Raw genomic sequence first — 144,179 nt, 5'->3', positions numbered from 1 at the left:
ATAAGTATGGCTACTCCGGCTTTCTTTTGTTGACCATTGGCATGATAGATGGTTCTCCATACCCTTTTTTTCAACCTGAAGGTGTCTTTAGGTCTAAAGTGGGTCTCTTGTAAACAGCATGTAGATGGACCTTGTTTTCTTATCCATTCTGTTACCCTATGTCTTTTGATTGGAGCATTTAGTCCATTGATGTTTAGAGTGAGTACTGAAAGATATGAATTTATTGCTATGAAGATGCTCGTAGAGCTGGAGCTTCTGGTGGTATTTTCTGGTCATTTCTAGTTTTTGTTGCTTTTGGTTTTTATTTATTTGGTTTTCATTTTCATCTTCTCTCCCCTCCGAGAGTGCCCCTTAAAATTTCTTGCAGGGCTGGTTCAGTGGTCACAAACTCTTTTAATTTTTGTTTGTCTGGGAAACTTTTTATCTCTCCTTCTATTTTGAATGACAGCCTTGCTGGATAAAGAATTCTTGGCTGCATATTTTTCTGATTCAGCACATTGAATATATCCCGCCACTCCTTTCTGGCCTGCCAAGTTTCTGTGGATAGGTCTGCTGCAAACCTGATCTGTCTTTCCTTGTAGGTTAAGGACATTTTTTTCTTTGCTGCTTTCATGAAATCTCCTTGCCTGAGTATTTTGTGAATTTGACTATGATATGCCTTGTTGAAGGTTGGTTTTTGCTGAATCTGATGGGAGTTCTCTGTGCTTCCTGGACTTTAATGTCTGTGTCTTTCCCCAGGTTAGGAAAGTTTTCCACTATGATCTGCTCACATAACCCTTCTACCCCTATTTCTCTCTCTTCCTCTTCTGGGACCCCTATGGTTCTGATGTTGTTCCTTTTTAACGAGTCACTGATTTTTCTGATTCTTAAATCATGCTTTTTACCTTAATCTCCCTCTTTTCTTCTGCTTCATTATTCTCTATAAATTTGTCCTGTATATCGCTGAGTCTCTGTTTGCCTCGTCCATCCATGCCACCATGGTATTTAATCGAGAATGCAGCTCAGTTATAGCATTTTTTATTTCATCCTGACTAGGTTCAACTTCTAATTCCACAGAAAGGGATTCTAATCTATTTTCGACTCCAGCTAGTATTCTTATTGTCATGTTTCTAAATTTTGGTTGAGACCTCTTGCTTATATCTGTGTTGGTTAAGTCCCTGGCTATCGTTTCTTTGTGCTCTTTCTTTTGGGGTGAATTCCTTCGTTTCATCATTTTGAAGGGATAAAAGGAATTAATGAGGTAAAAAAATTAAAATAAAAAAATTAAAATGAAGGAAATATTAAAATTAAAATAATTAAAAACAAACACAGACAAAAAAGAAATTGAATAAATGTTGCATGATGCTAGATCCTAGTTTTGTTTTTGTCTGGGTGTTGAAAGAGGTTTGATAGATTTTTGAAAAAAGGGGAAAGAAAAAAAAAGGAAATTGTTTGAAAATTTGAAAAATTGAATACACTGAAGTAGACTAAATTGAAATGATGGAAGTAAAATAGAATTTGAAAAAATTTACACAAAAGTAAAAAATATAGTAGAAAAAATTTAAAGAAAAATATTTATAATAAAAATTGAAAATAAAAATATTTTTTTCTCTTTGTTTATTCAAGTAAAGAAACAAAAAGAGAAAAAGAAAAAAGAATAAAATGAAAATTGAATAGATGGACCAGCGAACAGGCTGAAATAGGACTGAAATTACTTTGTTTTCCCCTAGAAGTCAAACTATGAAGTGATTTATAGTCCATAAATTAAGCAGGCAGAGAGACTTGTGTTCCTGAAGAGTAAGGTTGGCCTAGTTGGGTGGAAATTAGTGTAACTGTTCAGTTCTCCACTAGATGGCGCTGCTTGGCTTACTGGGGTGGATGGTTGTGGTGTTTGTAGGTGTGTATACCCATGGGGGTGGGGGGGTACCAGTGAAAATGGCGTCACCCAGCTACCCAGTCTCTAGTATTGGAACTCTGTTGTCCCCGATCAGCAATCATGTACCCATCCTTTGTCTTTGGCTTCTGTCCACTTCCCGCTTTTACACAGTCTGTGACCAAGCCCTAGGCAACACCTCCCTCCTGAGTTTTGTCTCAGATGCGGCTGTTTTTCCTGACCTCTTACTTCTGAGGGACTGTAGCTTTGACCCGTTCTGCCCCTCTGCAAGATGGTCTTACTGAGCAATGGCTGGGTGCCAGCCACACCCAGGAACGTTTGCGGGACCGTGCTCTTGCCGATGCCCAGAGACTGTGGCCAGGTGCCAGCCCACCCCAGAAAATGTTCGCGAGATACTGTAGCAACAGTGTTTCAGGGATTATAGAAAATCACAACACACATCTGGCACCAGGCTTCACCCTTAACGACCTTGTTCCAGCACCAGCGAATGTGGTTGTTCTCCTGGGTCCACTGGGGCCTTGCCTTTGGGGACCCACACAGCTTCTACCAGTGTCCTCCCAGCAGGGTAACTGCCTCTCCCCATGTGGTCTGAAAAACCCTGGACTCCACTCTGCTCCTGGGGATTTGCCCTTCCCACCAGAGCACTGCCAGCTATCGAGCTGCGGAGTTTCAGACTCGGCACTCCCCCTGATTATAGTCTTAATGAAATTTAAACCCTCTCCTTTCTTCTTTCTCCCTTTTTAGTTCAGTCCCTGCGGCTGCTTCCACTTTTCACTTTGTCTCCAGCTGCTTTTGTGGGGGGTGCTTTTCCCGTATTCCCCCCCCTCCCTCTACCCTGCCCCCCCCCCGTCTCCCTCCTCTCTCCGTATGCAAAAGTGGCTCCCTGACCTCTGTGGCTTCTCTCTTCCCCAGTTCACCTCTCCTCACTGCATACCTGCTGAATTCTGTGGTTCAGGTGGTGCAGATTGTTGTGTTAATCCTCAGATCAGTTTTCTAGGTGTGAAGGATGTTTTAGTGTTGGTCTGGCTATATTTCATGGAAGTGAGACACACAAAAGACTTCCATGCTGTTCTACCATCTTGGCTCCTCCCCAGTATCTCTGCCTTTTAACTGGGGTATATATTAGTTACCAAATGATATGTAACAGGTTACTCTAAAACTTAGCTTGTTGGAAGAGCAAACGTTTATCATTTCATGGTTTCTGTGGGTCAAGAATGCAGGTGTAGCTTAGCTGGATGCCGCTGTCCAAGGGCTTCTAACCTGGAAAGAAATTTATGATTCTTGTATTTCTTAATCAACCATTTTGCTCTATATTCTATATATTCCATACAGGTCTAGTTTTGACTGTCAGATTAAGTTTCTTAATTTCAAACGCTACCATCAATTACATTGTTGTAATTTTTCTCATAATCCTCACTTTTGACCCATTTCTGACTCCACCCAACTAAGTTTCCTGAAAATTGAAGATGTGAACTGCCCTGCAGCAAAACCCCCACCTCTTTGCCAAACATACAGAATTCTGCACCATAGAACTCACCTTTCCACTAGAACAGTTCAAGTGGCAGATACTCTCCTCCTGGACAGCTGCAGTGTGAACATGTGACCTCGACTCCGTCAATTAATTATATGCACCCACTGGAGCTTTGACTCTGGTCTGTGAAGACTTCCTTTGGTGAAGAGGGCAGCCACCACCTCCATTATTCAGAAAAGAGCGGTGGCCATGATGGCAGCAGTGGCATCCCGGGGCCAGGACGTCCTTTTCACTCAGTGAAAAGTGGCAGCAGCTGTGGTGCCCTCTCCTAGACTGAGCCTGTGGCAGGATTTTGGTCACAGTTCTAGCTGGCTATCCTTCCACTGTTCCCTGCTAATACACTGAGCTATTGTCTTCTCTCTCTCTCTCTCTTTTTAAATTTTTTTTGTAGCCTTTCTTATCTTTGTCTTCAATATCACATCTGGTTTCCTGTGCTTTCATAATAAAGATTCTTTGGTTCCAAGCACCAGAAGCCCATTCTGACTTATTAAGCAGAAAAGAATATATATCATAAAGGTATTAGTGATTCACAGAATTGATGGGAAGACTGAAAAATCAGACTGGAAAGGGAACAGCAATCTAGGTAGTTCTGGAAGATAAGGTAGCAGGATTTAATCCATAACTCCTAATTATAGCTTAATTCATCAGGGTCCCAGCATGGGAATAGGTCAGTGACAACCATTTTGTTTTCTATCATTTAACTCAAAAATGGTCTAACCTAGCTCAAGGAGCTTTCCTTTGGCTAAGGGAGGGTAGCATGCCTTGAGTGAAGGTCCTACCGAGGATGCATAAAGAGAAGAAAGGTAACTCACCAAAAGGACATTAGGGTAGTGTTGTCTAAAAAAGGGGAATTAGATTCCAGGTAGCAAAAATATAAAATATATAAATATGTTATATTTATATATGTTATACTTACATATTACATTTTATAAAAATATAAATGCAAATAAATAAAATACAATAAATGCTTAAATGACACCAAGTATTATATGTAATCCTGTGTATCTTTTCTTTTATTGCAATGATAAAACTTGGAAACAAGTTGATTTTCATTCTGGTTGAGAAAAAATGTTGAATGAAGTTCTTAAGATAAATGGGCTTGTAAAGGATGAACCATGACTCTCTCTACATATGAGCTATGAGGGACAAAAGTCAATGTCACAAATGCCAGGAGTCACTGCAAGACGCTGGGCATCCCTGAGTGTTTTGCAGGAAATGACACACTCTGGCATGTGGGTCAGAGAGAAAAACAAAAACACAGCAGACAGGTAAGTACCATGCATTTATTTCATTGTTTGCAATCTTGGGTAGGTTAGCAGAAATTAAGTTTTGCAGTAACTTACCTGAGGCTATAACGGGCCATTAGTTTTTCAAGGATTCAGTAAATTTTCTTAAAGCACTTTGGTGCCATTCAGAAGGAAAAAAATAGCACGAGAATATTTTGATCATAGTCCTGGAGCATGAAACGTGATTTAATATCCAAAGGTCACTGCACTGTTTTATTGTAAGGAACATTTCCCTTCGTGTTAAGAAGTCACGGGGTAAAATGAACTGCACTTGAGGCAGCTCTCTCTTACGGTCTGCTCTTTAGCTTGTCTGTCCTCCATTATATTGTTTGTACTGTACTAAAGAGTTCTGGAATGAAACCGCATGACAGCTGGTTCCCCTGAGACTTCTCTGGAAATAAGATATACATCTCATGTGGCTCTCCCAGCAAAAATCATGTAAAATAAATAAACATCCCATCTGTTGCTATCCATCTGAATTTTTCTAAGCTCCTCTGCTTCCTCTGCGTTCGTCTCGCATGGGGTACTCTCGAGTCAGGCGGTCGAAGGTGTGTTTGGAGCGCCTCGGTGGATCTTCCCTGACACAGTAGACTTCTTAAATTTCTTTTGTGAATGTTACGCACTGCATCTCTTTCGTGTACTGCTTTGAGCAAAGTTGTTGTGAAAGCTGTTGTTTAAGGGAAATTACTAGTCCCGGATTTGGAGAGAAAGCTTCTGGGAGGAAGTAGCATTTAAGGCAGATCATAAGGGACAAGTGGGCTTTGCTGGGAAAAGTAAAGGCAATGGGGATAGAAAAGGGGAGAAACCTCTTGCAAAGAGGGGTTTGGTGTATGCTCGAGACGGGAGGTAAGAGGGAGCATGGCCTCTTCTGCAGTCTACAAAGGCTCAGTGTGTGTGAATGTGTGTATACGTATGAATGTGTATGTATGTGAGTAGGTATGTGTGTACGAGACTGTGTGCATTTATGAGAATATATTTGAGGGTGTGTCTAGGGGCCTGGAGGCTAGCAAAGGCCAAGGAAAGAGAGATAAGAACCTTACCTCATTTCTATATGGTGATGTCTGTGGTTTTAGTTCTTTGTCCGTAGCATGATAGTCTTTCCCACTGAACACCACCACTGCCTAGCGGACAGATGAGGCATCAGAACTGGCTTCAAATATCAAAAGCCTTTTCAGGCATCGCTTTCTGGCCTCTCTTGTCAGCCCTTGTCTTAAAATCAGACTTGCCCTGCCCACTCACTCATTTTGAATCCCAAACCTTAAGCCTCCTGGCTCCTCAGAGCGGTGGCTGTGTCCCTTCTCTCCGCGAAATGTGTTCCAGCCTCCTGTAGACGTCACCCTCCTGAATTCTTCCCTCTTTTAACTGACTACACTATGGAACTGAAATAGATTGTTTCATACATGGACTAATTTATTGAATATTTTTGTGTGTGAGGTGTCTGCTTTTAAATTAAAAAGAAATATAATGAACAAGTATATCTATCAGCCCCAACCAATAATAAATAAATAAATAAATAAATAAATAAATAAATAAATAAATAAACAAACAAATAAGTAGTCTTTGACTTATACAAAGACCTTTGTGGCAGGTCCGTGGTTCTTAGAAATGAGAAGATTTTGCATGCTTGTACAGATGCTATCACTGGTTGGTTGGCTTGTAGGGAGAATTAAGTCCCTTACCTTCCAAGTGCCTTATCTGGGTGTAAAAGCAATCTGCAACATTTTCCTAAAGCAAGAGGGCAAGACTTTAATGGATACTTGAATGTGGTAGCTATAGACTGGCTCCATTTTATGTCCTTCTCTTTGATTTTCCCTTTTGTTCTCCACATATTTCTAATATATGCCATCTTGCTATTTTTTATGTATCCTTGTAAAGCCCCTTAAATCCATTCTGAGACAAGGTAGAGTATAAATTTTAAAAAATAAGTAGTATGAAAAAACAAATAAAATAAATCATGTACTATATATTTAAGAACAACATAACTGTTTTTTCAGCACTGTGAGGTGTTTTAACTCATTTTATAGTTAAGGGGCTCAAGGCAGAGAAAGGAGGCACACCGCCAGGTCTCAGGAACATCAGTCCTGGATTTCTTTTGCTATACCACAAATTCTAAAAGATGATTTTCTTTTAGAATGTTGAGAAATATCTGCAAACATCTTAAACTAGGTACATAGAAAGAAAAGTTTTCCCTACACTCCGTTTTAATTCCTCAGGGACCTGTCAATGCTGCAGTCAACTCAACCCCAGACAAGAAAGGGTCTGACATGACACCAGTGGCCTCCAAAGAGAGTAAGACCCCAGATCACCAATACAGAGGGAGCTGCCAGACAGCCATCCCTCCTGCCCCTCCTGTCAGGCAGGTTCAAAAAGAGACAGAGACACAGAGAGAAGAATTTGGCTCCAAGTGTGGGAGATTAAGTAACTCCTTCCATGGCTGCAGGGTGGCCAGGGGACCAGCCATTAGGAGACGGGTGTCCATTTGGATTATGAGGTGGGGCAATGATTAGGGGGATGAGGCTGTAGCACATATAAAAGAACACTGTCGTGAGACAGGCAGGTTGGAGAAACTACGGGACATTTAGGGAAAGAATTCTACTTCTTCCTGTGGATTTACACCAGTGTTTCTAAACTAAATCCCCTTTTGAAAAACATTGATTTAGATTGTACTTTCTCTGAGAATTGATGTTTGTCCTTGGGAGAGAAGGGTGTGTGTTTGTGTGTGTGTGTGCACATGGTGTGTGGGTGTGTGACACGTGTACAAGTATGGTGTGGTTTATGTATGTGTGTGTAAGTATATGCTGTATGTGTGTGAATATGCATATGTGTGTGTGGTATATGTATGTGTGTGGTGTGAGTGTGTGAAGATGTATATGTATGGTGTGGTGTATGTGTGTGTGTGGGAGTGTGTGTGTGGTGTGAGTGGTGTGTGTGTGTTTGTGCACATTCCACCACAATTGATTTCTTCCTATGCAGTAATTTCCCCAGAGAAGGAGCTGATGCAATTATGTATCACACACTGCACCAAGGATGCCACAGAGTCCCCACCAGCATGTGGAGACCACTGCTGCCCACATCAGTGGGGTGAGGCAGGGGCAATAGGAGGAACATGCTGAGCAAGCAGATGACCCCAAAACAGACAGCAAATAAGATTTGTCTCTTTCCTAAATATCCTAGAAAGAATTGACTGTGAAGTAGAAAAGAGTACTGACTGGTACAAAACAAGAGAGGCAAAGATAGGGTGACTGGGTGGTTGGGGGAAACAGGTCTGCACCTGTTTCAGGCCAACAGACAGAGTAAGACCCTTCATCCTGCTGATGGCAAAAGGGGTAATGATGCCATGCCGGGTGTTCACATTTACCCTTTCTGCCGAGTTTCTGTGTTGCCTATTTTGCAAAATGTGCCCGAGACAGTCAAGAGAAATGAACGTTTTTGAAGTCTAACATTAATAGGCAATATAAAATCAGAGGGGTGCGTGGGTGGCTCAGTCGGTTAAGCATCTGACTCTTGATTTGACTCAGGTCATGATCTCACAGTTTCCTGAGTTCAAGCCCCATATTGGGCTTTCTGCACTGACCCTGTAGAGAGTGGTTGGGATTCTCTTTCTCTTTCTCTCTCTGTCTATCTCTCTCTCTCCTCTTTCTCTCTCTCTCTCAGTCTCTCTCAAAATAAAGAAATAAACTTTAAAAAATTATTTAAAAAATGAAAATAAAATAAAATTAGGCATATCAACGTACCATTCTGTATTATAAGCTGAAGACAAAGACCTGTTGGAAAACAATGCTTCTAAGTAAGATTTAGAACACTGTGCATTAATATATACAGGAGTCACTTTGATAGCCTGCAGGTATTGATTGGGGAGGTTTGGTAGGGGGTTGGGCCCTTAGATACTACATTTCTAATGAGCTCCCAGGTAAGGCATATGCTGCTGGTACATGAACCATCCATTTTGAATAGCAAGATTTTAATACACTTTCCAGTCTGTTTTTTTAAGACCCTTTTTAATATTTTTTATTTATTTCGTTTTTTTTTTTCAACGTTTTTTTTGTTTTTGTTTTTTTGGGGGGACAGAGAGAGACAGAGCATGAACGGGGAAGGGGCAGAGAGAGAGGGAGACAGAATCGGAAACAGGCTCCAGGCTCCGAGCCATCAGCCCAGAGCCCGAAGCGGGTCTCGAACTCACGGACCGCGAGATCGTGACCTGGCTGAAGTCGGACGCTTAACCGACTGCGCCACCCAGGCGCCCCTATTTATTTCATTTTTAAAGAGAAAGAGAGAGAAAGCACACGTGTGTGTGAGTGGGGGAGAGGAGCAGAGGGAGAGAGAGAATCCCAAGCAGGCTGCACACTCAGCATGGAGCCCAATGCGGGACTCGATCCCACGACCCTGGGATTTTGACCTTAGCTGAGGTCAAGAGTCTGACACTCACTGACTGAACCACTTAGGCACCCCTCTAGTCTCAGTTTTTAAAAACTGTACCTTAATAGATTATCTAGCAGATTCAGAACTCCTACCTTTTTCAGGATTATTTTTTCTGTTGGTATACGTTTGTTTTATATTTATGATTATTAATAACAATATAATATCCAACATATATTAACTGCTCAGCACACCAGGGACTGTTCTGAGTGCATTATTTGTATTCACTCATTTAATCCTCACAGCCACTTCTGGAGTAGCTACTATCATTGTCCCCATTTTACAGGTAAGAAAACTTAGGAGAACTGAGATGGAAAGTTTATTCCTGTTAGTTGTTTTTGTCTTTACAAGTGAGCCTTATTTCAGACTAGATTTACAATTCAAACATGCTACATAGGTCTATTGATAAACATTTTGAAAATAAAATCCAAGACTTTTTGGCCTTCTGAAGCAGCCCATTTAGCTCTAATTATCTCCCTTTTGGAGGTTAAATACCAACAACTTTGCCTGATTCATCCAGATAATTGAGGGAAATTAACTAGCCTCCTTGCAGCCCACACTTGTATTGAATAAGCCATGAAGTTTCCAAGTGATCATTTGTTAGCACTCTTTCTTGCTAAGGAAAAAAATTACAGAATCCAGAAGTATTTGTCTGCATTAAGCTCCTGTATCTAGCGTCTTCTATATTGAGTGGAACTAGCTCTTCCATCCTGCTCACAACAGTACAATCACAGATTGGTGCCTGGGCTTTTCCTAGAGAGGGCAGCTGCCTCTGAAACAGCTTGACCTGAAGGTTGGTCCAGAGGGAGTTTCCATACAAGATAGGGGCGGAGCATCTTTTCTTTAGGGGGACCAAGATGCTAATTACATACAAGGTAGATCACATGGCTAGACTGCATTCCAAGTGGAAGTTCTCCTTTTGGGTGGTGTCTTTTTCCATTTTGGAAGGTCTGGAGCAAGAAGTATCTGGCTGGCTAAAAACACAGTTCTTTCCTTGTATCCTTATCATGAATCCTCATTACTGAGAGTAATTGGTGTCTGCATTTTTCTCCCAGTCTTACAGAGTCAAACTAATAGAACATACTAATAGAATTTGTTAGGTTATAGCCAGTGTCTTGGCTACCGCTATCCTTTGGATTGAAGTATCTATTCAATTAATACAGTTCTGTTTGGAGTTACTTCATGAACTTAATTTCCTTCTGCATTTGTTCAAGATAGATAAGAATTTTTTGTCTATTAATTGCTAAATTTGGTGGAAAATGTAAGGCATTCTATAAGGTCACTTAGCCTCTCAGTGACGTAGCCAGCAAAATGTAAAAGACATGAAAAGAACATTCACCCCCTGCATTTAATAAACATTATTTGCATCTAAAAGTTATTGTAAGTTTATTTTATACATAAATGAATGTTTTTAATGCTCAGAAATCCATTTGAGCCCTATAACTGAATTCAGAGAAGTCCTCCAATGAGTATGGAACTATAATAAACATTGCAATACATCTGCTTAATAAAGAAGATAAAAGGAAAAAGGATTCATAGTTCTCAAGTCTTTTCGAATTCAGCATCTACAAGCTTCTCTAGGAGCGTCTCTATAGGACAGGTTATTAATATATTTTTGTTTGTTTGTTTTTGATTCCCTGAGAGAAAATGGCATCATCTCTGTGACAGCATCAAAGATGTAATATTAAATGACAGCATCAAATTTGCAATAAAATGAGTTAATTTTGCTAAATAATTTCAATATAATATTATTAATCTATGTTTTATTTTCTTTAAGTATTCAGTCATGGCCACCTTGTTTTATAAGCCATGCCTTCCTTTTCCTTGCATTCATTCTGTATGGGGTAAAGGTAAATCCAACTAGAAATAATTTGTCATTGCCTGGGTAGTCAGCAAGGTCACCGAGATTCAGGCTTCATAAGTTGCCTAAAAGACCAACTTTCAAGTTGCTTGACTTTGGACAGAGGACCAATGTTAACATTCACTATTTCATGCCAATTAGGTCTGATAGGTGGTTATATATAGTTGATGAATTTTTAAAGAGGCAGAAAGAAGGAATAAATGTTTACTTAAGTGCAACTTAGTAGACAAAAACACCTCGAACATGGAATTCGAGAAGGGAAATAATTTTTAAGGTCTTTGTATGTAGAAAAAGAGAGTAAACACCACTAGCTGAAGAATTATTCACATAAAGCTAATAAAGTTCTTTTTTAGAATTACATTTTTTTAAAAAAGAAGAAACTAAGGAGAAAAAAAGGTGAAAATAAGAAAAGCTTAGAAAAGAAATAAAAATGGAAACGAGTAAAAGATGGAGAGGAAAATAATAATGAAGGAAACTTATAATAAGAAATGGAAAGGATCCAGCTTGTCACCCTTCCTTCCAAATTGCCTTTGGAAGAACTCATGGAATAGACATGGGTTCTAGTTTACCATCTTTGTCTGGAGCCTCTTTGGAAGACTTGTTTGGAAGACCTGTGTGAGCCAGCACAGAATCCAATGCTGCTCAATTCTTTCTTATTTGATCCCAAAGCCATAATGAAAAAGGGTCCCAGGAACATGAAGAGATTAATGGGGAGCAGCAGATATGATTATGATCTAGGGAACATCCATAGAGAACAAAGGAATCTTAGTGTCCCCTCTTTTGAGTTAATGAAATGGCAGAGCAGGGTGACAATGCAAGAATCCTTTGGTCAGTCTGGAAGAACCATGAAGATAGATTCGCATGTGTATTATTTGCCTTTATCATGTAGCTTCAGCTTCACCAAATCTGTATACGGTATTCCCACAGAGATGGACCTGTCTGCTTATAATAATGAAATAGCATTCTAGCACTTTGATGGCCTGAGAGACATTGAGGTTAGCCTATCCTGTTCACACTTGATCGTAAATAAAGAAAATAAGTGATCATCTTTGGCATGTTACAGTCAATGTCTCAAATTTAGCCAAACTGTCATTGATTCTTTCATTCGTTCATCAAATATTTATTAAATGCCTGCAATGTGCCAGCTGCAATTCTAGGGAGCAGGAATTTGGCCATCAACAAGACATAGTTCCTGGCTCTGAAGTATTTGACATTCAGAAAGCCAGTGAGAAGACTGTCTTTTTAGTCTGATACAGAACTAATAGATTTACTCTCATATTTATTCCCTGAGCTGTTTTACTTTTCACAGACTTTTAAAAATTCTTAAGTAGGGAAGAATAGTGGGTGAAGAGAAATGATCTTGGGCAGGGATCGAAAGAAAGAGAAAAAGAAAAAGAAAAAAAAAAAAAAAGAAAAAACCAAAAACCCAAAACCCAACAACAAAAACATGATCCTAGTGGCCAACTGTAGCTAGGAGCATAATTCCTTCTGTACAAGACTGTATGGCTTTCAACATGGGTAGTTCCCTAGCTAATCAAAATTTCAAAGGGTACAGAAGACCATTTAATAGGATTATACCTAAACCTGTTATAGATTAAATTCTCTGGTTGTTTGACACCCTGGTAACTAGCCCAGATTTGTATGTACAAAAAGGAGATGAGAAAAATTCCTTCTTGATAGGAAAAGAGAACAGAATATCCTACCTCTCCCCCTGCCTCCACACAGAAAACTCACCTCCAGTGTACTGTTGGCAAAGTTCAAATGTACCAGGAAAGTACTCAGAACAATGTCCCTCCATGCCCTCTGATGCAAAAACCCACACTGGCTGTTGTTTCAAAGGGCCCATGGCCAAGATCTAACATTTCTCCCCTGAACAGCAGGAACAATAAATATCCACCTCTACGTGACACAAATGGTTTAGCATTGACAGAATTTGAAATAGAAAGTACTAAAAACCCTGCCTCAGAGTTGCAACCACTAATCTTACTCTACCTTCAGAGCTTGAGGATGGTTGCTACTGACACTTAGCAACCCACCAGCAGGAAAATTATGTGAAGAGAAAAAATTACAAACTTGTATTTTTAACCTTAAAATGGGTGGTATTGGAGGAGATGCAGACTGGATGAAATGAGAAGTAAGGGATATTTTCTTTAAAAACCATGATGGATAATACTTTTATATAGACTTGTGTTCACCCCCCAGCTAATTAACATTCAGACAAAGCTGTCATTCTAATATCAGTTCAAGAAATGAAGATGTTCATAAATAGAAAACTATATAAGTAAGAGCTGAAGCACACAGCTTTTCCTGACACCTATGAAAAGCCTTAAAAATTATTTCTGTATTGACTTTTACCATCTGGGAAGATATCCTGTAGCTAATAAAGCAGTTTTCCAAATGATTTTCTAATAAGGTCAAGTCAGGGTTTAAAACAGACTGTCTGCTAGAAGGTTTGAGAGAAGTGTTAAGAGTTAATTCACTGTTAGCTAAGACTGCTGATTCATTCCAGATGCTTTATATTTATATGGGTTCAATAGCTGATTCTGATTCGCTGCATTTTGTAACTTGACTTTATATTTCTTATTAGGAGGTTCTTCCAAGTTGGCTTATTTACTACCAAATTGATTCCGTGAACTCATACTGTAAGTGTAGGTTTTAAAATACAGTAGAACTGCCATTGAAATGTAAGACGGCAGCTGGTGTCTACAAGCTCTGTGATAGAAAGAGAGGGGTAGGCTATGCTCTGCCACCTTCACAGGGACAAGACTTGACTAATCTGTCACATCAGAGGATGCCTTGTCACAGTTGTGCTAGTTGGTATACATACAGCTCTACAAACACACCTTCCACTGTACAACAAATATTTACATCTGACATGTCATGTTTACAAGAGACATTCATATTTATTATTTATAAACATGAGTCCACACTCATACTTATTTAATTTGCTTTTATCATAATCTTAACAGGATAGGCACTACAACATACTATTGTGTTTCCCCAAATCCAAGGCTCTGCAAAAATTATGTGTCCTAAGAAATCTCTGTTGCTTCTTCCTGCATACAGTAATTAGCAGCATAGTCTCTGATTCATGCAAACATTCTAGTTCTGCTGGTAATTAATCTCTCTAAATCTCAATTTCATTAGCCATAAAATGAGGATAATCATAGTATGCCTTAAGAGTTGTTACAACAGTTAAATGAGATAGTGCACATAAAGTCCCTTGGATAAATGCCTTGGAAACATAGGCCTAAATGTATGTTGGGCATTATTATTAACACATTTCATCAAATCTAATACGTCAGTGACTGCAAATATACCACTGTAGTATATACCACTACAGAAGAAAAAAACAAAACAAAAAAACACTGCCAGTTCAACTACACAACTATGATACAATGTTTTTGCTTTTTCATTACTTAGAATTTTTATTTTACATTTATTAAGACAGTCTTTTTAGATGGAGACAGGTTTTATCATATAGCACTCGTGCATATATAAAAGATATGAGTGAAAAAATTGGTTAATTCTTTTCTAAATTTTCTACATTTTTCTAAAATTTAGTATTTCTAAACTTTACATTCTGACTCCCTGAATTGCTTTTTGACTTATCATTGCTGACGGCTGTGTTTTTTCCACACCGTATCTTCCAGGCATCAAGCGTGTTAGAGATGCTGGATCGCCTTGTAACCACTCACACTCTTCCTACAAGTTTTCATGCTGGTGCTTCCTGGATCTTATAAAATGATAAGGTTTTCATTCAATGCCAGGATGGATAGTTCTTTCTTAAATCACAATTGAATCATTTGTTGATTGAAACATGCAGGAATTGCCTTTATGTTGTCACATCATCAGGAATAAAAATCTACTTGGTGTATGCACAGCAATGACACCCAAACTGGGAAATTAGAATTGATCAAGTGTAGAATCTTCCCTGTTACTTTTCCCCCTTTCTCATATGAGTAAAATAAGATGTGTCAGTATCTATAGTCAAAATGAAACTGAAAAGCACTTTCGTATCCAATGTTGGTATTGGTTCTAACAATGTCCACGAAGACCCAACATTTATTTTCTATTTATTCGTTTGCCAAAATTATATTTATTCATTTACATTTGTGAAGAGTCTGTTCTATGGATACATATTAGGCAAGGTATCAGGAATTCAAAGAGATTAAGGCTTTGTCGCTAAGACAAAGTGACAGATGTGGCCCTTGGTCAGAGAGGGAGAGGAAACACCCAATGCGGTGGCTGAAGGGCAGTAAGAGCTGCAGGCACAAGGTATACCGGAGGCACAAAGGAGGCCTCTTCCATGGATTCTGCTTGGACCTGAAGTGGAAAAATCAAAATGAGTCTCCAGGCCAGCAGCAGAGGGAAGTGCATTGTGAGCAAAGGGGTTTTCCTCAAAGGAAACGCTATGATTTCCGATTTTTCTTCAACTTTCTTTTCTGTGTCCTTTCTGTGTTCCTTGCACTGATAGGTTGAAATCAGTCACTGCTCTTCTTTCTTCTGGGAATTGCCTTTTCATAACTGTTGTCTATTCTCCTCTTGGGTTATATTCACTTATGGACTTCTAGGAACTTTTTATGTACCTTAGACATCAACTCATTACACATTATGCATTTTGCAAACATAGTCTCCATTTTGTCATTTGTCTTTTAATTTTGCTGGTAGCAACTTTTGTATTCCAACAGTTTAAATATTTCCCCAGTCAAATCTGTCAATATTTTCCTTTCCGGTTACAAGGTTTTAGAATTGCTTGTAAAGACCTTCCCTACCCTAAGATATATTCTAACATTTCATATATTCTGTCCTTAGGGTTTTTTTTTTTACATTAAAGTCTAAAACTAAAATTTATTTTTGAATATTGTATGTGACTAGTATAACTACCCCCCGCCAATGCATGTTGAATTTAAACCTACCCTTAACTTAGAAAATTACAAGCAGGCAACTTTCAATAACCAATGCCAACAAAGAAAAATTGTGTCACAAAAAACCCTACTCTTTTAGTTTCAAGTGTCAGAAATTTCTGTCAAAATAACTTTGGTAAGACAGGACATTTTTGGGGGGGTTCTCATAAAGCAAGAAAGAGCAGAGATGGATCGGTGCTCAGAAATGGGTGGATCTGGGGATTTGAAAGTCGTAAAAACCAAGCCTGCCACTTGTTTCTGCTTCTCAATTCGTGTTGGTTCTTTTCTCCAACTGCAAACAGATTTTTTCCATATGGGATGAGAAATGGGTGCAGAGCATTCCAGACACATTCTCCCAGTTCAACAACCAGAGAGGGAAATGTGTTCCCCATCAGATCTAATAAAAAACAAATCTCAGAGTAGGAGTCTAATTATACCTCCCTTTAGTCACTGGTCATTTCTTTCTCAGGCAATGACCCATTCCAGACCCATCCCTGTGGCTCAGAGGATGGAGTTCTGTACTATGACCTAGCAGGCCTGGGTTGTGCTCCCAGACCAGCTGCCAAAGTGGTAGATCTGACAGCAGAAGAGAAAGGGTGATAGCAGACATAACTACCAAGAGAATCACTAACAGACAGTCTCTCCGATGTGTAATTTGCTGCAATCAATAATTATAAAAGCGATATAAGCGTTTATGGTTTCTTACTGACTACATTGGGGTTTTATACATGCAAGTTGTCTTTCTTGTTTTTTACTATCTCAGGCTCATATTAAAATTAACTTCTGTAACCTCAACACACAATGATTTATTTGAAACCTGGGTTTTCATCATTGTGTCTAAGACAAGTTCTTTAATCTCACCTAGTTCAAGATTTTTTATCTGTAAAATGAAATCTTTGATTTTATGATGTAGAGAAAGAGAAAGAAGATGATCCCAAAAGACAACATTGTCTGGTATTCAATTTTTGCCACAAATGCTTTCAAAATCTAAAAGTGCATATTATTAGGTCCACTTATGAGGTGAATTAGCACTTTCATTAGGTGAATTCTGCTCATGGCATCATGCACCTGTGTCCTGCCTGTCCTTCTCCATCTTGCATGTGTTACCTAAGGAAATGATAAAGTCCAGAACCAGAATTCTGTCTCTCTGAGTCAGGAGCTCTTGCAGGAACAAGTAATAGAAACCCAACTCAAATTAGGCTAATGGGGTAAAAAAGTATTTACCAGTTCCTATATGTGGAATGGGAAGCACACAGCGATGAAGCAAAAGCTACAGGAACCAGGGTCTTAGAAACTGTAGCTGGGGACTCAAAGTTACCAGTGTTCTGTGTCCATTTTGTTCACTGCTTAATTTTCTTCTCTTTGCCTTTTTAAACTCATTATTTTGTAATAGTGGGGCATGGCTGCCAGTAACCCCAGGTTAGCAATCTTAGCCAAAGGGCATAATCCCACCACAAGAAATGACTCTGTCCCTGGTTGGTTTATGTGCACATGACTTGGGCCAACCTCTTTTGGAATGGCAATTGGCACGGATTTACTTCTGTGGCCAGGGAGATGGCATCTATTAACCAAAAAATGGGATGGATGGGGAGTATGGTTTCCAGGCTTAACAAATAAAAGTTCATCCTACATTTAATCTGGCATCCCTAGGTGGGAGGCCTTTCTAAACAGGCTAAATTAATAACCACCACAGCTTACTCTGCTGTTTCCTCAAGAACCTGTCTTGTGTCCTTTGCCATCTTGCTCATGCCAGGGGCAGATGCACCAGCAAACAGGCAGTGACTGTCATCACAGGAACTTGACTTAGCATTAAGGATGGAGGGTGTGTGCTCTATTTTTTAGTCCCCCTTGAGAAATCCTCTCTTAGTTTTTCTCAAAGCTAGCATGCCTTTTCCATAAGCATCTTGGCTGTGAGCTGTGTATTCTATCCATGCCATAGAATCACAGGGCTAGAGAGAGGCCTGGAGGTCTTGGTCAGCCCTTGAGTGTGATTTGTAATTTTGGGGGTACAGAAACTCATCTGTCCAAGAATTCCATGCATGGCCCTCTTTCTTTCTTTCTTTCTTTCTTTCTTTCTTTCTTTCTTTCTTTCTTTCTTCTTTTGCTTAGCTTTTATTTTCTATTTTATTAATTCTTTTTTTATTTTATTTAAAAAAAATTTTTTTAACGTTTATTTATTTTTGAGACAGAGAGAGACAGAGCATGAATGGGGGAAGGTCAGAGAGAGAGGGAGACACAGAATCCGAAGCAGGCTCCAGGCTCTGAGCCGTCAGCACAGAGCCCGACGCGGGGCTCGAACCCACGAACTGTGAGATCATGACCTGAGCTGAAGTCAGACGCCCAACCGACTGAGCCACCCAGGCACCCCAATTAATTCTTTTTTTAATGTAATTTATTGTCAAGTTTGCTAGCATACAATGTGTAAAGTGTGCTCTTGGTTTTTGGGGTAGATTCCCGTGGTTCATCGCTTACATACAACACCCAGTGCTCATCCCAACAAAGTGCCCTCCTCAATGCCCATCACCCATTTTCCCCTGTCCCCCACCACCCCCCATCCATCCTCAGTTGTCTGTATTTAACAGTCTCTTATGGTTTGCCTCCCTCCCTCTCTCTTTGTAACTATTATTTTTCCCCTTGTCTTTGCCCATGATCTTCTGTTAAGTTTCTCAAGATCCACATATGAGTGAAAACATATATCTGTCCTTCTCTGACTGACTTATTTCACTCAGCATAATACCTTCTAGTTCCATCCACGTTGCTGCAAATGGCATGATTTCATTCTTTCTCATTGTCAGGTAGTGTTCCATTGTATATATAAACCACATCTTCTTTATCCATTCATCAGTTGATGGACATTTAGGCTTTTTCCATAATTTGGCTATTGTTGAAAGTGCTGCTATAAACATAGGGGTACAAGTGCCCCTATGCATCAGCACTCCTGTATCCCTTGGATAAATCCCTAGCAGTGCTATTGCTGGGTCATAGGGTAGGTCTATTTTTAATTTTTTGAGGAAACTCCACATTGTTTTCCAGAGTGCATGCATGGCCATTTTTTGATGAGTCTTTACCAATTATAAGTGCTCCTGGAGCTTAAGGAAACAGCAGAGGAAGGAGACGAGGCTGGGAAGCAATACAAAGGAGCTTTGACCAATGAGCCTGCAAAGACCTTCCACAGGAGAGCAGACACATTCCGTCTAGGTTTAGGCAAACACACAGTTTAGGGACCATGAGGGACAGAGCCAGAGGGAAGTAACTTGATAGGGAGCAGGTGCATTGGTCCCACTGAAGGATGGTGGGGGGGGGGGTTCAGTTTGAGCAGTAAAGGTAAGAGGGCGAAGGAGACGCCTTTACATAGTTCAGAGGAATTGGTGGCTGATATTTTTCATATTTAACCTCACTCCCACTGTTAGCTTTAACCAGTGATGTATCATCAGTTTCTTACCCTGTCAAGAACCCATAAGCAGAACACATTGATTTTTTTAAAAGGCCATCTTTAAGTGTTTGCTAAAATACTGCACAATTAATGAGTGCATCACATTCTCACCATTTTAATAATGTTTTTAAGTGAAAGTACCTCTCGTGCATCTGACCTCTCAGCATTTATTTTTACCATGGGAGTTTTTGAATATAACATATGCATATAACTTATAAGGATGATTCTACCACATTATTGATTTAAGTGTTTTTTTAGAAAATATGTATGATCTAAATTCATTCTTTTCGTTTACATGATTCCCATTTTGATCTTACTTCCAAAGTGAGGCAGTGGGGAAAATGTCAGATCAGGTGCCAGCTGACCTGTTCCAGACATACATCTTACTTGCACAGATCAGCTGAATGACTGTGGACGTGGGGCAGAACCTTGGATTCTCCACCTGCAAAATGAGGGAGCTTGGGCCAAGTGATCTCTCAGGAGCCTTCCAAATCTAATATATCAGATTTGGTGGCTGGGGAAATGATCACCAAGGCCATGAAAAGATGGTGTCCTTTTGCTGAACCCTGCCTCTTGTTAAGTACCCAGAAATCCTGGACATGGGTTTAAAACACAGGCCTTGGAATCCAGCAGACTTGGGCTTGAATCCTCATCCTAATACTTCACGTCTTCCGCCCTCAGCCTCAGTCTGTGCATTTCCGAGATGGAAATGGAAATACCTGCTCCATAGTGCCATCATAAAGAATGCCTGAGAAGAGGTGTGGGGAACACTCAACACAAGGCTAGGCACCTAATAAATCCCCAGTGTGGGGGGCACCTGGGTGGCTCAATCAGTTGCGTGTCTGACTTCGGCTCAGGTCATGATCTCACAGTTTGTGGGTTCGAGTCCTACATTGGGCTTGCTGCTGTCAGCACAGAGTCTGCTTTGGATCCTCTCTACCCTTTCTCTGCCCCTCCCCCGCTTACATGTGTGCTCTTGTGCTCTTTCTCTCTCAAAAATAAATAAACATTAATAATAATAATAATAATAATAATAATAAATAAATCCCCAGTATGTGTAGGCTGGCATTACTGGTCATTACATGCTGCATCGTAAGCTAGAGAACTAGAGAAGTTACTTCAATCTTTCGTTTGTACATTTATTTTATTGTTTATTAAAAAATACTACATACTACAACTGCTCAGTAAATATTTGCTTGGGTGTGCAAATAGGCATGGGCTCTGCCTATAGACTTTCACCAACAGCTTCTATATTCATGCGTTCTGAATTCCTCAGCTTGCAACAACTGCAAGACTAAGGAACATTTGGAATCATTATCATTATGTTATCTTTAAAAGTAACAGGCTCCTGGTTTTAATTAATCTTGGCCCCTGAGTATTTCATGAAAAGAAAAGTCAGTGAACTCATACCACAGCATCTATTTCCAGAGCTGATGTGTTTAGTCATTTGCATGTGAAACTGCCAAAGGCAGGCTGGGTTACTGTCCTGTGGAACATCTGCACAGTGTTTGTCATTTTGGCATTTGAGAACTTTGTAAATACGTGCAGACCCGTGACAACCTCAGGATTTTGTTTCCAAATGTGCCATTGATGAATAATAGCTCAAATGAACAAAATCATCTAGGCGACAATTTGGGTGGAGGGTGAGGATGGGAATTACAGTGTGTTTCCAAGGGCTCTGAGGGTAAAAATCCGTTCCTATCATTGCAAAACAATGAAGTCTTTGGAAGCACAATAATGTGTAGGACGGCTTTAGAATCAGACAACTTGCTTTTGTTTTGGAAGCACAGATTCAAGTCTGGCCTCAGATAATCACTGGCAGAAGCAGCTTTCTTGATTAAGTCAGTCCCATGAAAGAACATGTGTCTTTATTACAGAGAGTGCCTTCTCCTAATTCCCACCTTAGAAGCAAAGGCCAAGTTCCCCTCAGCTGAGCTCATGACTCTCTCAAGCCAGAGCTCAGTGCCTCAATCCCGATCACTGGTAATTTGAGATAAATTCAGCTTGCGCTGTCTCTGCTAGCGCCCCAGTGGTTCTCTCTCCTTTCAAATGACTCAATCTTTTGTCTTCAAATGGTATCTTGGAGATGTGCAAAGGCGCTAAGGAGATTATTTTTGAACATCTCCTAGAACTCGAGAAACTCCTTCACAGAAGGTTGAAACCATGCCTGGTCATTTAGTCTGACTCGACTTAAAAAGGCATCAAATACAAATAGATTCTGGGAAATAAATCAACTTCAGGCTTTTTACTGCTGAAGGCTTAAAATAATTCCCAAAAAGGCTAATTATGTCTTTCTTTGCTCAGTAGTTGAGCTTAATAATAAACACCAAACATATGGCAGAGATGGGGCTGCATAACCCATCATAGCCTTCTGTTCAGCAGCAGGGGTATTGGTCCTGGAGAAATTATGTACAAAAAGCTTGCACAGATTAATAGCTGTAGTTGTAATATCTATTACCACCGAAAGCTATAACTGCTAACTGGCTTCTAAAAATTCCTTTCAACTTAGTAATCAAAGAAGCAACATGTAAAATAACACTAACAATCTATTTTTCACCTATGAGATGAGTAGAGTTTTTAAATGATGGCGATACTGAAGAGGAGTTGATGAAATAAGCACTGTCATACCTTATGGTGAGAATGTAAATTGGAACGATCTTTCTGGACAGCAATTTGGCAAGAGATATAAGGGCTGTAAAAATATTCATGTATTTTGATCCCATCATTTCATTCCCAGAAATCTATCTTAAGGAAATAGTATAAACCGTGGATAAAGATTTAAATATAAGAATGTTCACTGCAATGCCATTTATAATAGTCAAATGTACAACAAGAGAAGAATGCTCAAGCAAATTATGTATGTCTATCACATTCAATAGAACATTATACAGTCATTCAAAATCATGTTGACAAATATTTTCAAAGTCAGAGGGGGATTGAAAATAGGATATAGAACAATAGATACCCCATGATCTTGACTATTTAAAATAATATAACACATTTTGGACATCAAAAGATGTTATTTTTAAAACTTCAGCAGTTTCTCTCTCTCTCTCTCTCTCTCTGTCTCTCTCTCCATCTCAAAAATAAATAAACATTAAAAAAATTTAATAAAGGGGTGCCTGGATTGTTCAGTTGGTTAAGTGTGTGATTTCGGCTCAGGTCATGATCTCTTGGTTCATGAGTTTGAGCCCCACATTGGGTTGTCTGCTGTCAGCACAGAGTCTGCTTCGGATTCTCTGTCTCCTTCTCTCTCTCTCTCTCTCTCTCTCAAAAAAAAAAACATTTTAAAAATTTAAAAAAGGGACGCCTGGGTGGCTCAGTCGGTTAAGCGTCCAACTTCGGCTCAGGTCATGATCTTGTGGTTTGTGAGTTCGAGCACCACGTCGGCCTCTGCCCCTCCCCTGTTCACGCTCTGTCTCTTAATAATAAATAAACGTTAAAAAATTTTTTTAAATTAAAAAAAAACTGTAGCAGTTTGTGAATTCCAGGATAGGAGCTGAAATGTGTGTTAGGGATTAGGGGGCAAAGGGGTGTGCCTAGGGCATTGTCCTTGGGGAAGCTCTGAGCCAGCAGAAAAAGCCAAATCCAATTGCAAAAAGTATTCTGTTTAATATTACCAAAGTCTGCCTTCATTATGGGCAATATGAGTCTCTAAAGAGCTCCTCCATGTGTTTAAATAGGAAGTGTTTATGGAGCCCTCATTATGTGCCACAGTACTTGGCAGATGAAGGGGAGACAGTATTAAGCAACAAAAACATAGCTCCTGATTTCACGGAGTTTACAGTCTGATCAGTCACCATCATTATTCAGTCTACTGATACTTTTTTCTTGGTAGTAGCAGCAAGTCAGGGTATGGCAAAGAGACATCCGGTGGGATATGTATGGCTAATGGACACAGCAATATAGAATACTCTGTTGTAAGTTTCCTTTCCTGCACTGCAATTCCCTTGTGTGATCCTCAAGACATATAAAGTCTGTTAAACATGACTGCCTTGTGCTAGCTGGGCTATGGGGAATAACGGGAGGGGCTGGTCCCCACACAGCAGCCAAACAGGCATAAGCAAGCAGAAGCCTAGTGAAGCACTCACAGGAGATACTGAGAGAGAGGCGTGGAACAGCTGCCAGTCCACAGCAAGAGGTGAGGAGAGCAACCAGGATGGGCTGGTGGAACACACAGTCCTTCCCATGTGGAAATATTTAAGAAGGGGTTGCCCTTCTTTATTTGCCTTGAATGGAGTTCAAGTGATATTCTTTTAGTATTAGAGGAAAGGGGAAAACATATGAAGCCTCTCTAGAACAGGCAAGAGAGAAATATACAAAATTCTGGGAGGAAATATATCCAATATGCGTAGGGTAAGTGGGGTTATGGGCATATGCATTTTTTCCTTCAGTTCGTATGTATTATGATCACATGCACAAAATGTCACTTTCAAAACCTTTGCTCTTACCACACTCATGTCATATTCATGTACATTCCTTCTACCCTTATCTTCCTTCTTCATCTTTCTTTTTCTTCCTTCTATCCTTTGCCTGCCCACTGATTACAAATCTTGTCAGTCAGCCACATGTATAAGCAGTATTCTTTTTTTTTTTTTTCTTTTTTGGCATGACCTATATGTGGTGTTAAAATAGCAAAGCTCATCATGCACTGTTTTAAGCATTTCACAGGTATTGATTCTTTTAATCCACACAACAAACCTCTTGGGGAGTAATACCACCACTCCTGTTAAGCAGACGAGGACACTGAAGTTCAGAGATACAAACCAACCTGCCCAGTCACACTAGTGTATACTAGGACTGAGATCTGAACCTGGGCACTCGGGCTCCAGAGCACATATACCCACTTCACTGGATAGCTTGGGAGAAAACATAAAGGACAAAACAGTTATACTTGTCCCAAGATTGCTTAGCATCTTGGCTTTTATATAAAATTGAGGGCACAATTCCTGGGGTCCAGAGCCCAAGTATCTCCTAAGTGTTGCAACACAAATCCCACTGAGTGCTTTAGAATACTCACTATACCCAGCATGCCACACCCTCACCAACAGAAAGGCAGGCCCTAGGACCCCACTACTTATCCATGTGATTTTAGGTAAGTGATGTAAACTTTCTGGCTTTTGATTTTCAATCTATGAAATGGAGTAGTAATACTCCCCTCATCAGACAATATTTATATATCCTTAACACAATGTCTAGCACATAATTAGTTCTCAGTAACAGTAACTATGTTTTCCCATCAATCATTAGCAAACGTTATGTGTTGGAGGACTCACTTGTCCTTATGTAGCTTGCATTCTAGGAATCAGCAAACTACAGTGTATAGGTTAAATCTGGCCCACTGCCCATTTGTGTTAATAAAGTTTTATTGGAACACAGACATGCTCATTCATTTATATGTTGTGTATGGCTGCATTCATATTACAACAGCAGGACTGAATAGTTGCAACAGAAACTATACAGCCTGAAAAACTTAAAATATTTATTCTTTGGCCTTTTTCTTTAAAAAAAAAAAAGTTTGCTAATCCCTGCTATAGACACACTTACTGTGGTGATAAAACAAATCTACACAATCAGTATACTTTTGTCAGATTTTAGATAGACGTCTCTGCTTATGTTGTTTATTATACAGAAAGCTAAAGTAAGAAGGCTTATTTTCTAGGCTGATGATATAGAAAATGTATAAAATAGAAATTAAAAAGTTGTAATCTTAAAAAAATTACAAATATATGAAATCATTTGGCAAGATGTGAAATGGTTTATAAATTCCCACATCATTTGTCCCTTCATGTGTCATTTCAACTTTGATGCTGAAGCCTTCCTTTCTAGGCACTGATATTCTTATCAGAGAGGCAATGATATATGTTTCAGCCCCTTTGTTCATACATTTGGGTATCATCTGCCTTGCCCAGAGATGAATCAAAATGAAACATTACAGGAGTGACAATGGTGGAGGTTATGGCTTCCGGAGTAAAACAGCAGCCTAGTGATCTATAGAATGTCTCCAAAGGATATTAAATTAATCAGCCAAGGATTATTGTGCATTTTCCTGAACATCTGTGGGCTTTCTCTTTAGGGTGACTGGGTGGAGTTTCTATGATGAGTGGGGGAAGCACTGTTATTGTCATACAGATGGTATGTGGGGAGAGACTCCCAGTAGGCAGCAGGGAGTCAGTATTCAGAAGTCCAGTGGCTTCTCTGGGAATATGAATACATGTTGGCCCGAGGAAGGAAGGCTGTTCTCTATGGTTTGTTTAGAAAAAGCTTAGGCTGGTAGGAATGGAGAAGTTGTTTTCCTATTGTGCTTTTGCAGAATCAAACAGCAGCCAAAAATCCAAAAAGAGAGAGAGCGAGAGCTCTCTTTAGAAGGATAATGGGGGAAAGGGGCAGACCAAAAATGTATGGCAATTGTACATTGTTACCAAGAAAGTGAGAGATTCCTTTCCAATTCAAGTTCACATCAAGTGACAAAGATCACAGATCCTAACTAACCAGGGACTTGGAGGAGCCTCGTTTGGAGGCAAAGAGACAGGGTGGAGACGTGGAAACAATGTAGTTTAATGTAAAAAGCTGTTTTGTCTCCAGCATCCACCAAATTAATTGTGACAAAAATTATTTACAAGGAAGATACTTACATAGAAAGGTATAATATCAGGGTTTTTTGTTAGACAACACTGGACAGAGAGAAGACCGAATACCATTGTTGGAGTCAGAGAAAACCAGACTTAGGACTGAGACAGACCTGTTTGTAGTGCAGATCAGCCACAAGCCATAGTTAAGCTGGAAGAAATTACTTCACCTCTCAGAGCTGCCCTTCTCCCCACCCACAGTCAGCCATGCTCATACATAGAGAAAATGGTGAACTTCAGTCATGACCTCAGGCTCTCTGCCTCACGCTCCAGCTTTAGGCTCATCTATATCTGTACCTTTTTTTTCACCCACTTTCTAACAAAATATGGAGTGCCATTCCTCTTGCTCCCTTTAAGGCCACCTGTGTGCTTGCCTTTCTTCCCTCCTACCCCCTCTGGAATCCCAGTCTCTGTATTTCCCATCTGGTCCTCATATCCCAACCCCAATTAACATGAGCAAATATTCCCCAGCTCTCTCCTGAAATTCCCTGACCCTCCATTTACCTCCTCATTCTGGAGACACTTGGGGGCCATTGACTCACTTTTCTCTTTTTTGGATACTGTTGCCTTTTCTGGATAGCCTTTTTTTTTCTTTTCAAAATTTTACTTCAATTCTGGTTAGCTAACAGTGCAATATTAGTTTCAAGAATAGAATTTAGTGATTCATCACTCACATACAACACCTAGTGCTCATCATATCAAGTGCCCTCTTTAATATCCATTACCCATCTTGCTCATCTCCCACCCACCTCCCTCCACCAACCCTCAGTTTGTTCTCTATTGTCAAGAGTCTTTTGTGGTTTGTTTCCATCTGTCTCTTTTTCCCCCCTCCCATATGTTTATCTGTTTTGTTTCTTAAATACCACATATCAGTGAAATCATATGGTATTTGTCTTTCTTTGACTGGCTTACTTCACTTAGAATAATACACTTTATGGTTTCATCCATGTTGCTGCAAATGGCAAGATTTCATTTTTTGATGGCTGAGTAATATTCCATTGTATATATAATACTATATCTTCTTTATCCATTCATTGGTTGGTGGGCATTTGGGCTCTCTCCATTGTTTGGCTATTGTTGATGGTGCTGCTATAAACATTGGGGTGCATGTACCCTCTTTGAATTGGTATTTCTGTATGTTTTGGGTAAATACCTAGTATTATGATTGCTGGATCATAGGGTAGTTCTATTTTTAACTTTTTGAGGAACCTCCATACTGTTCACCAGAGTGGCTGCTCCAGTTTGCATTCCCACCAGCAGTGCAAAAGTGTTCCCCTTTCTCCACATCCTCACCAACACCTGTTGTTTCTTGTATTGTTACTTTTAGCCATTCTAACGGGTGTGAGGTGGTATCTCATTGTGGTTTTGATTTGTATTTCTCTGATTATGAGCGATGTTGAATATCTTTTCATGTGTCTGTTAGCCATCTGGATGTCTTCTTTGGAAAAGTGTCTATTCATGCCTTTTGCCCATTTCTTCACTGAGTTATTTGGTTTTTGGGTATTGAATTTGATAAGTCTTTTATAGATTTTATATACTAACCCCTTATCAGATATGTCATTTGCAAATACCTTATCCCATACTGTAGGCTGGCTTTTTTTTAATATAATTTTTTTAACTTTTTTTTTTTAATTTATTTTGAGACAGAGAGAGACAGAGCATGAACAGGGGAGGGGCAGAGAGAGAGAGGGAGACACAGAATTGGAAGCAGGCTCCAGGCTCTGAGCCATCAGCCCAGAGCCCGACGCGGGGCTCAAACTCACGGACCGCGAGATTGTGACCTGAGCTGAAGTCGGATGCTTAACCGACTGAGCCACCCAGGCACTCCTCCGTAGGCTGGCTTTTAGTTTTGATTGTTTCCTTCATTGTGCAGAAGCTTTGTATCTTCATGAAATCCCAGTAGTTCGTTTTGCTATTGTTTTCCTTGCCTCTGGAGACACATCTAGTAAGAAGTTGCTCTGGCTGAGATCAAAGAGATTGCTACCTGTGTTCTCCTCTAGGATTTTGATAGTTTAGGTCTTTCATCCATTTTGAATGTATTTGTGTGTTTGGTGTAATAAAGTGGTCCAGTTTCATTCTTCTGCATATTGCTGCCCAGTTTTTCCAACACCATTGGTTGAAGAGACTGTCTTTTTTTCCATTGGATATTCTTTCCTGCTTTGTTGAAGATTAGTTGACTATATAGATGTGGGTCTATTTCTGGGTTTTCAATTCTGTTCCATTGATTTATGTGTCTGTTTTTGTGCCAGTACCATACTGCCTTGAGGACTACAGATTTATAATTTGGTTTGAAATCGGAATTGTGATGCCTCCAGTTTTGTTTTTCTTTTTCAGGATTGCTTTGGCTGTTCAGGGCTTTTTATGTATCCATACAAATATTAGGATTGTTTGTTCTATCTCTGTGAAAAATGCTGGTGGTATTTTGATGGGGATTGCATTAGATGTGTAGATTGCTTTGGGTAGTATCAACATTTTAACAGTGTTCTTCCAGTCCATGAGTATGGAATGCTTTTCCATTTCTTTGTGTCCTCCTCACTTTCTTTAGTAAGTGTTCTACAGTTTTCAGAGTACAGATCTTTTACCTTTTTGGTTAGGTTTATTCCTAGGTATCTAATTGTTTTTAATGCAATTGGAAGTGGGATAGATTCCTTGATTTCTTTTCCTGCTGCTTCATTATTGGAGTGTAGGGATGCAACAGATTTCTATACATTGGTTTTATCTCCTGTGAGTTGCTGAATTCATGTGTTAGTTCTAGCAACTTTTTGGTGGAGTCTTTCAGATATTCTTTTTAATATTTAGTATTTATTTTGATATTTTAAAAATATTTCCCTGAGTTGCTCATTTCATTTTCATATGTATATTATAGAGTTTTAAAAGTTAGTCAAAGGTATATTCAAAGAACAGTTCCACCACTTTCTGCTTGTGTGAACATGAACACCTTATCCTTCCATATTTATTGGTTTCCTTGTGTGTAAATTTGACATACTATACCCATTTTTATTTTAGACTAATGAAAAAACATAGATAAGTGAATAGATATAACTCATCCAATATGTTGCATCAAAAAAAAAATAAAATAAAGGAGAGAAAAAGAAAACTGCTTCTGGCCTATGTATTTGTACAGGAAGATACTTTTTGGTGATTATGTCTATAAAATACATATAAACTTTCTCCCTTTGTTGACGTGATTTGACTTTTTCCTTGTGGATCTTTTCTCTCCCTTCTCCTCTTGCAACTCCTTCTCTTGGATACTGGCACATTATAAATAAAGCTGGTCTTCCACCAGAGTAGGGAACGGGGAGTAGACTGAACACATTAGAATTCTCTGGGCTCCCATACTCATTCTCAATCCCAGTACCAGAAATTCTGATTCAGTATTCAGAGTGACACCTGAACAATTTGTGTTTTGAAAAGATTCTCCAGGTAATTCAAATAATTACCCCTTCCATCCCAACCTGCCTCCCAAATGGAAATTACTGCTTTGAACTTAGGTGGGTACCCCAAGCTAGGCCTGGAGTAATTCACAGCTACACACCTTTTCCATTATATTAACTATGTGCCTTCCTGGGAACTAGATGCATCTATGACAACCTGTTTCTATAAAGCAGCTTTTGTTCTTTCTTTATAAGGACTCAAAACAACTGTTTTTTGGCTGGGCTGAGTGTGTCATTGAAAGTCTTTGGGAGATCTTTTTTGGATTTCTGTGCCAATTAAGTATTTTCACGTCTAACTTCCCACTCTGATGCAATTATATATATGCAATCCATGTTTCCAGATTCCGACATCAAATCCCAATAAAATCTCTATCAAATATTTCTGGGAATTCTCAGAGATTACTCATGAGTGACTTCTGATATTTTTATTCTCTCTTCTTCCTCCCTCTCCTGGGTGTTGCCATATTCATTATCTCTTGAACATGTTGGGCTCACCAAGGCTTCCCCATGACTCTCTTGTTTCCATCCTGTCTTCTGGAAGTCACTGCCTCAGCTGGATATACCACCCATCCACCAAGCCTGCTGCCTCTGCAGGCTTCCAGTGTTGATTCAAGATGAACATGACCCCCCCGCCCCCCCATCCAGGCTGCTATTGGGAAGTAGTGGGAAATGTCTCTTTCTTCATTCAATGTGAAATTCTCTTAGGGGAACATCAGAGCAATGTGACTTGATTAATTAGCATAAAAGATACTAGAAAGAGGGACACCTAGGTGGCTCAGTCGGTTAAGCATCTGACTCTTGGTTTCACCTCCAGTCATGATCTCAAGGTTTGTGAGTTCTAGCCCAGTGTCAGGTTCTGCAGCTGGCAGCATGGAGCCTGCTTGAGATACTCTCTCTCCCTCTTTGTCTATGCCCCACCCCCACTCACACTGTCTCTGTTTCTCTCAAAATAAATAAATAAAAACTAAAAAAAAAGATACTAGAAATAAATTTTCAATGGTGAAATTAGCAATATTCAAGATGGTGCTTGGCTGGATATTGATAAGGATATTTGAAATGCTTTCTTAGCTACTTTTGGAGTTTGAATTAAAGATTAAGGAAATTTTTTTTGATGTTTATTTTTGAGAGAGAGAGAGCATGCGCAAGTGGGGCAGGGCAGAGAGAGAGGGAGACACAGAATCCGAAACAGGCTCCAGTCTCTGAGCTGTCAGCACAGAGCCAGATGCAGATTCAAGCTCATGAACCCTGAGATCATGACCTGAGCCGAAGTCAGACACTTAACTGAGCCACCCAGGCACCCCAAGATTAAGGAATTTCAAATGCTAACTAAAGAATATACTAACCCTTAGATGTAGAATAAAATTAATTTACACACATATATCACATTGTTCATACATAACTGTTTCAAAATAAAATACCACTCAGGCAATAGAGCAGACCCAGACATATTTCTGGTGGAGATCTGGATCAGGAGACAAATCCAAAAAAATGAACACTCTGCTATACTCAGAATCAACTTCCTATTAATATTTAAGAATTAGTAACATTCTAATTCAGAGTATTGAAACTGCTTCCTTTTTCTAGAATGAGTTTGTTTCCTTCCAGGAATTTCCTTGGACTCATTTAAATAGACTTTGGGTGGCCCATCTGACATTTTCCCAAATTTGCCTAACCGTGGCATTCCATGTGCATGTAGCTCTTGAAATTTGCTACCGGATTAGCATGTATACGTTCCCTGTATCCCCTGATCATATTTCTTTCCTTCTGAAAACAGAGCCGGCCCCTTCTTTCTCTTTTAAGAGTTGTTGATCATGTTTAGGTTCAATGACACCCCTGTTTCACTTTGCTGTTAGAAGTGGAGAGGGACCAGTTGTTCACTCCTCATTTATCAGTTGTAACCAATTTATAAATGGACTTAAGGAATCAGATGAGAAACATAGTAGAGAATTGGCAAGCTTGATTTTTACTATTTGAGCCTAACCACCAGTGAAACTGAGAAACTGGAGAGATGCAGACCTTCCCAGCAGGTGAAGGTCTAAAGCAGCTGTAGAAGATCAGGCTGTAGGAAGCAACTCCTTCTGAGGTCAGACAAATCCAAACAGGAAAAAAAGTGAGCCAAGGTTTAGCAAGAGCCATTGGCACATTAGATACATCCAGGAGAGACCCAATGGACTTGAGACTGTCACCAATGTCCTGCTCTAGGTTCTTGAGATACAACAAGGGGACAGGAGGAGAATGGCTCTCTCCCCATATAGTCTTGGTCAAATACTTCAACCTCTAGGGCACATTTAAAACTTTTCTTTACACTCACTTTTTAAGAGGATATAAGGGGTCTTCTCTGCTAAGGGAATAGAAATTTCAAAAGGAGGAGCAAGATGAATTTAGACTCCCTCTTTTTGGTTCTCTCCAGTTTTCATTCTTCCTCGGCAACTGGAGGCAAGTTTGGGGTTGGTGAGGGGCTCCTGCTTGGAAAGTGCTTCTCCTTTTTGAGGGCCTTGTGGGCAGTGGGTGGGGTCCAGGAGAAAGGGGGTTCCGGGCTTGCTGTCAGGCTTGTTCATCTCCATCTTAAGTTAATGGAGGTAAACAGAGTCCTATGTGTCTGCCTGCTCAGCCAGCACAGAAGTTAGAGAGGTTCAAACAGCAAGACTTGGATGGCTATTACAGAGTCAGCAACCACCAGGAATAGCCGGTTGGCATTCGTGCCTTCAGAACAAAGTGGAGCATCTCCACAAGCCATTGAGATAACAGGCAGCCTAGTCATCTCTTCACTGTTTTTGGAGACAGGCACTTCACCACACATATGCCTTTCCCAAAACACCTGCTTGAGTTTCCACATAAGTCTAGCATCAGCATTAACCCCCTTCATTATCATAGGATGATAATTTGTTCTTACGCCAAGACTGTGTGCCATCTCCTTCCCTGGGCATTCATGTAACATGTGCTTGATTGCTTCTGATACAAATACTAGTAACTGTTTTGGAAACCTGACAGTTGCTCATCAAATTCTTTTCCAATGGCCTAATGTTACAGCCTTAGAAAAACTTATTAAAGAATGATTACTTCATTTGAATCTTTAATAGTCTTCTACCTCTTTTTAGGGATATCGACATCCAACTCCCTCATAGAACTATTATCATATGATTGTGCTCATTAAGCGCAACAGCTGTCCTTCGCCATTGAGAAAACTGAGGCCCAGGACATTTAAGCACCAACTCTCAGAATATGTCAGTTAAACTACCTGGTTTAGTGTGTATTTCTCCAGAAGATTATGCTCCAAGTTGTGAAGTTTTGTCCTATTGCTGTAAGACACTGCACAAATTTTCCTTTTTTTTTTTTTTTTTTTTTTGATGCAACATATTGGATGAGTTAGATCTATTCACTTGTCTATGTTTTTTCATTAGTCTAAAATCAAAATGGGTATAGAATCTCAGATTTACACACAAGGAAACCAACAAATACAAAAGGATAAGTAAGGTACCATCCATGTTCTAGTTTGATAAACTTCCTGCTAAAAGTCTCAATTAAGAGCAAGTGGCTCTGGAATTTATTCTCAGGTAACAAGTTTACTTTCTAAATCAGATCTGAAATTAGTCGGGTTCTTTGGTTTTTATCTTTTTCTTTCACTTATTTGAACTTCCACCTTTTCTATAGAGGTTACGAATTACTTGTGTAACTTAATAAAACTGTTGTAAAGAAGTTAGTAAATTGTGAACACTTCAAATTAGCATGAAGATGTTAACCTCATGGGAGGACTGTCTGAGTGGAATTGTGGCTCAGCACTGACTGAATATAGCCTGAGGACTGTTTTTAATGGCTCTCTAGTTCATTAAAGCTAAGTCTGCTAGGCGAATATAGCAGTGTGAATTCATTTTTGAAAACTCACTCTGTTCCATACACATAGCAATGACGGATACAGTACAGAAATACAGAAAGTACCAAGAAATTCGACTAACCTAAAAAGGAGAGATTAATATCTTACTTGGTCAGTCATGGAATAGAGATTTTTATTTTTTTACTCTCTGTATTTTTAAAATTTTAATTTTTTTAATTTTAAGATCATCGTAGATTCACCAGCAGTTGTAAGAAATAATATAGAGAGTTCCTATGTAGCCTTTACGTAGTTCCCCCCAATAGCACCTTTCATAACCATAGTGTAATATCACAGACAATTGACATTAGTATAATCTGCCAATCTTCTACATACTTCATGAGTTTCACATGTACTTAATCATGTATTTAATTCTATGCAATTTTATATTGCATGTACAGATTCATGAAATCACCTCTACCATCTGGAGACAGAAGAGATCCATCACCAAAAGGATCCCTTGTACTGCTCTTTTACGACCACAGCCCCCATCTTTATCCCCTAGCAACCACTAATCTGTTCTCCATCTCTAAGATTTTGTCATTTCAAGGCTGTCATATAAATGGAAGAGTCATATAGTATGTGACATTCTTAGATTAGCTTTTTAAACTCAGCATAACTCACTTGAGCTCCATCCAAGTTGTTACATATAGCAGTTCCTTTCTATTTGCTGAGTAGGAGTACACGGTGTGGATGTACCACAATCTGCTTATCCATCCACCCATTGAAGGATTTCTGGGGTGGTTTTAATGTTTGACTTTTACAAATGAAGCTGCTATGAACATTTGTGCACATGTTTTTGTATGAATATAAGGTTTTCATTTCTCTGGTATAAATGCCCAGAATTTTTTTCTATCTCCAAAAATAAAAACATAATAGGATGAAATCATATACTTCCCACAACTGGTCAGCGAGTCTGGCTTCAATGATTGCATTCATGTTAAAGATGAAGAAATTGGAATTGTCAAAATGCTTCAGTAGAGTTGGTCTCATTTTAAGTTTTGAAGTTGGAATTCTTTCTCATTTAAGGCCATGTTCATTCTTTAAAGGCAGTTCTTTTAGAGAAGAAGTTTACTACATAGCTTGAAATATAAACTACTACCTCTGAGGTTTTTCATCTTAGTTTAGGTACTAATGTCTAAAATAGCCAAATTCTGCATACATTTAGATGTCTGTGATTTTGAAAATTGATCCTCATTCCTATTGTTAATGAGGAGAGCAGGCCAGTGACCGCAGACAATCAGGAATGCATTAGTGCCAACTGGGGAAGAGCAGGAAGTCTGCAAAGCCTGCAGCTGAATCTAGGTAACAGCTAGAAATTCTTCCTCTCCATAAGCTGGAAAACAGCTGTCCCTGGAAGCTGTTGCTCCAAAGGAGGAATTACTTACACTCTTTTCTTTAACTCAAGAGATCAAGGCCTGACCAAATGGAAGGCCAAGTCATTTGTATGTTTATTCACAAAGGGCAAATCTAGCATCCTCAACTTCCAGTTGGCTATAGCTTGAAAAAGTAAAACTGGAAACCAAGAACCACCAGATCCTAAGCTTCATTATATCTTCTTTGACTGTTCCATTTTATTCAAACCAACCACTCAGTGATTTTTGTCAATGTTTATCCATGTAAGAGGAGATAAAAAGACTTAATGACTCAGCAAAACATGCTTAGGAAAAAAAAAAAGTATTCTAAATTCATCAATCCCAAAATGTGCATTTCAGAAGATAGGGAGCCAGCCTAATTTAACAATATGCTAAACAGGTAAAATATTTTATCTACGAATTAAAGTCATCAGCAGTGAAACAGGCAGCTTCTATACTCTGCCTGGAAAAGAAAAGAAATGTTCTGGCTCTGTTGTGAGACCATGAATTCAACCGAGGGCAGGCAGGGATTCAAATGACCTGAATATGCCGCTTTCCACAACTAATTCAGATTAAATGAATCCTCCACCTTTCCTGGTTACTGGGTTGTCCTTACATATAAATAGAATTGATCATTGCCAATGAGATGGCACTCTACATAAGTAATAAAAACAATAATGACAATAACTAACATTTATTGAGTGCCAGCATGAGGCTAAATGCTTCATAAAGATTATTTCCTTGAATCCTCATGATAATCCTCTGAGGTAAGTATAATTGTCCTTATATTATAGATAATGAAACTGAGGCTTAGAGGAGAGAAGGGGAGAAGTAACTTGCCTAATATGGCTGTGAAGTAATGGGACCAGGATTCGAATATGGGCGGATCTAATTGCAGAGTCCAAGTTCTGAACCATATGCTAAGCTCTTTACTCTTATTAAATTTTGCCATTAGAAAGCCACCTATTTGGCATGACACAGTCCCTTATTAAATGGCAATCTCCTTTTTGAAGGGGATTACATGTTAAGGAGTTACAGTATTACTAATCACCAACTCCAGTGTCAAATCCTTTATAACTTGATAAAAAGCTGGGAGTAAGTGTTTCAAGGAAACAAAGGGAAATGATTGTGGGAAGTATAAGGAGGACCATAGTTTGTGGAGGGGCTTTGGGACTCTGTAAGAAGGCTATAACCAGAGTCCCTATGACTGTTGACAAGTCTGCCTAAAAGAGATTTAGAGCACGCCTACCTTTATTCTTCTATCTGTAAAAGGCACTCACATCCACATAGGAGTGGCCCTACTCACTGATCATTCTTTTATGCTATAATTAACTTTATTGATACTTCTAAGTAACAGTAGTACACATCCTTCATACACCCCCCCCCCATATACTTTTTTTCTACTTCTTGGGGTCTTACACTCCATATAGAGCTAGACTTCTTGCCTCTGTTTATACTCAATAACCTTTGATGAGTAAGAAACCCATTTACAAATTAAAGGGATGAATAGGAGTGGAAAGTAACAAGAGCTGAGGATCTGTTATATACCAGGCACTGTGCCAGGGACTGACACGTATAACCTCATTAAATGTTAACAGCAACCCCCCATGAAGGTGTAATATCTCCATTTTACATTAGAGGAAACCCACATCCAGAACATACCACAATTTCACAACTTAGTAAGAGACCAAGCCAGGATTCAAGCACAATCTTACAGACTCCAATTTCCAACTTTGAGCCACTACAAGATCAAGTAAATGAACTATAAAGTAAATATCCTAGAAGCAAATCCCTGATTAAAATTAAAATAATATTCAGGATGACTGGGTGGCTCACTCAGTGGAGCATCCAACTCTTGATTTCAGCTCAGGTCATGATCTCACTGGTTTGTGAGATTGAGCCCCATGTTGGGCTCCATGCTGAGCCTGCTTGAGATTCTCTGTCTCCCTCTGCTTCTCTCTCTCTGTCAAAATAAATAAATAAACATTTTTAAATTAAATTAAATTAATATTCAAAGGAATGGAAGGATGCTGATACCTCATATGCATCTTGGTAGTCAGGACATAAAAGAAGGGTAGATTGGCTTTGATGGGGGAAAGTAGTGAAAGTGATGGGAAAGAAAAACCAGTCAACCAAAGCCTTGACAGTCACTCATTTGGTGTGATTGTAAATGACACATGCCAGTCATGATCAACAGAAAGATGGCCTGGATTTTGAATCCTCCAATCCTTACCTGAGAGGAGGACATGCATAGGTAACATTCCAAATAAAGTTACATTCCTGATTACAGGGCTGGTTTTGGACTTCAAAGCCGAATGTAGATTCTTTGGAAGGTAGGATGGAGCCACTGTGAGATTTGGTTCCCACTTGGTCTTCTAAGAGCAGCCAGGCAGGCGATAGTCCTGGGCCTTCTCTTTGCCCTATTACAAATGAGGTTCTCTGTGAAGAGTGACAGCTTTTAGCTTTTACCTCTCCCATTGGAGTTTTGCTCTAATCCTTAGCATTATTTCCTAAATGAAGAAAAGGATGCACAGGGAGTACCCTTGGCCAAGTTTTTCTTTGTCTCACACCCAAGTGCAATTCCCTTGGCTTGAGGGATAAAGCCCTGAGCTCTTCTAGAGTCAAATATTTTCATCATCTCTTATTCACCTCATTGGTGAAGGAGGGATCCCCACCCTAGGGTTATGCGAATGACCAAACACATGAAGCCAACTCTACACAGATGAGGTCAACAGCAATTTATGAGTCATGTACACTAGCAGCCCAGGAGAGGAGGATCACATCACACATGGCCACATGAGGGTTGCACTAGGGAACAGAATGAACATCAAGGGGGGCTGTGGGAGGTAGGTGCTGTAGTATGAAGAGGGTGAGATGCCCCTGATTTCCATGGGAGGATGTAATTGGCTTATTTGAATAATTCCACAAGCTGACAGGGAACTGAAGCCTGCTATTCAAAGATAACCAGGCACCATGCCTGATCCCTGTAGTGAGAAGAATTGCTAGGCTGGAAGACTTTAGCCATAGGAGCAGAGACAGGAGGTGAATTTGTTATTAGGTCCTCTCAGTTTTCCTCACAAGTCAAGCAAGGAACACATAATATTGGGCCTTAGTTTTAGTCTTTGTACTCAGGTAGGACTTGTCATTAATGGAACAAACAAAAATAGAGAAGGCACAATACAAATTTTGATTTGTATACATCTTCCCTCTGTCAACCTACATGCTCTAGAAGTAAAGAAACATACCTGCCCCTCCCATTTTCTGTCATGAAGCCTTGAAAGCCCCTCCATTCTTTCTGATGGAATGCCACAATAACCAGAAACTTCCAGTCATTGATTGAGGAAGCCAATTTTTATTTGAGCAGAGTTGCCATCCAATTTTTTTAAATTTTTAAAAAATTTATTATTTTTGAGAGAGAGAGAGAGAAACCTTTTGAGCCAGGAAGGGGCAGAGAGAGAGAGAGAGAGAGAAGTTCTGAAGCGGGCTCTGTGCTGACAGCAGAGAGAGAGACAGGGGCTCAGACTTATGAACCTTGAGTTATGACCTGGGCTGAAGCTGGACGCTTAATTGACTAAGCCACCCAGGGGTCCCACCATCCAATGGTAAAAATCAACTTATCAAGTATTGATAGAAACTCTGAATACGTACCATCAGTATAAGAGCTATGTCAGAGTTCCTGGTTGCAGGCAACAGAAACTGGCCCTGGTTGACTCTGGCAAAAAAGGAATTTTGGGGACTGGATTTGTTTAGAAAAACAAACAAACAAACAGAAAGCTTAAAGAACTCAGACAGTTAAGCGTCTGACTTCCACTCAGGTTGTGATCTCGCGGTTTGTGGGTTTGAACCCCATGCTGGGTTCTGTGCTGACAGCCTGGAACCTGGAGCCTGCTTCAGATTCTGTCTCCCTCTCTCTCTGCCCCTCCCCTAATTGCGCTGTCTCTCTTTCTCTCTCAAAAATAAATAAACATTAAAAAAAAAAGTTTTTTTAATTAAAAAAAAAAAGAACTCAGAAAAGACAAAAATCAAGACAGCTCAGGGGATGGTAGTAACAGAAATGAATGGATACTCTATTAAGGGCAGCATAGTAGGCATGAATCAGCTGTCACAATTCAGTCATTGGCTTAACATTCACATTCCGGGGAAAGTCTTAATGGCACTACTTAAATCTTGACCAAGGAAAGGGGGACACATTGATTAAAAGCCCCACCAAATCTGCAATAGATGAAGGGTGATTTCTTAAAGGAAAATAAAATGGTTATTTACCCAAAGAAAGGGGAAGAGATTCTAAGCAGGCAAAAACAAAACAAAACACACAGGTATTCACTTCTACAGAGATTTCTTTATTTTATATGAATAAGAAAATCAGTGATTATTAGGCAAAACAGGTATGTCATATTTTAGCTCACTCATTGGTTATACTTTCTACTGCATGTTTTTCTATTTGTGTACCTATTTTTTCATTTAATTAAAATGAAGCATTTTCAATCCCTCAATACCTGGTTGTATGGTATATTTGTTATGGATTTAACAATTTATTTTATTTTTTAAATTTTTTAATTTTTTTTAAGAGGGCTCCATGCCTAACATGGGGCCTGAACTCAAGAGTCCCATGATCTCCCAACCAAGCCAGCTAGGCGCTCCCTGTTACAGATTTAATTTTCTTTTAATGTTTATTTATTTTTGAGAGAGAGAGAGAGAGAGAGAGAGAGAGAGAGGGCACAGGGAGGGGCAGAGGCAACCAGACGCCCCTGGATTTAATTCTTAAACAAACCAGTTGCCTTTAAGCCTTACCTCTTACCCCAACCACAAGAATAGGTATTTTTATCTTTTTTTTTCATAAAAAAATAAATAAGAGTGTGAATAGATTAGTGGAAACTCAATTTGTTCAGTGATTTAAATGCTATTTAATGAAAGCATGTTATGTGCACACTGCAGTGCTATCCTCATGGGCAGTAAAAAGACAGACCCAGCAAAAACTACAACTTCCTACACCTAAGGAGTTTGTAATGAATATATGCACATACAATTCACTGAAACCTCAAATAACAAATATATAACCCAGATGTCAGTGGGAACTACACATTGCTTTCCCTCCCAAAGTTTCCTGAAGAACCCAGAGGCTTCCATATTCAAGGTCACTTTTGAATCTTAGTATCTGTTACCCTGGAATTTTATTTTCACTTTTATACTGCCCCACAATTGCTGCCTTTTCTCTGCTCTATACCAAACCAGCAATATTCCCATTAAAAAAAAGAAAAGAAAAAGAAAAAAAGAAAAGAGAAGAAAAGAAAAAAGGCATATCTGAGAATAGTAGCCCTTACTTATCTCCAGGGATACATTCCAAGACCCACAGTGGTTGCCTGAAACCATAGATAGTACTGAACCCTACAGATACTATGTTTTTTCCTATACCTATATACCTATTATAGGTATATAAAGGTATATTATAAAGCTTAATTTATAAATTAGGCATAGTAAGAGATTAACAATAATAACTAAGAATAGAAAGATTACAACAATATACTGTAATAAAAAGTTATATGAATATGGTCTCTTTCTTTCACTCAAAATGCCTTACTGTACTCACTCTTGTGATGATGTAAGATGATGAAATGTCTACAGGATGAGATGAAGTGAGGAGAGTGACATAGGTATTATCATATAGTGTTGGGGTCCTATTGACCATCTGATGATATTTCAGAAGGAGGATCATCTGTTTGGACTACAGTTGACAGTGGATAACTGAAATCATGGAAAATGAAACCACAGATAAGGGGAGCATTACTGTATAGCAAAGTAGTCAAGTGTTGGAGAAATGAGGGGACTCACATCACAGAAGAGAGAACAGGTTAAAAAAAAGTATTTGATTTCTTTCTCTTTCTTTCTTTCTTTCTTTCTTTCTTTCTTTCTTTCTTTCTTTCTTTCTTTCTTTCTTTCTTTCTTTCTTTCTTTCTTGTGTTTATTTATTTTTGAGAGAGAGACAGAGTGTGAGCAAGGGAGAGATAGAGAAAGGGAGACACAGAATCTGAAGCAAGGCTCCAGGCTCTGAGCTGTCAGCACAGAGCCCCACACAGGCTCAAACCCATGAACCATGAGATCATGACCTGAGCCAAAGTTGGACATTTAACCGACTGAGCCACCCAGGCACCCCTGATTTCTACATTTTTAAAAAGTCTTTCAGCTATTCCCAACACTTCAGGCCCCAGCATTTTACAGTGCATTTTAGCCTGCTCTTTCTCTAACTCCTTGCCAATAATTTGTTGCACATTTTTATGGAGTGCAATTCAGTTCTCCTTAACTCAGCCCCAGGCCTCTCTTGGCACATCCAGACTCTCTAGCTGTTGGATGATAGTTCATGTACTTCCTCATTGGTCTCTACAAGAGAACTAGGCCAGTATTAATATGTTTTCCTAGGGATATTAACCTTTACCACCTAACCTTGAGAGTTAGGAATGGGGCAGAAATGGTATGTTTAGCTTAGATTTTATATAATATTTTTACCTCTGTTACAACTACTCTGTGCAGGCCCATGAGGGAGGGAAGATTGTGGGCCCATGTGGTAAGGAATGGCTTTTTGGGAAGAGCTATGACTTGAATTCATGACTGTGACTCTTAAAACTGTGCAGAAGAAATGTAAACTGAAAGCTTCAGATTAATTTTTCTATCTAAATACATATATTTATCTCTCTTTCTTCTCCAAATCCAATCAAAATGTCATAAGTAATGTCAAAGGAGTAACAAACCCATTGTACTACTGAAAAAACTGAGAGGGGTACCTCCAAGCAAGTAAAGAATTTCTGGAAGGTATAAAGCAAATGGAAAATTCCCCTAAAGCTGAAGAACCTGAAACTTCAAGTAGTTGAAAGAGAGGAGCACCGTCCCTTAGAAAAAAGAGAAAGAGAGGTGCCTGGGTGGCTCACTCAGTTGAGCAACCGACTTCGGCTCAGGTCATGATCTCACAGTTCATGGGTTTGAGCCCTGCATCATGCTCTGTGCTGACAACTCAGAGCCTGGAGCCTGCTTCAGATTCTGTGTCTCACTCTCTCTCTGCCCCTCCCCACACCCCTCAAAAAATAAAAAAAAAAAAAAAAAGAAAGAAAAGAAAAAAAGAGAAAAAAGAGAGAAAATAGGAAAAAAAATTAAAGGAAGGAAGGAAGGAAAGAAGTTTTCCCAAAAGAATCTTAGAATCTTAAGATCAAATATAGTAGGAATTTAAAGAAGAACTGGCTATGGGGAGGTAGGTTGGGTAAATAATTAAAAGGGACAGAACAACTGCACCAGTCCCTGCCCTCAGAGTTGCTTACTCTGTCATTTGGCCGAGGATATAGTCTTCCATTGCCCAAATAAATGAAAAATCTGATAACAGAGTATCCCCAGGGTGGTTGTTGGGACAAGAAAAACAGGGAGCTCCTTAGATAAAATGTAATCATTGTGATCCCTAGTGAAACAACAAGCACCTTGTACATCTTTCCCTCAACTTCTCTTATCAATTGCCAAAAGCAAGTTTGCTATATTCAGAAACTGCCAATACCAGAGAAGCAAGGATTTTCACTTGAGCTGAGGAATTGAACTTTGGCCACCAATCCAGTCAATATAGAATATTAACAAATATGAATACACAGCCAACAATCATCAATCATTTGAAGAAAATGAAGAGCATGAAAGAGAGGGAGCAAACTCAAATAGTGGTAGAACTACTTCCTGAAGAAACAAAGTTAATAGAAGAAACAAAAGAGAGTCAAGAGCATGTCACATCCATAGAAGAACACATAGTTGTAAAACAGAATTTATCAGAATCCTTGGAAATTAAAAATATAATCACCAAAATAAACACCAGATGGCCCAAATAACAGAATTTGTATAGCAGAAGATAAAATTAGTAAATTAAAATATCTGGCCAAAGAAATCTCTCAGGATGCATTAAAAAATAATGAGATGAAAATAGGTGCAAAATTAAGACACAGGAAAAATAGTTACAGGAGATCCAACAATTATCTAATTGGAATTCTAGAAGGGGAGAAAACCAAGAGGAAGTAACCAAATAAATAATTATGTAAGCACATGAAAAAATTATCAATATCTTTAATCATTAGAAAAATGCAAAATCAAAACCACAATACAATATCACTTCACCCCACTAGGATAGATATTATCAAAGAAAAAAATCAGAAAATGACAAATGTTGACAAAGATATGGAGAAATTGGAAACTTTGTGCATGGCTAATGGGAAGGTAAATGGTGTAGCTGCTGTGGAAAACGTATGATGTTTCCCTAAAAAAAAATTAAACAGACTTATCATATGATCCAGGAATTCCATTTTTTGTATATATCCAAAAGAATTAAAAGTAAGGACTCCAACAGATATTTGCATATCAATATTCACAATAGCATTATTTACAATAGACAAAAAGTGGAAACAACCCAAATGTCCATCTATGGATAAATGGATAAACAAAGTGTGGTATATCCATGCAAATATCTTCCTCAACCTTAGAAAGGAATGAAATCCTGATACATACTTCAGCATTATGCTGAAACCTTGAAAACATTATGCTTAAATGAAATAAGCCAGGCACAAAGCTAAAATATTGTATAATTCCACTTACTTGAGATCCTTAGGGTAGTAAAATTTGTACAGACAGAAAGTAAAGTAGTGATTACCAGGGGCTGAAAGAAGGGGAGAATGAGGAGTTACTGATGAGTGATTACAGATTTTGGTTTAGATTGATGAAAAGTTCTGGAGATAGAAGGTGGTGATGATTACACCATAATTTGTATGTTTTTAATGCCACTGGATTGTACACTTAAAAATAGACTGGTAAATTTTATGTTATGTATATTTTTGACACAATGAAAAATCTTGAGACAAAACAAAGTGTATTACATATAGCTTTTTCATTTAAGCAGACATTTTTTAAGAAGAAAAAATTATGTAAAATTCCATTGAACTTATAAGTCTTCAGAAAGAATTCATTGAATGCTGAGCAGGAATAATTTTAAAGGAAACAAACCTAGACACCTCATACTGAATTTTCTGAAGTCTAAGATTAAAGAGAGAATCCTAAAACCACAACAGAGAAAAAGTAGATTACTTACCAAAGCATAGGAATCATACTGACATCTTACCTACTGCAAGATGCTAAAAAACAATGGGGTGATGCCTTCAAAATTCTGAAGGGAATTCTTTTTAGTCTAGAACTCTTTTTTTTCAGCAAAACTGGCATTCACATGTGGAGGAACACAAGTTTGGACATGCAAGGTCTCTGTTCACCACTTTTGAACCCTCCTTAGAGCAATTATTGGAAGATGAAATAGGCAAACTGAAAAGTTGATTTTAAAGAAAGAAGTGCAATTCAAGGAAACAATAGATACTAAAAGATATTTTAATTAAAGTGAAATAATTGTTGGCGTGCCTGGGTGGTGCAGTTGGTTGAACATCTGGCTCTTGATCTCAACTCAGGTCATGATCTCATGGTTCATGAGTTTGAGCCCCATATCGGGCTTTGTGCTGATGGTGTGGAGCTTGCCTGGGATTCTGTCTCTCCTTCTCTCTTCTCCTCCCGACTTGTGCTCTCTCTCTCACCTCTCCCTCTCTCAAAAATAAATCAGTAAACTTACAAAATAAAAAAATTAAAGTTAAATAATTGTTGATAATGTGCCTATAAACCACACTATAATTTTTAAGAAAAGATATAAAATAATTTACAATAATTAGAATTTATTTATGTGTTTGTTTTTTATTTTACACAGAGAGAGTGTGAGTGGGGGAGAGGGGCAAAGGGAGAAAGAGAGAATCTCAAGCAGGCTCTATGCTCAGCATGGAGCCCAATTGGGGCTTGATGCCACAACCCTGGGATCATGATCTGAGCCAAAATCAAGTTGGGAGCTCAACTGAGCCACCAGATGCCCCCATAATAATTAGAATTTTAAATTCAGAGTAATTTCAACAAAACCTGGGGAAGGGAAAGGAGTAGAGAAATTAAATGAAAAGATTTGCCTTGTTTTGAGGAGAGTGAGATTTTAGATATAGATTAAATATAAATTTCAAGAAAAAGTATAAATTTATATACAGTTATTGGACAATAAAATAATACTGGACAATATTTAGAACTTTCCAATACCATGAGAAGAAAAAGAAAACTTTATTAGCAAAAGGGAAAAACACAGGCAAAAAAAAAAGCAAGATCGAAGTCAAGAAAGCCTTGCAAATAGAAAACACAACACAAGAAGGTAGGAATAGAACTAATTAGTAGATTTAGCAAACACCCAGCACCTGTATTGTCCTAGGGACTGTCCTAAGTGCTTTGCAAGTATTGACTGATTTCACTAAGCATACAATTACCTCAATAAATATGAGTGGGTTAAATTCCTCAGTTAAAAGAGATTGTGATGTGGGGCGCCTGGGTGGCTCAGTCGGTTAAGCGTCCGACTTTGGCTCAGGTCACGATCTCACAGTTCGTGAGTTCGAGCCCCACGTCGGGCTCTGTGCTGACAGCTCAGAGCCTGGAGCCTGTTTCAGATTCTGTGTCTCCCTCTCTCTGACCCTCCCCTGTTCATGCTCTGTCTCTCTCTGTCTCAAAAATAAATAAACGTTAAAAAAAATAAATAAAAGAGATTCTGGTGTCTTAAATTATGTTAATACAAGGGGAGAAAGGGAAAAACAGTGAAAATGAAAGCAGGAGAGGAAAGAACACCTTAAAGCAAATTAGTTAAATTTCTGAAAACAAAGAGCTGGGAAAATTACACCAAACCAAACCAGACCAAACAAATAAGCAAAGCAGGGGTGGCAATATGATTATTGAACAATAAAATTCAAGTTGAAAAGCATTGAAAGAAAGAAAAGGATTATTTAATACTGATGACAGCCATAGACTATGAAAAGCTTTAAGAGTACTGACTTATGAGCCTCAGAATAATATCAAAACATACGAATCCAAAACTGTTAGCAATACCAGGATTTGAATTAATTGAGGGGGTTGAAAAAAGAGGGAGTAATTTTTGGCAAAAAGATATTACCAATCAGTGCTCATACTGAAAAAGAGGAAGGCCATCTGGACTAAAACAGAGGGTCAGTGGAGAAGGGGACTGAGGAAGAAATAAGAGTAAAAAGATGCAGCGGGTTGAATGCCAGGTGAAGGAGCCTAGATTTTACCTTCCAGGAAAGGTTATGAGGAGCAGAAGAGAGAAGTGAGTGATAAAAGATGTTCTTTAGGAAAGTTAATCAGGCAGCAGTTGCAAGACTGGCTGGAGAAGAAATGGACTATTGGCAAAACAGGTCAAAATATATGCTTACTATTGGTAAATCAGTGGTACATTTTCATATTACCCTTATGTTCTTGGACTATCATAAAGAAGTGTTTAGAAATTGAATTCAATAAGGTATATGAAAGCACTCTGAAAACTGAGGTGTTATAAATATGTAATATTAATATTAATTATTCTTATTCATTCTATAGTATTACATTTAAATACTTAGAGTCTCTAAATTATGATCAGTGTAAATTGGTATCTGTAATCCTTATCCTGTAGGTAATTGGGAGCTTTGAAGAACTTGATCAAAGTGAATTCTTTCACCAAGAAATCCAAGAAAAGCCACAGTACGAGCAATTATAGAGGCTATCCAAGCGTATCTTCTTTCCACTTCTTTTTTTTATTTGCATGGTTATCCCACTTTATATTATGCAGAAAGTTAAGATACAGGAACTTATAAAGGTCCTACTAACTAGAAGGGCATTTTCTCTTGTGGGAGCAGCTTTCTTTGTTAGGATATTAAGTCAGTTTTGTAAATTTAAGAAAATCTTGATATCTGCATTTTTTAGGAAATGTAATTTTTGACTCTATAAGTGCTTAGGACATGCACAGAAACAGGCCTGGTTTTAGGAACTGTTATCAGAGATGCACTCCCCCCAATTTCCTGCATTAGTGGAGAGTAGCAAGATGGAGATAATCCCAGGGCGCCTGGGTAGCTCAGTCAGTTAAGCGTCTGACTTTGGCTCAGATCATGATCTCACAGTTTGTGGGTTTGAGCCCCGTGTTGGTCTTTGTGCTGATAGCTCAGAGCCTGGAGCCTGCTTTGGATTCTGTGTCTCCCTCTCTCTCTGCCCCTTCCCTACTTACTCTGTCTCTGTCTGTCTGTCTCTCTCTCTCAAAAATAAATAAACATTAAAAAAAAAAAAAGAGAGATGGAGATAATCCCAACAGTAGATCATTCAAAAACACATTGCTCTTTAGTTTGGGAGCATAATCAATTACTTCCTTTTCTTGCAGCTAGGTCTTTCTAATTGCATACTCCCTAGGTTAATGCTCAAATTCATTTGCTATCCCTGACCACACACTACTTTATAATGGGATGAATGGCACAGGTATGCTCATTGGCAGTTGTCCATTAGCCCGGGACTAGCCATTTGCCACAAATAATTACCAAATGGGCAATTCACACCCAATAACTGAGAATCTTTAAATATATATAATTTTGTTAGGACCAATTATTAAGTGTCTATAATATCTGTAATTCTGAAAGAGAGGGAGAGAGAAAAAAGTTAAGATTTTATGGGGTACCTGGGTGGCTCAGTCATGTGAGCACCCAACTCTTGATTTCAGCTCAAGTCATGACCCCAGGGTTGCAAGATCCATTCCCACATTGGGCAGCACACTGAGGGTGGAGCCTGCTTAAGAGTCTCTCTCTCTCTCTCTCTCTCTCTCTCTCTCTCTCTCTCTCTCTCTCCCCCTCTCTCTCCCTCTCTCTCCCTCTCCCTCTCTCTCCCTCTCTCTCCCTCTCTCTCCCTCTCTCTCCTTCTCCCTCTGCCCCTCTCCTCTGCTCCCACATACTCTCCCTCTCCCCTGCCTCTCTCTCTAAAATAAAAAAAAAAAAGAAGGATTTTATGATAATTTTATGGTAATGTTTTAGCTCTTAAAGGTAATTACCAAAGTCTTGCTTTTAGGGATTGAAGTCATTCTCTTTAGCCTCTCTCTAATTTGAATATGTGAGGATTTTTATTTTTAAAGGAAAAAGTTCAATGATAATCTTTAAGTAAATGATTTTAATGTCACATACCAGAAAGAGAACATATATATTAAATATGAGGTATCATTTCTCAACTGGTTTCATTAAGAATGATCATTTTCAGGGGCGCCTGGGTGGCGCAGTCGGTTAAGCGTCCGACTTCAGCCAGGTCACGATCTCACGGTCCGTGGGTTCGAGCCCCGCGTCGGGCTCTGGGCTGATGGCTCAGAGCCTGGAGCCTGTTTCCGATTCTGTGTCTCCCTCTCTCTCTGCCCCTCCCCTGTTCATGCTGTGTCTCGCTCTGTCCCAAAAATAAATAAAAAACGTTGAAAAAAAAAAAAGAATGATCATTTTCAGGGGCGCCTGGGTGGCTCAATCAATTAGACATTTGAGTTCGGCTCAGGTCATGATCTCACGGTCCATGGGTTCCAGCCCCACATCGGGCTCTGGGCTGACAGCGCAGGGTCTGGAGCCTGCTTCGAATTCTGTGTCTCCCTCTCTCTCTGCCCCTCTCCTACTGACTTTCTCTTTCTCTCTCAAAAATGAATAAACATTTTAAAAAAGGGAGGGGGGATCATTTTCAGGATTTTTATCAAAGCTTCACACTGGCAACAAAAATAAACATAGTTAATTATCATTCAGGCTTCACAAAGCACCATTGTGAGTCACTGAGAGTACATGTTAAGACAGATGTAAATGCTGGGGCACCTGGGTGGCTCAGTCAGTTAAGCCTCAGTCTTTGGCTCAGGTCACGATCTCGCAGTTTGTGGATTTAAGCCCCTGGTTGGGCTCTGTGCTGACAGCCTAGAGCCTGCTTGGAATTCTGTGTCTCCCTCTCTCTCTGCCACTCCCCCATTCACAATCTGTCTCTCTCTCAAAAATAAATAAATGTTCTAAAAAATTTTTTTAAGATAGATTTCATTATTATTGAAGGATATGAACCATTTATATACTTTTTCATAACATCTATAAAATATAATAATTTGGAAGGAATTATAATCAAAGTGTATATACAATAACATTTTCTTGACAGATGGGAATGGGTGAATAGTCCATCATTTGGTGAATCTATCCCAAATTACAAGTCTAAAGATAAGATAGTTATTGATAATTAGTAATAGCAATTGAGAAATTAAATGAACACCAGCTTGCAAGACCTTATATTGGAGATGACTACCATTCTACCCACCAGTCATTGTCTTGCTGCCCACTTTCTCCTCTTAGAGAAGATGTCTGACTGTGACCAGAAAGGATCCTAGAAAATGTGTCCTTGCCTAGCAGACAGCGTGAGCTGATTGGACCAAGGTTGAAATCTCCCCAAACCTGAGGCCATTACATTCTCTCTCTTGGTTTTGGATATGCAAACTAAAATGCCATTTGTAATTGGAGATGGAAGCTGCTATTTTTAGGGCCATATGTAATAGAATATTTTTCAACAGACAAAAGCATGAAGCAGGTGCAGCAGGATAGGACCTGGAGCCAAAGAAACAGGGAAAGAAAAAAAAGTGAGCAAAAGAGAGAATTTCACTGATAACTGTTTGGTTCTGTAAAATTTGGCTATACATCCTAAAGTTGGGCACCTTGAAATGCATCTATATCCTTAAAATAAACTTCTCCTTAATTAGCCCAACTTGAGTGAATTTGTTCTTGCAACCACGCATAAGAAACTTTTCAACCACTATAGTAATTTTCAAGACTTCTAAAGATGGTGATAACTTAACATTTTTCTGCCAGAATTTCAGAGAAAGGCAAGCAAAGCAGATATCAGAAATGCATTTGCCTCACTTTTGATTTGGATCTCAAATCAGGTTAGGGAAGCAGTGTGTGAACATTACCTTTACATGACCCACAGTCAACTTACTCTACTCAAAAGTGGGACTGCAACTCTATGGAGACAGAAATAGCCAAGAATTTTTAAATTATTTTATTTTAAGTGATGGTAATACCAAGTGTGGGGATTATGTGGAACAACTAGATCTTTCATAAATGACTTACAGAATTGTTAAATGTTACAATGACTTTGGAAAACAGTTTTCTATAAAGTTCACAATATATCTACCTTTTGATCCAGCAATTCCACTCCTAGATATTTACCCCAAAGAAATGAAAACATGTCCAGAAAAATATTGAAATAAGAATTTACTTATTATAGCATAAAGTATCACATATAGCATATGGTATCACTTATTATAGCATAAAATTAAAAACAAACTGTCCATCAACAAAAAGATGAAGAAACCAGCTATGGCATAATCACACAAGGGAATGCTACTTAGTGATAAAAAGGAAGAAACTACTGATACATACAACAGCATAAATGAATTTCCAAAAGACTACTGAGTGAATGGAGCTAGACCCCTAATCTACATGCTGTGTATTCAATACCAGGCAAATTTAATATATGGAGATATATAGAGGAGACAGGTTGTAGACTTCAAAGAGAATTTTCTAGGGTGATGGCAATGTTCTATAATTTGATTGGAATATTGGTTTATAAGTGCATACGTTCATCAAAATTCATCAAACTTTACACTTGCAATGTGTGCACTTTACTGTGAGAGGAAAGTAAAGATATTATTTGACCAAAAGATATATAAGAGGACAAAAACAGTTACTAAGACAGAGTTGGTAGGGGTGCCTGGGTGGCTCAGCTGTTTAAGCATCCAACTCTTGATTTCAGCTCAGGTCATGATCTTGCGGTTCATGGGCTCAAGCCCTACGTTGAGCTCTGTGCTGGCAGCTCAGAGTCTGCTTGGCATTCTGTCTCCCTCTCTCCCTGCCCCTCCCGTGCTCACTTTCTATCTCTCTCTCTCTCCAAATAAACATTAAAAAAAAAGAGAGTCGGTAAAACAGGAGAACAGAGGTGAGACACATTCAGAGGAAACATGCTCCAGCTTGTTGTTCAACTCCAAGGTTTTTAGCATATCTGCTTCCTCTGGGGACCCAGTAATAGACACTGACCTTGAAATTCTAGCACACATGAAATGTATGAGACCCTAGACAAGTTAGTTAACCTCTCAGCTGTAATATGGTGATGGTGATAATGATGGCACTCACTTAGTGGGACCACTATAAGGATTAAATGACTTAACACACATAAGGCTCTTAAAAAGTGCTTGGTATATAAGAAGTACTTGATAAATGTTAGAATCTCATTCTTTTTTAGAAAACCAAAAAAGAACTGTAAAGTGGATCCTCTTGCTTACACTATTGTGCAAGTCTTAATACACCAAGTTAAAAAAAAAAAAGATACATGGACTTTTGAAAATTTGAACCTGCCTATGTATTTCTCTGAAAATAATGGTTTCTATTCAGGGAAGAGGCAGTTATGAACTTGATAGGGCTTTTCGCAGGGAATCCAGAGGCTGTGAATTGTAGTAACGGTTTCACTATGTTGCGTACCACAGTTGGGAGGGAAAGGCACTACTGGGGTTAAAAGCATTCCTTCCCATCCAATGATTGTAAAGTGAAAATCCCATTAACTGAGGCAGTTATTGTGTCTGCTTGTTTTCTCCAAATTACATAAACTATAACTAGTCAGACTACTAGTGGAATACAGAATGGTGCATTTGCTCTTATTGGTTCATCCTTCATTTGATCAAAGGCCATGAACATCTTCATTTCACTTCAGATTTTACCAACAGTATCCATGAATTAGACCTCAAAATGACTACATTACTACAAACTAGATTAACTTAGCAGGCTTATGTTACTGGCAATAGTTTGTCTTTGTTCTGAGATAGATATACTGTCCTAAAAATCTGATATAGCCCTCTTTAAAAAAAATTTGATGAATTCCCCAGTAGTGTACAGGAATCCAGAGACATTACTTACTGAAATGGATGCAACTGTATAATGTATCTTATTGAATCAGGACTATTTCCCAGTTGATTATTGGATGCATAAATCCAATCAGAGTTATCACCTATCGAACTGAAAACATTAAACTTACAAAGAAAAATGGATCACCTGGCAAATCATAAATATTGCCATGCCATTCGACATCATGGTACCCTGTTGTTTTGAGTCAGAACTAGGGATAAACATTAACTCTTTCAGGGGACCAGGAGTTAAAGTGTATTCTCCTAGAGATGACCCCCTGTAATCAGGTTTAGGAAGCCAAACTATCCTTCACATCCGAAAAGGTACCTTTCTAAGCAACACATGACAGCCTCCTTCCATCTCCCTGTCCTTTCTCCCCCTGGAAGCCAATGACCTCCAGAGCTGTAGACAAATCAGCTTTTCTGCTGCATTTGAAACAAACAAACAGCACAGGAAGGTGACCCCATGTGATCAAGAGAATATTAGGCTGTTCTCACTGATCATTAGAATGTAAAGTTGAACTCTCATTAATATGCTGTTCCTGCCTTCTTCCAGAGAGAACGTTGAATTTGGGGTTAGCAGGAGAAAGCAGGGCCATCCCAGGGTAAAGTAAAGTGGGCTTTTAATTTTAATTTTAGAATGGCTTGTCAAATCCTCTATTATTCCCCTCCTCTGTATGCCCCATTTTGTTTTTCTTTGTCTTGTATGTACACTTACACATCAAGTAACCGTACATCTTACATATTTCTAGACACTTCTGCTTTCAAATATGTTATGCTATTTTAATTTGGAGACCAAGGTCACTAGTACACCCACGATGAAAAGACTGCCCTGTTTCCATACAGGCTGTCTGTCTTCATTCCTCTATCATTAAAGTGTGGCAGACATTTTGCTACATTGGTATTCTCTGCCATAGTCTGTATGTTAGTTAACATTCTTTTGGTTGCAAGTGAGAGAAACAGTCTCTGGCTAAGTTAAGTAAAACAGTAGTTTATTGAAAGGATGGTGAAGCAGTTCTCAAAATCTAATGATGAAGACAACAGCCAAGGCTGCTGGCTGAAATCTTGGCAGCAGGAATCCCTGGACCTTCTCTCTGTAGCACTGCCCCTGACATGAATCAGCTCCAAGTGGTCCCATCTCTGTGTGTCTCCATTCAAAATCCCAAATTGGAGAATCCTTCTGGAATCTGATTTTCTTAGCTAAGGTCAGATGTCCCTTGCTGTATCATTCAACTTTAGCCAGAAGGGAAAGCACCTTGACATAATATGGCTGCTGAGGACTGCCCCCTCTTCCCATTGGGCATTTCTCTGATAGGCACGGGAAAATAGCTGTGAACTGAGAGGTGACACCAAGAGGCATTTGAAGCTCAGCAACCCCTCTGTCTATTGCTTTGCCTGGCAAGCATTTCTTCAATACTTTGCCAGAGTACTTTCAACAATGGCTGGGAGTATTGCCTTTCCATCCAAAAAGAATGGCACATTCTTCAGCCCAAATGCTTTCATGGCTTTAAAAACATCGTTTGACTCACCTTGACATGGTATATAAAGAGTGCAAGTTAGCAATGGATTACAATATACCTACCAAGCGTGATAGACCAAGTTTTGAAATAGAAAACTTCTAAAGCCAAATAAGATACATCTACCTCCCAAAAGACATAATTTAGGATGGAAGAAAGAAGGGCTCTTTCAAAATGCCAGCTGGTTAGTTTATAGCCTCTATCAGAGCTGCAGAGATGGAAAAGGAAGGTGTCAAAAAAGTAAAATAGCTGATTTACTATCTACAAAAGATTAACAGCTTTGCTAGGCCAAGCAAGTCTGGAAGTAGAGCAGAGTGAAATGTTCCTGTTGGACCCACACTAATGAAAAGGGGTTGGGTGAGCAGATTGACCAACTTCTTTCTATTGTGGTGAAAAAAATTGCTATCCGTCATGATGGAATCTAGTCAAGGATTTGGAAAACCAGATTGTTTAAGGTTCATTTTCACAAACAGAGACAAACAATGATTCTGGAACTAAATAACAAAATTTCCACTTCTTATCTAAATTAGTCTCCTCTGAGGATTTAGTCAAGTCCAGGTTTTTAAAGTAGGGGATACCAAAAGCCCCAGAAGAAAGTTGCAACTTGGTGAAGGTTAACATCGGTGGAGTTGATACGACCAAAATGCGGGTCAAACCTGGAAAACAAATGTCGGGCAGGATTGGAGGCAAGCCAGTTTCAGAGCCAGAATTGGCTTGTCCAGGCATCACATTGGCTCATCTTCTCTCTGAACACTGTGAGAGGCAAGTGCCTTGCTGGGAACCACAGCTCCTTCTGGCCTTGAAGCAAGAGCAGCACCAATCTCCCAACCAAGCCTGAGTCTGGAGGAAGGGGATGAGGAACTGAGCACAGGACAGTTGCTTCCACACAATGGCCTGGAACCCAAGACCACTGACTGAAATAATCTAAGGAGGTCATAAAGGCATGGCTAAATTCTGGAACACATTGAAATAAAAATTAATAAGAAAATACCTTTCTAAACCTATAAAAAAAACATGTTGTTTAGCAGTGTGCTAAGAAAACCCATCAGAACCTTATCTAGTTTCTAAGTATTTCCAATGTTAAGACAGTTTTCTATTTACACATGACCCTGAGTATGACTCATGGAATGCACAGCCCCTATCATATTTAAAGTGTGCTACTTAAGCCTCAGAGATATTCGGGTATTAGGGTAGTACTTCAAAACCCTGTCAGACCCAATATCTCCTTATAGAGCAAGTATTTTATAGACTCTTCTTTCCTATTTTGAAGTGATAATCACAGATAATGTATCTTAACTTCACTCATAACTTGAAAAAATCAATATAATGCCATAGCTGAAATTTTAAGAAATAAAAGGAATGTAATTTATAATAAAATATTGTATATTTCAATATGTAAAAGCTCAGACATGCCTGCATTACAAGAATGAAAATGTCAGATGTTGGTACCCATATGTACAATTACTATGACCACAACACCTAAAAACGCCAGTGTTACAGGCACTATGTTGGCAGCTCCTGTGCCCCAAGCAGTATTGCTGTCAGTGATAACAATTTTCTGAAGTGGCTAACAAGTTTTGTTAAATTCACAACAAAGCAAAATATAATCTTCCATCAATTTGCATGGTAGTTGCACTCATAGATAATTCAGTATATATTTAAACTATACCCAATATGGTCTGTGTTTATGTGAAAGGAGAGTTAGGCTTTAGGCTTACATAATTATAAACTGGTTATTCACCTACATTGATGTCTTTTGGGATGTTTAAAAGTTGTGTAGATCATGCATCAATTATTCACTATGCGCAACCATCTTGTTTATTGCAGAATATATACAATCCCTGACACTTATCTCATGAATGGTCATTGTGCCCCCTAAACATTATGACAATCAAAAATTCTCCTCCGTGTTTCCAAATGGTCTTAGGGGAAGGTATCCCTGACTAAGGCATCTTAGTATGAGATACCATTTAAAAAATAAGAATCAATTAATTGGCCCTTAGGCAGTATCTTAAAGCATACAAGACTTGAATCTAGGGGCAGGTTGAGAGAGGGGACAACTTGAGGGTCCCTCAAATAATTGAAGCCAAGAACAAATAAGAATGTTATAAAAATTAGGCATTTGATCTAGAGAGCTAGTAACTATATTGTTGAAAACTAAAATCATGGACTAACTTACAAGGCTGAACCTGCCAGGTTTTAATCAATAGTCCAGAATGGAAAGTGTCCGTCCATTTTAGCTTGCCTCATCCAACTGAGAAATCACTAACATGGTGTTAGATTCTACTCTGTCCTGTGCTTCTGACCTTCTCGAACCCAGGACCACAAAAGCAGGTCCTGTGGCCTGCTTTTATGAATGGGACACTAGCAAACATACCAAAGGAAGCTTGAAATGTGCTTGCATGTTGGGGTTCAGAACTATTGCTTGGAAACCATGTAAGCAAGCTTGAACTTGCCTCCTAAAGAATAAGAGGGTATGGAAATAGGTTGCAGCCATCCAGTCCATCCACGGGCTGACCAAAGCCACGTGAGTAAGCCTGGAAGACCAGCAGAACTGCCTATGTGAGTCCAGCCCAAATGGCCAACTCCTAGAATCATGATCTAATTGGTAATTGTTGTTTTAATCCACTAAGTTTTGGGGATGGTTTGTTACATAACGCAGTTGAACTGATGTAGTAACTCCACATCTCTCGGCGATAGAAACCTCATCACCACCAACAGCCGCTGTGAAGTTCTCCCGATGGCGCTGCAGAAGGCTTCATTATCTGGCTCACTGGAGACATCAAAGTTCCCAGCTTATCCAAAGGAACACTGGCCACTCTGATTACTGACTTGTTTTATATATCCAACTTTCACACATAAGGATTGCAATCTTGCGAGGTTATCAGATCCTGAAGCTGCCTGAGAAAAAGAAACTTCATGGTCCAGTACACCTACCTGACATTTTTAGGCAGTTTCTCTGACTTTAATTTTACCTTTGGCTTATGAAACCTTATATAATGCATCAGTTTTGCTCCCTAAAAGCTTCAGGGTTTTATCAAATTACATGTTGTTAGTTGACCTCTATGTATTTCTTCTTCGTTATGCTGGCTTACTACAAAGTACATGTGATTAAATATCATTAACCAAAGGGAACTAAAGAAGTCTCATATACAGACGGGCCAACCATTGAGCAAATACAGTTCACAGGCTATTTCAGAAAAGAAATGCTGGAGTTTTCTTTTGGCACGTCTATTTCTGAGTTAAATTGGGGCCATATGAGGTGAAAGGAGTGCTAATGTAAGAGTAGAGAGGCCTGGTTTCCTACCTAGGCCATTCCCTCTATTTGCCATAAGATCTCAGAGTTATGTAACTTCACTAAGCCTCAGTTTTCCCATTCACTAATGGGGATGATGAAACCTGTTTTGCCACTCACAGGGTGCCACTCACCACGTTGGATCAATGGACACTTTCTGTGCCTGCAGGATTTCTACACTCCTTTTATCCATACCCCCTGACTTTCGAGGGGCCTGGGGCAGGAGGAAGAATGGGAATCCACATTCTCTGTGTGTAAATATTTTTAAGGTATCAAGTAAACTGGGGCTCCTCGGTGGCTTCAGCTCAGGCATGATCTCACCGTCCGTGAGTTCGAGCCCTGTGTAGGACTCTGTGCTGACAGCTCAGAGCCTGGAGCCTGCTTCGGGTTCTGTGTCTCCCTCTCTCTCTGCTCCTTCCCTGCTTGCACTCTGTCTCTCTCTCAAAAATAAATAAACACTAAAAAAAAATAATTTTTAAAGTACCAAGTGAAATAATATAGTGGTTAGGTAAATATATTGTATTCTCATATTTTGACGAACATTGACCTTGAAGGCCAGTTTCAAATTTAGAATTCCTCAGGCTTCTCAGACTTCCTTTCCAGGACACGGTGGCTCCTAGCTCACCCTTTATATTCCATCCTGCACGTGGAGGGGGTCTTAAGATCACACACATGTGGACATCTCTGTCCTCAAGCCCAACCATACTCTCCATAAATGTTAGTGTTTTTGGCCACTGGTCAGGCTGAAGAGTGTGCTGGGGGTGTACTGTCCACATTCAGCAAGGTTTCCACATTTCACCCAGGCAGTGGTTTGCACAGGAAGTGGGCCTGTTGGGCAGAGACTTCTAGGGCCCTAGATACCTGGAGTATGGTTCAGAAAGGGAGTCAGGGTCTCCTTGATGTCTGTGTTCCCTTTGTCCCATAGACTCCTGATACCTTCAGCTCTCAGTTTCACCACTTCCCTTTCTCCATCTTCAAAAGCAAGCCATGACTCAAGAAGAGGTTGGTGATGACATTAAAAGCTGTTGTAAAAAAATTTTTTTTAATGTTCATTTATTTTTGAGACAGAGAGAGAGAGAGAGAGAGAGAGACAGAACACGAGTGGGAGAGGGGCAGAGAGAGAGGGAGACACAGAATCCGAAGCAGGCTCTAGGCTCTGAGCTGTCAGCACAGAGACTGACGTGGGGCTCAAACTCATGACCTGTGAGAACATGACCTGAGCCGAAGTTGGACGCTTAACCGACTGAGCCACCCAGGTGCCCCTAAAAGCTATTTTAAAATGAACATAGCATGAGTACCATCCAATCATCCAACCATTCTACCGGTAAAAATAGACACAGATTATGAGCAGTTGCTATGGCCATACTTCTGCTTGGAGCTGGCATTGCTTTCTATCTGATATTTGTTCCTGGCTCATCCCACTCCCTGCTACACTGGCAAAGTCCATACAACTGAGGCTCTGTCCCAGTCCACTTGCTAGAGCTGGAATGCTTCCCTGACTCCTGTGTCCTTGACCGGAGCCCTGATACCCTTCCAGTTCTTCCCAGCTCCTCTTACAGGGACTGGATGCCCCAGTCAATAAAATGACCTAGATGCCTAGTGCCATTACCTGTCTGGCTGTGGTGAAACCTGCTGCCTGTATTCCCACGCCCCTCCCCACCTGCTGGCATGGGCCCCATTGAGCTTGTCTGGAGCTATTCTTCCCTTTCACGTCCTGGGCAGTGGGGAGCCATCAAACTAGTTAAATGGATAGACGAGATGTGAACACAGAGAACCAGAGGCAAGTCTTTGATTCAAGCAGAGTCCCATACATCTGGCCTCTGCTGTCCCTGTTTCCAGCCTTGATGGTCCCCGGTTTCTACCTTTGTGGCTAGGAGCTCCTTTTCATCCCATCCCTCCAGCCCAGAATTTCTCAATTCAGCATCTCCTTGCTCCACTTTCTTTCCACCCCTTGTTGGCTTCCCTCATTGGCTCTTTGTGCTCCCTGCTCCTAGCAGAAGCTGTGTCCTGTGCTCCAACATACCTTCTTGCTCACCCAGGTAGAGCATCTGACTTGTCACCTCCTGCCTGGGAGAGGTGGGATTCCTGGTGCCCTCCCTGGGGCAACAGGCCCTGTGTCCTGGGCAGGGTCATGTGGAGGACCTGGGCCCCAAGTAGAAGTACAAATAGAGGTCTATATATAGCATGTCTAAATATGTTGAAGTTCTACATACATCAGGCCAACCAACCGCTAAATAAAACATGTTCTATTATGTTATCTGGACAAATATACCTTCACACTGTCCTTGAAGTCTAGATTGAAAATTCGTTTATTGAACTCCTCAGAGTTTTATGCCAGAGTGTGGAGGTACATAAGAACTAGGCCCCAACCTGCCCGACAACCCCCTTTTCTTTCTGACCTGGCTTTGCTCCACATGGGGAGCAATCGTGCAAGGACATGTGTGGACGGACATCCCAGTCCTCATGCCCACATTCCATCCACTTTCCTTGAAAACATGTTTCCTTTTCCCACCCCATCCCTGGGGTGACTAACCCAGGGAAGAAGCCAGCACAGGCCCTGGAAGCAGGCCTGAGGCTATCTGGACAGGGAATTCTGGGGTACTGGATACCCACGCAGGTGTGGCCCAAAGAAGGGGATGTGGCTTTAAATGGAGAGTTCCTGTGACCCATGGACTTCTTGCCTTGTGGGGACTGGTGGGGAAGGGAGGGAATGAGGCCCTGTAATGCCTGAGGTCCAATGCAGGGCTCCTCTTCCTGGCCTGGAGGCTATTAGGAAAGAATGAAGAAGTTTGGCTTTAGATGTGTCCAATTTGAGGATGTGGCCAGAAACCCACGTGGAGATGTCCTGAAAGCCTTTAGAAACATGGATGTAGGGGCCCCTGGTGGCTCAGTTGGTTAAGACTCTTGATTTCAGTTCAGGTCATGATCTCACAGTTGTGAGATGGAGCCCAAAGTTGGGCTCCTCGCTGGGCATGGAGGCTGCTTAAGATTCTGCATCTGCCTCTTTCTCTGCCCCTCCCCCACTCCTGCGTGCCCTCTCACTCTCTCTCTCAAAAAGAAAAGGAAAAGGAAAAGGAAATAAAAGAAGAGAAATATGGATGTAAAGCTTGATCAAAGAACCACAAACAGCAGGGGCACCCTGGTGGCTCAGTTGGTTAAGCGTCTGACTTGGGCTTAGGTCATATCTCATAGTTCTTGAGTTCAAGCCCCAGGTCGGGCTGAGCCTGGAGCCTGCTTTGGCTTCTGTGTCTCCCTCTCTCTCAGCCCCAACCCCTGCTTGCGCTTGCTCTCTCTCTCTCTCTCTCTCTCTCTCTCTCCAAAATAAACATTAAAAAGGAAAAAAAAAAGAAACACAAATAACACAAACTTGAACATCACTGAGCTAAAGAAAAAAATTAAGTGGGATTTCCCATACTGACAGATGGTAGAAAGTTGTTAGACAGTGGAGCTTTGCTATGCCCCTAAAATCACTGCTCCTAACAGGCAAATGTTGTTGCCTCTGTTTGCTTGGTAAGGCTGTTTTAGTAGGATACATGGCTTACCAGGGGCCATCAGGGGCATTTGAAGGTATACTAAGACTAGGTGTGACTACAAATGCCAAAAAATATTAATGGCTTATATAGTAGCAGTCCAAGCTGCAGTGTTGGCGCTGCAATCACTAGGAGCCCAGACTCCTTCTATCTATCATTCTGAATAATAGTTTCTACTTCATGGCTCAAGGTAGTTGCTCAGGCTCCAGTCATCACATCCACATCCTAGCAAGCTGGAAAGAAGAAGAAGAAGAAAGTATATACCTATCCTTTTAAGGACATTTCTCAGAAGTCCCACAAGGCATTTCTGCTTTCATTTCATTGTCCAGAACTTAGATACATGGCCAAATCCAACTGCAAGAGGCTTGGAAATATGGCATTTATTCCAGTCAACTTGGATTATCTTCTCACTTCCCTAAAATGAGGGATTCTATTACTAAAGAATAGAATGGAGACTTAGGGACAATCAGACAATTAGGGACTCTGCCACAGGTTGGAAGAGAAGAGGTAACAAAGTTGCCTTAGCAACAGCCTCCCTTTGCTTCTGATACACTGAAAGGTCCTCGAGGGTATGCTCATGTTTACACCCTGGTCCTTCTGCTGCTGTTTAGGAGGGGGTGACAGAAACCTCCCCTACTCCCCAGCCCCATTCCTTTTCAAGAAAAGCCTGCAGCAGTAGGTATCTAGATACTGGGTGAGAGTCACGTCTTAATTTGTCCTTGCTCTGCTCATCAAAGGCTATTTCTCTCTTTGAATGAGCTGTAGCTGTAGCCGTTATTATGCCCGGAAAGGCTGTGAAGTTTCCACGGATCAGCAGTTTTGGTAGTTGACTCTGCCTGATCAGATGTAGAGCAAATCATAAACTATTCAACATGTAAACACTGAGGATGTGCTCTGCATGGGTAAATCATAGGAGGTTTGGTTTGGCTCAATGGGTCCTGGGAGGGCTTTAATCCAGTCCTTGTGGGGAGGGGCGATTCTAAATCCTATCAGCCCAGTGTGGCAAAGTTAGGGAAGGAGAGGCAGTTGAAATGAGGGAAAGGGAAAAAAATAAGGAGTGGAGTCTTCCCTATAAGAGTCTGTCCTTTTCCTTCCTGATCAGCCCCTCGAAACCAAAGACTTCCTGGGAGCTTATTGACGGAAGTCTTCCACACGCCATCACACAGCAGCTTAGGGAAGAAAAGATGGCAGTACAAGTCCCTTGGGGCACCAGCAAAGTGGCCACTCAGGCTCACTCCCAGCACCAACTTGCTTCACCTGCTAAATCCTTCACCAGAACAACGATCTCATTGATCTGATCCTTCCACCTCTTATCACTCACTGCAGGCGCAGGATGGCAGAGCACCATTATGGCAGATGCTTTGGGTTTGGAGCCAAGTAGACCAGGTTAAAATTCCAGATCTGCTATCTACTAGTTACATAGTCTGGTTTTTTTTTAAAAATTATTTATTTATTTTGAGAGAAAGAGAGCGCACGCGAGTGGGGGAGGGGCAGACACAGAGGGAGAGAGGGAATCCCCAGCAGGCTCTGTGCTGTCAGTGCAGAGCCCCAAGCGGTGCTTAAACTCACGACCTGTGAGATCACGACCTGAGCCGAAATCAAGAATCAGATGTTTAACCGACTGAGCCACCCAGGCTCCCCATGTAGTCTTAAACATAGTAGCTTTCTGAGCCTTAATTTTCCTACCTCTAAAAGGAATGGGAGGGGGAAATACCTCACAGGATTGCTATGAGGCTTGAGTCAAGATAGTACGAATAAAACCCCAAATCCATTCTGGCCCATTCAGGTGTATGAGCTGTACTCTCCTTTCATCTTCCCTTCTTCCCCACTGGAAACACGGAAGCGTATGTAGAACCTGGCCAGGAAGACCTGCTGTATCTAACAATTCTTGCCCACCCCCACTGCTCCCAGCAACAAACTCCCTCTCCGCTGCTGTTCCTGACTCTCTGATGGAGCCCCACCCTTATCCAATTCTGTTCTCAGCAGTCACAGCATGTCCTTCCTCAACAGCTGCCTGGCCTGCATCAAGTTCTCCCTGCCCCAGAGACTCATGGAGGAAGTCTTTAATTTCTCCTGCTACAGAAAACTGCTTGTTGGCTAAGCGATACCTCAGCCCAGATGACCTGCCTCTGGCCAGTCCAGGGTGACGGTAAATCCACAGCTGTGAAAACATGCAGTCCTCATAACTGAACGTCCCCTGATTCTGAAGGCCCTCTACAACACCCTCACAGGGACTAAAATCTTCTCTTGGATCAGAGCAGGATACAGGACTAACTGGAGAAACTGGAACCCTGGAAACTTCCTTCTGGGCTGTTGCCCGTATTTGCAGTTCAAATCCCCTCATTCGTTCCTCAACTGCCTCTGACCTGTGACATCAGCTGTGGCCAAAGGAGCCTGGCCACCGGGAATCCAGTTAACCCTAGAGGCTTAGAGTGGCAGACACAGAACTTGCTCCTGATCCTGACTTGCTTTCTCAATAAGACACACTGGGGAGAACTGCACCTGCCTTATTGTCTTCTTCCTGCAGCCACAGGGCCAGGACCCTGGTGGCCAGCCCTCTGCTTGGGCTCACACCCCAGTCCTTGAAATGGTGTCTGCCATTATCTCCTTTCTCCTCTTCATTATGAATGCTTCCTTCTGCACTGGATCATTCCAAACACCATACAAACACACTTTATCGTCTCCCACTTAATAAACAAAATAAAAGAGACTCTCTCCTCACCCTGCATCGCTCTCCAACCATTATTCTACTTCTCAGAACCTCTTGGAAGAATTGTCAGTACTATCTGCCTCCTCTTTCTCATCCCCATTCCCTCCACGACATAGTCATAGTTGTGGCTTCCCTTCCTTTCTCTCTGCTGCCACTGTTGTTATCAAGACCCCCAATGATCTCCATGTTGGAAAATCCAGGAGAATATTTTCTATCTTCATCTCGCTTGACTTCACATCAGCTTTCAGTGAAGTTGATCACTGTCCTTTCAACCTTTCCTCCTTGGCATTCATAATGCCAACTGTCTCCTGATTTCCATCCTTATTCACTAATCTCCCTCTCTCTCCAGCTCCTTTGCTAGTCTACCCTCTTCTGTCCAACCCCTAAATACTGGGATTTCTCACTGCTCAGTCCGAACCTCATTTCCTTCTTTACACCCTATCAAGGGCCAGATATGTCTCCTCAATTCTCTTGGGTTTAGATCTCTTTAAATACCATTTATATGCTGATTACTCCTCAATTCACAAATATTCCTCAAACTTCACCTCTGAAATTCAGACTCAGCTCACTAGTAGAATTCTCCATTGGGGATCTCATAGGTATTTATTTGCAAATGGCCAAAATGAAACTTTTGATTCCCTTAAACCTCTTTTTATTCCTCAGCATTCCTCAACCAAGAAAAAGGCATAGCAATTCTACCAAGTTAGTTGCTCTCGCTAGTGATCCTTGTTGAGTGTAAGACCCACAAGGGAAGGGATTTTTGTCTGTTTTCCTCGCAGGCATATCCCAGACAACTACAACAGTGACTGGCACATAGTAAGCACTCAATATGTATTTGTTGAATAAATGGTTCCCTTAATTTTTCTCATGCTCCACACCTAATCCACCAGCAAATCTGATTAATTATACTTCTATTTCTAACCATACTCTCACCTGCCCATGCCTCTTTATCTCATGGCTACCATTCTGATGATCTCTTACCCGGATGTCTGAAATAGCCTTTCTTTTTGTCTTGCTGCTTCCACTTTTGCTCCTTGCCAATCTGTTTTCTCTATAACATCAGATGATATCACTCCTTTGCTTAAAATCCTTCAGAGGCTTCCCACTGGGCTGCAAGAAAATATGAACTCCATTCTTTGGTTTACAAAGACTTGAATGGCTCTAACTTTTTGACCTCATTTCATAACCTTTCAAACTTTCTCATTAACTTTTAGTCATTGGTCTTCCATGAATTCCTGGAAATCTCCAATTTCCTTCTGCCTCAGGGTCTTTTCCCTCACTTCTCCTTTTGCCTAGGAGTGTTCGTTCTCGTTGCTCTTTGTATGGAGAATTAAGGTCTCAGCTTAAATATTCCTTTCCTAAGAGACCTCATTGACTATCCTACATAAATAGCCTGCCTTGGTATTTTTTATTACAGTCCTCCCATTATTAACATTGGATAGAATCTATCTTTTTTTTTTTAATTTTTTTTTAACGTTTACTCATTTTTGAGAGACAGAGTGTGAGCGGGGGAAGGGCAGAGAGAGAGGGAGACACAGAATCCGAAGCAGGCTCCAGGCTCTGAGCTGTCAGCACAGAGCCCGATGCGGGGCTTGAATCCACAAACCGTGAGATCATGACCTGAGCTGAAGTCAGGTGCTTAACCAACTGAGTCACCCAGGCACCCCAGAATCCATCATTATTTTGACCATTTGTGTAAATGTTTATTGTCTCTCCCCCTGAGTCTTCCCCTACTCCTCCCACACAAATGTTAACTTCATAAAAGCAGAGGCTGTGTCTGTCCTGTCCATCACCATATGCTACTGGGTCTGGTATATGTACCAGCATTTGCTCTATACTGTATTTATTGAATAATGAGTGAATGACTCAGATGTGCCTCATCTGTCAATTTACATGTGCATTCTTGAGATATCTGGTCCTCCTTCACAGGTATTTGAATGTTAAGTAACTCAGACATCAGCCTGAGGTACCCATTCTTTCAGATTTACATATAGTTGAGAGGAACTCTCTTTCCTGCAAAAGTTCAATGTCCTCTTCAGGATGTTTATGAATTCCTGGTGTCTTATGTTCTCAAGAGCACTTCTGGTTTTAATTTGCTGCTCCTATAAATTCTCCGTCTCATTCACATCTTTCCTCACGAAGCTGTTCTTAGATTTCTGCTCCAACATGACCCAGATGAGAAATGGCTTTCTCATTGGTTCCAAACACCACCTGACCAGGCATTTGAGGATGAAGCAGACTTTCTTGAAGTCTTGGAGCATTAGTCAGGATGGAGAAGAAGCCAGGGAAGCAACAGTGTTTACACTTCAGCACTAAGCAACAAATAGCTTTAAATTTCAATGTTGAGCAACAAATAGCTTTAAATTTCAATGTTAAGCATTCTTGTTCTTAAAAGTCCTAGAGCCACCACCATCACCACCACCACCTGCCATTGGTGACTTTCCACGGATGACATTTCATGGCTCCTCTTCTCCTTTCCTATTGTTCTTCCCCTGATTTCTTTTCAAAAGTAGCTTAATGCTCTTTTCCTGTTCTTTTAAACCAGAAGGTGGTGGGAGAAAGCAAAATGGGAGGGGAAAAGCAACACTTGCCTTTCAAATAAATACAGACATAGTCCGGTGCCTTAGAAACAGAGTGACTTCAGGTTGTGGTTCAAAGAAGCACTTCTTTTTTACTCTATTTTACCTACTTATTCTGTGTACCAATTAAGAGAAGTATGTTTATTGCTATAAGTGCCTACATTAATAGTGATATAGAGGGATGATAGAGGGATAGTGAGATAGAGATAAAGATAGAAACAGAGACAGAGATAGAGACAGAGATAGAAATGATTGGGCCACTGTTTTGTTTTTTTCCAAACAACACCTGTGGAAATGCCAGAGTCCCGTGGGCTCGACTCTCGATGAGTCATGACTTTGGAGTCTGAGCAAAGATTCCTTTTGACTGGGTCTGCAGCCCCCCAACCTCCACTCCTTCACAGTGTACCTGTTGTATACCTTGGCTCAGGTAGACCAAGTAAACAAGTCTGGTAGAGTGAGCTGTGAAAAGGATTTAAGACATTCACAAAAATCCCAGTTAATATTGGAGCCAGAGAAAAAATAGGAATCCTTATTTGGATATAAAAGTATGGAACACCAGTGCAATGGTTTGACTTGATTTCCAAAGAACAACTCTGAGCACATAAGAAACCCCACACATCTCAGAAACAATAAGGAAAATAATAAAAGGACAATGTTCCTCTGGTGAAAGAGAGTGAAATCATTTGCTTTAGATGAAAACATTTGGAAAGGTCATGTTTAGATTACCCAAGGAACATAAGAGCTGACTCCCCAGAGCTCAGAGCAAACTGCACTCTCAGACTTTACTCTGCAATTGAAGTAGATTCTCTTTTGCTCTGAGTACAAGTCGATATATTCTAGACCATTCAGGTCAAGAAAACCTGGTCTCTAAATACAGAAGAATTTCTACTTTAGAGAGAGGTCTGAGCCATTGCCAGCTTGCTTAAATTAATGGGGAATGGGATTATACATGGAATGGTAAGCATCAATATTTCTGTGGGTTACTGAGAGAGATACATGCTCTAGAAAGAACAGAGAGAGGACCGTTCCACCATCTATGGATCCATGGTGAGGTGGAGAAACGAGTGGCTGTTGTCGTTCCTGTGGCTGTCCTCTTCCCCACAGATGGTAAACAGGGCCAATGCTTGCTCCCAGCTCACTGCCTCTCCCAACATGCTTCCTTTGTAAGCCAAGCCTTTGAAGGAAGCTGGGGCCTGTCCACTGGGCCAGGCGCAGTCCCCCTGATGACCAGAGCTGTACTCTTGTTCTCCACATGGCTTCTACTACCAATGCTTCCATTACACCCTCCTTTGCCTCTTGCCTTCTTGACTGCTACCTCATTAGATTAGGTTCAGTGGAGGTCACTTGGTCAGAATTAATGACTAAATGAATTCCTACTCAGTCTCTTCTCCTCTGCCTTCAGTCATAACTCACTTGGGATACTTACAAGTGAGGATTTAGGGGGCTTCTGGATTGATGTTTGTGGTCAGTAGGAACCCAAAGTCCTTTTACTTCCTTCACTGAGTAGTTCTGTAGCGCTACAGGCACTGACATGACTCCTCCCCTTCCTCCACTCCCTCCAAATTCAGTATATAGGCCAGACATTCAGATAGATCTCTCAAAGCCACCTCCTTCTCTCCATCCCCACTGCCACCAGCCCAGCCCAAATCGAGACTGGTGTGATTACAATTCCAGACACTTCCTTTTCTTCTCTCTGTTCCCCATTTTCCACACATTGCAGCCAGAATGATCTTTTAAAATGCAAATCAGATGATATCTCTGTCCTGCTAAAGCCTCCACTGCACTTGCAGCTTCAGAATTTCTATACAGGTTGGAAGAAGGACTGTTGAGTTTCATTTACCTAACATTGTGGAAGCAGCAAGTAAAGAATGAGGGGAGGAAGGACTGATGGGGTTATTGGAGTGGGGGAAACCTCAAAACACTTTGAATAAAGTCTACTGTATCCTATGGCTTGAAAAGCCCTGCGAGGGGCAGCCCTCCTCTTTCTCTCTGACCTGGGATAGGCCTGCTGTCCCTTTGCTCACTGTGGGATGGCCACACTGGTGCCTCCCACAAGCCGAGCTGCTCTGGCCTAAGGTCCTTAGCACATGCTCTTCCCTCCATCTCTGCTTCTGCATGACTGGATCCTCCTTAGCCACAACGTCACCCGCCCCCCCCCCCCCCGGAGAGATCTTCCCTGTCCTCTGTCTCTGTGAACCCCTTTCCCTCCGCCCTTCTCCCTCCCTCCCATTATTCTGTATCACCAGTCTGGGTTTTATTCATAATGCTTTTCTCCATTTTGTCAGTCTTCCTGACTAGACTGTAAATTCCAAAAATACAAAAAAGCATTTTGATTTTGCTTCCCAGCACCTAGTACAGTGTTCATCCTAGCACAGTGCTCAGCACTCAAAATATATTTGTGAAATATTCGTGAATGAACAATGTACACCGGCTGGCTATTATTTCTTTTCTGGTTAAAAGAAAGACTCATGTGTAACTAAATTAAGAAAGTAGCAAGGATTAACAGTGAACTTGGGTTCTGCACACACAGTTTCAACCACTCACATGCATAATCCTAAAACCGGAGTTGGAAGTATAGATATATTATTAAAGGAGAGTCTGATGGCGTCTGTATCCAGAGACCAGGTATCTGGGATCTGGGAAGGCACATGCAGAAATATATCATTACCATGTTCAAGTACATCTAGAACCATATGGTCTAGTGCCGGGTTTCTCAGCCTCCATAATGCTTTATTGAGGGACTGAATAATTCTTTACTGTGAGGAGCTTCCATGTGTGTTGCAGGATGTTCAGCAGCATCTCTGGTCTCTGTGCGCTAGATGCCAGTATCATCAATTGTAAACAACCAAGAATGCCTCCAGAAATTGCCAAACATCCCTAGGGAGCAAAATCATCCCAGTGGAGAACCACCGGTCTAGGGAAACACTTACCGTCTTCAGGTGGATTACAATGATCTGAAAAGCCTTGGATACCACAAAAGAAAGCAAGGAGAAGATGAAATTGGTGATAGGTTGCTTTTTATTCCTGGCATGAGGACGAGCACGAAGTATTCAAAGGCCAGAATGTGTAATCAATCTAGCTTTAGCTTCAGAAATAGACAAAAGATCTACAGGATGAAGCCTGAAGCTCACCAGAGATTTCCAAAAGAAGAGAGAGGTGAATTAAATATGACGAGATAAAATAATTCATGCAACAGCAACAGGACTTAATTATGGGTGACTGCAGTCTATGAATGTGAATCAAAAAAGTGCCAAAGGCACATCGAGCAATGATGACTGAAATGATGCTCATCGTAAATGACTGGCTTATAAACCAGGGCTTGCTGGATGGAACGCATGGAATAGCTGCATCTGGTAGTGGCCTTAATCAATAGGCGAGTCCAGGTAAGCAGTTCAGAAGCGGCGAAACTGATGGTATCATTGGCCCATGGCACTGGGATGAGAGTGCTTTATAAATCATCTTGACATCAATCCAAGCAGTAGGAAAGCAAAACTGAGGTTTCAGGTCTCAGGTCTGGAAGGACGCGGCATGTGCAGAGATAAACTGAGCCGAGAGAAATGATAGGGAGGAGACAGAAGTGAAATGTGCTCTGCCCATAGGAAATAAATGCCAAAACTGTTATTGCGGAAATGCAAATTTAGACACAGAGAAGGCGTCAAAACAGTTAAGTAAATCAGCCCAGAAGGCACTTGGAATGGAAAAACGATTACAGCACAGAGCCCTCCCAAAGAAAACAGGAAACACGCTGCACAGGGAAGGGGGGGAGGGGAGGCGGGGCACAAAACCTTCCTCAAACAGACGATCTTCCATGCAAGTAGAAACTTGAAATGAGACATGGAGCCACAAACTCTCACACAAACACTCAGTAACCACATAACAGCTGCCTGATGCAGAGCAGAGTCTGTGAATATGTCTTTGAAATTATCAGTGGCAACAGCTGAATAAGACAGAAGCTGTGAAGGCTTCTTCTCTGTTAAGCGAGGCTTTTAGAAAATATCTAGGAGACCACGGGCTTCATGATTTCAGCAGCAGGGAAAGCGTTTTGAAGCTCCAAGCCACAGCTTGAATGTAGGGGTTGCTAAGAAAGTTATGTTTAATTACAAAGAAATCAGCACACATTTTCAGCAGGGAAACTGTCTTGCAAACCTGTGAGGTTAAGCTGCAAAGGAACATGTTAATGGCTGAAGCAGCCTATCCAAATAATTCAAACACCTTTCTGGAAAGCATTTGACACCATTCTTTGTAAAAACCCTAATCTGCCAAAATATATTCTGGCATTTACAAGGCAAGCTATTTTAACCACAATGAGAAAAAGAATCCTCCCCACCCCCCCTCACCAATTTTGAGATAGGCTATCGGGTTACAGTCAATATTCTGGCATGGCAGGAAGAACAAGGCTCATTTGAAATACGGTGTGCAGCTCTGATAAGGACATAAATATGGAGAAGGTGGAGCAGAGAGCAACCAAGTGATAAAGAGACTCAAAGGAGACATACTTTACATTAGCACGTATCTTGCAAAATCAGCAACTGCACAGCACTTGGTCAGCAAAGAAGGGGATTTATGAGAGAATTTCATTGAGATGTTGAGGGAAAATCTAAAGGGATTACAAATGATAATGCAACAGGGCTGCTTGATTTTGAATGTAAGACCAGGGTCTGCAAATTTAGGTGAATTTTAAAAATGTAAAAAAAAAAAAAAAAATCCTGTTTGTTCATTGGTGAGGGCTTGGGTTTTCTGAGGTGGGGAGGGGCCTTGAGCAGTGTTGGGAAAGAGGGCACAATGGAGCTGCTGTCAGAACAGTGGGAAGGATAAACAAAGAAGGAAATGAATCTTATAGCATCTTGGACATGGCAGGGTAGACTCATCCCATCCAAGACCAGAGAAATAGATATTTTCCTCTTTGGGTCTATCTCATGGTTTTATGTATGGATATTTTTCTTCTTGGATCAGCCTCATGGTGGGTTTTGTGTAATCCTACTCCATGAGGCAGAAAGCAGGTTGTTTCACCGCCATAGAGATTCTAGACCACATACATCAGGCTTCTCTGGCTTTTCTCTTCTCTTATTTCAAGCCCAACACATCTTTCAAGATTCAACCCAAATTCTATCCCCTCTTGTGAAGTCTTTGCTGGCTTCTTCGGTTGAAAGTGATTTCTTCCTATTCTGAACCCTTCTGGCATTCTCTTCTTCTCGTGACACCATTTATTGTGCGTTTACCTTGTACCTAGCATAAGTTATATCAAAGAAAAAAATGAAAGACTATGGCATTTTGAGTGGGGAAATAAAGTAGGAACAGATGAAAATTAGAGAACTGGGATCTAATTCTAGTTAAGATTTGAAATGGAAGAAATCAACTTTCTTAGAAAAGACAAAAAGGACTTTAAATGCTAATATAGGATTATGTTTAATGCTACATTATTTCATTATGTTTTCATTATGTAAGCATAGTCTATGATATATGAGTGTGTACACACGTGTACGTAAAAAAAAAATTTTTTTTAATTCTGGAGGGACAGATACCTGCTAATAAGTGTGACTTCCTCTAGGGAATGGAGTAACTGATAGGCACTCAAAAAAGACCTAATTTACTTGACCACATCCAATATGGAGTATGAGAAGGGAGAAAGGATGATTAAGGACTTGCATTTGCCTCTATTAGTGGATTATTTTTATTTTTGTAAATGCATGTTCCCCTGTGTATCTGCCAAGGTCTCAGAAGAAATAAACCACCCTAATTATTTTAACAGTGAGAATTTAACATAAAGAATTTTTAACCAGGTGTAGAAGAATTAAAAAAGCATAAAGAGAACACTGAATTATCACAGAGGTAATAACTGCACAAAGTACCCACCACCTCCATCTAGGGAATAAAGAGAGGCCAGGATTATTAGTAGTAGTATTTTTTGGATTATTACATTTTAGACGTTTGGAAGGGAGCTTGGCTGGTGCTGGTGCCTGAGGATCTTAGAGAATGAATTCAGGTCTCCGACAAGGGGTGTCAGCGAAGATTGGGAAAACTGCACAACTGAAATCATTGCCTCTGGGCGAGAGTCAGGGGGAAGGGCCATTGCTGGGTAACCCCCACGGGAACAGAAAGAACAGGAAGCAGCTAGTTCTTCCTCCTCCTTGCACCTTTGTCTCCTCTTTGGCGCCCCCTAATGGAGACAAATGGCAGAGCTTCCCTTTCAGTCCCAGGGAATTGTGTATAGCTTGTCGATGAACCTTATTCACAGTTTATCGAGTAAGTTGTATTGCGAACTCTACGATCCTTGTGGGTGAAATAAACAATTCAGCTCTATCATAATCCTAGGAGGCAGAAATAGCCTCAAAGAGGTTAGAAACATAACTAGTTTCCTTGGGGAGAAACATTGGTTCGGTAGAGAGTATGCATAGGTAGGAGCCAAGTTTTATTCTTTTTCTGGCTCTGCCACTAAGTAGGCAGTCTCATTCAAACCATGTAATCTCTTTTAAAATAGCAATATTACGAATTAATCCCTGTCTAGTGCTTATTATGTGTTGAGCACTAGGTGTTTTACATATAGTAACTAATTTAATCCTTACAACATTTCTATGAGGAATAAGGACTTGGGGTGCCTGGGTGGCTCTGTCGGTTAAGCATCTGACTTTGGCTCAGGTCATGATCTCACAGTCGGTGAGTTCGAGGTCCGTGACTTCAAGCACCACATTGGGCTCTGTGTTGACAGCTCAGAGCCTGGAGCCTGCTTCAGATTCTGTGCCTCCTTCTCTTTTTGCCCCTTCCCTGCTCATGCTCTGTCTCGCTCTCTCTCTCTCAAAAATAAATAAAGATTAAAAAAATTTTTTTCTTTACAGGAATAGGGACTTTAGTTAATTCACCCAAGGCCACAAAATAGTAAGGGGAAGACCAGCATATGAACCCAGCACTCTGATGTAGAGATTTTTCTCTCCACTAACAAGCTTTGCTGCCTCTCAAACATTTATATGAGGCTTATAACATGCCAGGCACCTTTCTAGGCCCTAAAAATATAGGGCCTCATCTACAGATTAGGAAAATGAAGCCTGAAGAGACTGTGACTCTCTGGCCTCCGTTTCCCTGTCTGTCAAATGAGGAGGTTGGACCAGCTGACACTGAAGGCTTTTTCTACAAGACACTAGGATCCTATTACAAAAAAGCTCAAGGGTCCTGACTAAAACATAACTACAAAGAAAGCCTGTCTCACATATTTAGGGACCCCTGATCTCACAGGACTGATAACAGCACAATCTTGTACTTCAGTACAAAAACTGCCAACTTGATATAGGTTACTATTCTCCATCATCTATTCTCCTGCTAGGAGCTAGGTAGGAAACAAAAGGAAGGGGATCAATAGCTTTTTAGGAAAAAATCATTTAGGATAATCTGTTTCTTGCTTTGGGCATGTGGCACTGTGGTCATTTCACATCTGACTATAGCCCTTAGTATTAAATTGGGGAGAGGATAGCACATATTTTTTTATTACTTTTTTTCTCCCATTTTTATATCCTGTTTGACTTTTAAATTTTCAGTCTACCACAGGCCTTTGAGATGGGTTAGTGTTTTCAAAACAGGAAGGCCCAGAGACCACGGATGCTTGAGAACTTGCCTGAGGACACCCACCTGGTAAGAACTGAGCTGGGATTTGAACTTGTTATGAGTTTTACCTATAGTGACAGTACTAGGACTGCCAAGGCTAAAACTGATCTTGTCTTAGAAATCCTAGTTTTTAAATAAAAACTCTCCTGTCAGCGTGTAACCTTGTAACTCTTGACAGGCCAGGGATAGGGACATTAATAAATTGCCAGCCCCTCAGTCAAATGACCCGACACTGCTGAGTTCCTGGAAGCATCACCAAAGCAAGTCACAGGCCAGCCATCCACCATGCTGATGGGGTACACAGGTATCCAACATCCCCAGGAACTTCACACCCCACTATAAGGCCTGATAGGTAAAATACGACAAAACCCCTAAGAGCCTCAGGAATGAAATGATTTTATAAGGACAGACACCCATTTTCTTTGAAATGTTCCTGTGAAAAAAAAAATTGTGCACCTGAGCTAAATCAAGCCTTTTTCACCAACATATGCCACTTTGGGCTTATGAAAAAGTCCCTAATAGCCTTTAGGACCCTACTCTGCTGGGAAATAGAGGGCTCACTGTAATAACAAGAGTCCTGCCTTAGAGGAAGATCTTGATTCTTCATCTGAATATCCATAGAGCCCAGGAAAGAGCCTGGATAAGGAAGCAAGTGAAGGGAGAGAACGAGCCTCCCCAAAGAATGGTCCTGGAGTGCACGTTCCACGGTGGCGCTCCATCAACAACTAAGCAGGAGGCTGGCACGCGGTTCCTGTTTCTCCTCTCCCCTCCCCAGATGGGCTAGAGGTCTTTTAGGAATTCCATACCCTCTTTGCAATGCAGCCACAGCTTGTGCCCAATGTCTCCCTGGAACCTGAAAATGAATTACTTTAATCCACTATCAAAGTTAACAACTAATTGAATCCAATATTGCTGAAGGGAAGTTGGAAGGCACTGGGGGTTTCTTAAATCAGGGCTCAGATTCCAGGTCCTCCACCGGCTGTGCAAATCTATGCAGGTATGTAGCCTCTTGAGCCTGGTGTCTTCATTTGACAAAGGTGAGTAATAATGCCCCTCTCATTGGCTGGCGTGTTAGTTTCCTATGGCTATTGTAACAAAGCACCACAAACTGGGTGGCTTAAAATAACAGGGACTTTTACTTTCGTAGTTCTGGAGGCTGGAAGTCCAAAATCAAGGTGTTAGCGGGGAGGGGTATGTTTCTTCTGAAGGCTCTAGGGAAGAATCTTTCCTTGTCCCTTCTGGCTTCTTATGGCTCAGACATATCTTGGTTTATGGCAGCATAACTCCAATCTCTGCCTCATCTTCTCACTGCCTTCTCTCTGCATCTTTATGTCCTCTCCTTTTCTTTGAAGGACATCAGTCATTAGATTTAGGCCAACCCTAATTCAGATGATCTCATCTTGATTCTTAACTAATTACATCTGCAAAGACCTTATTTCCAAATAGGGTCAAATTCTGAGGTTGCAAGTGGACATGAATTTGGGGACAGGGTACATGAAAAGTGCCTCACACAATACTTGCATGTTACAGGTCTTTCAGAAAGGAATGGTTCTTGGTTTTGATATTATTGCTGCCCCTGGAACCATTTTCTTCCTAGAGAATTTTAAAAAAGGTTTGACCTGGGAATGAAAGGGCAGACCTGAGGAGTGGTAGGGGAAGGGACAGCATAAAGGCCCAACAGAGAAAGTAGGAGGTTCAGAAAGAGGGAGGAGAAAGTGCTGAGGTGACAATTACTGTGTGGGCTTGCTGGGTTTCTGAGTGCCCCCAAGGCTGAGCCCAGGACAAGCTATCAATGTTGGTCAGGAAAACTGGACCTCAGCCGAGCACAGCCTGGCCATCTCCCAGTGTGGCTGAACTTTTATGAGGGAAAAGGAACAGAACAATCTGGGGAAAGAAACTCTCCACATCCCCACTTCTAGTGTACGTATTTCAGAACATTTCTTACAGGAGTGGAAGAAGAAGAGATTCTGGAAGCCACACTCCCATGGGCTGAGGCCTTCTCACTGAAAAGTAAGTGACTCTCTCTCAGAGCTGAGCATGGACAGAAACTCCTACAATTTCAGATGATTCCTCAGGTGATTTCAACCAAGTGTAGTGAAAATGTGAAATCAAAGGCAATGGAAAAGCTAGGTCCCTTCCTCCCCAAGGTCAGGATGACAGGCCCTAAAATTTACTCAACACAATTCTGAATACACTAAAATTTCATTCTGATATAAATTGTACACTGACAAGCACTGTAACTAATACTTTTGATATGTTTGACATATCTTTATGTCACCAGAGGAGATGGAAGAGCAAGAGGTGAGTCACAACTAAAAATTATTAAGTGTAAAGATTCCCTTGAAGACTAACTTCTTTTTCCCAGAGACCAGCCTAGTGGCTTCTCAGCCAAGTGTTCCTAACCTTCTCTCTATACCATGAATACTTTTGACAGTTTGGTAAAGTCCATGGGCCTCTACTCAGAATGTTTTAAACAAAACAAAGTAAAATAAAATGACATAAAATAAAATAACATAAAATGACATAAAATGACATAAAATAAAATAAAATAAAATAAAATAAAATAAAATAAAATAAAATAAAATAAAAACAAGTAAACTAATTTTCTCAATATTAAAATACCAACAACAAAAAACAACAAATTTGCTCTATGGTCCATATGTGCTTCTTTATTAATGTATTAAATAACAAGATCCAGCAGCAGGTCCTCTTGCTACTGGAATTTTGAAGTAATGAGGGATACAACCAATATTTCAAGATCTCTGCCACAACTATGTTGGGATCCACAGATACCTGTGATTTGTTACCTGCATTCATAATTAAAGAAAATGCTAAATTTCAGTTAGAGATTAGTGAAAGTAAACAGTTTTTCCCTCACCCAAGTTCACAGAATTCTATCCATAGAGATGGTGGCCCCCAAATTTAGAACCCCTGTTCTAAGCAAGCTTTTCAGAGGTACCCAATTTCTGGTGGGTAGCCTGAGCTACCCAGCTAGCCTGAGCTAGCCTGAGCACCAACTCAGTTATGTTGGCAAAGGAGGCCCCCTGCTGGCCAGAAGGCTCATGCTAGTCCTCGGAAAATTCATTTAATTGGCCGTGTTGGAAAACAATGGGTCAGGCAATTAATTCACTGACTCATATCAAGAAATGGAGCAGGAAAGCTACTTGTCAGCCAGGCTCTGGGGTATCTAATCAGTGCAGATTTAGAAGTTCCATTTGGCTTAATGGGGAAGTGCTGATGGTTTGTAGCTGTTGGTCATTAGTTGAAGAGGACGAGATGCCAGCCTGGCAGGCTGTTTGTAAGGGGGCTGCTTTGACCTGCTCCTGCTCAACAATAACAAAAACACTGCAGATTGCTTAAAGGTTAGATTTCCCAATGGGCTTGTCTAACCAAGATCTTTAGGACCTGCTTTCAGTACTTGGAGCATGGAGCCAAGTGGAAGGGAAGGAGAGCAGAAATGAATTTAGGACTTACTGTGCTGGAAACCAGGGTATGTACAAATATGCTATCACAATCAATTCCTAAAGCAACTCTGCGTGGAATTTTTAGATTATTTTGTTTGTGTGTTTGATTTTATATACGGATGTGAATGAAACTTGGAGAGGAAACTTGTCACTTGCCCATGGTCACTGAAGGAACTGCCGTGTGGGCTGGGGGGATGGGAGCCCATCTGATGCCCAGTCTCCACCACCAGAGGCAGGACAGTGAGATACCCACAGCACTACCCATTCAACTTGGCACAGAGTCCGGGACCCTGTTGTCTGGTTTGAATCCCAAGCTGTACCACCTACTAATGGTGTGAATTTAGACAAGTTAACGAATCATTCTGTGCCTCAGTCTCTTGATCTGTAAACTGAGGATCGTAACAGTACCTGTAGTAAGGGATGTTGCATTGATTACATGTAAAACCCACAGAACAGTGCCCAATATCTGTAGCAATCGCTAAATGAAAGGTACCATCACTCTCCGACAATACTGCCTCCTGAATACCAACACGGCAACACAGCAGCCAATAGCTTAAACCCGTGTTCTTCAACTGACGGCGAGTTTGTTCCCCTGGGGACACTTGGCAATTGCAAAGACGTGTTTGGTGGTCACAACTTGGAGCCAGAGATATTGTTAAATACCCTCCAATGAACAAGACGGCTCCTCCCACAACAAAGAAGTGTGTAGCCCAAGTGTCAGTAGGTCCGAGGTTAAGAAACTCTGCCCTCAACCGAACACAAATGAGGTAAAGAGTATTTTGCCAGATATGAGGAGGCACTAAGTTGAAATCAGAAGGCCCCATCCTAGTGGAGGAAGGCCAGACAATACACAAATAAATAAACAAGAAACTACTGGATGACAGTAAATGCTGTGAGAAAAATAAAGCAGGAACAGAGCAAGATTGGGTCGGGCTGCTTCAGACTGGACGAGCAGAAAGTCTTCCTAGAAGAGGTGACATTTAAACTGGAACCTTCTGTCATTGAAGATCTGAGCAAAGAGCACGGAGCTGGCAAAGGGACAGGTTTTGCAGAGATACCACAGTAGGGACAACCTGGATGTGCCTCAGGAGCAGAATAGGAAGCTAGTGCTGAGGAAGGAGGTAGAAAGGCAAGTGAAATTCCAATCAGGCCACACAGAATGGCTTCTTTTGGACAATGCTGCCTCGTGGTGTACTCCCTAGGAAAAAATCTTGCCTCAAAGCACCTGATGGTAACTAAAATACATGATTTGGTATGTGGTGTAAATTTTAAGTTGGTCTTTTTCCTTCTTTAGGGAGCAATAAGAGGGAGCCTCTTTCCTAGCAGTAAATTAGTTAACAATAAATTAGCCAATTATTGGAATTGCTGTTTCTGTTTGAGATCAACCGTATTTTGCTCCATCAGAGCTTTTGCCCTGAGTAGGATGCTGTATTGCAATGCACATTCTGAGGAGGGATAAAGCCAGGATAGGGGGCGGGGAGGGGGGCAGACAGGGTGCTCCGCTAAACCCATGCAGCTTTGCCCATATCTCCTCTGCACTCACAGTCAGAGGCTAAGGAAAGTCTCACCAAAGGATCTGATTAGGTACTTTTTCCACCGTTCCTGATGGATTTCTTCACATGAAGGCAAAAAGTATCACAGGATACTTTAACTACTACTCATACAAAATTGAACCAGAGTTGTAATTTATTAAGCAAGTGTATGAGGCAAATTTTGATAGAATGTCCAACAGACTGATTTGGTTTATAAAATGGAGGGGAGGACAGTCAAGAGGAGGTTTCTATTTTTGAATATGGGATAAACTATATCCAGAGTCCTCCAGGCAGGAATGTGTATGGTGTAAACAACAGGAAGTGAGCCCTCAAAGGTCTGGATATATTATCTGGAGCATCCTTAAGCCACTCTGGAATCAAAATTTTCTCTGGGTGCTCTATTACATCAAGGTTTTAAAAACTAGTTGGGCAATGTTTAGGACTACTACCAGACCCCAGCTAGAAAGCATGTGGGGTCTCTAAAAGCTCGTTCTCAGTCAGCAAATCTGGCAAGGCGAACCTGTCAGCCATCTACCAGAGACCACACTCACGATTCAAATAACCTAATTAGAGCAAATTGCTAGTTGCGTCTTCCTCTTCCTTTAGTCTTAGAACCCCTAGTTTTTTTTTGTTTTTTTTTTTTTTAATTTTTTTTTTATTTTTGGGACAGAGAGAGACAGAGCATGAACGGGGGAGGGGCAGAGAGAGAGGGAGACACAGAATCGGAAACAGGCTCCAGGCTCCGAGCCATCAGCCCAGAGCCTGATGCGGGGCTCCAACTCACGGACCGCAAGATCGTGACCTGGCTGAAGTCGGACGCTTAACCGACTGCGCCACCCAGGCGCCCCTTAGAACCCCTAGTTTTATTTGGGGCAATTAAATGTACCCAGCTAAAACACTGTATTTCCCAGACCTAACAAAATTGTGTATGGTCGTATGACTAATTCCCAGCTAACGAAATTAAGTGGAAGGGTTTTGTATGATCTCTGGGAAAGCATCTTAAAAGACAACTGGTGTATATCTTTGCTTATTCTTTCCTTCCCCCCATTCTGCCACTGGAATGTGGATTTAGTGGCTGGAGCTCCACTAGCCATTTTGTACTATGAGGACAAGGGTCATACTCTCAGGAAGGCAATGCTGACTGGAAGAAGCGTGGACGCCCAAAGAGCGTCTCTGTGGAGACTCCCAACTCTGTGGAGACGCCCAACTCTATGGAGTTGGCATACCAGTCCAAAGAATCCTATATCTGGACTTTGTGTGTAAGAAAAATCAACTACTTCTATATTATTTAAGTCATGATCTTAAAAGTTTATTTCACGCAGTCAGAACTAATCCTAAATGATACATCAATATTTGCATAATCTACTCGAGATTGAATGACCAAGATTAAATACTCTCATAAGGTCTTATTTTATCTAAGTTTCTTAAAATTATTATTTTGAAGCAATAAACAACTTATCGGGGTGCCCAGGTGGCTCAGTTGGTTAAGCATCCGACTCTCGATTTCAGCTCAGCTGGTGATCTCAGGATGCGTGAGATGGAGCCCCGCGTTGTATGGCTTTGCAGTCATAGCATGGAGCCTGCTTGGGATTCTCTCTCCACCCCTCCCCTGCTCAAGCTCTCGCTCTTTCAAAATAAATAAATAAACTTGGGGCTTCTGGGTGGCTTATTTGGTTAAGTGTCTGACTTTGGCTCAAGTCACGATTTCGCTGTTGGTGAGTTCCAGCCCTGTATGGGGTTCTGTGCTGACCACTCAGAGCCTGGATCCTGCTTCCAATTCTGTGTCTTCCTCTCTCTCTGCCCCTTCCCCACTCATGCTGTCTCTCTCTCTCTCAAAAATAAATAAACATTAAAAAAAAGATAAATAAACTTTAAAAAATAAACAATATATAATAAAGGTTGACACTATATAAAGTCTTAGCCAATCAATTTTGAGTTTGTTTGATGCCCCCATTAATCTAAAAGGTTTTGTTCTTTTTAATTCACTTATTTATTTTTGAGGGAGATTGAGAGCACAAGTGGTGGAGGAGCAAAGAGAGAGAGAGGCAGACACAGAATCCAGAGCAGGCTCCAGGCTCTGATCTGTCAGCACAGAGCCCGTCATGGGGCTTGAGCTCCCAAACCATGAGATCATGACCTGAGTCGAAGTCAGATGCTCAACGAACTGAGTCAGACAGATGCCCTGCATCAAAGGGGTGTTTTATTCTTTTTTTTTTTTTCAGTATATGAAATTTATTGTCAAATTGGTTTCCATACAACACCCAGTGCTCATCCCAAAAGGTGCCCTCCTCAATACCCATCACACACCCTCCCCTCCCTCCCACCCCCCATCAACCCTCAGTTTGTTCTCAGTTTTTAAGAGTCTCTTATGCTTTGGCTCTCTCCCACTCTAACCTCTTTTTTTTTTTTTTCCTTTCCCTCCTCCATGGGTTTCTGTTAAGTTTCTCAGGATCCACATAAGAGTGAAACCATATGGTATCTGTCTTTCTCTATATGGCTTATTTCACTTAGCATCACACTCTCCAGTTCCATCCACGTTGCTACAAAGGGCCATATTTCATTCTTTCTCATTGCCACGTAGTACTCCATTGTGTATATAAACCACAATTTCTTTACCCATTCATCAGTTGATGGACATTTAGGCTCTTTCCATCATTTGGCTATTGTTGAGAGTGCTGCTATAAACATTGGGGTACAAGTGCCCCTATGCATCAGGACTCCTGTATCCCTTGGGTAAATTCCTAGCAGTGCTATTTCTGGGTCATAGGGTAGGTCTATTTTTAATTTTCTGAGGAACCTCCACCCTGTTTTCCAGAGTGGCTGCACCAATTTGCATTCCCACCAACAGTGCAAGAGGGTTCCCGTTTCTCCACATCCTCACCAGAATCTATAGTCTCCTGATTTGTTCATTTGGGCCACTCTGACTGGCGTGAAGTGATATCTGAGTGTGGTTTTGATTTGTATTTCCCTGATAAGGAGCGACGTTGAGCATCTTTTCATGTGCCTGTTGGCCATCCGGATGTCTTCTTTAGAGAAGTGTCTATTCATGTTTTCTGCCCATTTCTTCACTGGGTTGTTTTTTGGGTGTGGAGTTTGGTGAGCTCTTTATAGATTTTGGATACTAGCCCTCAAAGGGGTGTTTTAATGAACCTTGGTAGATCTCATCAAATGAAGAAAATGGAATTCAGGTGTTCTATGGCCTTTTTCATTTAACACTGGTTTAAGATCTGCAATCATTGGTATATAGAAATAGAGACCTTCACCTTCAGGCTCCTATAGAAGAGTAGTAAATAATTCTCAACTAATAATAAGTCACCAGAAGATCTGGGAAGTTCCTTTTTCTCCTGAGCTTCCTGATCTTTCTGATGCAATAGTATGAGTTAATTGGCTCTACAATAGCCATTCTTAGAATTAAAACAAGAGAGATAGTTACCTGCAACATGTGCTAACTATTGTTACAGCTTACCCAATGCTTCTCAATCTTCCAGCCACATGATAAAATTGTACTTGGGGGACCTTTATAGTTGAGAAGGGTCATGTTCTGGCCAATAAACTGTATCACTTCCAGGTTTAGTATTTAATTGCTCATGTGAGATCCTTCAGAGTTAGTGTCTCATTTACCATCATATCAGGTAGAGGCTGACCATCAGCTGAGTCCAGGAGGGCAGGTGATACCACTGCGGAGCACAGCCCCCAAGTATCTCTTACTGGACACGTAGTGTGAACAAAAAATATACCTTTTGTTTGTTTGTTTGTTTGTTTGAATCCACTGAGATTTAGAGATTGATTGTTACTGCATAATCTATATTATCCTAAATGATATACTACACCATCCAGAAAAAAACCTTTTGAGGATGGGGGTAATCACAGCAGAACTCAGTGATAAAATCTGTGGTTCCAGCAATCAGAGAAGAGATTTAGGTAAGTTCCCTCTGATTTGACTGATGCACTTAACCCTTTTAACATCAACAAATTCTGTCTATTAAACTTTTTATTGAGCAGTTTCCTACAACATATCCATCTACGAAAAATCTGCCAGTAAGCAAAGCCATCTTCCCATTGCTCAGTGACTTCAGACCCTATCAAATTTACTGCCCATCCTGGCATTTAGATTCCATACACAATTAGCGCCACCGTGTGGTATTTAGAATAAATGACATTTATTATAGGACTGTAAAAGCAAGTTCACCTATCAAATTATACCATTTACCCATTGAGAAGGGGATTATACATAATAAAAGAAACTACATACACCTTGCTAGGGCATCAAATCAAAAGCAGGAGGGAAAATGTTCCTGTCATGTGAGCATGGAAACTCAGTAGTAGTGAGACTTGCTCATTGATTTATTCATTCAACTAATATTTCCTGAGGTCTGCCATGTACTGGATATTGTTCTGGGCCCAGGAAATACAGCAATGAACAAGATAGACAAAGTCCTTGCCTTAGTTGGAAAGACAGACAATGGAATAAATCAACAAAGTAATATATACTACAATGGCAGATATGATAAGTCCTATAAACCAAAATAAATCTGGGCCAGGGCATAGAGAGTGAAAGGGAAGGAATTATTTTAAATGTTGACAGAAATAAAAGAAAACAGTCTACATTTAGCTGCCCCAAAATTACTTTAGATAAATGATCCAAATTTGCAAATATATATAAATATGAGCATTCTCTTGCAGATATTCAATGTTTCAAGATACCCAAAGCTTGGTTTCTAAACATTATCCTGTTTTGGTCCATTCAGGTTGCTGTATTAAAAATACCATAGACTGGGTGGCTTAGACAACAAACATTTATTTCTCATAGTTGGAGAGTGGGAGGTCCAAGATCAAAGTGACAGCAGATTCAGTGTCGGTGAGAATCCCCTTCCTGGACTGTAAATGGCCATCTTATCACTGTGACCTCACATGGCAAAGGAGCTAGGGAGCTTTCTGGGGTCTCTTTTTTGAGTGCATTAATCCACTCATGAGGTCTCTTCCCCCATTACTGAATCCCTCCCAAAGGCTTCATCTCCTAATGACATGATATTGAGGGTTGGGATTTTAACATATGAATTTGAGAGGGACACATTCAATCTATAGCAATCATTCTGAAAAGAAATCATGATTCTTTGAGGTAACATTGATTTTTTTCAAGTCTGAGGCAGGATATGAAGATCCTGGGACATTTTGTTATGCTAAAAAATGCAGAAGCATTCAAAAACTAAAAACAGGGTGATGATAGTCTTTAACCTGTCACAGTAAACAAATTATAGGGGCTCCCATTAGCCAAAATGGGGACTAGTTAAGCATCAAGAGAACATTAACTATAATTGATATTACATTGGATGATTAAAAATCATGAGTTTGCAGTGATTTATTTCTTTGAAGGGAAGGGGCTCTGTTTTATAGAGTGCCAATAGAAGGTATTATGGAATTACAGAATCATTATTTTGCAAACTGTAATAGAAATTCATGCAAGGATCATCTTGTATATTAATTTCCTCTTGCCAACATAACAAATTACTACAATCTTAGTGGCTTAAAACAACACAGATTTATTATTTTATAGTTCTGGAGGTCAGAAGTCTAAAATGGGTCAGCATGGCTGTTTTCATTCTGCAGACTCTAGGGCAAATCTGTTTCTTGCCGTTTCTAGTTTCTAGATGCTGTCTACATTCCTTGGCTCTCACGGCCTCGCATCACTCCCACCTCTGCTTCCATTATTGCATCTCCTTCTCTCTGACTCTAACCTACCTACTTCCCTTTTATAAGGACCCCTGTGATAACATCAGGCTCACCCAGAGAATCCAGGATACTCTCGCCATCACAAGATCATTAACAGTATCTGCAAACTATCATTTTGCCATGTAAGGTAACATATTCACAGATTCCAGACATTAGGATATAAACATCTCTGGAGACTTATACAGCCTACCACACATATATATGTGTGTATATATGTGTATATATGTGTGTAAATATATGTGTATGTGCATATATATGTGTATATACATACACATATATATACACACAAACACATATATATATACATACATATATATATATATGATATGAAGTACACAGATCACTTGTAGGATATTCTTGCCAAAAATATTTAACTTGAATCTAATCAAACCTTTAGCCCTAAGTTCCAGCCAGCTTGCAGAAATGACACCATAATAAAATAACAACACATATTCCATATATGGGACATGCTATGTGTTTACTACCCTAGACTCCTCAAAATTACAATGTCATAAAAATGAATGAAGGATATTCTAAAAGTTTTTTTAGTTTGAAAAAAAATGTTTTTTTAATCTTTATTTATTTTTGAAAGAGAGACAGAGTGTGAGCAGGGGAGGAGCTGAGGGGAGGGAGACACAGAATCAGAAGTAGGCTTCAGGCCCTGAGCTGTCGGCACAGAACCCGACAGACCCGACGCAGGGCTCGAACTCACAGACCGTGAGATCATGACCTGAGCCAAAGTTGGACGCTTAACTGACTGAGCCACCCAGGTGCTCCTCTCCTTTAAAAGTTTTAAAATAACTTAAGAAACATGATAAATATATGCAATGTATAAACCTTGATTGGATCTTGGCTTAAAGTTATTTTAAAGACAATTGGTGGAACTTTAAACTTGGCTTAAATATTAGATGATATTGTGGAATTATTGCTAATGTTCTGATATTTATGTAGGATAATGTCCTTTTTTTTTGGAAATGAATGTTGAAATATTTAGGAGTGAAATATACACTGCCTGAAACTTACTTTCAAATGATTTAGATAAAAACTGTATATGTAGAGAGGTGGGAGAAAGAGCAAACATTATGGCAAAATGTTAATGTTTTTTGACTCTAAGGAGAGAGTATGTAGTTGTATCTTGTACCTGTGACAGTTATTTTTATGAGTCAATTTTGCTAGGTCATTACACTCAGATATTTGGCCAGACATTATTCTAGATGTTTCTATAAAGGCATCTTTAGATGAGATTAACATTTAAATCAGGAGATTTGAGTAAAGCAGATTTTCTTGCATACTGTGGGTGGGCCTCATTTAATCAGTTGAAGGCTTTCACGGAAGAAGACGGATACCACTCCCCTGCAAGAATGAATTCTGTCAGCACACCACTTTTGTCTTGAACTGCAGCATCAACTCTTCCCTAGGTCTTCTGTCTGCTTGCTTATCTTGCAGATTTTGAACTTGCCAGCCTCCACAATCACATGAGCCAATTCCTTAAAATCTCTCCCTCCATCTCTCCCTCTCTCTCTAGCACATGTATACCAGGAAATATTTTATTATATATCATATATAGAGCATTATATAATATATATAGCACACACATAATAGGATATATATATTACATACTAGTGTGTATATATATATATATACACACACACTGTGTATATATATATAGTATATATATATACACTGTATATATATACTGTATATATATTGCGTGTGTGTGTGTGTGTGTGTGTGTATACATATATATATACATACAGTAAAACCTTGGTTTGTAAGCATAATTCGTTCCAGAAACATGCTTGAAATCACAAGCACTTATATATCAAAGTGAACTTCTCATAAGAAATGGAAACTCAGATGATTCATTCCACAACCCAAAATATTCACATACAGATTATTACAATACTGTAATATAATATAAAATAGTAAAGAAAATACAAAATATAAGAAAAACAAACAAATTAACTGCACTTACCTTTGAAAACCTTTGTGGCTGGTGTGAGAGAGAAAAGAGAGAGGAGGGTTACTGTGCAGGACGACTTCCACTATTGCTAATGGAATCACTGCTATCTATTGGCTCAATGGAATCTTTTTTCTGCATGGGGCCATTATATTCGCTTGCACAGATGTTGACTACAGTACTTACTAATAAACTCTTGTAATATACTGTATTTAATGTAACTGGCAATAAGACAGCAGAGGAAAGGGTCTATATCTCTAGACAGCCTGACCTAGAATGAAGCAAAGCATTCCTAAGCTTACTCTTGCATGGAAAAAGAGAGGACTCTCCATATGTGCTTTGAAGTGACAAAAATTACACTGGTGCCAGTTGTGGGCACCTTCCAACGTTGTGAAAAATCATTAATTTCTGCCAAACACCATACCCTGAGACTGAGCATCCAAGCATAGGAGACGATCACCCACAATCCCGCAGAGAGAGAGAGAGAGAGAGATAACCATTGGCCCAGTTGTGATCATGTGACATTGGACGTCACATACTTGTAATTCAAGTCATTGCTCATTTATCAAGTTAAAATTTACTATAAATGCTTGTTCATCTTTATTTTTAATGTTTATTTATTTTTGAGAGACAGAGAGAGCATGAGTGGGGGAGGGGCAGGGAGAGAGGGAGACACAGGCTTGGAGAGGCTCAGAGCTGTCAGTACAGATCCCGATGCAGGGCTCAAACTCAAGAATGGTGAGATCATGACCTGAGCCAAAGTCAGATGCTTCACCGACTGAGCCACCTAGGTGCCCCAGAAATATGTGTTCCTCTTGTGGAACACTCGCAGAACAAGTTACTTGCAATCCAAGGTTTTACTGTATATGTATCTTCCCTGGCTATCTAATTTATACAGTTAGCTTGCTTAATTTCTAGCCTCTCAAAAAGCAAAAAAATGATTAAAAGCAGCAGGATGGGGGACAGCAGGAGGAGATTTAAATAACCCAACTGTGCATAAGAAAATGGCTTCGAAAGGGAAAAAAAAAATATATGAATTGCACTGCATAGGGACATGTCATTTTTCTGTTATGGATAATTGAAGGCAGATTCAAAATTGTAAAGGAAGTGATGATAAATTAATAACAGACTTTAAAAATAAACTTCAGGAAACTTTTAAACAGAGTAGACAGAGTACACCCACCACCTGAAAGAAAGGAACTTTGTTCTCTTAGCATGACTGGGCTCACACCTAAAATAGGGGATTTAATCAGAAAAAGTACAATGAAATGGAAATTTGCCAATTTGGAGAGTTCTAACATGTAGCTGAACATTTGCAAAGAGCTTTAAATGGTAAACTAGCTAGAAATCAAACCAAACTTATGTCCCTTTAGATAAAATAACTGGCTCCCAATTTAATACCTTGGCAATTGTAAATAATGCTGCAATGAACATGTTTTAACTTTTCTAGAATTTCACAGAAATATAATTATACAGTAAGTCCTCTCTTGTATCTGGCTTCCTTCACTCGATTGTCTATCCATCAATCTACTGAACATTTGGGGGTCTTTCCAGTTTGGAGTCATTAAGAAAAAAGCTGTTATGAACATTCAACACTTTGTGTTAGATGTATGTTTTCACATCTCTTGGATAAGTACCTAGGAATAAAACTGCTGGATCCTATGGTAAGCACATGTTTGACTTTATAAGAAACTGCCAAAATACCTTCCAAATGGCCGTACCATTTTGAGTACTGACAATGTTAGAGAGTTCCAGCTGCTTCAGATCTTCATCAATATTTGGTACTGGCAGTTTTTGTTATTGAAGCCATTTGGTGGGTTTGTAGTGGTATCTCCGTGTGGTTTTCTTTTCCTATGGACTAAGGATGTAGCGCATCCTTCTATGTGTTTATTAGCAATTTTAATGTCTTTCATGGAACATCCATTGACATTTTTTTTTTTTTTTAATTTCCTTAAAGCCTTTATTAGGTGAGCTCTCTCTTGCAGTTTAGATAACTGGAGAGAGCCTTCCTGGTGATTCCCCGTGGTCATACAGCATGTTTGCTTTTAGTGGGTTTCTATCAGAGGCCAGGACAGATTTTAACCGGAGGTTGTTGGAAGAAGGCCTCTTTCTTGCTCCATGAGGATGTTCTGACCCCAGGAATAACCTGGCACATCAGCCCTGAAGGTGGGCCCTTTGCCTTTTGTGCAGCCTTGAAGCCAGCAGGGAGTTCCAGTGGATACCTGGAAGCCTCAGGGGCTTGGAATTAGGCTGGAGCTTTTCCCTGCTCAATATTTAGCTCATTATGGACCTATAAGCATTATGTATATATTCCAAGTATAGGTCTTTTGTCGAATATATTTATCCCAAATATAGCATAAGTTTTAATGTTAATATATTCCAATTATTTTTTTCTTCATGATTCATGCTTTGTGTGTCTTAAGAAATCTTTGTCTATCAAAAGAAAGCGATTTCAAAATTCAATTTCTTTCTAGAATTTCTAGAGTTTTAGCTTTTATTTAAGTCTATGACCCATTTCACAATCTCAATTTTGTACTAAAATTACGTATGGTGTGAGGCAAAAGTTGAGCTTTATTTCCCATTCGAATATGTAATTTTTCCATTTGTTAAAAAGACTACCTTTCAGAGTGCCTGGGTGGCTTAGTCACTTAAGCGTCCCACTCTTGATTTCATCTCAGGTCATGATTTTATGGTTTATGGGATCAAGCCCCACATCGGGGTTCTCGTCCCCTCTTTGGCTCTTCCCCACTCATATGCACACACATGCATGCTCTTTCTCTCTCAAAAATAAATAAACTTAAAAAAAAAAAAGACTGCCTTTTCCTCACTAAATTACTTTCGCACTTTTGTCAAAAACCAAATGTCCAATAGGCATGGATCTATTTCTGAACTCCATTCTGTGCATTGGTCCTTAACATTTCTTATAAACCAGGTGTGCTGGTCTACTGGCAACAAATTTACTCATCTTTTCCCTGTCTGAAAAAGTCTTTTCTCACCTTTTCTGAAGGATATTTTGGCTGAATATATAATTTAGGTTGCCAGGCTTTTTCTTTAAGCACTTTAAAGATGTTATGCCAAGGTCTCTAATTTCCACTTTGAGAAAAGACATATATAGTCATTCTCTGTATGGAATGTATCCTTTTTTTTTTTTTTTTCTCCAGCTGCTTTACAATTTTCTCTGGTTTGATCATGGTATACCTTAGAGAAGTTTTCTTTATGTGTCACCCTTCCTGTTGAATTTCTTGGATCTGTGAGTTTATAGTTTTCATCAATTAGGGAAATTTTCAGACATTATTTCTTACATTGTTTTTGTCTCCCCTACCCCAGCTTCTAGGATTTGAAATACAAGAATGTTAGAAGACCTGATATTATCCCAGAGGTGGCTAAGGCACTGTTGTAATATTTTACTCTTGGTGCTTGTAGTAAGCTTCAACTTCATTGATCTTTAGTTCTGCAGTGACCGATACAGAATTCCATCTAGTCCTTCTCAACTAGCTAGTGAACAGAAGTAATCAAATAGCAGCAGTGATTTTTAAAAATAAATCTTAGACATACTTGAATTATTGGTATAGATGTATTAACCACAAAATATTTAAGGACTATTAATTTAGAAATGTGTAGTTTTTTCAATACCTTCTTTACTGTCTATAAAATTAGCTTATGTATATACATAATATAGGTAACATTAGACATGATACTGAAGGGGAACAGCATGGAAGTTTTTTTGTGTGTCTCCCATCCATGAAATACAGCCAGACCAACACTAAACCATCCTGCACACCTAGAAAACTGGAGGATTAACACAACAATCTGCACAACCTGAACCACAGAATTCAGCAGGCACCCGGTGCGGAGAAGTGAACTTGGGGAGCGAGAAGGCACAGGAAGGGAGGTGCTTTTGCAAGCGGAGAGAGGATGGAGATTGGGTGGGGGGGAGAGAATACAAGAAAAGCACCCCTCCCCAAAAGCAGCTGGAGAGAAAGTGGAAAATTGGAAACGGCCACAGGGACCAAACTAAAAAGGGAGAAAGGAGAAAGGAGGGGGTTTAATTTCCATTAAGACTGTAAACAAGGGGATCGCAAAGGCTGCAGCTCTGCAGCTCGATACCTGGTGGTGCTCTGGTGGGAAGGGCGAATCCCAGGAACAGAGTGGGGTCCGGGAGGTTCTCAGGCCACACAGGAAAAAGCAGTTCCACTGCCAGAAGGACATTTGGTAGAGACTGTTGAAGCCACCTGGTCCAAGCAGACCCCAGAAAATGACCACATTCACTGGTGCTGGAACAAGGTGGTTAAGGGTAAAGCCTGGTGCCAGATGTGTGATGTGATTTCCCATAATCCCTGAAAAGCTGCTGCTACACTAACTCGTGAACTTTTTCTGGGGCGGGCTGGCACCTGGCTGCAGTCTCGGGGCACTGGCAGCAGCAGGGTCCAGCAAGCGTTCCTGGGTGCGGCCGACATTTAGCCATTGCTCATTCGGTCATTGCTTGGTGAGACCCTCCCATAGAGGGGCGTTCCGGGTCAAAGCCACAGTCCTTCAGAAGTAAGGGGTCAGGGAAAACAGCTGCATCTGAGACAAAACTCGGGAGAGAGGTACTGCCTGGAGTCTGGTCACGGAGAGTGAAAAAGTGGGGAGTGGACAAAGCTGAAGACAGAGGACAGGTGCATGATTGCTGATCCTGGAGAACAGAGTTCCCAGAGACTGGGTAGCTGGGTGGCACCATTTTCCCCGATCCCGTGCATGTGCACACGCACCTACGAGCGCCACAACACTCCACCCAGTAGGCTAGCAGTGCCATCTAGTAGAGAGCTGAGCTGTTACACTGAGCCCCACCCAACTGGGCCAACTTCACTCCTCAAGAACACAAATCACACCGGCTGCTTAGTTTATGGACTATAAAGCACTACGTAGTCTGACTTCTAGTGGAAAATAAAGTAATTTCAGTCCTACTTCAATCTGTTACCAGCTCCATCTATTCAATTTTTTTTCTCTTCTATGCTTATTTTCTTTTTCTTGAATACAGAAAGAGAAAAAATTCATTTCTATTTTCAATTTTTATTAAAAATCTTTAATTTTTATTACTATATTTTTTACTTTTGTGTAAATTTTTTCAAATTCTCTTTTACTTCCATCATTTTATTTTAGTCTACTACAGGGTATTCACTTTTTCAAATTTTCAAACTATTTCTTTTTTTAATCTTTTTCCCTTTTTCATTTTTTTCTTGAATACAGAAAAATAATTCATTTTTATTTTTAATTTTTATTAAAAATATTTTCTTTAATTTTTTCCTACTATATTCTTTACTTTTGTGTATATTTTTTCAAATTCTATTTTACTCCCATCATTTCATTTTAGTCTACTTCAGTGTACTCAATTTTTCAAATTCTCAATTTCCTTTTTTTTTCTTTTCTTCCCCCCACCCCCAACCCTTTCAACCACTTTCAACACCCAGACCAAAACACACCTAGGATCTAGCATCACTTATTCGATTTGCGTGTGTGTGTGTAATTTTTTAATTTTAATATTTTTTTAATTTTAATTTTTCTACATCATTAATTCCTTTATTCCCTTCAAAATGACAAAACAAAGGCATTCACCCCAAAAGGAAGAGCATGAAGAGAGGGCAGCCAGGGATTTAACCAACACAGATACAAGCAAGATGTCTGAACCAGAATTTAGAATCACGATAATAAGAATACTAGTTGGAGTAGAAAATAGATTAGAATCCCTTTCTTCAGAGATAAAAGAAGTAAAAAATAGAATGAAATTAAAAATGCTATAACTGAGCTCTAATCACGGATGGATGCAGCAGCGGCAAGGATGGATGAGGCAGAACAGAAAATCAGTGATATAGAGGACAAACTTATAGAGAATAATGAAGCAGAAAAAAAGAGGGAGATTAAGGCAAAACATGATTTAAGAATTAGAGAAATCAGTGACTTATTACAAAGGAACAACCTCAGAATCATAGGGGTCCTAGAAGAGGAAGAGAGAGAAATAGGGTAGAAGGTTATGTGAGCAAATCATAGCAGAAAACTCTCCTAACCTGGGGAAAGACACAGACATCAAAATCCAGGAAGCACAGAGGACTCCCATTAGATTCAACAAAAACTGAGCATCGACAAGGTATATCATAGTCAAATTCACAAAATACTCAGGCAAGGAGAGAATCATGAAAGCAGCAAGGGAAAAAAGTCCTCAACCTACAAGGGAAGACAGACCAGGTTTGCAGCAGACCTATCCACAGAAACTTGGCAGGCCAGAAAGGAGTGGCAGGATATTCAGTACTCTGAATCAGAAAAATATGCAGCCAAGAATTCTTTACCCGGCAAGGCTGTTATTCAAAATAGAAGGAGAGATAAAAAGTTTCCCAGACAAACAAAAATTAAAGGAGTTTGTGACCACTAAACCAGCCCTGCAAAAATTTTAAGGGGGACTCTCTAAGGGGATAAAAGATGAAAAAAAAAAAAATATATATATATATATATACACACACATACATACATACCAAAAGCAACAAAGATTAGAAAGGACCAGAGAACACCACCAGAAACTCCCAACTCTACAAACATCATAATAGCAATAAATTCATATCTTCCAGTACTCACTCTAAACATCAATGGACTCAATACTCCAATCAAAAGATATAGGGTAACAGAATGGATAAGAAAACAAGATTCATCTATATGCTGTTTACAAGAGACCCACTTTAGACCTAAAGATACCTTCAGATTGAAAATAAGGGTATGGAGAACCATCTTTCATGCTAATGGTCAACAAAAGAAAACCAGAGTAGTCATACTTATATCAGACAATCTAGACTTTAAAATAAAGACTGTATCAAGAGATGCAGAAGGGCATTATATCATAAACAAGGGGTCTATCCACCAGGAAGACCTAACAATTGTAAACATTTATGCGCCAAATGTGGCAGCACCCAAATATATAAATCAATTAATCACAAATATAAAGAAACTCATCGATAGTAATACCATAATAGTAGGAGACTTCAATACCCCACTCACAGCAATGGACAGATCATCTAATCAAAAAATCAACAAGGAAACAATGGCTTTGAATGACACACTGGACCAGATGGACTTAACAGATATATTCAGAACATTTCATCCTAAAGCAGCAGAATATACAGTCTTCTCTAGTGCACATGGAACCTTCTCCAGAATAGACCATATACTGGGACACAAATGAGCCTTAAGTAAGTACAAAAAGATTGAGATCATACCGTGCATATTTTGAGACCACAATGCTATGAAACTCAAAATCAACCAAAGGAAAAAATTTGGAAAGGTAACAAATACTTGGAGACTGAAGAACATCCTACTAAAGAATGAATGGGCTAACCAAGCAGTTAAAGAGAAAATTAAAAAGTATATGGAAGTCAATGAAAATGATAACAGCACAACTCAAAACCTCTGGGATGCAGCAAAGGCAGTCATAAGAGGAAAGTATACAGTAATCCAGGCCTTCCTAAAGAAGGAAGAAAGATCTCAGATACACAACCTAACCTTATACCTTAAGGAGCTGGAAAAAGAACAGCAAATAAAACCCAAAGCCAGCAGAAAACAGGAAATTACAAAGATTAGAGCAGAAATTAATGCTATCAAAACCAAAACAAAAAACAAAAAACAGTAGAACAGATCAACGAAACCAGAAGCTGGTTCTTTGAAAGAATTAACAAAATTGAGAAACCACTAGCCAGTTTGATCAAGAAGAAAAAGGAAAGGACCCAAATAAATAAAATCAAGAATGAAAGAGGAGAGATCACAACCAACACAGCAGAAATAAAAACCATAATAACAGAATATTATGAGCAATTATATACCAATAAAATGGGCAATCTGGAAGAAATTGACAAATTCCTAGAAACATATACACTACCAAAACTGAAACAGGAAGAAATGGGAAAATTTGAACAGACCCATAACCAGTAAGGAAATCGAATTAGTAATAAAAAATCTGCCAAAAACAAGAGTCCAGGGCCAGATGGCTTACCAGGGGAATTCTACCAAACATTTAAGGAAGAGTTAACACCTATTCTCTTGAAGCTGTTCCAAAAAATAGAAATGGAAGGAAAAGTTCCAAACTCTTTCTATGAAACCAGTATTACCTTGATTCCAAAACCAGACAGAGACCCCACTAAAAAGGAGAACTATAGACCAATTTCCCTGATGAACATGGATGCAAAAATCCTCAACAAGATATTAGCCAACTGGCCCCAACAATACATTAAAAAATTTATTCACCACGACCAAGTGGGATTTATACCTGGGATGCAGGGCTGGTTCAATATCCACAAAACAATTAACATGATCCATCACATCAATAAAAGAAAGCACAAGAACCATCTGATCCTCTCAATAGATGCAGAGAAAGCATTTGACAAAATACAGCATCGTTTCTTGATAAAAACCCTCAAGAAAATAGGGATAGAACGAGCATACCTCAAGATCATAAAAGCCATATACAAGTGACCCAATGCTAATATCATCCTCAATGGGGAAAAACTGACAGCTTTCTCCCTAAGGTCAGGAACAAGACAGGGATGTCCACTCTCACCACTGTTATTCAACACAGTATTGGAAGTCTTAGACTCTGCAATCAGACAACACAAAGAAATAAAAGGCATCCACATCGGCCAGGAGGAGGTCAAACTTACACTCTTCACAGATGACATGATACTCTATATGAAAAACCCAAAAGACTCCACCAAAAGCTGCTAGAACTGATTCACAAATTCAGCAAAGTTGCAGGATATAAAATCAATGCACAGAAATCGGTTGCATTCCTATTCACCAACAATGTAGCAACAGAAAGAGAAATCAAGGAATTGATCTCATTTACAGTTGCACCAAAACCCATAAAATACCTAGGAATAAATCTAACCAAAGAGGTGAAAAATCTATACACTGAAAACTATACAAAGCTTATGAAAGAAATTGAAGAAGACACAAAAATATGGAAAAAGATTCCATACTCCTGGATAGGAAGAATAAATATTGTAAAATGTCAATACTACCCAAAGCAATCTTCATATTCAATGCAATCCTTACCAAAATAACATCAGCATTCTTCACAGAGCTAGAACAAATAATCCTAAAATTTGTATGGAACAAGAAAAGACCCCGACTAGCCAAAGCAATCTTGAAAAAGAAAACCAAAGCAGGAGGCATCACAACCCCGGACTTCAAGCTATACTCTACAAAGCTATAATCATCAAGACAGTATGGTACTGGCACAAGAATAGACACTCAGATCAATGGAACAGAATAGAGAACCCAGAAATGGACCCACAAACATATGACCAACTAATCTTTGACAAAGCAGGAAAGAATATCCAATGGAATAAAACATTCCCTTCAGCAAGTGGTGTTGGGAAAACTGGACAGCGACATGCAGAAGAAGGAACCTGGACCACTTTCTTACACCATACACCAAAATAAACTCAAAGTGGATGAAAGACCTCAATGTAAGACAGGAAGCCATCAAAATCCTCAAGAAGAAAGCAGGCAAAAACCTCTTTGATCTTGCCCGCAGCAACTTCTTACTCAACACGTCTCTGGAAGCAAGGGAAACAAAAGCAAAAATGTGAACTACAGCGACCTCATCAAAATAAAAAGCTTCTGCACAGCGAAGGAAACAATCAGCAAAACTAAAAGGCAACCGACAGAATGGGAGAAGATATTTGCAAACAACATATCATATGAAGGGTTAGTATCCAAAATCTACAAAGAATTTATCAAACTCAACACCCCAAAAGCAAATAATCCCGTGAATAAATGGGTAAAAGACACGAATAGACACTTCTCCAAAGAAGACATCCAGATGGCCAACCGACACATGAAGAAATGCTCAACATCACTCCTCATCAGGGAAATACAAATCAAAACCACAATGAGATTCCACCTCATACCTGTCAGAATGGCTAACATGAACATCTCAGGCAACTACAGATGTTGGCGAGGATGCAGAGAAAGAGGATCTCTTTTGTACTGCTGGTGGGAATGCAAGCTGGTGCAGCCACTCTGGAAAACAGTATGGAGGTTCCTCAAAGAACTAAAAATAGAACTACCCTATGACCCAGCAATTGCGCTACTAGGCATTTACTCAAGGGATACAGGTGTGCTGTTTCGAAGGGACACATGCACCCCCATGTTTATAAAAGCACTATCAACAATAGCCATAGTATGGAAAGAGCCCAAATGTCCATCGATGGATAAATGGATAAAGAAGATGTGTTATAGGTGTACAATGGAGTATTACTTGTCAATCAAAAAGAATGAAATCTTGTCATTTGCAACTATGTGGAAGGAACTGGAGGGTATTATCCTTAAGTGAAATTCAGAGAAAGACAAAAATCATATGACCTCACTCATATGAAGACTTTAAGAGACAAAACAGATGAACATAAAGGAAGGGAAACAAAAATAACATAAAAACAGGGAGGGGGACAAAACAGAAGAGACTCATAAATATGGAGAACAAACTGAGGGTTGCTGGAAGGGTGGTAGCAGGGGGGATGGGCTAAATGGGTAAGGGGCACTAAGGAATCTACTCCTGAAATCATTGTTGCACTATATGCTAATTTGGATGTAAATTTTTTAAAAAAGTAAATATAAAATGAAAATAAAAGACACACAAATATAACAAAGAAAAGAAAGAAAAGAAAAGAAAGAAAGAAAGGAAAGGAAAGGAAAGGAAAGGAAAGGAAAGGAAAGGAAAGGAAAGGAAAGGAAAGGAAAGGAAAGAAAAGGAAAGAAAAGAAAAAATATTGAAGGGGTGCCTGGGTGGCTCAGTTATTTGGGCATCTGACTTCGGCTCAAGTCATGATCTCGCGGCATATGAATTCGAGCCCCAGGTCGGGCTCTGTGCTGACGGCTCTGAGCATGGAGCCTGCTTCAGATTCTCTGTCTCCCTCCGTCAATCACACTCTGTCTCCCTCTGTCTCTCAAAAATGAATAAACATTAACAAAAAAAATTTTTTTTAATTTAAAACAAAAAAAGAAATGATACTGAATATGACACCAACAATGAGCTGTTATAGTTTTTTTACTTTGATCTCTTTTATAGAAGGTGATAATAATCTGTGGAAAAGGCTTTACTGTACCATGCCAATATACTACAAGGAATATTTCAAAATAATACAAAAGTGATCCACAGACTTGACTATGTGAAGATCAACTGATCCAAAATGGTTTTTTCCTTAATTTTTCCTAGTAATTGCCAAAAGTCCAACAAGCTGATTTTTCAAGAAAGATCATTCTAATAACTTTGAGTGTTCAATCCGTGCGATGGTCCAGTCAGGCTTTACTCCTTGTGTAAACTCCCTCTGAAATCTAGGGAAAAAATTACAAATAATATGAATCTTACATTAGTCCAAATACTTCTTGGATAACTATATCATTTCCAAATGTACATTAGAGGCAATTTTTAGCAACAAGCTAATGGTTAATCATAAATAAAAATCAAAACAAAAAAGTTTAATTTACCAATTCAATCAGGAAAAGTATCGTCACAAAATTAGAACATTTTCCACTAAAATGAGAGCATGCACAGAGGAGGGGCAGAGGGAGAAGGAGAGAGAATCTCAAGCAGGCTGCATGCCCAGTAGAGCCCAATGTGGGGCTCAGACTCATGATGGTGAGATCATAACCCGAGCTGAAATCAAGAGTCAGACATTTAACCACCCGACCTACCTAGGTGCCCCTAAAATGAGTATTTTTAATGAACTGATATATACTCCAACATCTACCAGTCCTTGAGAGAAACTTGGGTATTATTCTGTTGTTAAATACGAGCTAGAACATATGCCTAATATGAGGAAAAATAAATTGGGTTATGGTGATGGAAAGGGTATTTTAGTGGAATTTGGTTTATATACATTAGATCTTGAAAATAACAGTGTTTATGAGCTGCCCATGGCCTTAGTAGGGAATATCAGAGGAATCAAAGGTGAGTATTGATTATATTGTTCTTTAATTACAAGTGATATCTTTAAAACGAGATGATTCTGTAGATTGAAGTATTTAAATATGTATTTTATATAATTACAAATAAAGCAAAATTTAAAAAAAGAAAAAAAGCACATTTCTTTCAAATAAAGTGAAAAAATAAGGATACAATTCCCTTTTACCTTACTGAAACAGAACAGATTTTCTTAGGTCATTTTTGGGATTTGTTATTTTAAATTAGGTTTATATACTTTCGGCAACATAATAGTATTCTCTTTTAAATATTAAATTATGTCTCCAGTAACCTGCTTGACTGGTTCACTGTTCCAAATTTTATTAGCAAAAAATACATGATAGTGTCTCTTTTAAATACATTGCTAACCTACTAGATAGTACCTCTTTACAGGCAGGAACTCTTCATTTTTGTATCTGAAACCCTAACAGGGTACTTGATAAAGAGGGAATGATCAGTAAATGTCTAGTGAGTGAAGCACCCATGTGCCACCTGTGGCAGATTTTATTTCCCGAGTAAGGTTATAACCATACGCCCCATCCCACATGCTCTTCTGCAATGGGACCCTGCTATTGCCCGATAAAAAGTGGAATCTCTCCATGTCCTTTCAACTGTGTAGGTCCTATGACTGCTTTGACAGGTAGACTAAGGTGGAAACCATGTTCCGATCCTGGGATAGCCCTTTACCAGACTAGCTGACCACCTGGTAAAACATGTGAACAGCTGGAGACTGCCACAGGCCCAAGCCATGAAGAGAGGCCCTGGGGAATGAGACATTATGTGCGGAAGTCAAGGAGCACCAAGCGGGGCACGTGTGAGTGAAGAAGCCATCGTGGAAATGATTTCTCCAGCCCTTGCCACCCTGGTTGATGGCAGGTGAAGCAACGAAAACCTCATGGCTGTGCCTTTCCAAAATTCCTGAGCAGTAAAGCAGCAGACAAAATAAATGGCTGCTTAAAGCTACTGAGTTCGGGAGTGGTTTATGACACATCGATAGACAGCTGAAACACCTTTTAATTACATTCAGCAGCATTACCTCTTTCTAATTTCTCAACACTTCTGTTTCATATCCAGTATGCCTTTATGACTTTCACTCTTCTTAAATAACTTGCCAAATTTCAATGCTTTTCTTCCTAAAGCTCCCTTTAGCTTTCATCCCTTCATACTTCCTTCATACTACCTTCCATTTTCTAGAGAAAGGAAACAATGAGATGGGATTAGACTTACTCATAGCTTGCACTAAGAAGTTGTTTGGTTTCCACGTTCTGATCCCCCAATTTAACCTGGAATACACTGGCTCCACTTAAAGTTTCACTGGGGATGTTGGCACTGGTTAGATACCAAAAGCACATCAGGATGTTAACAAACTTCCTTCCTTAGAGAAAAAACACACACACACACATACAAATACAAATCACAATAATCTATCATCCATATATTCAAAATGAAATTAGAAAGTGGCAGTAGCTACACGAGTTTGTATAGATCCTATTTTGTACGTATTCTAGTCTAACTAGAATAACAAAGTAAGATACTTACATTGATTTCTTCTTATTTTTAGAAAATTCTCCTAGGGTTTATGACATATTTACCTTCTCTGTATCTCAGAAATAATAGTTATGATTTATTGAACATGTACTATTTACCTTCATTCACTCTGCTATGTGCCTAGTGATTCTAACAAGGTCCTGGGTTAAAATCAAGTAGTGACCATGGTGCTGAGATTTAATTTGAAATGTTAGGGAGAAGAAAATATTTATCACTAGAAGTACCTATAAAAATGTTTCAAGTTAACGTGTATGAAAAATGTTTAACTATTAAAGAGTCCTATATCAGAACTGCCTTGGAAAGTATGTAAGCAAAGGCTAGATTTCCTGTGTGCGTGGCACATAATACATTTGCAAATATTTGTAAAAGGAACAAATGAGTCAATAAATTTTGGGGAATAGTATAGGGGAAAATGTTTGCATTGGACAAGGAGAAAAATGAGATAACCAGTAAAGTTCCTTTCAATCTTTTTCATTATCTCCAAATAAATCCAATTTGGGAGTTCCACAGTTAATCTTACTTTCAAAACAGTCTTTAACTGATATTTTTTACTTTTTACTCCTCACTCTTATTTAATCTACAGCTAGACATTTAAAATGTTCAATTGTTTCCTTCAAATTACGAAATCTGAAACATATTTTCTATTTGAGACATGATAGCAGCCTTAGACAATCGTCATCAACTTAAGTGACAATATCTTCTCTTGTGAATGAAATAATAGTAGAGGAAGGTGCTTAGATAGAAGGGCTTAAATAACTATTACCATATCTTAACTCTTTCGTAGGTAGGTCCTTAAAGAATGAACGTATTATTTTTCTTGAATTTCTAAACATATCCACTGTACCAACAAAACCCCACTATTTCATGATTATCCACTAGTTTAGCCTATCTGGGCAATTATTTATCATTTAAAGTTGACTATGTTCCAGCAGTACCTTTCTCATCATAGTAAATGGAGATGTCTCCTGTTGATGTGTATACAATCTCATCTATGTCAGCAGCAAGGGCATTTTTATGGTTATCAGGTAATGAAGTAACCTTTTCCTTCAATACATGTAGCACCTAAGTATGGAAAAAAGCAAACCATAGTTCACCTACTGAATTTTCAAAAGCCTTTCAGTAAGCAGATGAATTCTTTATGGAATGAATTTTTCTAAACCTACTTTTTTTAATGTTTATTTATTTTAGAGAGAGAGCATGAGCAGGAGAGGAGCAAAGAGAGAGGGAGACACAGAATCCAAAGCAGGCTCCAGGCTCTGAGCTGTCAGCACAGAGCCCGACGTGAGGCTCAAACCCACGAACCGCAAGATCATGACCTGAGCTGATGTCGGATGCTTAACTGAGCCACCCCAGCACCCCTAAACGTATTTTTAAATTTACTACATTTACTCATATTCAAAAGCAATCCTGAAAGGCATCTAATTGTTCAACAGGTAATTCCTACAGAGCATTCAGTACAAAAACAAGTGTAAGACATTGTATTTACTTAGCTATACCTTAAGTAGCAAGCATTCTATACTTTTATATGACCCAAAGTACCCAAAAGTAAAGATACAAGGACTCTACTTTGGCTGATGGCACACATACTACTTTTAAGCATAAATAAGGGTAATGCATATCATTCTATTGCAAGAGAGTAATACACTTATTTTTAAAGGAAAATTAAAAGTATACTTTACCTCTTTGGCCACAAGTTCTTCCAATAGATCAAATTTGCATTGTGACAGCAACTTGGACACATGAGCAAAAGCCTTTTAAAAAAAAAAAGGTGAGGAGTGGTAATCATTATTTCAAAACATCATGCAAAATACCATACAACATACAATGCTCATACTTAATTAGCTTAATATCACAAAGACTATTTTATGATAAAGGATAAACAATGTCAAATACTATGATATGCTTCAAAGTTGCTTGGCTTGTCTCTTCTCATATGGCCTTCCCACATATACAGTAGTGAGCTGATTGCCAATTAGGTAACCACTCTTAGGACCTGGGAAAAGATGGTATGTGTATAAACATAACTCTTCACATAAAAATCCTCCTACAGAATTCCTTTTAAAATAATAATGAAGTAATCACTGTTATCACTGTAATGACTATTATATGACCCCTCCCCCTTCCCCAAGAACCCAAAGAATTTTGTAAGTAGTACATTCTAGATTGTAACGGGAGTCTGGAGATCTGGGCTGCAATCTGAACCTCATTAAGATAGGGAAGGCAGGTTTGGGAAAGTGGGAGAAAATATAATGAGTTTACACAGTCTAATACAGTGAGATGTAGGAGATCCCATTTAAAAAATATTTTATTTATTTTTGAGAGAGAGAGAGATTATGAGCAGAGAAGGGGCAGAGAGAGACACAGAGAATCCCAAGGAGGCTCCACTCTATCAGTGCAGAGACCAATGCAGGGCTTGAACTCGTGAACTGCGAGATCATGACCTGAGCCAAAACCAAGAGTTGGATGTTTAACCAAATGAACTACCCAGGTGCCCCGATATCCCATTTTAAAGTAGGGAGGAACCAACTACAATCCTCCATATTTTTAGCCATGAGAAACGAAACTCTGTATAAGACCTACCTGTTTTCAAGTAGCTTTCAGTCTACTTGAGAAGGGAGGCAAGTAAACGGACAAGTTCAAGAATTATGACAGGGGCAAGAACAGGATGACTTGAGCAGAAGCACCACTTAAGTCAATCTGGGAGGACCAGAGAGGGCCTCTTAAAGGAAGGAACATCTCAGATGAAATGCGAAGAACTGGCAAGACAATGCAGATGCAAAGGCATGTCAGACAGACAATAATTGTTTGGGATGGAATGTTATGGGATGAACTGTTTCCCCCAAATTCATATGTTGAAACCCTAACTCCCAGTACCTCAGGACTGAATTTGGAGACAGGGTCTTTAAAGAAGTGATTAAGTAAGATGAGGGGGGGCCTTAGCCCAACCTGACTAGTGTCCTTATAAGAGGAAATACTGACACACAAAGCACCAGGGGCACATGCACACGGAGGGGGTGGGGGGAACAAGAGTGAGGACACAGAAGACAGCCATCTGCAAGCAAAGGAGAGAGACTTCAGAAGAAACCAAACCTATCAATACCTGGATCTTGGACTTCTATCCTCTAGAACTGTGAGGAAATAAAGTTCTGTGCCCCAGACTGTGGTATTTTGCTATGGCAGCCCTGGCAAACAGACAATAATAAGAGTTGTTGAATTTTCAGAAAATGCATATATCCAAATGGATTCCAGGATGCCTTGCAAACATGTGAGAGGCCCTCAGGGTTCAAAGACACTATCTGTATTAATAAGCCTTCGTGAGGAAGGCGGGTGGTATTTAGGTAAGAAGAAAAAAGACCAAAACGATCATGGTGAAACCCAACCACTACATTCTAGTTTGTATGGCCAAGGTGTGATGTTTGTATGGCCTAACATACACCTGAGCAAACTATCTGATCAGATAATAACGATCAGGAGGCTGCTCTGAGAAGGCTTAGATGATACAGGTTTGTCTAACCTAAAGAGGCTAGGAAATAGCCTATACAACATGCAAGAAGATACAGGAAGATACAGGAAAATAAACACTATATGATTAATGTGGTTTGATGGCAGTAATAGGGAAGATGGATCATATGCACATATCCATAGTGTGACATTGTGATATAAGAAGAAAATATACACTTGTTCTCTGTTCCACCTCCTGGCACACAGTTCCTAAAACAAGCCCCTTTCAACCATACTGGAGTTCAGGCTAATGAGGTGACTGTTGTCAGAAGAACCAACCACGTGATCAGAGGGTTGAAACTTTCAGCTCCACCCCTAGACTCAGGAAGGGAAGAGGCGCTGGGGATTGAATTAATCACGAATGGCCAATGATTTAATCATTCGTGGCTAAATAATGGAACCTCCATTAAAAACCCTAACGAAGGAATTAGAAGAGCTTCCAGGTTGGTGAACATGTGGAGATGCTGGGAAAGTGGTGCACCCAGAAAGCACGGGAGCTCCATACCCTTCCCACATGCCTTGCCCTATGCATCTCTTCCATCTGGCTGCTCCTGAATTGTATTCTTTCTAAAAAACTGAAAATAGCAAGTAAAGTGCACTCCTTAGTTCTATGAGCTGTTTTGGCAAATCATGGAACTTGAGGAAGGGGAATGTGGGAACCCTCCATTTATAACTGGCCAGTTAAATGGAGGCCTAGACTTGTAATTAGCATCTGAAGTGGAGTCAGTCATGTGGGACTGAGCCCTTAACCTGTAGGATCTGTATTAACTCCAGGGAGTTAGTGTCAGAACTGTCGTTAAGCTGCCCTGATGAGGCATTGATGACAAGGAGTATCTAACCTAGAGAGGCTTCTAAGAAATAGCCCTCTTTTTCATAGAAAAGGACAAAACTTAAGATATATAAGAAAACATACAGTATATGATTACTGCTGTTTGATGGCAGTAAGAGGGAAGATTCCATATTATATGTACATATTACTGGAAAGCAGGGTCTGTGGAGCTAATAAAGCTATAGCACTGGACCACATATTTCCCTGGCTCATGTGATGAATAAAAGCTTATTCAGACCGTAATTAACCTTCTCAATTTCTAGTGACTGGAGGACCAAGACTGCTTATAGACAGGGTCACAAGACATTGCTTACAATGCATCCTTGAGCCAACTGCTTTATCATCTGTAAAGGAGAATTAGGCTAGAATGGTCCTGAAGATGCCATTTTGTTTTCATGTTCTCTGATATAAAAAAAAAAAATCTGAATGAACGTGCTCTAATGATAACTTGATATTCACAACCCAAGATAACATTTTATTGCTGAGAGGTTAGATTAAGGAGAAAGGGCAAGTGGAGCCCATGAGAGTAGATGAACTAGCTAAGGCTTTTGCACCAGATTATTCCTAAGCCCTAGACTTTTAAACCCATGCAAAGAAGACACAGTTGCATTATTGCATAAAGAGATCTAGTAGGGTGAAGGTTTTTTGGCCATGTCCTCTTAAATCTTAGGTGTTAAATAACTGATTTGCTTGATATAAAAGGTATGTTATAAGTAAGCATTGTTTTAAAGGAATTGATAAATATTTGCCATGGATGGCCCAACATTCCTTTTGGAAATCACAATGGTTAAATGCACAAAAACCGACTTAGATGAGGCAAAACGTGTATACAGACTGGCTGATGAAAGGATGGAGATACTACTTAATAGCAAGGATGAGGGCAAAAATAGCTAATAGCTGGAGACCAGACAGTGATCTGGATCAGAGAGTGGCTAAAAAGTGTCCCATGCTCCTCTGTGTTCAGAGGACATGGGGTGTAAAACCTGATTCCTGCCCAAGAAGGGGAGAGGGTTTCCATTCCTCATTGACACATAAATGAGCTGGTACAGTCATTTAATATGTTATGAGGCACACAAGTTCATGTGTCCTCAGTGGGCATTGTGGAGGATAGTAGAATCACATCAATTTACCTCTACATGACAAAAGATTTTGAGAACTGATATGAGCAGAGGTTTACCACTTATAACGCTATTAATCAAGCCTGCCTTTTGCTTTTTAACTTTTTTATAAACACATAAATCAGTCAAGAGTTGACTCAGGGAAGCAGGAGGCAGGAGTTAATATTGACACTGATTATATGAATTTGGAAACATTTATTTATACAATCAGTACTGCGAAATAATTACAGTTATAGCATAAGTTTAAGGTATATGGCAGTATGAACTGGGAAATAAACTATGACTTCTATTTATCAACAGTTCTGAAATGTTTGGGAATGACAAACTCTCCGAGGGATTCGAAAGACATTTATAGATGGACTTTCATCCTAGAAAAGTGCATGTACACAAAAAAATCCGTAAATAATCTCAGGACCCAAAGTGACTGTTATGGGACAAGGGTAAGGCAAGGTATTATCAGCCACTCAGAAAGAAAGAGAAAGAAAAGGGAAGGGGTCAGGGTTATGAATCACCAAAGGCTATTTCTCAGTGTGTAGGATGTTATGCACTTATTAGCGACCAGGTTGCTCAGCAAATTCTTTGAAAGGGTAAAACTCCTTATCTCTAAGTTAGTCTTTAAAGAGTACGATGGGGGAGAATTCGGGGGTAGGGAGATGGGCTGGGGAGCTCTGCCAAATGGCTAGCAGGAAGTTTTGTTTTTCTACCTAAAATTACATTATTGCATTTGAAACTGCTACCTTATTTACTCTTCAAAACGATCGCATCTACTCATTCATTTATTCAACTAACATTTGTGGAGCGCCTGCTATGTGCCAGGCATGGTCTTCTTAATTTTGCAGAAAGTGATGTTCAGAAAGATAAAACCATGTAGCTTTTAGGTGGCAGAAATGGGCTTTGAATCGAATTCATTTCTATCGGATTCAAAACCTGTAGAGCAGAAAAAGGAATTGGAGGACTTCAGCTGGTGGAACTGGTGTCTCAATCGAACCCCTCTTCCTCCTCGGCGACCGTGCAAACGTAAGAAGCAGCTGAATTTTAGTCAAGAAGTAGCGGAGGGCTGTGTCTGGGTCACTACCCACTTTGGATACCTTGGGACCCAGTGAGGAAACCTCATCACTAAACACTTTTTGCATGGAACCGCTGAATGCAGGAGAGGCGAACAGGTCACCCCCAAGCAAATGAACAAACCTGCTTCGCTCCCTCAGAGAATTCTGCGATGCTGAACTCTTGGTCGAAATAGGCCCAGATCAGGAAGGCGTAAATTCGAGTCCGAACCCAGTTGATGGGGTTGGAGAATCCCAGAATGATCATCTTGGTTTTCTGGCGCGGCTGGGGCTGCTCCTCGGCGCTGTAGCTCCGCCGGGGGTAGGCAGGGAAAGCGGAGAGGGCTGCGGGTAGTCCCGGAGGGCTGAGCAGGGGACGCTGCGGGCCCCGAGCGGGCAGCGCCGAGGCCCAAGTGACTCGAGGAAGCGGGGCCGGTCCGGAGCCGAGGCGGCGGCGGCAGAAGCGGCAGAGTTCAGCCAACGGCGGTCTCACCTCGGCTCCACGGGGAGTCCGGGGTCGGCCGGCCCCGCCGGGCAGCGGCGGAGCGAGCAGCAAGCGGGGCAAAAGACGAACAGCCAGCGCCATCTTTATGGCTTTTCACCCCAGTCCCTGTCTGTGCCGTGTCGAATGAAAGTCGGTGGGAAACCAGCTTGGTCGCATCCGGAGGAGACTAGAGAGTGAATCTGGCCTGTTGCTGCCACCTCTGGTGAGTCGGCCTCACTCCGGCTCTCCGGCACGCAGCTCACGCGGAGGCCCTGTGGCCCCGGGCCCGGATCTCCGACCAGCCGCCCTAGCGAGTCGAGCGGCCCCGCGGACCTTTTCTCTCCGGGTGGCGTTTCCGGGCGGATGGCGCGCTGACGGACGTGTCGGGCCGGGGTTCCTGGGACTTGAGCGGGACAGGCGTGAGCGACCATGGCCTGGCAGAGCATCCCGGTAGCCCGGCTGGAGGGCGTTTCGCAGGAACAGTTCACGCAGCAGCTCTACCCGCAGGTGAGGCCCTCAGGCAGGCTGAACCGCAGGGAGCCAGGGAATACCTGTCCCTGCCACTCGGGCGGCTCCGAACTGGTTTCTGGAGACCCAGGGTATGGGGAGGAGGCGGCAGGCGGCTGAAGATGGCTTGTTGGCTCTGTGGCCAGGGGAGAGAGCACATGGGGGATGTCGAATGGATCATCTGTCAAGTTTTCCAGGGAGAACAGCGCCACTTTTTCGGGGAGCAGGGTGACAGCGGAGCCAGGAGTGCGAGAAATAGCTTGCCTAATAAGCGCTGCTCGCTGCGAAGGGTGGCTCTGGACGGACTCTATTATTTTGTCTTCCTCCGTTACCATGGCAACGAAGGGAGTTGCGTTGGGTTTCTTAAAGTTTAGAGGTTTCGTCGCCCCGCTGGTTGCGTGAAAGGCGCGTGTTAGTCTACTCCACTGACTGGGTTCAGAAGAGCAATTTTTCACTGCATCGAGCCAAAAGGGAAAGCAATGGGAATCCCTCGGGAAACTGACTTCCCCTGGTCTTGGGTTCTAACTAACCTGAATTCCAGTTCAGACGTTGGAACCTCTTATATGTGTAATTCGAACCTCAGTTCCTTAAGAGAATACTCAAGAGGATAATATTAAAGAGAAGTATTTTGACTCGCGGTGCTTTGTAAGGGAATCCAGGCTTCAGAACAGACTAAAGAGTCCATCAGGTACTTAAAAGAAAAATATAATCCACAAGCTTACAGTTACTATGCTTATGGTAGAACTCTCCCTCAGCAATTTTACTTGATATTTAGAAGGGTGGTCACAGAGCTACAGTTCTCAGTATGAAAAAAGTCAGGAACGAAGTTTTTTGATTGTTTGCTTGTTTGTTTGTTTGTTTGTTTGTTTGTTTGTTTGCTTTTAGGAGTTAGCAATCTAGAGCGAAGATCTAAGCCTTCATTTATTTGTGGGTCTAGTGCTGGATGGGTTGTTGTTGCCCTCCCTACTCCCACCTCAGGATGTGATAGCATAAGATGCTTGTAGGGCACGATTGTGGAGAAACAATGTATGTGAAAATGCTTTCTAAGATGCATGGCAAAGAGTATTTTGTAACGTAATCTTTACAGACAAGATACATATAATATGTCACAAAGTGGACATACTTAAGTTTCCTAAAGTGGAATATTGCAAACAACACCCTGGCCACGATGTAATAAAGTAGAAACTAATTAAAACTGTGAAACAAGACCTTTCTACTTGGAAACACTAAAGAAAATCGATGATGGGGCATAGTCCTCAGATTTTTAACATGTTTTAATAATTAACAGTGTGAGGGGCGCCTGGGTGGCGCAGTCGGTTAAGCGTCCGACTTCAGCCAGGTCACGATCTCGCGGTCCGTGAGTTCGAGCCCCGCATCAGGCTCTGGGCTGATGGCTCAGAGCCTGGAGCCTGTTTCCGATTCTGTGTCTCCCTCTCTCTCTGCCCCTCCCCCGTTCATGCTCTGTCTCTCTCTGTCCCAAAAATAAAAAAAAAATTAAAAAAAAATAATTAACAGTGTGATATAGGTGCATGAATAGATAGACCAGAGAAACCGAATAGAAAGTCTGGAGGTGTACATCTAGAAATAAATTTCCATTCATATGGGCATTTAGTATGTGATGACCATGATGTGTTAAAAATCACTGGGGCAGGGGCGCCTGGGTGGCTCAGTCGGTTAAGCGGCCGACTTCGGCTCGGGTCATGATCTCGCGGTCCGTGAGTTCGAGACCCGCGTCGGGCTCTGTGCTGACAGCTCAGAGCCTGGAGCCTGTTTCAGATTCTGTGTCTCCCTCTCTCTGACCCTCCCCTGTTCATGCTCTGTCTCTCCCTGCCTCAAAAATAAATAAAACGTTAAAAAAATTTTTTTAAAAATCACTGGGGCAAAGGAACTTTTAAATAAGTGATGCGGGGGCAACTAGTCATTTTAAAAAATGATAAAATTAGATTCATATCTGACATCATACACAAGAATAATCAAATCTCTAAATGAATCAGAGACATAAATGTAGAAAAATTAAACTACATGGGTGTTAGAAGAAAACATGGATAAATTCCTCCATAATCTAGGTCAGTAGACAGTCTAACTGTGACTGAAAATTCAGGTGTGGTAACAGATTAAAATTTGAATACATAAAATACAAGCTGGGGAAGAAAGTATTTGCAACATGTTTCATAAAAGGGCAGAAAAGGCCATGTATATAAAGAACTTCTAAAAATTAAAGGGGTGGGGTGTGAAAGGCCAAAAATCTGACAAAATGTGAGCAGTTGATCAAAAAAAAAAAAAAAGATAAAAAATAGCCTTTACACATGAAAAGATGTTCAACTTTACTCATTAGAGAACTTAAAGCTACACTGATACACCATTTCTTATCTATGGCTTTAATAATACTCTTGGTGAGGCTGTGAAGAAACTGGAACTCTCACACTTTATGCCAAGTGGTACAACCCTTGTGGAGAGGAATTTGGCATATCTAACAAAACTATGTGTGTTTACTTTATAACCCAGCAATCCCTCTTTGAGGAGTTTACTTTGGGCATTACTGCAAATAATCTAAAAATACTATGCACAGGAGAGTGATTGGTTAAATTGTTCATTTACATTATGGTGTACAAAGCAGTAAAAAAGAATGAGGGAGATAATCTGAACTGATAGCAGTGATTTCCAGGATATATTTTTAAATTAAAAAAAAATCAAATTACCAAAAAAACCCTGCAAAATATGCCACTTTTTTTTTTTTGTAAAAAAGAAGGGGAAATAAGGAAGTATATGTGTTTCTGTTCTCTGCCAAACAAACAAACAAAACCAGGAACGATAAGCCAAAAATGAGACTGGTTATCTATAAGGGATGAGTGAGCAGGAAGTGGAAGAATATGGGTGGGATGACCTCTTCGCATAGTTTTGACTCTGGGGATCACATTAATGTTTTACATTCTAAAGTAATACTGATAATAAAATTAATGATGAGTAGTGATTAAAAAAACCAAAACTCTAATGTAGAATTTAAAAAAATAACAAGTGAACTTAAGTAAGGGGGAGGGAGATAAGTAACCCAAATCATTTTTGAGCACAGTACTTGGTATGTCTTCAGTCTAAAGACAAAAAGAACTGTAAACAAATACTGAACTCTAGTTAATAGACTTGCTTTTTACAGTGATATGACTTAGCAATCGTGAAAGTATTTATTGTGAATTCTGGGATTATGCAATTGATTAAACATTGAAGATGATAGCAACAAGGTTTCTCACTGTTAACAGAAGAGAGTTACAAATATATAAACAATGAAGTTTAAAATGAACCTTGTGGTGTAAGATCGGTATTGGGGTTTCAGTGTTGGTGGTATTTTGATTCGTTCATACATACATCTATTAAGTGCATATGTGTATATAGTGTATATGTATGCTTGGAGAGAGAGAGAAATAGATATAGGTATATACATATGTGGGCTATGTGTGATTATGTGCGTGTCTTTGGGAAAAGGAGAAATGAATATACACAGACTTTCACACATTTCTTAGCTCTGTCCACTGAGAAGGCCTGGAAGTAATGACACCCCAATAGCAATGAACACACCTAATACCAAGATCAGGGTTTCTAAATATGAAATGACTGTAGGGCTGGGACAGAAAAAGTATAAAAGGATTCTGGATTGTGGTTTTTTGCTATAAAGAAAGGATGTGTTCAGGTAAAAATTCACAAGAGCCAGCTTGATTGGATCCTACTGGCCAAATGTGAGATATTTCGAGCATCAAATTAAATCGGTAGATTAAACCAAGTGAATAAAATAAATAAATGGAGATGTTAGAGCTCATTTTGACATTAGAATGCTACCTAATGTAGAAGATGATGAAATTTTTTAAAAATCATGATTTTTGCATTCATCATAGTAATACTTGATTCAGGCAGGAATTACCAGTTGCTCAAAATTAACATGACAAATAATAGACCAAAATATGTGCTACTTGATGTGTTGCACTGAGGAGGACACAGCATTGCTTCTGTGGTACATTTCTTCCAAAAATGTATGACCTGAATCTAATCACGGAGGAACATGAGATAAACTGAAATAGGAGGGCATCCTACAAAATAATTGGCCTGTACTTTTCAAAAAATGTCAAGGTAATGGAAGAAAAAGGCTGAGGAACTGTTCCAGATTAAAAGAGACATGGCAACTAAATGCAATGTGGGATTTCAGAAATAGACAAAAAAAAAAAAAAAAAAAAAAAAAAAAAGCTATAAGAGATAATAGGACAATTAGCAAATTGGATATGGATTGTAAAGTAGTAGTATTTTTATCAGTGTTAAATCTAATTTTGATAGTTATTCTGTGGCTATGTAAGAAAACGTCTTTGTTCTCAGAAACTATACTCAAGTTTTTGGAGATAAAGAAGTGTGATGTCAGCAACTTACCTTGAAGTTAATTTATTTTTAATAATATGTTCCTCTCTATACACATAGTGAACATGAGAGCAAATGGTGAAGTAAATGGGGCAAAATGTTAAATTAACAGTTGGTGAATCAGAGTAAAGAGTATATGGGAGTTCTTTGTAATGTTCTTGCAACTTTTTCACAAGTTTGAAATAGTATCAAAATAAAAAGTTACAAACAATATTGACTGTAAAGTACACATTTTAATTATTTATATTTTTGTTATAGATAGCACTTGTGAAAATGCTGTAAGTAATGTTCAGATTTGTTGTTCCTAGCTAGTGATGGCACTGCTGTTTTGTTTGGTTTGTTTTCCTAATGGTAAATTTTGTTCTAAGTGTATTACATTGTTGCTCTTCCTGTTTCAGTTACAGCATGAATTGTCAAAAGGTCTGAGTCTGAGCATCTTAGGATCAAGAATCATTTCTTACTGTTTTTGTCCCTGTATTGCCAAATATAACTCCTCATATATTATTCATTTTCCCTAATTTTTTGTTGTATGTTTTTGCCACTTACAGAGAAAACCTCTAGTGTTGGAAGGAATCGATTTGGGGGCATGTACAAGCAAATGGACAGTGGATTACCTGAGCCAAGTTGGAGGGAAAAAAGAAGTAAAGATTCATGTTGCTGCAGTTGCCCAGATGGACTTCATTAGTAAGAACTTTGTATATAGGTATTTTCTTCTGAGGCTTACTCTGGGATTACAAATAGCTTTTAAACCTTTATAAAATAGTTTTGTATTATTATACAAAGACCATACTGCCTTTCATCTTTTGGCTAGTTTGATACAGTCATGGAATAGCTTACTAATTTTTAAATTCTAAATTTACATAATTATATAAAGACATTTTCAAAGACCATTTTTTAAATAGGGTATATGCCTGCTACCTTCTGGAACTCTGGAAGGAACCAGATTTCTATAACTTGAGTTAGATTAACCCCCAAATTGGGTCTGCTGTAGTCATTCAGTGCTTCATTAATTAATTGATCCTACCTCATTAGTAATTGTTATCTAGAGTAATGAATTCTAAAGTTTCCCTTCATAACCTAGCTTGATTTTTAATGCCCTTATTTTTAAAAGATTTTCTAATTCTTCATTGTTAGAAAAGCATAAGCCCATGCTTTCTTTTTTCTGCTCCCTCCAGAAATATAGGTCAGGTAGTTGCTATGTTTGCTATAGGTTTTCATCAACTAGGATAACTTAAAAAATCATAATTTTCTTTTTTGACACAATAAGCTTAGATGCTTTTAATTTCCCTTGTGTTTATCATTTTATGCTTCAGATGTCTTAAAAGTAAGTAAGATAGTTAAAAGCTGCTGAATGTCCAAACTTCAATGTTTTAAATGCTATAATCTTACAGATTTAATATGCTATTTATTCCCATAAGTTTCATTAAAAATGTTTAAAAAAAACAAATTTTTATATTCTGTGCACATGCAGTTTCCAGCAAATTCAGTTGAAAAACCATGTAGTTCACAAAAGACTGATTTTTAAAGAAAGGTGGTTCTCACTGTTCCTTCCAGAGTTTAGAGATGAGTTAAACAGAGCTTCTAATGTCCAGAGCCATTCCTTTCTCATTAGAAATATCCAAGCTCATATAGCAGCTTGCCAAAGTATTTCTTAGTTTTTGAGCCTTTGAATATTCACCATTATAGTTTTGGTGTTTAGTAGGCCATGAATTGAATTTAATTGCCATAAGTTTTAATAAGTGCAAGAACTTTTCATTTTTTATTAAACCAGAAAAGTGGAAGAAAGTGCTGGAATGATGAACATTTTTAAGCCAGCAATTAATGATGTTTATTTTCCAGAGAGTCCAAAACCATAACAAATGGGCATTGAAACTTCATCTTGAATTGCTTTGATGTTTTGTCATGTTCCATAAACTTTTCAAAACTTGTTTTGAAGCACATACATTATGTAATAGTTCTTATCCCAGCTTTCTCCAAGCCTTTCACTAGAGCTACTAAAGAGTTGCAAGATTATTTTCTTAGTGCAAGAAAAAAATAGGTGCAGTCATTTTTGGCAGTTACCAACCAGGGAGTAGGAAAGAAGGGAGGCATCTAGGTCAAAAGGAGTCTAGAAAGTAAGAAATCCTACACACATGTATCATTGTTACCATTTCAGTTTAAGGTTGCATTTCTGGTTATTAAATATTTGAAAAGCAATACATTCCCAAGTCTTAGCTTTTACTTCTTCCTTCTTGGTGCCTTTCATTGTTCCTCTAGAATCAGGGTAGTATGAGGAGAGTCTTGTGTGGTGAAAGAATATTGTTGGTATTTTTCTGGGCGTTCAAAAAAATAAATAAGTCTGACTCTTACATAAGCTTTATTTAACTGCTTCTGTCTATCACGTCATCTAATTCCTGTCATCATCCTGCTCTTACTTATACTTTTATTAATCCTGATCTTGATTTTGCAAAGCAGCCTTTGCAAATGGGGACCAGGACAGTGAAGATTTCTTTTTCTTTTTTAAAATGTTGGTAACTACTTTCATGCTGCTAATGGGTACATTATCATTGTTGTTCACCCTACCATCTGTCCTTTCCTGAGCACTTACTATATATCAGGTGCTGTGCCAAGCATCCTAGATTATATTAGTCATTTAATTTGGAAACTATCTGTGAGGTAGTTTTTGTTGTTTGTTGTTGTTGTTTATGATTACACAGTTGAGAAAACAGAGGCTTAAAAACATTAAGTAACTTACCCAAGATCATATACCTTGAAATAATGAACCAAATCTATACCCAAATTTGCCTGACTCCACAGAGCCCATGAGACTAACCCCTCTTTGATACTATCTCCCTTTACTGGTCTGTCTACCAGTCCAGACAAATGGAATTTAAATAGCAGGTGTCCTTTTTTTTGAAACATGCATAAGATAGATAAAACCTCTAGACCAAGGAACTTCCTAATTCATACCTCATTTCCCCCTGTCTCAGCTTTGCTTACATAGAAGCTCTGACAGGCACCACTACATGAGGGAAAAGATTGCTGATAGCACCCAAGTTCTGCTTTTCTTCATTGCCCTGTTCTCGTGCAGGTTTTAAAACCCTTCTGAGTTTTCCTAGTAAAAAGATAAGCCTGGGCTACTGTGCCAATTACAGGGGTAGCTCTGGACCAGAGAAGCTTCTACGTTTTCCCCAAACTCTTCAAAGATGCATTGGTAGGAATAAGGGTATGTGATGAGGTCAGAGAGGAAAACATTGCATAGGGGGATTCCAAGTAAATTTGTTGATATAATTAGCCAGAAACTGTAGTAGGAAATTGGTCTGAGCAAATGGCAGACTCCTTTCTTCTCTCTTGGCAGTGCTCACTCTTGTACCTAATTATCAGCAATGTCCTCAAGTTCAGACTGACATTCATAGCCACAGGACTCACTAGTTCGTAATCTGGCATCAGATTCACTTAGCTTTACAAAAGGATACAAGGCGGGAAACCCCATTCTAGCAGTATAGGATCAGTGGGAGTCTTTATTCCAATACAGTAGCCATTTTTTGGCTCACCAAGTGACAGCTTAGTTGTAAGGGAACAAGACTATATAGGTGGGTACAGAAACACCTTAGTTTAGTCAAGCCACAGAATCCACAGAAACCAGTGACATGAAATGGCCCCGTGAATTTAGCTTCTAGGTTCCACCAAGGGACAAACTCAGTTACAAGAGTTACACTGCACACAGGGAAGCCAAATCTTTTGCTTCTTAACAAATATTTACAGTCCACTCATCAGCCTTTTAGTTCAGACACAGTTTATCAATCAAGGGTCATTTTTACAATACACAATGTTACCTGATATCACAGCTAACATTCCACATTTATCTTAAATCAGTAAGTTTTTATGAAAACATTGCTAGGAGAAGGTAGGCCCAAGGTCATCTTATAGAGAAGGAGAAAGGGTTTTTGCTAACCCTTTCTCCCCACCTCCTCAGTACACATTTAAGTGGGAAGATATTAGGTAGGAAGAATGAAAAGATTACAACTCTTAATTGGACTTTTGGAGGTTGGAGTGCAGTGGAGGGGTGGAGGAGAGGCTTTTGACCCAGATGCTTTTGAAGACTTCATTTTCTTGATGTTACTGTTGTCATCTTCATGTGGGGGTCAGTACTTTTGATTCTAGAATGTTGAATAGATAGGATGGGACCCAGAGAAATGGTAGCCTTCCAGGCTCAAGAGTAAGACAAAAGGAAACAAACTGCTTCTGTGATGTTCATCTCTGTTTATAAGGGTGGAAGGAGATAGCCATTTAAACAGAAATATTGAAGAAGAATAAAATTTGGTCACTTCACTGAATTCTTCTTGAGGTATTCCTCAGGATCTTAAAAAATTTTTTTTAATGTTTATTTTTGAGGGAGACAGACACAGAATGCAAATGGGTTGGGGCAGAGAGAGAGGGAGGCACAGAATCTGAATCAGGCTGCAGGCTCTGAGCTGTCAGCACAGAGCCCGACATGGGGCTCAAACTCACAAGCTGTGAAATCATGACCTAAGCTGAAGTCAGATGCTCAACTGACTGAGCCACCCAGGTGCCCCACCTCAGGATCTTTAAAATGACAGAGTGGTGGTGGGGCGCCTGGGTGGCTCAGTCAGTTGAGCATCTGACTTTGGCTTAGGTCGTGATCTCATGGATCATGGGTTCAAGCCCCGCGTTGGGCTCTGTACTGACAGCTCGGAGCCTGAAGCCTGCTTTGGATTTTCTCTCTCTCTCTCTCTCTCTCTCTCTCTCTCTCTGCCCCTCCACCATTCATGCTCTGTCTCTCTCTCCCTCTCAAAAATAAATAAACACTAAAAAAAAAATTTTTTTTTTAAATGACATAGTAGTGAAGGAGACTGAGAGCAGTGTTATGGGCCTCTGTTTTCTGTGGTAGTGCCTAAAGGCAGGAAGATCAGTGAGAGAGGGAAGGACTTGATCTTCACTGGACCATTCGCTTACTATCTCTTCCAAAGTAGCACTAGTAGTTTGTTCCAGTTGTCAGTCACAAGACTTGTTTTGCCATGACACTTGAAAATAAGTAGCAAGTTTGAAAGTTTGTGTATATGGGGAGATAACCAGATACCACAGAAACATTTTTCTAACAGTAACTTGGAATAGGAGGATATTGACATTAGAATGATTCATTTGCACCATAGATTTAAAAACCTTTAATGTTTGAAATCAAAACTTTAGACAATCTAGGTCAAATAAGCACACTGTTAAATGAATTTTGAAAAATTGCACATAATAGATATAATAAAAATTATGGATACTGTAAAACAGAAGATCATACAACTCCAACAAACCTATATATATACCTATAGAATATTACTGGTTGATTTATTATTAAGTCTAAGGCTACTTTTTTGTTTATTTCAGAACTTTACCTTTTGATTTATTAAGTCTAAGGCTTCTTTTGTGTTTATTTCAGAACTTTACCTTTTGATAAGTTGGTTCAAAGGGCAGCTGAAGAAAAGCATGAAGAATTCTTTATTTCAGAGGTAACTGCTTTGAACATTATTTTCTTTAGAAAGCATTAATATCTGTATACTAGGTGGATTTTCTTGTACAAGAACATTAGATATACCAGAGTTGTCGCCTTCTCTGATAGCTGTTTTTAAGGTTTGGTTGTATATGCCATAGATCTAGTTTTGCTATTTATTAGATCTCAAACCTTGGCCATGTTATTTTTCTGTGCCTTGATATACTCATCTATAAAACAGGAACAATAATAGTACCTATTTGATAAAGTTTTTGTGACAGTTAACTAAATAAAATCAATGCCTGACATGTAGAAACTACTCACTAAATGTTAGCTATTAATAATACTTTCTTAGAAAATGCTTTGGTGTGTGGGCACCTAGGTGGCTCAGTCAGTTAAGTGTCTGACTTCAGCTCAGGTTATGATCTCATGGTTTGTGAGTTCAAGCCCCACATCAGGCTCCATGCTGACAGTGTGGAGCCTGCTTGGGAATCTCTCTCCCCGTCTCTGCCCCTCACCCACTCATGCTGTCTCTCTCAAAATAAACAAACTAAAAAAAAAAAAAATGCTTTAAGAAAATGCTTTGGTCTGATATGCAAAGTTCAAATGCTAAAAGAGAACTTTATTTTCATATCTTATTGACTGTTAGACTGTTTCTATATTTTATTATTGTTAGTTATTATCAATGTGATTGCTGTTGTATTTGCTGTAACATTTGTTCAGGATTAAATGCAGAAGAATTCTACTTATTTACATTATAATCCAGTTTTAAATAATTCAATTTAAATATCTTGAGATAAGACATTGCGGCTTATATAGAAATACATTTTTAACAAATTCACTGTTATCTCAAAAGCACATTTTAAAAATAAACTGCTTGTTAAGTTTTGAATAAAGCTGTTGTCTGCATTTGAGCCAGCTGGGCTGGTGGCCAGTTTGGTTGTGATGGGTGCTGCCTGTTCACAGTTGTTTCAGCAGGTAGTGGTTACACTAGATTATCACCAGGATCCCTCCACACTCTGCAGGGCTGTGATTCTATGATATGATTAGATTGTCTACTAAAACTGAATCCATTAGCTTTACCTGAACTAACAGTATATATTCATCTTATTTACAACTTTCCATAATTTTTAGACATAAATCCATAATTTTTAGGTGTAAGATGAATATAGACTATCAACTCAGTCCTCCAGGAATCAGGTGCACAGATGGGCTTAGGAGTGCAAAAAAGTTTATTGGGGAGTAATACTTCTGAAAAGAAAGGGGAGGGTTAGGTGGGGGAAGACAGCATCTCTGCCAGCTCAAGGTGGAACTCCTCAGCAAAGACTGCCTGTTAGAGGAGTCCTGTGTGGGTGGGTGACAGTGTCTAGTCCTTTTCCATCTTGCTCAGTCAGTGGTTGGGGCTACCCCGACAAGAGCGTGACCTTGAAAGGCTGAATTTATTTTTTTCAATCCTGAAATATTAGAACGGACAGAAAACTTAGAATTCCGAAAACCATACTTTGAAACCTATTTACCCAGTAAGAAATTTATAGAAATTATATGACGCTAGTTAAAAACATAAAAACACTGGATCTGAGGGGCGCCTGGGTGGCTCAGTCGGTTGGGCGGCTGACTTCGGCTCAGGTTATGATCTCACGGTCCGTGAGTTTGGGCCCCGCGGCGGGCTCTGTACTGACAGCTTGAAGCCTGAAGCCTGCTTTGGATTCTGTGTCTCCCTCTCTCTCTGCTCCTCCCCCATTCGCACCCTGTCTCTCTCTATCTTTCAAAAATTAATAAATGTTAAAAAAAAATTGAAAACACTGGATCTGAGAGCTGAGTTAAATTTTTGGTCCTAGATTTATAATATGTTGTTAAGATAAATAATGTAGATTTTGAATTTTGTGTTATGATGGTAAGGTGTAGGTATAAAAGAGGCAGAATTCCTGAGTTGGATTGCCCCTGTACTTGACCCAGTATCTCAGTTCTTTAATTTTTAGAGGAAATGCAAGCAATAGTAGTGTTTTATAATTCAAACACTTCTCTACTCTAGCTACTCAGTGAGGGTAGTTGACAGTTTTTTAAAGTATCAACATAAATTTACTACTCTGATGTGACATATTTCTAATTCATACATGAGCTGACTCTAAAGGATTTGGCTTGAGAATTTATATGATCAGTTATAAGGCTTACCTTGATAAAATGCAGTGTTCCGGATTTTTAAAATATTTATTACTGAAAATATAAATTGTTAGATTTATCTCCTATTCTACATTTGCATTACATGAAGAAGTTTGTTGTTAGCTTCCACAATACCTTGAGATCATGTGTGTTATACAAATGAGAATTCTTTTCAGTCTTATAAACTGTTAAGAGTCTAAGTAATTTAGAGCATAAAATCTAAAGTAAGCATTGTAGGGACGCCTGGGTGGCTCAATCAGTTAAGCTTCCAGTTTCGGCTCAGGTCATGATCTTGTGGTCTGTGAGTTTGAGCCCTGTGTGGGTCTCTGCGCTGAGCGCTCAGAGCCTGGAGCCTGCTTTGGATTCTGTGTTTCCCTCTCTCTCTGCCCCTTTCCTGCTCGTGCTCTATCTCTCTCTCTCAAAAATAAATAAACATTAAAAAATAAATTAAGCATTGTGTTTTAGACATAGTAGGTATGTGTTGCCTTTCAAATTTATTTCATATAACATTTTGTGGATCTAGTCCTTCTAATAAGTGGCCTATGAAGCTATTTCTTCATATGGCCACCAGAGAGCATTAGTAGAAAGGGTAAGAAAACAGAACTGTTTCGAAAACAACTTAACTGGGTTAGATTTTAAGACTCATTTCCTTCTGTCTTTACTTTCTAGTATTTTTAAGTGAATATTTATGTTATTTTTCTTTGCAATATTTAAGGATGAGAAGTACTACTTACGGTCACTTGGGGAAGACCCTAGAAAGGTAAGAATTCTGAATGTAAAACAAATGCTTAAAACCTAAATGGATATATATTTTTTAATTGGCACTGTAGTTTTATACTTAGTGCCTGACACATGACTTGTTTCATCTTTTTCCATTATTTTCTCAATGATTTGTGCCCTTGAATAAGATAAAATTATTAAAAGTTGGTTACTTAGTTCTTAGGCAGGACCATAGTATCTTAGTGTTTAAAGTCATCTACTCTAATCTCTATATAATTAAGAAATCCTTTCAACAATATATTTTACAGATGGCCATTCAACTAATAAAATATAATCTAAAATAATTATAAACATTCTGAATAATTCATTATATAAGTTTTGACATGTATTCAGAGTCAAATTAATATGGCTGCCTAAAATGATCAAGTAAGGGGCGCTTGGGTGGCTCAATTCGTTAAGCATCCAACTTAAGCTCAAGTCATGATCTCATAGTTCATGGGTTCGAGCCCCACATCGGGCTCTGTGCTGACAGCTCAGAAGCCTGGAGCCTGCTTCAGATCCTGTGTCTTCCTCTCTCTCTGTCCTTCCCCTGCTTATGCTCGCTCTCGCTCACTCTCTCTCAAAAATACACATTAAAAAAATTAAAAAATAAAACGATCAAGTAAGATTCTGGTTTTTCCTTTTATTTCCCATTTCATTCTTTACTTTCTTTTAGTTTCCTCCCTTAGTAAAACCCACAGGTTTTACATAGTTGATAATGTTCAAATTGTTGACTCATAAATTTTAAATACTTAATGTTGGAGTAGATGGCAATTGTATGATTGTTGTTTAAATAGGAAGAACCTCTCTATTAATTAAGCATATAAAGCTTAACAGTACTGATATTATTGAATCTGCAGTCTTGTTACATAGTCTGTCATTACTTCATTTGAAAGAGCATGTGTTGGCTGTGGTCACCTACTAGTATTTTAAAGCAATGAACAGACTTTTGCCCCATTCCTCCTTGATACCTTGGGCTCTGATGGCAGACTGAAGTAAAACAAGCATTACACCAATATTGCATTTATTATTAAAATTTTTTACCATGTTTCTCTCAATGCAGGATGTTGCAGATATCAGAAAGCAGTTTCCTTTACTGGAAGGAGATATTAAGTTTCCAAAATTTTTCAAAGAGGAGCAGTTCTTTTCCAGTGTTTTTCGAATTAGCTCACCAGGATTACAACTTTGGACCCACTATGATGTATGCTACGTAAATGAGAAATCTGAAGCTATAGTCAATCTTTCGCATTTATAGATATAACATTTACAGTTTTAACGTTCTGTAGACTACCCTAAAGATCTTGGAGATATAATTTGCTGAAACATGAGCTTTGAAAACAGGTGCTCTGCAAGTTGGTGCCTAGTTTCTCATATTTGCATTTCTCTGTGGTCTTGTTATATTGTATGTATGTAAGTTTTGTGCAGTTTTTTTTGTTTTTTGTGTGTGTGTGTGTGTGTGTGTGTGTGTGTGTGTGTGTGTGAGTGAAAAATGGCCACCAGATGAGGGGGGAAAGTTGCACAAATGGCAAAAGTCATAAGGTTATGATAATGAGGATGTGAAGATGACACATGTGACTATGTGACTAGGTGGAACTATTTTTCAAGAGAAAGGCAGAAGTTTGTGGAGAGCCATTTCCAGTTGTAAGAATTTGGGGATATCTGAAGATCTTAGATTATATATCCCTTGAGAATGTGAAATGTCAACTGTATTGGTTGAGCAGCAAGATGTATAGAATATTGTCCCTGATCATATCATGGTATTATAATTTTACTTGCTTAAATATATGCATATAAATATTTTAAACACATTAATCCCACACATTAAAAGTGTAGGATTGTGTATGGTTTGTTGTTGGGTGGAGAAATTTAGGAAGCTAAAGCAATACCTAATAAGTTTCTAAACATAAAATAATTTTGGGGGTGCCTTGGTGGCTCAGTTGGTTAAGCGTCCGACTCTTGGTTTCGGCTCAGGTCATGATCTCATGGTTCGTGGGTTCTGGCCCCATGTCGGGCTCTGCACTGGCACTGCGGAGCCTACTTGGAATTCTCTCTCCTCTCTGTCCCTCCCTCTGCTCTCACTCATGTGTCCACTTTCTCTCTTTCTCTCTCAGAATAAATAAACTTTAAAAATAAATAAATAAGGATAAAATAATTTTTTTTAAGTTCTAAATCAAGCTATATTGTTTTATAAATGTATTATAATTCAGCTGAGGATCTCTTGGGAGGATTGTAACATAATAACTCTAATTAAATGAGGTAGACAAATTCTTAGCTTAGTTTTTAAATGTTTTACATAAATGATATGGTGAGAAAATGATATGGTAACTGAAATATATTTTTAATTGTATTATGTGACTATTTTAAATTTTAACTAGTATCACTTTTATCTGGATTTATAATGAAATTTGATAAATCTTTTCTTAAATTAAAAATAAGTCAAAGGAGTGCTTGTTATATAGTTAAGGCTTACATAAGAAAAGGGTTAGTGAAAGGAGAAATGCTTAGGTAGAAGCAAAATGTAAATAATTATGAATATATCTTGCTTAGTATATATTTTAATTCCTTGGCTAAGAATTATGTATCTCCACCTTTTAACATTTTCCACAATGTGTACCAACAAAGTATATCCTTGCATATGCAGAAATCAAGATTACTCCATTAGTAAGTACATAGAGAACATTTGCCAAGTTATAGTCCGGTAGAAATAATTTGGAAATCAGGATGCCGTAACTAAATTATGGTTGGCTATATAAGAGTTTAGTAGTGGTTGATTACAGCAATACTTTGTGTTTTTCCAGCACCTAATTTTTCTAAGTGCTTTTCAATCTGTTGTCCAATGTTCATTGCACAGCATCCCCTGACAAATAAGTAAAATAAGTACTAACCAAGGGGAGCCTCAAATAGATGTAACTACCTTCTCTGTCAGAATACTGGGGCAAGGGCAAATAGTCCTCAGATTTCCTAATGGCTTGCCAGTCCTTACCATTTTAAGGCAATGCTGCTGGAATACCTCTAATAAAGGCACAGTTGTATTTAGAATACAAATGTTTTCTTTGTTAGATTAGAATATTACTGTAAGAGTTTTAGATAATGTGAGGCAAGTCTTACTAAAGGATAGGGTTTACATTTAACTGTTTGGAATACCACTGGTTCTATTTATTTGAATTTTAGATATTGCTTATCCATAAGTTCTTATTGGCCTTCAGGTAATGGATAACTTCTTGATACAAGTGACAGGAAAAAAACGTGTTGTACTATTCAGTCCTCGAGATGCCCAGTATCTATATTTATCAGGTACTTTTTTTTAAGTTTATATTTCTAAGGTCTGGTCTATTCAGTTTCTCTTTTTAAGAATTCTATTTTCATAGAAAAATATCTTAGGGCTTCTTCCTAATTATGATGTATTTGTGTTCACTGTGCATGTGTATATAGGTAATAGGCTGTGTGAACAATGAAATTTTCAAATTTTCTTAATTATATTACATGGATGTCCATGGTCATAAAGGGTAGGTCACTGAAAACTGGCTTAGGTTTCAGAATAGTAATTGTTCTCACAGTGTGGATAAAATAAATAATTGTACAGAAAAGAATACACTTTCAAGTTTATATTTGCGATTACCTTTTAAGAAATGCTAACTTTGCTTAATCTTTATTATCCTTTTTTGCAACTTTTCAGGTACTAAATCAGAAGTACTGAATATAGATAATCCAGACTTAGCTAAATATCCACTGTTTTGCAAAGCTAGAAGGTATGAATGTTCCCTTAAAGCTGGAGATGTATTATTCATTCCTGGTAAGATTTCTAGACCTCATTAATTTGCTGTTTATAAACTCAGTACTCTGTCACTCATCCATTATATGATATTTTTTTTAGTACAAAAGTATATTTATTATATGTTCTGTCCTATACAAGTTGATTTTTATATACAACTATGTATGTGTGTTTAAAGTATGCTTAAGCAAATTCTTATAAAATTAATAATCTTGTTTTTCAAAGGCAACCTATAAATATATTAATATAATACTCTTAATTATTTAATGACATCAAGCAATAGATTTATATCTGGGAAAAGATAGTTTGTTCTTTTTAATCACTTCATTTCTAAAATATTTATATATTTTAGAATTATGTCACTTAAGCATTTACAAAGAAATGGTAAATATATTTCAAAGCCAAAGGAGATTAGAAATTTTATTAAGTATCAAATTATTATAATCTTAACACCTATGATGTCTTTTTGTGCATTATATTCTAAGGTCTGAATTAGTGTCGCTTAATTTCTTTGTACAATAAATAGGCATTAGTTGTTGTAGTTAGTGATGTAATTAATATCTGTAATTATTATTCAAAAGTGAATACCTGAAGATAAAAAAATCATAATTAAGATTAAAGGAGTCCATTAACAAATTCTGTTTATATAGTCCTATTTCCCATATTTAATATATTTTTAATCATTAATACCTCTTTTTCAGGGAAAGAATTAAGTAAAAAAGTATTAGTAAAAATATGATGAGGGGTGTCTGGGTGGCTCAGTCGGTTAAGCGTCCAACTTCAGCTCAGGCCATAATCTCACAGTTCCTGAGTTTAAGCCCCGCATCCAGCTCTGTGCTGACAGTTCAGAGCCTGGAGCCTGCTTCAGATTCTGTCTCCCTCTCTCTGCCCACCCCCCACTCATATTCTGTCCTTCTCTCTCTCGCTCTCGCTCTCAAAAATAAACATTAAAAAAAATGTTTTTTATATGATGATTTCATTTGGGGCTACATTATACACTGCTTGAGGATAAGTAACCATGTTTTGGTAATTTTTGTATTCTCCAAGGGGCCTGTTACCATGTCCTTAACATAATACTGATTTGATACATTGACTTATTTATTCTTATGTTCTCTGTAAACAACCAGCATACTAGTCTTTAAATCTATTGCCATTATTTAAATCTTGGGGTTTTATATCTTTAGACAATGGTTAGGAGCTATGCAGTTTTCCCTTATTCTATATACAAGTTAAAAAAAAAAAGCCAGAAATACTGAACATTTGCATGTATTTTGAAATAAAAGCAAAACCCCCATCTTTGCATTCAAATTTAACAGAATGGTTAGCTTTTTTTTTCCTGTTATACTGAATAAGGCAAAAAGATTCTTAAAGAATAATTAAGATTAAATCCATGTTTGAAACTAGTTTTGCAAATCAAAATATTTTAAGCTTTGTTTTTCCTAGAGCACTCTTAGAATGAGTTTGTTTGTAAAATTTAGCATCTTGTAAATCTTACTTTCTCCCATTCACAAGATTAAACATTTTTTGATGTGACAAGTATTTCATCTTTATTATATTGTGATGTTGCTTTCATATTCCTATAGCACCTGTAAGTTTGAAAATGTTTAGACTCAATGGAAAACAAAGAAATGTTCTAGAGGAAGTGAAAAATTAATTAGCTATATCATTTGACAAAGTTTACTCATCATCTCCACCACCAGATATGTGCTTTAGTTTTATATATTGTAAAGGAGCTGAAAGAAATATAAGAAAATTATAATTAATTTAATTAGAAATATGAAACTAAGGAGGCTACAATGAATGCAAATATAAGCAAGTTAGAAAACCAAATATGCAGCTTGAATAGGAAGTCTTTGAGAACAAAAGTACTGTGCTGAGGCAGAAAAGGTCAAAGATACTCCTCAAATAATTGAAATGTTCTGTGTACAAAAAATAAACACTTTTGATGTGGTTGTAGGACTCAGGAAGTGTAAACAAGTAACACAAAACATAGCCCCAAATTACAGAACTACAAAACAAATACAACTTTATTATGTCTTTCAAGTTAAAAGGGAAAATTGCTATTTCCAAAGGTTTTAAACGTAGGGTTGTGTTATTGACACTTTAAATTGGTTGGCAGTTCATAAAAGTTAAAATGATTCTGTTAAAAGCTGGGAGTGTGCTAACGAAGGCATCTAGTTACAAGAATTTCTTACATTGGCTATATGCAATTTGTGATATTTCACTGACATTTTGGTGTTTTTTTTTTTTTTTTACTCTAGGTTTTATTTTTAACTTGGTTGTTTTTTTTTTTTTTTAACTTTCTCTAGCTTTATGGTTCCATAACGTAATCTCTGAAGAGTTTGGAGTGGGAGTGAATGTTTTTTGGAAGCACCTTCCATCTGAATGCTATGATAAAACGGATACCTATGGAAACAAAGACCCTATGGCAGCATCAAGAGCTGCACAAATTCTGGACAGAGCTTTAAAAACACTGTCTGAATTACCAGAGGAATACAGGGACTTCTATGCACGGCGAATGGTCTTACACATTCAAGATAAAGCCTATAGTAAAAACTTTGAGTAAATAATGAAGTGAATGCAATGAATATAAACTTTGCAATACAGTTCAACTCAAATATTAGAAAAGTATAACACATAATATATTTTTTAAAGATTGATTCTTTGTTAAAATAGGAAAGATAAATCAATCTCAGACTTATAGATTAAATATGAATTTGTATTTATATGGTTTCTATTTAATACAGTAGGTTGAAAGAATGTTGTACTGGGTGGGACCACTCTAGCTTTCAGATGCAAATAATTAAAAATCCAACTTAAAATGACTTAATAAAATAGATCGGTTGGCTCAATCGGTTAAGTGGCTCAGGTCATGATCTGTTTGTGGGATCGAGCCCCATATCAGGCTCCATGCTGACAGTGGCGAGCCTGCTTGGAATGCTCTGTCCCTCTCTGTTCTTCCCCCCTCGCTTGTGCTCTCTCTGTTCTTCTCCCGTTTGTGTGCTGTCTCCCTCTCAAACTTAAAAAAAATAAAATGACTTAATAAAATATACTGAATCATTATACATGAAGTCAACTGATAAACGGGCTTCAGTATTTCTATCCAGTGATTCAGTAGTGTCACCAAGAACCTCTAGGTTTGTTTCTCCCATTTTCAAATGCAGCATTGGCATCATCCTAAGGCTGGCTACCCTCGTGGTCACGGGATGATTGCCAATAGCAGTTGGAGCCATGTGCTTCTTCATTTACATGCAGTGGAGAAGTCAGGCTGGATTCCAAGGGCCTTCTCTTAATATGCAAAAGCTTTCCCAGGGTCTCATTGATCTAAAGTGGCTTAGACCTGTCTACCGCTGAGCCAGTCACTGGGAAACGGTATGGAATAACCCTTAGAACAACTGGGTCTCCTGGAGCTTATAAGTAGAATCCTCTTCCTCTGAGGTACATGAGGTATACATGCGGACAGCATGGATAATTTTTAAAATTAGGATTCAGGTTAGGAAAAGAAGATGAGCAACCAACAATGTCTACTACATTTTTCCTTTGAGCTTTTTTAAAACATACAGTTGTTTAGGCACCAACTTTGTAGACTTTATTCGGTATGTTTAGGGTTTGGTATAATATCTGTATCTGGTAGGCCTCATAGGTTGTTTTGATGTATAATCAGGATTGAGAACTGGATTAAATGATAGTAATTTGGATTATTGGTTTTGTGATTTGTCCAAAAAGTTTAATCTGATCCTGGGGTTTTTTGGCACTCAAAGTCAGATCTGCCCCTTTTTTCAGTTATTCAACGTCAGAAAATGTTCAAATCTGTTTTAATTTATACTTACAGCTAAATCTCAGCCCAGTTAGTTTTCCCCACTAAATGATTTTCCACCTCTTTTTAAAGAGAAAAATTCTTTTTTTAAGAACAAATACAGGAGAGATCCCAATAATGTTGTCATCATTGAAGACAATGAGCCATTGTATGTGGATCTGTGCCATTCTTTGTAATTACATTGCAATTTCATTGAAGAAAGACCAGATATATTTACTGAACACAAATGTGTTCATCTAAGGCAATCTGAGTGTATCAAGTTGATGCGTTTTAATTATGGACAAAATAATTTTCTGTTCAAGTAATTCGTCTGTTCATATCCTGTGTTTGGAGTTTGATTAATTTCAGGTATAAAAAACATTACGATAAATAATGGAAAAGTATATAAAAAATCATTCTGAACTCCCTAGGTGCCTTTGGGAAGAGAGATTGAAGTTACTCAGGTCAACAAAAGTACAAAGACGGTCTGTTAGAAAAGCAATTGTCACATTAGCCTGATTTAATTACTAGTTTTTTTTTTTTAATTATCTTTAGTTCTTAGATTAAGCAAAGAAATTCTTTAATGATTCCTTTTCCTTTGGGAAGAAAAAAAAAAACCTGTTAGTTTGAACAGTATTTATGCTCAGCTCTTTAATAAACCTCCTGGGTTTTGCCTCTTTAAAAAAAACAACAACACAAAGAGAATCAGTGCAAAGTATATATCCAGAGTCATGTAGAAAACTTGGAAGTAAAACCGATTATAATCTTCCCAATGAATATTCATTTTAATTCAGTTTATTTGGGAAGCACACTGCATGACCTTAGGCAAGTTAAATAATTTAATCTTTCTGAAGCTTATTTTCCTCATCTTTAAACTTGTACTTTATACGGTTGCTACAAAATTACAGAGATAATTCCAGGGCAGGGACAGTGATGGCTGATGCTAGCTTTGAGATTTAGGGTGGCTCTTGTGGCAGTATTAAATTATAATGCCTACAAAACTAGAAGTGAACCCTTAGGGAAATTTTAAAATGATTTCCTTGGTCATATTTTTTAATGTTAGAGTCTTAATTTTGCATTTATCTTTTTTGCTGACCTGATTGAGACCAAATGAGATATTTTTAATATATAACATATTAAACAGTATGTGTTAGCTGCAACGTCTCAGGAATTCCAAATCTTAGAACTTTATTGCTGAAAGGGATCTTAGAAATCATTTTATCAATCCACATCGCCTAAGTGATTGTCCAGGCTTGTGACAGAAACTGGAATTACAGCTGTGGTGACCAGGTCAGTAATTGTCCTCGCTTTCTCCCTTAGGTGCAGCACATCTCTTGTTATTCTTTGACTACAGTTTGGGGGCTTCACCTGATACACAAAGGAATTTTTCTTCTCTGTCAGCAAAACTTGTCACTGTACCACTCACTGTACCACATAGACAAGGGATACAAAGTAAGACTAACAAGTAAACAACAGAGTGTAAGAGAAAATGGAATACTATGCAGTCAAACAATGAGACAGAGGTATTGTAGTACTGGCAAGAAAGTTTTCAAGGTAATTAAATGAGAAAAAGGTTGGAAACTATGGATATAGTGTACTGCCGTTTGTGTAAAACAAAGGTTTGCTGTAAGTAAACATTTATATTTGTATATGTATAGAATTATCTCTGCTAGAATATACAAGAAACCAGTGATAGTGATTGCCTTTGGGAAGAAGTTAGACAATTTAGGTGTGCAGACTGGAATCTGCAGTTGTATATTTTGACTTTTTTTTTTTGGCCCCTCTATCATTCTTTCAAAACAACTTTTTTAAATACATGTGTTAGACTGTATTAGTTTTTCATGAACACTAACAGTATTTGTCTTGGCACATAATTACATTGGAATTCTACTTATTCAGTAATTGATTTAAAACTTGTCACTTACAGTTTTAAAAAGGGAAATAAATTCAACAAGGCTTATTTTGTATCTTTCCACCCTTTTGAAGAGCGGCTATGGGAACATTTGGAAAGAATCTTGGTAAGGAGGCTTTTCTCTCACCTATCTGAAGTTGCCAACAGACATCTAAGCTGAACCTGAGAAGTTGAAGGAAAGCAAAATGCAGGAAGCTGGAGTGCAGGTATGCGTGGGGTCAGAGCTGTGCTGCTGGGACTCCTTCCTCCAGGGCTGAGACCAGACGTGGTGAGGAGCCAGTCGACAGGCAGTCACTCACACATCCCTGCTGTTACCTCAGTCTTGTTGCAAGCACACATGCTGAGTGTTTGGTGTTTTAAGTATGCCTAAGTTGTATTCTATTTTTAAAGCTCCATTAAATGAGATCCTAAAATGACCACCCTAAGCAACTGCCTGTCTCTGCCACTAAGAGCTACTAGACCAACCTGAACTTACGGATGAGGTCTACCTATGTGTCGATCGTATCCTCTGAGGCCCTTAAATGAAGTAGAACAGAATAGCTCTTTTAAAAATACTACCTTTTGTTTCATATTTTCACTTTGAAGCCTTAGTCTATTACACATTTCCATACTCAAATGCTTGAGACTGGTTTGTCCGAGCCTAGATCTTTCTTGCCTGGGTGGGTGCTTATATATATCATTACATGGGTGAAATGAAAAGCAGGTCACACCATATTTTAACTAAGACTCTTAAGGAGAGCACAAGAAATACATATACCTGAAATTATTAGCACATGAAAGGAAAAACCTACTTACTTGAGAGAGTTTTTCTTCCACAAGAAATTCAGCAAAAGAAATGGAAATAAAGCAAATTTTTGTGGGGCAACTTAAAGGAGAGAAGAAATGTATTTTTACAGGAAAGACTCAAAGTTGCTCATATGAAAAGACATGGAAGGTTAATGAAGACATATACAAACTTAAACTAGCAAAGTGGATAGAAATAGCTTCCTTCCAAGTAACAATCTAAAAATTTTAACAAATCTATTAACATAAAGCACATCCAAACAGACTTCTCTGGATTAAATTTAATACAATTGTACATTCATGCTGTGGCGGTAACAACTTTCACATTATCTATATGACTTCTCAGTTGATTCTCATGACACAAACACAAAGGCACAATCCAAAAGGATACACTAACATTTACAATAGTTTTAAACAAATGTAGAGAAAGAACAAATTGGAAGTCATAAATATTTGAATATGGATCAGCTGGAATATATTTTCATTCAAGAAAATATTTCTACTTTCAACACTCTCATCCTGTTGCAATGGCAGTTCCAGGTGTCCAGTGAGTTATTCTTAACATCCATTGAACACATAACAATTATAATTAAGCAGTCATATGACTAGATAGCTAAAGAACCCAGATTTTTAAATATCTCAGATTTTTCAGATAAATCCTTCTTTTTTCCATTTTACCTAATCCTGTGAAATAAGTGCTTTTCCTTCCCCCTCAGTAGTGCATTCAGTAACTTAGCTACTTAACATTAGATACACATGAATTTAACCAAGGATTATTAAACATTGAAAGAAGCCATCCAACCAATCATGATACTTTAAGATTAGGTAATAAAATGCTAGAATCAGGTTGCTGGTTTCCTTACTGGGAATTTTTGGTCTTAAAAGCCGGTAAAGAAATTGAACCAACATAAACTAACTTGTCCTTAAAAAAAATTGAGATACTATTCTGTACTTTATACAATTAAGGGATGTCATTTCTAAGCATTTGGTGAGCAAGAATTCTGATAAGTTTGAATATTTGGAATGTATTACAGAGTCATTAAAATATACGTCTGGGAAGAAACCAAGAGATTAACATTTTAATTCTGTATTTTATAAATTTAGGTCCTCTGGGTTATTAAGATATTAAGCTTCAGTATCTTTTTTTATCAATTTGAAAGCGGCAATGCCTGCTTAATTATTTCATGACCTGCAAAAGCTAATTATTAATAAGCAATAAAAAAGTGACCGCTCACCTTTTATTGTAATCATACAGCTGTCAGTGTTAGTTGACACTCATTAGATCTTGGTTTCTCAAAATGTATTTATCTAGGTCAAGAAAAACAGGCAGAAGGAAACCTCACCCAAATTATGTAGCAGTGTTAAGCAAATTCAGTTTTTGAGCCAAAACTAAATCATTTGTGTCTTCAAACTTTCCCTTGTAACTTTTCTTATAGCAATATAATTTTGCATTTTGGCCAAAGAGAGCTGCTTTCTTTTGGCAGACAAAATCAAGCTTCTGGAGAAACACTGACTTAGATGTATAGAATCTGCCTCCTTTTCAATAGAGCAGTAACAAATCGAGTGTTATATATTTATTTCACCTAAGTTGATCTCTTTCAAAAGACTGATATGATGAAAAGATTTTAAATTTGTAGTCTATTTTTATGCAGTGTACCTAATTATGTTCTAATTAAAACAATTTTGCCAAAGAACTGGTTTTTGGCCAAGAGTCAAGTCCAAAATGTCTTATCTAAAAGCCACAGTGCTTAAGTGTAATGTTTTTAAAAACCAACTGTACATTACTACATGTTTTTGGAAATGTGGAAACAAATACATTTTGACTTTCAAGAAAAAAAACACTTGGTGGCACATTAAAGGATGACTATGAGTTTATAAAACATAAGAGGCAGGATATAGTTATTCCAGAATTATGGAAAACATCAGTGTGCCTTTGCTTTATTTGAAGAAAAATGGGAGTTTTGAGTGCCAAAATAGCTAATTACCGTTAGTGTCACCAAAATTAGTTCCAAACATTAGTACTCAGAAAACAAACTATTTCCAACAATAACAATTTTCATTACCTTTTAGAAGGACTATATCATAACTTTCATTCCTAAGGGTCTTGTATCTCCTTGTAAGGTTATCACAAATCACCTTTTACTTTTCAAATGAACTAATACTAACCCAATCCAAATTAAAAACTGTTCACATTCACGAGCAAGGAATACTATTGCACATTACACTCTTTAGGAATGTGTGCTTCCTCCCCCCGCCCCCCCCCCCCGCCCCCGAAAAACTGACAGTGCATCTATGAATTAGATCTCACTACCTGAATTTATAACACTCAAAGTGCTTCTGCTCTTCCACTGAACAAGGACATTAATGTTCTTGTAGTCTCAAAATACTTCATGAACCCTGAAGTGATTCTCTATGGAAGGAGCTTCCTTTGCAAAATGAATTTGGCTAGTCACCTGCATACCAAAATCTCCAAGTATTTGAACAAATTTCTTGTGCTCCTTTCCAATCCAAGATCTCATTGGATCACATACTTGGTAAGGTGTTACATGGGTATGAACAATAATTCCTGTTTGTGCAAATTCTTTCAAGACTTCTGGATAAGTAACCCAAGTATTGCTTCCTCCGGAATGACCACCATCCAGCCAGTACATTGTTCTTATGCTTTTGATAAAAGCATCTATGTTCTTGTCTTTCTTGGCTTCTTTTAATTCAAAAAGCAATTGGTTCAAAACAACACAACCTTTACTGAATCCGATCAAAGTAAAAGAAGCACCATTTAGTGATGGTGGATAAAAACTCATGGCGGACTCATCAAACTTTTCACAGGTCCTCTCTTTTTCTCCCTGGCAACCATTAGTAGTGTGAGAAGAACTGGATCTACAATTAGATGCTCTGGAGTCCTGATTCAAATCTTTCACATTCTTCTTTGATAACAAACTGTTCTGACTTAAGTTAAAAGCATTAACTAATAACATATAAAGGTGCTTAAAAGCTCCAAAGTCAGTATTGTGTTCTGGAGCACCAAACATATTACTTTTCACAAAATTATCATAGCAGCTGAATTTGTGCAAATGCATTCGAGAACACTTTATCACCCAAATGTAACTATTGGGGAACCGGTGGGCTAAAATGTTGGCCACATTTTCTAGACTCCAGTTTTCCCACTGATAATTCTCAGGATGACGAGTCATAATTTCATGGTAATTCTGAAAGGTAAGAAAGATGAAACAAGCATTAAATACACATTTACATAAAATTATTTCCACAAAATAGATTCCCATTTTTATTGTGGAGAAAATTGGGATGTTATATGACCGACCCATGGTTAACATACTAGAAATGAAAACTACAAATATGTCATTACTTTCTGATAGAATTTTAAACAAATCATTTAATCAGTTTAAACCCCAAAACCATCAAAAGACAGGGTTATGAGATACAGCTAAATAGCACAGTAGAAATTTAAAAATAAAACTTACCTTAAAAGGATTATAAATAATTTTAAATAAATGTTATTTAGTATACATACAATCTCCTACTCCTAACATATTAACTGAAAATAAAAACTGGTTTATTAAGCAGACTTTTTGACCAAGACAGAACTTTAAAAATATTTTCCCTTTAAAGCTGTTACCCTGAACCCCACCCCTCTTTGGACTACTGGAATGAACTGAATACTAAATTTGATTTCATTTTGGTATTACATACAGTTGACCCTTCAACAACATGCATTCAATCTGTGAAGGTCCACTTATAAGCAAGTTTTTTCCTATACATACAGTATACTGTAAATGTATTTTCTGTTATGATTTTTTTAATAACATTTTCTTTTTTAAAAAAAAGATTTTATTTTTAAGTAATGTCTACACACCCAATGTGGGGCTCGAACCACAACCCCAAGATCAAGAGTTGCATGTTCCACCTACTGAGTAGCCAGATGCCACCTTAATAACATTTTCTTAAGAAAAATGTCACTTTATTGTAAGAATACAGCATATAATACATATACAAAATATTCATTAATTGACTATTTACATTATCAGTAAGGCTTCTGATTCTAATCAGTAGGCTATTAGTAGTTAAATTTTGGGGGAATCAAAAGTTATATGTAGATTTTCAACTATGTGGGGGTCAGTGCCCCTAACCCCTGCATTGTTCAAGGTTTCATCTGTACAAAGCTGCAATGGATGTTAATAGAAACATCTTTTTATATATCTGTGATTATCTCTTTAAAAATAAATTCCTGGATATGGAAAAACAGGGTAAAAAAATATCCATAATTTAAGATTATACAGACTACAATACTGTCTTCCAGAGAGATATGTATAATTTTTCTTCTATCTTTGTGCAATTTCTTAGGCAAAGGATAGCTTATTCTAATTTGGATTTGTTGAAAATTTGAATGAAGTTGGGGGCGCCTGGGTGGCGCAGTCGGTTAAGCGTCCGACTTCAGCCAGGTCACGATCTCGCGGTCCGTGAGTTCGAGCCCCGCGTCGGGCTCTGGGCTGATGGCTCGGAGCCTGGAAGCTTGTTTCCAATTCTGTGTCTCCCTCTCTCTCTGCCCCTCCCCCGTTCATGCTCTGTCTCTCGCTGTCTCAAAAATAAAAAAAAAAAAAAAAAAAAAACGTTAAAAAAAAAAAAAAAGAAAATTTGAATGAAGTTGAAACTTTGTTTATATATTTATTAACGACCTGGATTTCTACTTGTGTTTGTTCATAACTTTGGCCCTTTTTTATTTGGATCTTATTTATTTATAAGCATTCTATATATAGTAGTAACTTTTTGCTCAGGTTCTAGGATATGCACATAAATTTTGTTTTCCTTTTAATTTGTATTCATAGTAGCTTTTTTAAAAAAAGAGGAAATTCAGATTTATTCATTTATTTTATGAAATTTATTGGATACCTACTGACTGGGTATGGATCAGAACAGACTAAACCCCTGCCCACATGGAGCTCACATTCTAGTACAGAGATACACAATAAACTACTGTGTAAGTAAACAGAGCAACACTGTCCAACAGAAATATAACATGAGCCACACATTTCTAGTAGCTACATTTTAAAAAGTAAAAAGTTAACAGGTGAAACTATCTTTAATAATGTATTTTGAGCCCAAGATGTGTAAAATATTATAATTTCAACATGTAACCATTATAAAAAACTGAGAGATTACTACATTTCTTTTTCTTACAAAGTCTATGAAATCCAGTGTGTATTTTACACTTACAGCACATCTCAATTTGGATGCTGAATTTTCATTGGAAATACTAGATCTGAATTTAGATTTCGTAAAATTTACAGTCAAAAAAGTAGACTCATTTATCCAAGTTGTTCAAATATACTTAAAAGTTTTCTAGGAACTGAACTATCAGTTTTTAGATTTCAATTTAAAGTTAAATATAATTAAAAATTTCATTCCTTGATCAGACTAACATTTCAAGTGGTCAATAGCCGCAAGCGGCTAGTAGTCGGCACAAAACATTAGATGGTAGTTAAGTGCAATGGAGTAAAATTTTTAAAAAGCAGGGCAAAAAGAATACAAGGCTTTGGAGAGGGTGGGAGATTCTTATTTAAAACACAGGGTGGCCTGCAATAAGGCGGCTACTTGAGAAGGAACAGAAGGAACCAAGGGAGTGAATCATGACATTTCAGGCATAAGGAACTGCAACCACAAAAGGCCCTGAAGTGGAAGCATGTTTGGTAGAGCCAAGATACAGTAATGAGGCTAGCGCAGCTCCGTATCAGGAACAAATAGAAAAGTCAAAGTCAGAGAGATTGTTGGGGAGGAGGGGAGGTATGAGGGCTCTGGCTTTTGCTTGGTAGGGTTTGGAACAGAGGGCTGAAATAATTTATGTCTTGAAATGATTACTCTGGCTCCTATGTTGAAGGGTCGGGAGTTGAAGCAGGGAGGCCAGTAGGGGGCTACTGAAGGATAATCCTGAGAAAAGAAGGTAGTTTGAATAAAAATGGTAGTAGAAATGAAGGCAGTAAAAAGTGGTCAGACTCTGAACGTATTTTGAAAGTAGAGTCAATAGCATTTGCTGACTGACTGGATACAAGATGTGAGAAAAAGAGAAACAGAGTTGTGATTTGCCTTTTTTTTCTAACAGCCATAAACTATATATGTTGAACAATTTTAGAATTAAAAACATTTTTTTTTAACGTTTATTCATTTTTGAGAGACAGAGCATGAGTGGGGGAGGGGCAGAGAGGGAGACAGAATCCAAAGCAGGCTCCAGGCTCTGAGCTGGCAGCACAGAACCCCATGAGGGGCTCGAATTCACGAGCCATGAGATCATGACCCGAGCCAAAGTTGGATGCTTAACTGACTGAGCCACCCAGGCACCCCTATGTGGAACAATTTTAAATGAACTTCTCTTTTGACCTAGTAACTCCACTTTTAGGAATTTATCTCAGTGGCATACTTGCATATATGCATGAACAATTAAGTATGTATAAGGTTATTTGTTTCAAAAGAATAGACATGTGTGAGTACTAACACGGGTTGTAAAATAAGGGCTAAAAATCCACTGTATGCTATGCTACCATTTGTGCTTTTTTAAAAAAGTTTGCATCAGCATAGAATGTCTCTGGAAGGACATATAAATCAGTAACAATGGTAGCCTTGGTGAAGAGAAATGGGAGACTGGAGAGACTGGGGTGAAAAGGAGATTTACTTACCAACGTATAACCTTAAAGAAACTGAATTTTTAACAATATGCATATATTTTCTATTAAAAAACTAAAACTAATAAAATACTCACTATAAAAACTGTCTATATGCAAAGGCATAAGGAAGATAGAAAAATCCTCCATAAAATTATCAATTAGAAGTAATCATTATTAAACCTTTGGAGTCTAGCATTCCAGTTTTCTTTAGTATACATACACATATACAAATACATATATAAGAGAGCATTCTTGGGGCACCTAGGTGCTTAGTCAGTTAAGCGTCCAACTCTTGATTTCGGCTCAAGTCATGATGGCAGTTGTTGAGACTGAGCGGTGAGTCAGGCTCTACACTGACAGCACGGAGCCTGCTTGGGATTCTCTCTCTCCCTCTCTCTCTGCCCCTCCCTCCCTCGCACGCTTGCACACATGCACACTCTCTCTCTCTCTCAAAATAAACATTTAAAAAAAAGAGCATTCTTTATTTCTCCCTCAACAAGCTTATGCATACAGTTTTCACTTAAAAATATATTACAGGCATGGTTCCATATCATAAATATAGATTTGCATCATAATTATTAGACTTTCCATAAAAAGATTAATATCAATTTACATTTCACTGGAAGTATATAAGAATTTACCCACATCCTTACCCACAGTGGCTATTAGCATCAATTTTTAAAAAATTTCTACTATGATAAAAAATCTTACTTTTATCTTTTATTATATATATATGTATTTTTTTTTAACGTTTGTTTATTTTTGAGAGAGAGAGACAGAGCATGAGCAGGAGAGGGGCAGAGAGAGAGGGAGACAGAATCTGAAGTGGGCTCCAGGCTCTGCGCTGTCAGCACAGAGCCTGACATGGGCTCGAACTCACAAACTGTGAGATCATGACCTGAGCCAAAGTCAGATGCTTAACCAACTGAGCTACCCAAGCACCTCAAAATAGCTTACTTTTAACTTGCATGTTTTGATTCCCAATCAGGTTGAATTTTTTTCTATGTTTATTGGCAATTTTCTTTCTCTTCTTCTGTTCTCGGTTTCATGTCCTTTGATAATTTTCCCAGATGCTCAGGTCCTTCTTAACAGTTTGTAATCTCATTAATGTTGACTATTTTGTCATACATGTAAAAACTTTTAATTCTCAGAAGGCTATCATTTTTTATGGATTCTGCTACTGTACTCTGCATATTGATTTGTGACATATAATTAAAATAGGAGCTTAGAGGGGCACCTGGGTGGTGCAGTCGGTTAAGCGTCCGACTTCAGCCAGGTCACGATCTCACGGTCTGGGAGTTCGAGCCCCACGTCAGGCTCTGGGCTGATGGCTCAGAGCCTGGAGCCTGTTTCCGATTCTGTGTCTCCCTCTCTCTCTGCCCCTCCCCCGTTCATGCTCTGTCTCTCTCTGTCCCAAAAATAAATAAATGTTGAAAAAAAAAATAAAAAAAAAAATAGGAGCTTAGATCTGAAAGGGCTTATCTAAATCCTTTATATAGCTAAGGAAATGGAGATCCTAGAAACTACAGTTATTATATTATATAGTTATTTAGTTAATGAGCCAAAATGAACTCAAGATTTTACAATTCTCACAATTTACCACATAGGAGGTGGTAAATCTAAAAACTTGGTATTTTCTTTGATTAGCCCAGGTTACATGATCAGAGGGGAAAAATGCTTTTAATGCATAAAACTAAAACATAAAACATAAAAACAGGATGGTTACTGTTGTGTCAAAACCTTTGCAGCTCTCAAAACAATGGATAAGTACTCCCATATTCTAAAAAGAGACATCCCAATAGGACTTGCTAAAGGTAGCCAAAGCTGGTTCTGCAACTCAGGCTATTAAAACAAGGCCAATCTACAGAAAAGGCTAAAGACTGCAGGAAGAGAGCATTTTCTTTTGAGAATTTTCATCCCAGTTGGGAAGGCAAATGCACTTATTTACCTTTTAAGGGGGAATGCTTCTAGTGGGGCATGCTTCTCTTCATCACCAGTGAGACAAGTGGCAAAAGAATGTCTTGGAGCAATTAAGAGGTGGTTATTTCACAGGTAGATTGACCTGCAAAAACTTACAGGCCCACCCCATACTGCTATGGAAGTAAAAGTACAAAAGATTTTTAGGAAAGCTTGACATGCATGTGTCTCCAATAGTTTGGAGACATTCAAGATAAAGTTTTATGCTAGGCGAACTATTCTTACACCAGAGCAAGGAAAACTATATGGGATACGAGCTGTACTTCCATCAAAAATGGGGGAAGGGGACATCTTTATTGAGCATAAAGTGGACATTGCAAGTAAGCAAGCTAGAAGGACCATAATAGCCTAAGAAGGCTGCCCAACAAGAAGCACAAGAAACCCCACAGCATATATCAAGTGCAAAATAATACACACACACACACACACACACACACACACACACACACACACACACCTGTCCCTGGCTCCTTGCACAGAGCTCCTAAAACCCTTGGAATTTCCTGGGTGACAGGAACATCTTTGCTCTAATGAGATGACTCTTAGTGGACTCCTGGATAGGAAGTGGTCAACCAGAAAGACCAAGACATGATTAGAAGTTTGAAACTTTCAGTCCCACTCTCCATTCTCAATAGAGAGACTGGAAAATGGAGTTAATGATTGATTATGACCATGCAATGAAGCCTCCATAAAAAAAATAAATAAATAAAAAATAAAAACATAAAAAATCCCAAATATGGGGCTCCTGGGTAGCTCAGTTGGTTAAGCATCTGACTTCGGCTCAGGTCAGGATCTTGCGGTCCATGAGTTCAAATCCCACATTGGGCTCTGTGCTGACAGCTCAGAGCCTGGAGCCTGCTTCAGACTCTGTTCTCCTCTCTCTGCCCCTCCCCTGCTCACGCTTTGTCTATCTGTCTCTCAGAAATAAACATTAAAAAATATTTTTTTTTAAATCCCCAAATATGGGTTTGGATAGCTTCTAGGCTGGTGAACACATGGAGGTCCTAGGGTAATGGTGCACTGAGAGAGGGAATGGAAGCTCCATACCCCTTTCCACATACCTTAACCTATGCATCTCTTCCATCTAGATATTCATCTGTATCCTTTATCACATCCTTTCATAATAAGTGGGTAAATAGTAAGTAAGCTGTTTCCATAAATTCTGTGAGCTGCTCCTGCAGATTAACTGAACCCACGGAGGGGGTCATGGGAAGCCCAATTTATAGCCAGTCGGTCAGCAGTACAGGTGACAACCTGGGACTTGGATGGGCATCTGAAGTGGAGGGAGCAGTCTTGTGGGACTCAGTCCTTAACTTATGAAATGTGACAATAACTCCAGGTAGATACTGTCAGAATTGAACTGTAGGATATCCAGCTAGTGTCAGAGAGGATCACCTGGTATGGGGAAAAACCCCACATATCAGGTTTCAGAAGTACTGTGAGTGTGGTAGTAGTGTAAATAGTAAAGGAGTGAGTCTTCTACTCACCAGGACATATATGTAGGGCATACTATGTATCCTAGCCTTTAGGAAAACAAAATTTCTTTAATGGTTGGAAATGACCAAATGTTCACCAAGCGCTGAATGAGTAAACAAACTGTATATCTATACACAGAAAACGACTTGGTAATAAAAAGGAACATACTAATGATACAGGCAACAATAATAATGAATTTCAAAAGCATTATATATTAACTGAAAGAAGCCAGATACAAGACTACATACTATGCTTCTAAATTATTGAAAATCTAGAAAAGGCAAAACTATAGTGAAAGAAAGCAGATCACTAGTTGCCTGGGGCTGAGAAAAGAGACTGACAGAAGTAGGACACAAGGGTACTTTTTAGGGTGATGCAATGTTGTATAACATGATTGTGATGTTGGTTACATAATTGTAACATTTGTCAAAATTCATCAAATTGTAAGCTTATACTTAAAAGAGAGAGACAGATAAGTATAATTTTACACCCTGAGGCTTCACAAAGCAAGAGAACTCAAGAAAATTGGAAAGTGTCTACTTAAAAAAAAATAGATTCCCCCTCCAATATCAGAGCACCTAAAGAAATATGAATTACTATGTTCTCAGCTCATCTGTTAATTCATATGAGAAAATAAAAAGTATAGAATAAAAAAGGACAAAATGATTGCAAAAGGAACATCAACAAAGTAATGATAATTAAAATTTTAAATTACATGGACCATCAGATCCAAATGATACCAAATCTGTGTTATCATAAGGTAAGCTCTTAATGGTACCCTACAAAGTTCCGTTGGCCCTATTTTGTTTAGTACTTATCCAAATTAAGAATAAAGATACAGAAAGAATGCTTATTTAATCTACGTATGATACAAAGCAAAATAATGGTTCTATAAAAGGATCAATAAAAAAGCTGAGCTGTATTTAACAGCGTAAATTTCATATAGATAAACATTAGGCTCAGAAGAATCAAGTACAAAGATACAGATGAGGAAATCTAGCCCAAAAGCATTTCATATAATAACAGCCAAGATTTATCAAGCACTTCATCATGCATTGCTCAAAGCAACTTACATATATTCATTCATTTATTTCATTCAAAAAATTATCTACTGAATATTTATGCCAGCCAATATGCCAGTCAGTAAGCATCATAAACATATTAGTGAAGAAAACAGACATGAAGCTTACATTGTAGTGTTTGAAGACAGGTAAAAAACAAAATGACTAACTAATACAGTAAATGAAATGGATAAAAATAAAAGAGAAAAACTGACAGGAATCCTGTGCATATATATGATTACTAAATAGGTTGGTCAGAAAACACCTCATTGTGAAGGCAACTTTTGAGTAGCCTTGAGACAGGTGATGTAATGAATCCTACAGGTATCTGGAAGAATACTGTTGCAGGCAGTATGTGCAAAGCTTTTGGGGTGAAGTATGGCTACCATGAATGACATTTAGAATGCTGGTGTGGCTATGGCAGAGTAAAACAGAAAAAGGAGACAGGAAAGCAACAGAATGGGAAAACGTAAAGGTAGTGAAGAGCCATACAAACCGTCAAGAGTTCTCTGGCTTTTACTCTGAGTGACATGGAAAACTACTGGAGAGTTTTGAGCAGTGGTATGGCATGATTTGACTTACATTTCAAATTGATAATTCTGATCACTTCCAGATACATTTAGGAGGAGAAGCAACTTTGTTGATTGAGTGAGATATGAAGTGTGAAAGAGAGGTTACTAAAAAATAACTTCAAGGTTTCTAACTTGAGCAACTAAAAAAAGAAATTCTATTAACTGAGATGAGGAAGACTGCAAGAACAGATTTAAAAGCAAAGATTCATGTTTGCTTTGAGATATGTTTGAGATATCTATTAAATATCCAAAAGGCAATATTGTGCAGGTGACTGGTAAGTCCAAAGTTCCAGGAATCTAGGCTACATACAAAAGTGTTGAAGGTCATCAGAGTACAGATAGTATGTAAAACCACAAGACTGAAAGATTACTAAAGGAATAAAGGTAGAGTAGAAAAGTTCACAAACTGAGCCCAAGGGTAGCCCAATAATAAAAAAGGTCATCAGAAAGATGAGAAGAAACTGTTAGTCATTAGATATTCATATAGTTAGTCCTCACTGATACCTTCTAAATTATTACTCCTATTTTATAGTTGAGGTAGCTGCAATTGGCCAGAGATTTCATAGCTAAAAAGTGCAGAATCAGGGTTCAAACCTAGGCAATCTGGCCTCAAAGTCTTTTGATGCATTATCCTATTCTTCTCTAAAGGACCTGAGTTTTTAAAGCACTTCATATTCTGCATAAATCAACACTATATCAGTGTCCAAAAAGCTAATGGAATCTCGGGCTACATTAGGAAGTGAATAATGTCAAAACGAAAGGAGGTATTACTCTAAGTGTATTTAGCACTTTTTAGACCTCATCTGAAGATACTGTATTCTGGCTGGTACACTTTATAAACATTTAATAGGTACTCAAGAAAGGTTAGTTACTATCCTTTACTATCTACTATCCATTACTATCATCACCATCATCATCATCATTATGATGCAACAGTAGCTGGTCCTCAAATCTCTGGAAGTCGCTGCTGTCAGCATTGCCATGCTATTTTCCCAAACTGAGCAACAGAGCATCAATTGAGTAAATTAAGTATCTTGTCTTAAATCTAAATACTAGTTTTTTCAGAGTTTTTATTAGAAGTCAATTAGACTAGTCAATTGTTTTAAGAACGAGAGAAAAAACTACATATATCTTAACCATTACTCGACACAAGGCACAAAGTTTGTAACTATATCATTTAAAGCATCAATTTCAAAAACAATAAAGTAATATTGTTTCATGGTATAAGAAACCTATCTAGCCATGCTGCCTAGACAAGCCATGCTATCTACATCAGCACTACCAAACAGAACTTTCTATGATGATGGAAACGTTCAGTGGAAATGCTTTGTATTTGTGCTGTCCATTAGGAAACACACAAACCTTAGGTGCTACTGAGCACTTGAAATGTAGCTAGTGTGACTGAGAACCTGGATTTTTTATTTAATTTAAGCAGCCACATATACCTAATGGCTAGCGTATTAGACGACGCGGTTCTGAGTTAAGATCCAGATTAAGACCCGGCATTCCAGGACAAAATAGCCACAGATATTTGCCTGAAGCTATAAAAATAATAATTAAGATAAAATCACATACAAAAACAAAAGTAAAGAATTTAGGTGATCATCAAAATATTGACATGCTTAATTACTGTCCCTTTTCTTCCACCCACCCTCCCTTTCTAGGGTAACTGAAAGTGTCATACCCTTGTATTTTTTTTTTTTTTTTACTTGCTTGCTTTTTAATTACTGTCAGCGTTTTCGGAACCCTAAAGTGCTAAGTTAATTTACAAGTCATTCCTGTCTCCTGTCTAACACACACACACACACACACACTTCCGAGAAACGAAGTTATCGAATGTATATATACATTATGTGTCTCATTCCTTCTGTCTCAAATTCCAACCCATCGAAGCCTAAACTAAACAGCTGGCTCTTTCGAGGTCGTAACCCTCCAAGGACACCTTCCCTCTGGGGCTCCAGAAGCACAGGGTCAGGGGTGTGGCAGGGGCGGTTTTGGATTTCGTGGAGCAACGGAAGAGCCACGCCGTGAGCGCATGTGTGGGTGTGTTCGGGACAGGCAAGGAACCGCGCACTAATACGAGGGGGAAATGGGGGCATTCGCATATGCACACGAGGAAGGAACAGGTGTCCAGGCAGGCCCCAGGTTACCTGCACATCCCCCGGGAAATAGAGAACGTGATGCTGGGGCGCTGGCTGCGGCTCCTCCTTCGCCCGGTCCCCAGGGAGGGCCCTCCGTTCCGGTCCCTCCCCGGCTGTCTCCGCCGCCAGCAGGAGCAACTCGTTGCTGCGCTGCGGGTCAGCTCCCGGCACCGTGGACAGCTGCAGGCACTGCGGCCGGCGCCCCTCCGCCGACGGGGAGAACGGCGCACCGCTGCCGCCGCCCAGGTTCATGGTTTCGGCCTGTGAGCGGGACGCGGCGATTCCGAGGCTGAGCTGCGGCAGGAGGAGCAGCAGCGGTGGCGACCGCAGGAGCCTGAACTCCCACATGGGTCGCTGCCGCGAGAGCAGTTCAGGGGTGGGGGGAGGTCCTGAGGGAGGGACATCGGCAGGCCGCCCAACGGTCGGCGGGAGCGGCCCGGGCGGGACTCGGCGCGGGGGCGACGACGGCGTCAGAGGCCGACGTCTGCGCGCAGCGTGCGTAAGGGAAGGAGGGGTGTGCACGAAACCCGACTCGGCTCCCAGAGGGGGCGATGGGGGCGTGGCCCTAGGAAAGACGTTTGTGATTGGTGGGTTCTGCTTTGCCCGGGAAGTTCGAACGGAAGTCTGGGAAAGAGTTGGGAGAGCAAAGGAAGAGGGAATGTAGTAAGGACTCTGAAAGAAGGGCAGCAGTTGTAGCGTACTCGCAGCAGCAGGAGTGGCTCGAAGGTCGTTGTCCAGTAACTGGGTAGAATTTTGAGTATGCTATACTCCCGTTTCAGTAGGCTCACCTTGCAGGTGAGGTGTTGTTTGTTTGTTTGTTTGTTTTGTAGTTCTTTGAATGTTAAATGAAGGGAATCTCCCTTTTCTCACCAGCTCGTTTTCTTTGT

General features: G+C 39.2%; 3 protein-coding genes across 10 annotated transcripts; 1 reads left to right on the top strand and 2 right to left on the bottom strand.

The window, feature by feature from the left end:
• Positions 1 to 68,049: 68,049 nt before the first annotated feature.
• On the bottom strand, positions 68,050 to 105,976 carry MAIP1 (matrix AAA peptidase interacting protein 1). 7 transcript variants are annotated; one of them, XM_045034249.1, is made up of 6 exons: positions 105,493 to 105,976; positions 100,536 to 100,607; positions 99,792 to 99,918; positions 98,536 to 98,683; positions 85,344 to 85,361; positions 68,050 to 68,592 (listed from the first exon to the last, which is right to left on the bottom strand). In XM_045034249.1, the coding sequence occupies exons 1-6, from the start codon at positions 105,931 to 105,933 to the stop codon at positions 68,550 to 68,552; spliced, it is 849 nt and encodes a 282-aa protein (XP_044890184.1). In that variant the 5' UTR covers positions 105,934 to 105,976; the 3' UTR covers positions 68,050 to 68,549. The 7 variants fall into 7 exon arrangements, 4 of the variants coding, with proteins under 4 accessions (XP_044890184.1, XP_044890183.1, XP_044890182.1 ...); XR_006583469.1 differs by having other exon boundaries at positions 98,536 to 98,637; XM_045034248.1 differs by lacking the exon at positions 68,050 to 68,592 and adding an exon at positions 84,452 to 84,721.
• Positions 105,977 to 106,200: 224 nt separating this feature from the next.
• TYW5 (tRNA-yW synthesizing protein 5) lies at positions 106,201 to 129,028 on the top strand. Its single transcript, XM_045034245.1, has 8 exons — positions 106,201 to 106,338; positions 111,282 to 111,436; positions 116,162 to 116,231; positions 119,088 to 119,132; positions 120,195 to 120,332; positions 122,338 to 122,425; positions 122,808 to 122,924; positions 125,213 to 129,028. The coding sequence occupies exons 1-8, from the start codon at positions 106,261 to 106,263 to the stop codon at positions 125,467 to 125,469; spliced, it is 948 nt and encodes a 315-aa protein (XP_044890180.1). The 5' UTR covers positions 106,201 to 106,260; the 3' UTR covers positions 125,470 to 129,028.
• On the bottom strand, positions 120,201 to 143,774 carry CC1H2orf69 (chromosome C1 C2orf69 homolog). Of its 2 annotated transcripts, XM_045034244.1 has the most exons (4): positions 143,302 to 143,774; positions 131,706 to 132,600; positions 130,630 to 130,702; positions 120,201 to 120,337 (listed from the first exon to the last, which is right to left on the bottom strand). In XM_045034244.1, the coding sequence occupies exons 1-2, from the start codon at positions 143,638 to 143,640 to the stop codon at positions 131,773 to 131,775; spliced, it is 1,167 nt and encodes a 388-aa protein (XP_044890179.1). In that variant the 5' UTR covers positions 143,641 to 143,774; the 3' UTR covers positions 120,201 to 120,337; positions 130,630 to 130,702; positions 131,706 to 131,772. The 2 variants fall into 2 exon arrangements, with proteins under 2 accessions (XP_044890179.1, XP_044890178.1); XM_045034243.1 differs by lacking the exon at positions 120,201 to 120,337 and having other exon boundaries at positions 129,661 to 130,702.
• Between the last annotated feature and the right edge of the window lie 405 nt (positions 143,775 to 144,179).

This window comes from Felis catus, chromosome C1 (genome assembly GCF_018350175.1).
Source record: "Felis catus isolate Fca126 chromosome C1, F.catus_Fca126_mat1.0, whole genome shotgun sequence".
Classification (NCBI taxonomy): domain Eukaryota; kingdom Metazoa; phylum Chordata; class Mammalia; order Carnivora; family Felidae; genus Felis; species Felis catus.
The sequence above is the reverse complement of the archived record's forward strand: the minus strand, read 5'-3'. Positions and strand labels throughout refer to the sequence as shown.

Excerpts from the sequence above, each read along its gene's own strand:
- MAIP1 (XM_045034247.1), bottom strand. The coding sequence starts at position 105,933 with ATGGCGCTGGCTGTTCGTCTTTTGCCCCGCTTGCTGCTCGCTCCGCCG. Across the intron at positions 99,919-100,535 it reads AAGAACTTGTGGCCAAAGAG|GTGCTACATGTATTGAAGGA; the intron begins GTAAAGTATACT and ends TTCCATACTTAG. Across the intron at positions 98,684-99,791 it reads CATTTACTATGATGAGAAAG|GAAGGAAGTTTGTTAACATC; the intron begins GTACTGCTGGAA and ends TTTTTCTCTAAG.
- TYW5 (XM_045034245.1), top strand. The coding sequence starts at position 106,261 with ATGGCCTGGCAGAGCATCCCGGTAGCCCGGCTGGAGGGCGTTTCGCAG. Across the intron at positions 111,437-116,161 it reads AGTAAGAACTTTGTATATAG|AACTTTACCTTTTGATAAGT; the intron begins GTATTTTCTTCT and ends TGTTTATTTCAG. Across the intron at positions 122,426-122,807 it reads CCAGTATCTATATTTATCAG|GTACTAAATCAGAAGTACTG; the intron begins GTACTTTTTTTT and ends GCAACTTTTCAG.
- CC1H2orf69 (XM_045034244.1), bottom strand. The coding sequence starts at position 143,640 with ATGTGGGAGTTCAGGCTCCTGCGGTCGCCACCGCTGCTGCTCCTCCTG. Across the intron at positions 132,601-143,301 it reads ATTTCCCGGGGGATGTGCAG|AATTACCATGAAATTATGAC; the intron begins GTAACCTGGGGC and ends CTTACCTTTCAG.